Genomic DNA, 139,715 nt, shown 5'->3' on the forward strand with positions numbered 1-139,715 from the left:
GGAGTTTGTGTGTGTGTGTTGGTGTGTGTGTATGTGTGTGTGTATGCATGTGTGCGTATGTGTGTGTGTGTATGTGTTGGTGTGTGTGTATGCGTGTGTGTGTGCGTGTTGGTGTGTGTGTGTGTTGGTGTGTGTGTGTGGAGTTTGTGTGTGTGTGTAGGTGTGTGTGTATGCGTGTGTGTGTGCGTGTTGGTGTGTGTGTGTGTTGGTGTGTGTGTGTGAAGTTTGTGTGTGTGTGTTGGTGTGTGTGTTTGTGTGTGTGTGTGGAGTTTGTGTGTGTGTGTATGTGCGTATGTGTGTGTGCCTATGGTGTGCGTGTTGGTGTGTGTGTATGTGTGTGTGATTGTGTGTGCACGTGTATGTGTGTGTGTATGTGTGTGTGTGTTGGTGTGTGTGTATGTGTGTGTGTGTATATGTGTGTATGGAGTTTGTGTGTGTGTATGTGTGTGTGTTTATGTGTGTGTATGTGTGTGTGCGTGTATGTGTGTGTGGAGTTTGTGTGTGTGTGTTGGTGTGTGTGTGTGTTGGTGTGTGTGTGTGGAGTTTGTGTGTGTATGTGTGTGTGTGTATGTGTGTGAGTGATTGTGTGTGTGTATGTGTGTGTATGTGTGTGAGTGATTGTGTGTGTGTATGTGTGTTGGTATGTGTATGTGTGTGGAGTTTGTGTGTGTGTGTGTGTTTATGTGTGTGTGTGTGTGTGTTGGTGTGTGTGTATGTGTGTTGGTGTGTGTGTGTATGTGTGTGTGTATGTGTGTGTATGTGTGTGTGGAGTTTGTGTGTGTGTATGTGTGTGTGTGTTTATGTGTGTGTATGTGTGTGTGCGTGTATGCGTGTGTGTGGAGTTTGTGTGTGTGTGTTGGTGTGTGTGTGTGTGGAGTTTGTGTGTGTGTTGGTGTGTGTGTGTGTTGGTGTGTGTGTGTGGAGTTTGTGTGTGTATGTGTGTGTATGTGTGTGTGTGTATGTGTGTGAGTGATTGTGTGTGTGTGTATGTGTGTGTATGTGTGTGTGTATGTGTGTTGGTATGTGTATGTGTGTGGAGTTTGTGTGTGTGTGTGTGTTTATGTGTGTGTGTGTGTGTGTTGGTGTGTGTGTATGTGTGTTGGTGTGTGTGTGTATGTGTGTGTGTATGTGTGTGTATGTGTGTGTGGAGTTTGTGTGTGTGTATGTGTATGTGTGTTTATGTGTGTGTATGTGTGTGTGCGTGTATGTGTGTGTGTGGAGTTTGTGTGTGTGTGTTGGTGTGTGTGTGGAGTTTGTGTGTGTATGTGTGTGTATGTGTGTGTGTGTGTATGTGTGTGTGTATGTGTGTGAGTGATTGTGTGTGTGTATGTGTGTGTATGTGTGTGAGTGATTGTGTGTGTGTTAGTGTGTGTATGTGTGTGTGGAGTTTGTGTGTGTGTGTGTGTTGTGTGTGTGTGTGTTGGTGTGTGTGTATGTGTGTTGGTGTGTGTGTGTATGTGTGTGGAGTTTGTGTGTATGTGTGTGTGTTGGTGTATGTGTGTGAGTGATTGTGTGTATGTGTGTGAAGTGTGTGTGGTGTGGTGTGTGTTTTGTGTGAGTGTGTATGTGTGTGTTTTGTGTGTCTGAGTGTGTGTGTGTATATGTGTGTGTATGTGTGTGGTATGTGTGTGAGTGATTGTGTATGTGTGTGTGTTTGTGTGTGTGTGTCTGTGTGTTTGTGTATATGTGTGTGTGTGTTGGTGTGTGTGTGAGGAGTTTGTGTGTGTATGTGTGTGTGTGTTTGTGTGTGTGTGTTGATGTCTGTGTGTGTATGTGTTTGTGTGTATGTGTGTGTCTGTGTGTGTGTGCAGTTTGTGTGTGTGTGTGTGTGTATGTGTGTGTGTGTGTGTGTGTGTGCTCAAGCTCCTGTAACTTCTGCCTGACAGAGAGTATTACTGGGTGAGAGGGGTCTTTGCTGATGTTGGCAGCCTCTCCACAACAACGAGACGTGTAAATGGGGTCCAGGGATGGGAGGTTGGCTCCAGGATGGTCTGGGCTGTACACACACCTGTCTGTAATTTCTTCAGGTCCTGGGAGAGCAGTTACCGTACCAGGCCATTATGCACCCCTATAATACTTTCGATGGTGTATTTGTGTGTGAGGATCCTTGTAGCCATGCTGAATATCGGAAGACGCCTGAGGAAGAAGAGGCCTTGTTGGGCTTTCTTGACCATCACATCGGTGTGGGAGGTCCAGGACAGTTTTTCTTGAGGTAGCATCAGTCCTCGGAACTGGACACTCTCGCCCCTGTCCACCTCAGCCCCATTGATGTAGGTTCCGGTGTGTCTTCCTGGTTTCTTCCTGAAGTCAATGATCAGTTCTTTTGATTTACTGACATTGAGAGAACGTTCTCATTGCACCATCACACCAGGCACTCTCTCTGTGTACTGTACTCTGGCTCCTCATTGTTTGATATCCGATCGACCATTGTGGTGTCGCCCACAAACGTGCAGACAGTGTTTGTTGTGAATTTGGGTGTATGGGGAGTACAGGAGAGGGCTGAGAATGCATCCTGGTAGGGCCCTAGTGTTGAGGATTATGTAACGACATTATACACCTCTCACCGGGCTCCTGTATTTTTGTACGTGAGTCCATGTGATGATAAAAGCTCATTTTAATTCTAAATCGAAGATTGAAAAAAAAGTCCTCAAACTCTGGATTACTCTGGTCCCAGGAGTGAGTGAGTATAGGAATAGACGATAGAACAGATGAATATGTGGCTGAAGGGTTGGTGCAGGAGGGAGGGCTCAGATTTCTTGGTCCCTGGGTGTGTTTTTGGGAAAAATGGGCTCTGTTACAGTGAGTTACATCTGAACCAGAACAGGACCAACGTCCATGAGGGGGATTTGTAAGTGCAGTTGGTGGGGGGAGTTAAACTAATTTGACATGGGGATGAGATACAGAGTGAAGTACTGTAGAGGGTGATGCACAGGCAGGTGTTGAAGAGAAGCCAGTGCAGGTACAAGTCTATGGTCACGTTGAGACACAAGAGAGCACAGCAAGGTTGGATGGCAATTACTTTAATGCAGAAAGTCTTTTAAATCAGGCAGATTAGATTACTTACAGTGTGGAAACAGGCCCTTCGGCCCATCAAGTCCACACTGACCCGTCGAAGCGCAACCCACCCAGACCCATTCCCCTACATTTACCCCCTGCCCTAACACTACGGGCAATTTAGCATGGCCAATTCACCTGACCCGCACATCTTTGGACTGTGGGAGGAAACCGGAGCACCCGGAGGAAACCCACGCAGACACGGGGAGAACGTGCAAACTCCACACAGACAGTCACCTGAGGCGGGAATTGAACCCGGGTCTCTGGCGCTGTGAGGCAGAGTGTTTTGTAAGATGAATAGAGGGTTTTGATAAACACATGGAGACCATTGCTACCAGAGAGAGACAGTTGAAGGAGGGACAGGTCACACGGCTCAATATTCTGGGGGTGTAGAATCTTCAGGCGAGACAGACTGATCTAAAAGAGGAGGTGGTGTCACAACATTGATCAGGAAGTCCTTACCGCAATAAGAAGGGTGATGGCTCTCAATTCAGGTGACAGGAATAGAACTTTAAATCAAAAGTTGGGTAATCACATTTTTAGAAGTGTACAATAGATCCCCACAAGGCAAGGAGAAGTAGGCGTGTAGATCTCAGAGGGTGATGCTTGGGGGGGAGGGGGGGGGGGGGGGGTGCGGGGTGGGTTTAAACTTCCCCAATCTGAACCACAGGAAACAAATTGAGGAATTCTTAAAATTTGTCCAGGAGAGCGTTCTAAGCCAGTACGTAGGAATTCTGGATTAGTGGGGCTGGAAGAGCACAGCAGTTCAGGCAGCATCCAACGAGCAGCGAAATCGATGTTTCGGGCAAAAGCCCTTCATCAGGAATTTTACCAGTACGTAGGAAGTCCTACAAGACCAGGGTCACTGCTTGACCTACTTCGAGGGAACAAAGCTGGACAAGTGGTAGAGGTGTCAGTGTTAGTGTATTTTGGTAACAGTGACCATAACTCAATAAGAGATTTTTGGAAAAGGACAAATTTGGAATGAAGATTCTGAACTGAGAGAAGGCCAATTTTAATATGAAACAGGATTTAGCCAAAGTGGACAGGCCGGAGCTATATGAGGAAACACTGCTTTATAGTGTGAGAGCGTAGGACCAATATTTTCCTGTAATGGTGAAGGGTGGGGGTCAATAAGGCCCAGAACCCTGGATGTCCACTGGGTCGAGAAGGTAAAGAGGGAATCAAATGATAGATGTCAAGTGCTAAAAACAGCAGGAACCCTGGATCTGGTGTTACTGGCAATCATTCTGTCGATCTCTCCGGTGATTTCCCTGGTAATGCTGCTCTACATGTGTCCATGTACTCCCTGTACAAAGTACAGATTCCAGCTGTTACACAGTTGAATGAAGCCTCCCGTGTTTCTGTTTAAGAGGCAGACTGTAAGAATTAGGATTGAAGGAAATTGAATGATGCCCTGGGCCCTCTGAAAATCTTAATCCCCACACTGCATGGCTTCTCTCCAGGCTATTGGGTCTGTGTTCATGTCATGTTCATCAGTCACTGGGTGGTGAGGGACTAGAGAGAGTGTGTGTGTGTGTGTTTTGTATGTCTGAGTGTGTGTGTGGTGTGTGTGTGTGTGTGGTGTGTGTGTGTTTTGTGTGAGTGTGTGTGGTATATATGTGTGTATGGTGTGTGTGTTTTGTGTGAGTGTGTGCGTGTTGTGTGTGTGTGTGTGTTTTGTGAGTGTGTGTTTTGTGTGTGAGTGTGTGTGTGTGTGTGTGTCTGAGTGTGTGTGTGTTTTGTGTGTGTGTGTGGTGTGTGTGTGTTTTGTGTGAGTGTGTGTGTGTGAGTGTGTGTGTTGTGTGTGTGTGTTTTGTGTGTCTGAGTGTGTATGGTGTGTGTGTGTTTTGTGTGTGTGTCTGTGTGTGTGTGTTTTGTGTGTCTGAGTGTGTATGTGTGCGTGGTGTGTGTGTGTTTTGTGTGAGAGTGTGTGTGTGGTGTGTGTGTGTATTTTGTGTATGTGTGTGTGGTGTGTGTGTGTGGTGTATGTGTGTTTTGTGTGTGTGTGTGTTTTGTGCGTGTGTGTGTGTGTTTTGTGCGTGTGTGTGTTTTGTGCGTGTGTGTGTGTTTTGTGTGTCTGAGTCTGTGTGGTGTGTGTGTGTTTTGTGTGTCTGAGTGTGGGTGTGTGTGCGTGGTGTGTGTGTGTTTTGTGTGAATGTGTGTGTGAGTGTGTGTGTGTTTTGTGTGTGTGTTTTGCATGTTTGTTTTGTGTGTGTTGTGTGAGTTTGTGTGTGTGTGTTTTGTGCGTGTGTGTGTGTTTTGTGCGTGTGTGTTTTGTGCGTGTGTGTGTGTTTTGTGCGTGTGTGTGTTTTGTGCGTGTGTGTGTGTGTTTTGTGTGTCTGAGTCTGTGTGGTGTGTGTGTGTTTTGTGTGTCTGAGTGTGGGTGTGTGTGCGTGGTGTGTGTGTGTTTTTTGTGTGTTGTGTGCGTGTGTGTGAGTGTGTGTGTTTTGTGTGTGAGTGTGTGAGTGTGTGTGTGGTGTGTGTGTTTTGCGTGTGTGTTTTGTGTGTGTTGTGTGAGTTTGTGTGTGAGTGTGTGTGTGGTGTGTGTGTGTTTTGTGCGTGTGTGTGTTTTGTGTGTCTGAGTGTGTGTGTGGTGTGTGTGTGTTTTGTATGTCTGAGTGTGTGTGGTGTGTGTGTGTTTTGTGTGAGTGTGTGTGTGGTGTGTGTGTTTTTTGTGTGTGCGTGCGTTTTGTGTGTCTGCGTGTGTGTGTGTGGTGTGTGTGTGTTTTGTGTGAATGTGTGTGTGAGTGTGTGTGGTGTGTGTGTGTCTGAGTGTGTGTGTGTGTGTGGTGTCTGTGTGTGGTGTGTGTGTGTTTTGTGTGTGTGTGTTTTGTGTGTGTGTGGTGTGTGTGTTTTGTGTGTGTGTGTGCTTTGTGTGAGTGTATGTGTATGAGTGTGTGTGTTGTGTGTGTGTGTTTTGTGTGAGTGTGTGTTGAGTGTGTGAATGTGTGTGTTGTGTGTGTGTGTTTTGTGTGAGTGTGTGTTGAGTGTGTGAATGTGTGTGTGGTGTGTGTGTGTGTCTGAGTGTGTGTGTGGTGTGTGTGTTTTGTGTGAGTGTGTGTGAGTGTGTGTGGTGTGTGCGTGAGTTGGTGTGTGTATGTGTGTGTGTGGGGTGTGTGTGTTTTGTGAGTGTGTGTGTGGTGTGTGTGTTTTGTGAGTGTGTGTGTGTTTTGTGTGAGTGTGTGTGGTGTGTGTGTGTCTGAGTGTGTGTGTGTGTGGTGTCTGTGTGTGGTGTGTGTGTTTTGTGTGAGTTTGTGTGGTGTGTGCGTGTGTGTGTGGTGTGTGTGTTTGTGTGTGTGTGTGTGTGTGGTGTGTGTTTTGTGTGTGTGAGTATGTGTGTGTTTTGTGTGTGTGTGTTTTGTGTGTCTGAATGTGTGTGTGCGTGGTGTGTGTGTGTTTTGTGTGAGAGTGTGTGTGTGGTGTGTGTGTGTATTTTGTGTATGTGTGTGTGGTGTATGTGTGTTTTGTGTGTGTGTGTTTTGTGTGTGTTGTGTGCGTGTATGTGAGTGTGTGTGTGTGTGAGTGTGTGTGTGGTGTGTGTGTGTTTTGCATGTGTGTTTTGTGTGTGTTGTGTGAGTTTGTGTGTGAGTGTGTTTTGTGCGTGTGTGTGTTTTGTGCGTGTGTGTGTGTTTTGTGTGTCTGAGTGTGTGTGTGTGTGCGTGGTGTGTGTGTGTTTTGTGTGAGAGTGTGTGTGTGGTGTGTGTGTATTTTGTGTATGTGTGTGTGGTGTGTGTGTTTTGTGTGTGTGTGTTTTGTGCGTGTGTGTGAGTGTGTGTGTTTTGTGTGAGTGTGTATGTGAGTGTGTGTGTGGTGTGTGTGTGTTCTGTGTGTGTTGTGTGAGTTTGTGTGTGTGTGTGGTGTGTGTGTGTGTTTTGTGCATGTGTGTGTGTGTTTTGTGTGTCTGAGTGTGTGTGTGAGTGTGTGTGTGGTGTGTGTGTGTGTTTTGTGCATATGTGTGTGTGTTTTGTATGTCTGAGTGTGTGTGGTGTGTGTGTGTGTTTTGTGTGAGTGTGTGTGTGGTGTGTGTGTTTTGTGTGTGTGCGTGCGTTTTGTGTGTCTGTGTGTGTGTGTGTGGTGTGAGTGTGTTTTGTGTGAGTGTGTGTGGTGTGTATGTGGTATTTGTGTGTGTGTTTTGTGTGGTGTGTGTGTATCTGAGTGTGTGTGTGTGGTATGTGTGTGTTTTGTGTGAGTGTGTGTGTGTGTGGGTGGTGTGTCTGTGTTTTGTGAGTGTGTGTGGTGTGTGTGTTTTGTGTGTGTCTGTGGTGTGTGTGTGTTTTGTGTGAGTGTGTGTGGTGTGTGTGTGTCTGAGTGTGTGTGTGTGTGTGTGGTGTGTGTGTGGTATGTGTGTGTTTTGTGTGAGGGTGTGTGTGTGTTTTGTGTGTGTGTGTTGTGTGTGTGTTTTTTTGTGAGTGTATGTGTGTATGTGTGTGTGTTTTGTGTGAGTGTGTGTTGAGTGTGTGAATGTGTGTGTGGTGTGTGTGTGTCTGAGTGTGTGTGTGGTGTGTGTATGTTGTGTGAGTGTGTGTGAGTGTGTGTGTGGTGTGTGTGTGAGTTGGTGTTTGTATGTGTGTGTGTGGTTTGTGTGTGTTTTGTGTGAGTGTGTGTGTGTCTGTGTGTGTGTGTGTGTGTGTGGTGTCTGTGTGTGGTGTGTGTGTGTTTTGTGTGAGTGTGTGTGTGTTTTGTGTGAGGGTGTGTGTGTGTTTTGTGTGAGTTTGTGTGGTGTGTGCGTGTGTGTGTGGTGTGTGTGTTTTGTGTGTGTTTTGTGTGTGCGTGTGTGTGTGGTGTCTGTGTGTGGTGTGTGTGTGTTTTGTGTGAGTGTGTGTGTGTTTTGTGTGAGGGTGTGTGTGTGTTTTGTGTGAGTTTGTGTGGTGTGTGCGTGTGTGTGTGGTGTGTGTGTTTTGTGTGTGTGTGTGTGTGTGTGTGGTGTGTGTGTTTTGTGTGAGTGTATGTGTGTGAGTGTGTGTGTGTTGTGTGTGTGTGTTTTGTGTGAGTGTGTGTTGAGTGTGTGAATGTGTGTGTGTCTGAGTGTGTGTGTATGTGTGTGTGTGTGTGTGTATGTGTGTGTTTGTGTGTGGGGTGTGTGTGTGTTCAAGCTCCTGTAACCTCTGCCTGACAGAGAGTATTACGGAGTGAGAGGGGTCTTTGCTGATGTTGGCAGCCTCTCCACAAAACGAGACGTGCAAATTTCTTCAGGTCCTGGGCAGAGCAGTTACCGTACCAGGCCATTATGCACCCCGATATAATACTTTTGATGGTGTATTTGTGTGTGAGGATCCTTGTAGCCATGCTGAATATCGGAAGCCGCCTGAGGAAGAAGAGGCCTTGTTGGGCTTTCTTGACCATCACATCGGTGTGGGAGGTCCAGGACAGTTTTTCTTGAGGTAGCATCACTCCTCGGAACTGGACACTCTCGCCCCTGTCCACCTCAGCCCCATTGATGTAGGTTCCGGTGTGTCTTCCTGGTTTCTTCCTGAAGTCAATGATCAGTTCTTTTGATTTATTGACATTGACACACACACACTCACACAAAACACACACACATCACACACAGACACCACACACACACACACACACACAAAACACACACAAAACACACACACCACACACACACGCACACACCACACAAACTCACACAAAACACACACACACCCTCACACAAAACACACACACACTCACACAAAACACACACACACCACACACAGAGAACGTTCTCATTGCACCATCACACCAGGCACTCTCTCTGTGTCCTGTACTCTGGCTCCTCATTGTTTGATATCCGATCGACCATTGTGGTGTCGCCCGCAAACGTGCAGACAGTGTTTGTTGTGAATTTGGGTGTATGGGGAGTACAGGAGAGGGCTGAGAATGCATCCTGGTAGGGCCCTAGTGTTGAGGATTATGTAACGACATTATACACCTCTCACCGGGCTCCTGTATTTTTGTACGTGAGTCCATGTGATGATAAAAGCTCATTTTAATTCTAAATCGAAGATTGAAAAAAAATGTCCTCAAACTCTGGATTACTCTGGTCCCAGGAGTGAGTGAGTATAGGAATAGATGATAGAACAGATGTGTGTGGTGTGTGTGAGTGTGTGTTGTGTGTGTGTGTGAGTGTGTGTGTGTGTGTGTGAGTGAGTGTACATTCACCTGGTGTAAGGCTGCCCACAAATTGAAATTCAACAGGAATCAGCCTGTCTGAGAACTATCTCCAGTTCGATGATCATCTTCCAGCGCTCAGCTATCACCGCCTGCCTCTGTTCATTCCCCGGTTCCCAATGGCGTGGCTCAGTGCCTGATCGAAACATTCCCGGAATCCCAGTGTAGTGATCTTTGGGATGTGGCATGAAGCAGCCTCCTGTGGCCCTGCCACAAACCAGCAGAATGGGGGGTGGGGGTTCAGGAGTGGGGGGGGGGGGGCAGGCTGGTCATGTTTTAGGGGTAACTTGGGGTGGGGATATGTCCAGGTCCAGGGGAGGGCTGATGATCCCATGATGGAAACTCCAATATAGCGTGGGAGGTTTGGGGGGGTGGGTACAGGGATCAGTCTGGGGAGCTTAGGCTCCCTTAGGTAGGTAGTTATATTGGCCAGGGGGACAGTGGGGGCAAGGTGGCAGAGAGAAACCACTCCCCTTGACCCACAAGCACTGCTGGGAAGACGCTCTGCAATCACTGAGGCTACTCAGCCTGACAGTGGGATTGAGGCAAGTGGTCTCATTTCTTCAACTCTATTAAAGTGAGGGAGGGGTGGGATTGAATGTTGAAATTTTGCTATCAAGTCCAAATCATGCAGTTTTGAAAATACTTCTGAGAGAATCTGTTAGGAAGAGGGCTCCATTCAATCGCAGCATTCCCTCTCCTCCCAACCCAGGGCCAAAGAATTCATGTATTTGTCCCAACCCACCTCCATTACCTCCTCCACTGCCAGAACCCTCCTTGCTTTAGAAAGAAAGCTCACATTTGTAACGTATAAAACAAATATTTATTCAAAATGTGGCCCGTAACATTCACCAATAATGACTGATGACATCAGCTACAAGAACACCCAAGGCAGCCAATGGTATTACATGCTCCATGCAAAGAGATGCCAGTACTTACAGCTCAGGCTGTCCTTCCAGGAGCACAGCTACTCACCAGGGACTGAGGGAAGGGTGGGCTGGAGGCAGGTTTGAGAGGTTGAGGGAGCTAAGGGGAAGACAAGGTATCGACACAGGGATAAATAGACCAAAAAGCCAATATCTATCCAGATTGCCATTTGAATGCCTCCCAGGAATGAGAAATAACAGAGTTCTTCACTAATCAGAGCTCTCTCGATCAGTCTACAACAGCATGACAAAGAGGGGTGGGTCTAACTGTTTATCAGTAACATAGAATCCCTACACTGTGGAAGCAGGCCATTCTAGCCATCAAGTTCAAACCAACCCTCCAAAGAGCATTCCCCCCCAGCCCACCCCCACATCGCTGTAATCGCACATTTCCCATGGCTAATCCGCCTAACCTACACGTCCTGGGACACTCTGAACAATTCGGCATGGCCAATCCTTCACATGTGGAGACTTTGGGGGGAAACTGGACCACCCGGAGGAAACCCACACAGACACAGGGAGAACATGCAAACTCCACACAGCCAGTCACCCGGGGTGGAATCGAACCCAGGTTACTGGTGTGTGAGGCAGCAGTGCTATCCACTGGGTCACCGTGCCACCAATGTTTCTCTACAGATTGAAAATACTTATGAGTAATAGGAGAAGGCAGAAGGAGATGCATTTCCTATCCTTGGATCTGGGTCAGATAAGGTGTACATTTTGTTTGACAGCTCACTGTCTCTGGGCTCAGGTGGGATCTGGGCACAGTTTCTGTCAGGCTGTGAGCTGGCTCCCTCCTGTGATGATGCAAGGGGCAATGCAGTGCAGTTCCCATCCTACCCCATGGCCTGCAGGGCCCCTCTAAGGAGCTGAACCGTTAATGTCGTCACCTCACTCTGATAAAGTTAGGCCTGGCTCGCAAAGGATTAATCTGCAAAGTTAGAGAAAGAACGTTTGGAGATTTACATTGTACACCAGTCGAAACAGCTGTAGACATTTTGCAGTCTTACATACCGCGTAGTCATGGAGACAAGACTACAGGGATGTTCAGGATTTGAAGAATGCCACTATTTTTCCTCATGGCTGCTTGCATTTATTCGGCGTGTGTTTTGGATATGGCCTCAGGTGGAACGTTCTGGATGGGATGACCCCTATTTCCATCTCAGGAGCATCCACAAACTGTGTTTAAGAGCTTCCCCACAGTGTCCTAGTCAGTAACTATCTGTCAATCCAACAACATCAACACAGACTATTTTATAATCTATCTGGTTGTGGGATCTTGCTGTGTGCACCATAACTGTTCTGTTTCTTGAATTACAACAGCAAATACACTTCAGGAGTCCCTCATTGGCTGGACAGGGTAAAGGCAAAGGACAGGAACAGGAAGTCTCAATCTCCCCATTGCTGGAGGCCTCGCTGTTCTCTGACACAGACATAAATATCACTGGCTGCAATCTCGGTGGTAAAGTGCCATGTTAGAATCAAAGCGAGAGATCATGATCCGCTGGTCACTTTTAATCCAAACCCCACAAACCAGCTGAGCAAAACCAATCAGAAGGCTCTATGTGAAACGTGCCCCAACACAGCTGTGATGCCAACATCCTGACTCCCTGGCACCAGGGTCACCTTGCCCACACACGCGCTATCGCAGCATCAGAAGCAAGGCTCTGGCAGTGGCTTCCTGATGATGGACCAGTCACACCATCTGTGACTGGGATTGAGTGACGTTAAACCCTGCGCTGAGGGGGCTAAGGATGATGGGTAAGGTGAGGGAACATAACCAAGGAAACACATGGTCAATGACATCAAAGGACAACAAAGCATCTTACTATAGAGTGAAGAGGAATTGAGGGGGGTGGGGCGAGGGTGAGATTGAGGAATAGGGGATGAGTGGGTAGTTAGGACAGAGGGATGTGGGGGGTGGGGTGCAGGGTTTGAAGTAAAGAGATGTGTGAGGTTTTGGGATAAAGAAACCCTGAGGGTCAGGGAAAAAGAGGGTGTGAGTGAGGTTCTAGGGTAAGGGGTGAGTGAGGATTGGAGGTAAGGGGGTGAGTGAGGATGGGGAGTATGGGGGTGCATGAGGATTGGGGGTAAGGGGTGAGTGAGGATTGGGGGCAGGAGGTGAGTGAGGATTGGGGTAAAGGGGGTGAGTGAGGATTGGGGGTAAGGGGTGAGTGAGGATTGGGGGTAAGGGGTGGGTGAGGATTGGGGGCAGGAGGTGAGTGAGGATTGGGGTAAAGGGGGTGAGTGAGGATTGGGGGTAAGGGGTGAGTGAGGATTGGGGGTAAGGGGTGGGTGAGGATTGGGGGTGGGGGTGAGTGAGGATTGGGGTAAAGGGGGTGAGTGATGATTGGGGGTAAGGGGTGAGTGAGGATTGGGGTAAAGGGGGTGAGTGATGATTGGGGGTAAGGGGTGAGTGAGGATTGGGGTAAAGGGGGTGAGTGATGATTGGGGGTAAAGCAGGTGATTGATGATTGGGGGTGGGGGTGAGTGAGGATTGGGGTAAAGGGGGTGAGTGATGATTGGGGGTAAGGGGTGAGTGAGGATTGAGGGTACGGGGGTGAGTGAGGATTGGGGTTAAGGGGTATGGGTGAGGATTGGGGTTAAGGGGTGAGTGAGGATTGGGGTAAGTGGTGGGTGAGGATTGGGGGTGAGGAGTGAGTGAAGATTGGGGGTAAGGGGTGAGTGAGGACTAGGGGTAAGGGGTGAGCGAGGTTTGGGGTAAGGGGTGAGGGTCAATTGGGGGTTGGGGGTGGGTGAGGATTGGGGGTAAGGGGGTGAGTGTGGATTGGGGGTACTGGGTGTGTGAGGTTTGGGGTTAAAGGGCGAGTGATGATTGGGAGTAGGTGGTGAGTGAGGATTGGGGGTAAGGGGTGGGTGAGGATTGGGGGTAAGGGGTGAGTGAGGATTGGGGGTGAGGGGGGATTGTGGGTAAGGGAGTTGAGGGGGGATTGGGGGTTGCAGGTGTGTGAGGATTGGGGTGAGGGGTGAGTGAGGATTGGAGGTAAGGGGTGAGTGAGGATTGGGGTATAGGGGGTGAGTGAGGAATTGGGGGTAAGGAGTGAGTGAAGTTTGGGGTAAGGGGTGAGTGAGGATTGGGGGTAAGGAGTGAGTGAAGTTTGGGGTAAGGGGTGAGTGAGGATTGGGGGTAAGGGAGTGAGTGAGGATTGGGGGTAAGGGGGGGATTGCGGATAAGGGGGTTGAGGGGGGATTGGGGGTAGGGGGTGTGTGAGCTGCGATGCTACGGGTTCTCTTACTGTTAGTACAGTGTGCAATGAGCTACAATCCTCCAGTCAGATTGACAGGCCAGGGTTAGTAACCATGGAGATTCCAGCCCAGAGGATTGCTCCCGACACTACAACACTGAGTCATTCTTCACTGAGCGAGAGGACAGGACAAAGACCAGGACCCCTGCTACAATCACCAGGATACAGATGACAATGAGCACTGCCCAAGCACCCAGCACCTGGGCTTTCCAGGCCCCTGCATCTTCTGGCGGGATCATGTTGGTGAGGTTCAGCATGTAGCCCAAAGCCCAGCCAATGGTGGTATCTCCGGCCTGCAGGGGACATAAACAAGAGGGCAATCAGAGACAACAACTCTGAGGATAGCACTCATAATGGGGGGACAGTGAGAGAGAGAGTGATACAGAGAAAATACACAGACTGAGAAATAGGCAGAGTGAAAGTTATGGAAATGGAGAAAGAGAGGGGAGTGTGAGAGAGGAAGGCAGGCTGAGACAGATTGAAATGGAAGGACAGTCACAGAAGGATAAGAAAGTTGAGAGAGGCAGAGAGAAATTCAGTGTGAGATATGTGCTTAGGAAGAGGGAGACAGATAGATCAACTGACAAAAACAGATGACAAACGGAGTTAGCAAGAGAGAGACTAACAGTGAGAATGATGGAAAGACATTGGCAGAGAGGAAAGCAGGAGGAATAGAGATACAGAGTCTTCATGCAAAACGAATCAATGCGACTGTAAGGCAGGGAAAGCGATTAATGGAAACAGAGAGAGAGAGAGCAGGCAAGTTGCTGCAGTTCCGACTCAGACCTTTTTTTGGAAAGCGATATTTTTAAAAGTGATGTTGTTGAAGCCGTAGCCTTTCGTTGTCAGGATGTGGATGTAGTAGGAGGTTGTGCAATAATCCACAAGTCTGCTGCTTGATATGTTCAGTGCCTTTATCTTCAGCTGCAGGGACAGAAAGAAACACAGTTGGAATCATCCCTGCAGTGAGCAAGTGGCCCTGCTCCTGAACACACGCAGCAGTCACAGCCCGACGGTGTAGACTCACACACAGCCAATAGTGGGCCTGAAGCTGCAGGAATGTGAGGCCGGGGAGCAGCAAGAACCTGCTGGGGGTTCCCTGCCCTGTTCACGAGCATTACAGCACAGTACAGGCCCCTTCTACCCTCGATGTTGCACCAACCTGTGACACCAACCTGAAGCCCATCTAACCTACACTATTCCATCTTCATCAGCAACAGCCCTGAGAGAAGGGCCAAGCTGATAGGCCCTGTGCTGCAGTTATTGATGGTCACCTGTTTGAAGTCCATTTTACAGAGAGTATCAGCTGCTTCTCGCAGTTCCTGTGGTGATGTGATGCTCCTATCCAGAGTAACCTTCAGGAAATTCATGGTGTAATAGAAAGCTGCAAAAGCCTGAAACAGAGATGAATCAACATGATTAGATTAACGATAATGACCAGCTCATTGTAATCAATGTAATCAAAGGAAATTCATGAACAGGATTAAATAAAGTGCCAAGGACTCTTTTCTTTTGGAAACAGGCTCACACTGGAGACTGAAATCATTATAGACACATGAGAATCTCAGAAAGGATACTGGTCGGCCTTCCCACAGATCCCTGGACACATGCAACACCGGATTAGATACTGAGTGAAATTTCCTCTATTCCTTTAAACTAAAAGTAAAGATCTCTCTTGTTCTTACACTAAAAGTGAAGCTTTCTCTACACTGTCTTCAGTTAGATTAGATTAGATTAGATTAGATTAGATTAGATTACTTACAGTGTGGAAACAGGCCCTTCGGCCCAACAAGTCCACACCGACCCGCTGAAGCGCAACCCACCCATTCCCTTACATTTACCCCTTTACCTAACACTACGGGCAATTTCGCACGGCCGATTCACCTAACCTACACATCTTTGTGACTGTGGGAGGAAACCGGAGCACCCGGAGGAAACCCACGCAGACACGGGGAGAACGTGCAAACTCCACACAGTCAGTCGCCTGAGTCGGGAATTGAACCCAGGTCTCTGGACGGGAACAGCATGGGGTTCGATGCAGAGTGAAAGTCTCTAGGTTCTTTTGAGTGGAAAAGAACCCTCTACTCTTTCAAACTTAACCTTTTTAAACTGAAAGTAAAGCTCCCTCAACACTGTCTCCTTCAGAAACTCCCAGGGCATGGACAGCAAAAGGTTAAATGCAGAGTAAAACCTCCTCTGCTATTTTAAACTGAAAATTAATCTTCCTCTCAACCATTCCCACCAAAACTCCAAAGCAGGCACAGGCTGCTCTATCCCTCGAACCAAAAATAAAACTTCATTGTCCCCATCAAATAGTCCCAGGACAGTGACAGCACAGAGTTAGGTACAGGAAGGTTCCCTTCACACTTTTAAAATGAATAATTGGCATTGGAGAAATGGGTCTGAATAAATGGGACATTGGCACCGGTATTGGGGAAGGAGGGAGCTGTTGTAAAGGGATGGCCTCCACCTGAATCATATAGGGACCTAAGTCTTGGTGAATTGCATAACTGTGACTGTGGGTAGTACTAAATTGTGGGGGTGGGGCTGGGTGGGGTGGTTTCAATTGTATGGAAAATTATGGAGAAAATTAAAAGTGGGGGAGGGCTGAGCAGAGGTTATTAAAGTGCCCAGAACAAATAGCAGGGCAGAGAGAATGGAAAGAGTCAGGAACCTAACCTCAGGCATGCTAGTTAAGGTGAAACTATGAGAAGGGGAGAATTCACCACAAGGCTGAGGGTGCTGTACTGAAATACATGCAGGTAAAAAATGAGGTCTGCAGATGCTGGAGATCACAGCTGAAAATGTGTTGCTGGTTAAAGCACAGCAGGTTAGGCAGCATCCAAGGAATAGGAAATTTGACGTTTCGGGCATAATCCTGATGAAGGGCTCTGGCCCGAAATGTCGAATTTCCCATTCCTTGAACGCTGCCTAACCTGCTGTGCTTTAACCAGCAACACATTTTCAGCTGAAATACATGCAGTACATGAAACAATGTCAATGAGCTTGTAGCACAGATTGAAATGATGTTGTGGGGAGATGTGGCTGTAAAGGGGATCAAGGCTGGGAACTAAATATCCAAGGACGCACATCCTATTACAAGGACAGGCCGATGGACAGAGGAATGGGGTTGCCTTGTTTGTAAGAAATGTAATCAAATCAAATCTTCTCAAAACTCGCTAAAATCAATAGCAAGAGCGATATTGAGTCAGAAGGTGTCAAGCCTGATGGGAATTGTGTACAGGCCCCCCCCCCCCCCCCCCCCGAGCAGTATTCAGAATGGGGGGCAGAAAATTAATCGGGAAATAGAAACAGCATTTCAGAAAGGCACGACTACAACAATCATGGGGATCTCCATGAGCAGGGGGACTGGGAAAAGCAGATTGGTAGCGGATCTCAAGAAAAGGAATTTGTGGAATGTCTATGTGATGGTTTTTTGGAGTAGCTTGTGGTAGAACCCATTGGGGAACAGGCAATGTTGGATTTGGTGATGTGTAATGAGGCAGCCTTGATTAGGGAGCTGAAGGTGGATGTGCCCCTGGGGGCAGTGACCATAATATGATAGAATTTCACTCTGCAGTTTGAGAGGGAGAAGCTGGAATCAGATTTAATGGGATTACAATTGAGCAACGATAAAAACATGAGGGAGGAGCTGTCCAGAGTTGATGGTAGGGGAGCCTAGCAGGGAAGATGGTGGAGCAACAATGGGAGGAGTTTCTGAGGGTAATTCAGGAGGAAACAGGAGACATTCATCCTGAGAAGAAGAAACATATCAAGGAGAGGATGAGGCAACCGTGGCTTATCAAGGGAAGTCAAGAACAGCATAAAAACAAAAGAAAATAATGTACAATGTGGTGAAGATTGGAAGCCAGAGGATTGAAGAGCCTTTATAAACGAGAGGAGGATAACAAAGAATGCAATAAGAGGGAGAAGATGAAATATGAGGTAAACTAGCTAGGAATAGAAAAGAAGATTGCAAGAGTTTTTTCAGATATTTAAAAAGTAAGAGAGAGGCAAGAGTGGCCATTGGATCACTGGAAAATGAGGCTGGAGACGTAGAATAGGGAACAAAGAATGGCAGTGGAACTGAATGGGTACTTTGCATCAGTTTTCACAGGGGAAGACACAACGACTGATTCGGGATAGTCAACATGGCTTTGTGCGTGGGAAATCATGTCTCACAAACTTGATGGAGTTTTTTGAAGAAGTAACAAAGAGGATTGATGAGGGCAGAGCAGTAGATGTGATCCATATGGACTTCAGTAAGGCGTTCGACAAGGTTCCCCATGGGAGACTGATTAGCAAGGTTAGATCTCATGGAATACAGGGAGAAGTAGCCATTTGGATACAGAACTGGCTCAAAGGTAAAAGACAGAGGGTGGTGGTGGAGGGTTGTTTTTCAGACTGGAGGCCTGTGACCAGTGGAGTGCCACAAGGATCGGTGCTGGGCCCTCTACTTTTCACCATTTATATAAATGATTTGGATGTGAGCATAAGAGGTACAGTTAGTAAGTTTGCAGATGACACCAAAATTGGAGGTGTAGTGGACAGCGAAGAGGGTTACCTCAGATTATAACAGGATCTTGACCAGATGGGCCAATGGGCTGAGAAGTGGCAGATGGAGTTTAATTCAGATAAACGTGAGGTGCTGCATTTTGGGAAAGCAAATCTTAGCAGGACTTATACACTTAATGGTAAGGTCCTAGGGAGTGTTGCTAAACAAAAAGATCTTAGTGTGCAGGTTCATAACTCCTTGAAAGTGGAGTCGCAGTAGATAGGATAGTGAAGAAGGTGTTTGGTATACTTTCCTTTATTGGTCAGAGTATTGAGTACAGGAGTTGGGAGGACATGTTGCGGCTGCACAGGACATTGGTTAGGCCACTGTTGCAATATTGTGTGCAATTCTGGTCTCCCTCCCAATGGAAGGATGTTGTGAAACTTGAAAGGGTTCAGAAAAGCTTTACAAGGATGTTGCCAGGGTTGGATTAATTGAGTTCCAGGGAAAGACTGAACAGGCTGGGGCTGTTTTCCCTGGAGCGTCAGCGGCTGAGGGGTGACCTTATAGACATTTATAAAATCATGAGGGGCATGGATAAAATGGATTAGATTCCCTACAGTGTGGAAACAGGCCCTTCGGCCCAACCAACCACCCTCCAAATAGTAACCCACCCAGACCCATTTCCATCTGACTAATGCACCTAACACTATGGGCAATTTCCCATGGCCAATTCACCTGGCCTGAACATCTTTGGACTGTGGAAGGAAACTGGAGCACCCGGAGGAAACTCACGCAGACACGGGGAGAGTGTGCAAACTCCACACAGAGAGTCACCCAAGGCTGGAATTGAACCTGGGACCCTGGTGCTGGGAGGCTGCAGTGCTAACCACTGAGCCACTGTGTTGCCCCGATAAGTAGACAAAGTCTCTTCCCTGGGGTGGGAAAGTCCAAAACTAAAGGGCATAGGTTTAGGGTGAGAGGGGAAAGATATAAAAGAGACCTTGGGGCAACTTTTTCACACAGAGGGTGGTACGTGTATGGAATGAGCTGCCAGAGGAAGTGGTGGAGACTGGTACAATTACAACATTTAAGAGGCATCTGGATGGATATATGAATAGGAAGGGTTTGGAGGGATATGGGCCGGGCGCTGGCAGGTGTGACTAGATTGGGTTGGGATATCTGGTCGGTGTGGACGGGTTGTACCTAAAGGTCCGTTTCTGTGCTGTACATCTCTATACCAGAACTTCATGAGAGTCAGGGGCAGAAGTCAGTGTAGTGGCCATCGTTAAGAAGGAGGTCCAGGGGAAGCTGTAAGGTTTGAGGGTGAATTAATCACCTGGACCGGATGAACTGAGCTCTGAAGGAGACAGCTGAGGAGATTGTAGAGGCATTGATGGTAAAATCACTGGAGTCAGGGAGGGTCCCAGAGGACTGGAAAATGGTGAATGTAACATGACTGTATAAGAAGGAAGGGAGGTAGAAGACAGGAGACTATAGATCAGTTAGCCTGCCCTCAATCATTGATAAGATTTTATGGTCCATTGTTAAGGATAAGTCTTGGAAGTGCATGGTAACATAGGGGTGAGTCAGCACAGCTTCATTAAGGTAAGGTCATGCCTGACAAATCTGTTAGAATGCTTTGAGGAGGTGACGAGCAAGTTAGACAAAGGAGAGACGGTGGATGTGATCAATTCAGATTTTCAGAAGGCACTCAACAAGGTTCCGTACAGGAGATTGCCAAATAAGAGAAGAGCCCACGGCGTTAGGGCCAAGATACTGGCATGGATGGACGATTGGCTGACTAGCAGCAGGCAGAGAGGTGGGAGTAAAGGGATCTTTTTCAGGATTGCAGCCTGAAGATCTGCAGGGCTAAGTGTTGGGACCACAATTCATGTTATACCCTAACAATTGGGACGATCAAACTGAGGACCTTCTTGCTAAGTTTGTAGATAACACAAAGAGGTGGCGGGTGGAATAATGTGGGAAGGTGTGAAATGTTTTGCATTTTGGTAGGAAGTAGAGGCACAGACTATTTTCTAAATGGGTAAAGGCATCGAAAATCTGAAGCACAAAGTGATTGGGGAGTCCTAATTCGGGGGTCTCTTAAGGTGAACGTGCAGGTTCGCTTGGCGTGCAGAAAGACAAGTGCAACAAGTATTTTTTTTATTAGATTACTTACAGTGTGGAAACAGGCCCTTCGGCCCAACAAGTCCACTCTGACCCGCCGAAGCACAATCCACCCATACCCCTTTACCTAACACTACGGGCAATTTCCCATGGCCAATTCACCTGACCTGCACATCTTTGTGACTGTGGGAGGAAACCGGAGCACCCAGAGGAAACCCACGCAGACACGGGGAGAATGTGCAAACTCCACACAGTCAGTCGCCTGAGGCGGGAATTGAACCCAGATCTCTGGCGCTGTGAGGCAGCAGTGCTAACCCCTGTGCCCAAGATGCTAGAATACAAGGTCAGAGATGTACTGCTGTGGCTGCATAAGGCTTTGGCCAGACTGTATTTGGAATATTGTCAGCTGTTTTGAGCTCCGTATCGAAGGAAGGATACGTTGACCTTGGAGACGGTCCACAGGAAGTTGACATGAATGATCCAGGTGGTGGAGTGCATGTCGCATGAGGAGCATTTGAAGACTCTGGGATTGTAATCGGTGGAAGTTAGAAGGATGAAGGGGCATCTCATCGAAAGATTAGATTACTTACAGTGTGGAAACAGGCCCTTCGGCCCAACAAGTCCATACCGATCCGTCGAAGCACAACCCACCCATACCCTACATTTACCTCTTACCTAACACTACGGGCAATTTAGCATGGCCAATTCACCTGACCTTCACATCTTTGTGACTGTGGGAGGAAACCGGAGCACCCGGAGGAAACCCACGCAGACACGGGGAGAACGTGCAAACTCCACACAGTCAGTCGCCTGAGTCGGGAATTGAACCCGGGTCTCAGGCGCTGTGAGGCAGCAGTGCTAACCACTGTGCCACCGTGCCGCCCACAGAAACTTACAGAATACTGAGAGGAACGAGTGGAGAAGATATTTCCACGAGTAGGAGAGACTAGCACAGCCTCAGAGTGAAGGGATAACCCTTTAGACCAGAGATGAGAGGGAATCTCTTCAGCCACAAGGTGGTGAATCATTGCCACAGAAGGCTGTACATGCCAAATTGTTGAGTGTTTTTAGGACAGAGATGGATAGGTTCTTGATTGGGAAGAGGATCGAGGGTTACGGGGAGAATGCAGGAGAATGGGGTTGAGAAACATATCAAACATAATTCAACGGTGCATCAGACTTGATTGGCCAAAGAGCCCAATTCAGCTCCTGTATTTTATGGTAAAGCTCCCTCTGCATTCCCCCCCCTCACTCAAACACTCCCGAGATAGTTCCAACTTGGGGTAAAATACTAGATAAAGCTGTCTTTTCAGTGTCCTGATCAGACACTCTTAAAGCAGGTACAGCAGATGTTAGATACAGAGGAAACTCACTCTATCGTTTCTATTGAGAATAAAACTCTCTCGATGTTGTCCTCATCAAACACCATAAGACAGGGACAGCACAGAATTAAATACTGAGTAAAGCTACTGTTTTAAACTGAGAGTAAAGTACACTCAATCTTTTATACTGAAAATATAGCTCTCTCTACATTGTCCCCCCCCCAAACACTCCGAGTACAACGACAGCATTGGGTAGAGACAGAGTAAAGCTCTCTACCCCTCTAAAGTGAAAGTAAAGCTTCCTCTTCTCTTCCACACTGAAATGAAAGCTGCCTCTACTCTTTTAAACAGAAGGTAGAACTTCCTGTACACTGTCCCTCACAAACTCCCCCAGGACAGGGACAGCACAGGGTTAGATACAGAGTAAAGCTTACTCTACACTGACCCCATCAAACACTCCCAGGGCAGGGACAGCACGGGGTTAGATACAGAGTAAAGCTCTCTCTATACTGTCCCCATCAAACACTCCCAGGATAGGGACAGCACGGGGTTAGATACAGAGTAAAGCTCTCTCTATACTGTCCCCCATCAAACACTCCCAGGTCAGGGACAGCACGGGGTTACATACAGAGTAAAGCTTCTCTACACTGTCCCCATCAAACACTCCCAGGATAGGGACAGCACGGGGTTAGGTACAGAGTAAAGCTCTCTGTATACTGTCCGCTATCAAACACTCCCAGGGCAGGGACAGCACAGGGTTAGATACAGAGTAAAGCTCTCTCTATACTGTCCCTCACAAACTCCCCCAGGACAGGGACAGCACGGGGTTAGATACAGAGTAAAGGTCTCTCTATACTGTCCCCATCAAACACTCCCAGGGCATGGACAGCACGGGGTTAGATACAGAATAAAGCTCCCTCTACACTGTCCCCATCAAACACTCCCAGGGCAGGGGCTGCACAGGGGTAGATACAGAGGAAAGCTCACTCTACACTGACCCCATCAAACACTTCCAGGGCATGGACAGCATTGGGTTAGATACAGAGTAAAGCTCTCTCTATACTGTCCCCATCAAACACTCCCAGGGCAGTGACAGCACAGGGTTAGATACAGAGTAAAACTCTCTCTACACTGTCCCCATCAAACACTCCCAGGACAGGGACAGCACAGGGTTAGATACAGAATAAAGCTCCCTCTACACTGTACCCATCAAACACTCCCAGGACAGGGACAGCATGGGGTTAGATACAGAGTAAAGCTCCCTCTACACTGTCCCCATCAAACACTCCCAGGGCAGTGACAGCACAGGGTTAGATACAGAGTAAAACTCTCTCTACACTGTCCCCATCAAACACTCCCAGGACAGGGACAGCACAGGGTTAGATACAGAATAAAGCTCCCTCTACACTGTACCCATCAAACACTCCCAGGACAGGGACAGCATGGGGTTAGATACAGAGTAAAGCTCCCTCTACACTGTCCCCATCAAACACTCCCAGGTCAGGGACAGCACGGGGTTACATACAGAGTAAAGCTCTCTCTACACTGTCCCCATCAAACACTCCCAGGGCTGGGACAGCACAGGGTTAGATACAGAGTAAAGCTCACTCTACACTGTCCCCATCAAACACCCCCAGGGCAGGGACAGCATAGGGTTAGATACAGGGTAAAGCTCCCTCTACACTGTCCCCATCAAACACTCCCAGGACAGGGACAGCACAGGGTTAGATACAGAATAATGTTCTCTCTAAACTGTTGCTAAATGCTTCTGAAGAAGTGCAAAACAGTTCCTATCACCTGGTGAAATCATTCCTGGTGAATTAATGTTCTTTTAGATCTGAAGGGAAAACTGGGCCATTGGTTTTGTGATCAATTGGAACTTTCAGCAATGATTTTGATCCTTGATAGCTGTGAACCTTACGTGTTTTAAAAAAAGTAGTCTTTTTATGTCCAAAGCAGTAAGGAGAATCTGGGAGTGGTGTTAACCCTGAGTGTGAGATGGGCTTTCAAACACTGAAGGGGGGCAGAGGGAAGACAGACGGACTAGAGTGAGAGGTGGTAGTGCCACAGGGCCAGGCTGAGACACTGCGGAGCCAATCTGGGAGGAATCATCAGCTCAGTGCCTTGGTATTCAAATACCTGTGGTTGGTGCTCCTTCTGCCCGTTGAGCTCTGCACTGGCGACAGGGTAGGGAGCTGAGAGACAAGTAAAGGTGAATGGGACCTGGATAGATATTCCCATGTTCCATGTGTCCCTGCAGCTTGGAGTTACATGGCAACACTTAGATCATCTGGTCAACACCTGAAGAACATTTTTGAGGTGGTCGTGGTCATGCAATAGATATTATTTATCTGTATTTTTGGAAAGACTTTCAATAAGGAACTGAACAACAGACAAAGTCAGAGAGTGTGAAATGAAGGTAAAGTGGCTGAATAGATGCTAGAAATGGTTTTGTTCCAGGATTGTTATGAACAGTAACCAAAAGAAGTCTCTTTTTATTTCCAAAATGTTGAGGGGAATCCGGGAGGACTGTTAACCCTGAGCTAGGAAGACAAAAAGTGGGAGTTAAGGGTCATTATTGAGAGTGCAGAAGAGTCCACTAGGGAACGCTGCTGTTCAAATGAATGATTTGCACTTTGGAATTAAAAGCTAAAGTTCTAAATTTGTAGGTGATGCCAAACTGCAGCAGTAGGGAGAGGAGAGGAGGACTGCAACACATTATTAATAAACTTGCAGAAGGGGCAAATAAATGATAAAACTCAACACAGATAGAGATGAGATTGTACATTTTCGCAGGAAGATCAGGGAGGTCACCAAGTTCCTGGTGTTGTTGATTGAAGAAGGGCTTATGCCCGAAACATCGATTCTCCTGTTCCTTGGATGCTGCTTGACCTGCTGCGCTTTTCCAGCAACACATTTTCAGCAGTTGTTGATGTTCTGTTTTGTTTAGGTGCAATGCTGACTGGGTCTAGTTGCCTCTTGAGAAGATGGCGGTGAGCTGCCTTCTTGAACCGCTGCCGTCTGTATGATAAAGGCAGCCATCGTGGCGTTAGACTGGGAGCTTCAGGACCTTGGCCTGAACACTGATGGAACTGGAATACATTTCCCAGCTGGGATGGTAAATGGCTCAGAGGGCAACTTGCGGATAATATGGCGTTCCCATGTATTTGCTGCCCTTGTCCTTCTAGATGGTGGAGAATGCAGATGTTTAAGGTCCTGTTAGAGGGGCCTTGGTGGTTTACAGCCTGTTATCACTGTGCATTGGGTTGAAGTGAGTCAACGGGATGCCAAAGTGTCTTTTTTTGTCCTGAATAGGGTTGAGTTTCTTGAGTGTTGTTGGAGCTGCACCCATCCAGGCAAGTGGGGAATATTCCACCACACTCCTGACCTGTGCCTTGTCGATGATGGACAGGCTTTGGGGAGTAGGAAGGTGAGTTACTTGCTGCAGTACTCCTAGCCTCTGACCTGCTCTTGTAGCCACTGTCTTTTATCGGTCTGTCTCATTTCAGTTTATGGTTTATGATATCCTCAGGATAATAATAGTGGGGGGATTCTGTGATGGTAATACCATTGAATGTAAAAAAGGAGATTGTCAGATTCTCTTTTGTTGGAGATGGTGTAATGCACAGTTATTACTGACCACTTGTCAGCTAAGTCTGAATGTGGTCCAAATCCTGCTGCATTTAGACAGGGATGACTTCTCTAGCTAAGGACTCACAGATGGTATTGAATGCTGTGCAATCATCAACTCTTTGACCAAGATTGTAGTGAGTCAAAAAATGTGTTGCTGGAAAAGCACAGCAGGTCAGGCAGCATCAGAGGAGCAGGAGAATCGACAGTTCAGGCATAAGCCCTTCATCAGGAATTCCTGATCATCACATTCCTGTTCCTCGGATGCTGCACGGACCTGCTGTGCTTTTCCAGGGCCACACATCTTGACTCTGACTCTCCAGCATCTGCAGCCCTCCCTTTCTCCAAGGCTGGAATGAGGTCACGAGCTGGGTGACCCTGGGGGGACTCAAACTGGGCCTCACTGAGCAGGTTATTGCTGAGCAGGTGACACCTTCCATCATTTTACTGATGATGATGGAGTGTAGATTGATGGGGCAATCATTGACCAGGTTGGATTTGTCCTGTTTTATAAGTACAGGGCAATTTTCCACATTTGCAGGTAGATGCCAGTGTTATAACTGTACTGGATCTGTTTGGCTGGGGGAGCGGCAAGTTCTGGAGTTCAGCACTATTGCTGGAATGTTGTCAGGGCCTGTAGCCTTTGCAGTATCCAGTGTCTCCAACCATTTCTTGAAATCATGGGGAGTGAATCGAATTGACTGAAGACTGGTATCTGTGACACTGGGGACCACTGAAGGAGGCCGAGATGGATCAACTACTCGGCACTTCTGGCTGCAGATTGCTGCAAAAGCTTCAGCCTTATCTTTTACACTGATGTGCTGAACTCTTCCTTCATTGAGGATGGGGATATTTGTGGAGCTGCCTCCCCCAGTGAGTTGTTTAATTGTCCGTCACCATTCACGATGTGACAGGACTGCAGAGCTTATATCTGCTCCGTTGATTGTGGGATTGCTTAGCTCTGTCTATCACTTGCTACTTTTGCTGTTTGGCAAGTAGACTTGTTTGGTGGCTTCACCACATTGACACCTCATTTTCAGGTATGCCTAGTGCTGCTCCTGGCATGCCCTCCTGTACTCTCCATTGAATGAGGGTTGATGCCCCGGCTTGATGGTAATGGTTGAGTGGGGATGTGCTGGGCCATGAGGTTATGGATTGTCCTGGAGTATGGTTCTGCTGTTGTTGATGACCCACAGTGCCTTATGGATGCCCAGTCTTGTGTTGCTCGACATCTGTCCCATATAGCACAGTGATGGTGCCACACAACTGCCCTCTGAAATGGCTCAGCAAGCTTTTCCAAACTGCAACAAAGTCTGAAGAAGTGGGTGAAACCAGATGGACCATCTGGCATCAACCAAAAACGACAAGGGCAACCCAGCCTTGGTTACCCTGCAATGTCTAATCACCGGCATCTGGGATTCGTGCCAAAATCGGGCAAGCTGTCTCTCAGACTCGTCCAACAACAATCACACCCACGGAATCACACCATGCAGATAATGTCCCAGACACCACCATTATCCACTGACATAATAGACCCAACAGAAATGGCATCACTGTGGTATGCAGTCAGGAGAGAGTTGCCCTGGTGTCCTCAACATTGACTCTGGACCCCATGAAGTCTCATGGCTTCAGGTCAAGCATGGGCAAGGAAACCTTTCGATAAATACTAAGTACTGGCCTCCCTCGGCTGATGAACCGTGATTCCTCCGTGTGGCGGATTTCAATGTCCACCCCCAAGAGTGGGTCAGCGGCAACACTACTGATCAAACTGGTCAGGACCTGAAGGACATAGCTGCTGGACTGGGTCTGCGGAAGGTGATGAGGACACCAATAAGAGGGACGAACATAGTTTGACCTCATCCTTACCAAACTGCCAGCTGCAGATGTATCTGTCCATGACAGTATCGGTCGGAGGGACAATCTTCTGGGGACCAAGTACCACTTTCACACTGAGAATAAGCCCCCATCGCGTTGTGTGGCACCATCACTGTGCTATATGGGACAGATGTCGAGCAACACAAGACTGGGCATCCATGAGGCACTGTGGGTCATCAACAGTAGCAGAACCATACTCCAGGAACAAACCATAACCTCATGGCCCAGCACATCCCCACTCAACCATTACCATCAAGCCGGGGCATCAACCCCTCATTCAATGGAGAGTACAGGAGGGCATGCCAGGAGCAGCCATCCATACCTGATCTGGCCTACATGTAACTCCAGGCACTGGGCAATGTGGTTCACTCTTAACTGTCAAGGATATAAAGGCATCCTTGACAAATATACCAATCAGGTTAAGCCTTAGCTTAGCCCTGGGGGTTCTATAGTGGAATGCATGGGTGTGGCACGGTGGCTCAGTGGTTGGCACTGCTGCCTCACAGCGCCAGGGACCCGGGTTCAATTCCAGCCTCGGGCAACTGTTTGCACATTCTCCCTGTGTCTGTGTGGGTTTCCTCTGGGTGCTCCGGTTTCCTCCCACAGTCCAAAGATGTACAGGTTAGGGTGAACTGGCCATGCTAAGTTGCCCTTAGTGTTCAGGGATGTGTAGGTTAGATGCATTAGTCAGGGGGAAATGTAGAGTAATAGAGTAGGGGAATGGGACTGGGTGGGATACCTTGCAGGGGGTCGGTGTGGACCAATGGCCTGTTTCCACACCGTGGACCAATGGCCTGTTTCCACACCGTGGACCAATGGCCTGTTTCCACACTGGACGATCGAATATGTTTCAGGCTGGGTTGGACAGAGCTTTGGTCTCTTTGGGAATCAGAGCTGGGGAATCAAGTTGAATCCAAGTATTGGTCACAGTTATATTGTACAGTGGGGCCGGGTGGTGTGGCCTAATCCTGCTCCTATTCCTTACATTTTGAACAGAAGGAAAGTCCTTCTAACCCTGCGCTGAACTTTAATTAGATTAGGGGTAGAGCAACCTGTGCAGTTCTGGTTACCATATTCCAAAATGGCTTGACCACAGTCCTGGATAGGGTGCAGGGGTGATTGATAAGGACACTGCCCCAGACATGTGTGAGCTTACATTATCAGCCCACGAGAGAAAGAGAAGGCAGAGGGCTGACTCAATCGAGGTCTTCAGAATGGTTTTGATGGAGTGGATGCCGAGTGAATGTTTTCTCTTGTGGGGAAGGTCAAGGCCATCTGTATAAAAGATCATCACTGAGACACTGGTCAGAATGAGGAACTCAGTCGACTGGGGGAGTTGGATTGAACAGTGCACAGGAGAGCCACACGACTGTATGAGGGGAAACGGAATTTAACTGCACAGGGTAGATTTATAAGAAAAGGTTTGAGAAGATCACAAACACCAGCAACACTGGCCCCTGTTGCTGTGTTTTATAGACCAACATCAACTTACCAGAAAGTCGCCAGTAACCTCAGGTTGGTAGACATTGTTGAAAGCACAGTTGCTATGGTTACAGGGGCTAAAGCTAAAGATGGAGTCGACCAACTGATAGCACTCAAGTGGTTGTGAAGTCCCTCTGAAGGCGATGGTCTTGTCAGGTGAGTAATCCTGAGGTTTCTCACTTGCTGTGCATGGGCTGTTGTATATAAAACTCAGTGGGTAAGAGGCGTTATAGCCATTTGGCATGCAGGGGTTAACAATCTCACTGTCATAATCCTGGGCCTGTGGGAGAAACAGAAACTGTTAGATATTCATATACTATAAATATATGATATTATCTAACTATCATAACAAATTCCTTCAATCCACCCACTCATACTCTCCTTTTATTCCTCAAGATGACTTATCTTTCTTCATATCCCTCGATTCTGCCTCCCCAGCCTCCCATATCCCTAATTCACATCCACAAACACACATGCAAGCTTCATGGAATTCTTCAATGAAATTTTATACTTTCTACTGAAAGTATAGTCTCTTACAATCATCATTTTCGAAAACACTTTCTTCAAAACCTGGTCCCTCCCGTAACAGAGGTAGCTGTGAGTGTATACTTCATAGTTATAGCCATACAGACGTAGAACAGCTTTATTTTCAGGATTATCGATTTCTTGACTGGGCACGAAGGAGATCTGTGTGGATGCTCCCCCAAAGTCCATGGCTCCCACTGTCTTTTTAATTGGTTTGATCCATCTTCCAACCCATCCATACTGTAAAAGAAGGGCAGAACATTCAGAAGGTGTTAGATCTCCTCAGGCTGGGACAGGAACAAGGCTGTTACTGTGTGGGGACTGTCTCTGACAATCACCCTGTTCCTCCACGTCGCACCTCAGAAAGGGGGCAAGAATGTCGAAAGTCGGAATTTTTAGGAGCGAGAAGGGTCTATAAAAGATGGTCACACCTTCTCAGTATCACATAACAATCCCACCTACTCACCTTCCCCTTTAGCCCCACTTCTGTGTCCTTCAATCCCACCCATTTCCCAGATCCCTCAATCACACCCTCTTCTCATATCCCTCAATCCCATCCCTCGATCTCACCATATCCCTTAATTCCACCCTCTTCCTGCGTCTCTCAATCCCACCATCTCCCTGTGTTCCTCCATCCCACCTCTCCCCATATCCTTCAATTCCCAGCCACTCTGTATCCCTCAATCCCAAACTCTCCCCATATCCTTCAATCCCAATCTCTTCCTGTATTCCTCAATGCTAACCTCTCCCCATGTCCTTCAATTCCATCCTCTTCCAATATTCCAGTTTCCCACCCGAGCCTGTATCCCTGAATCCCACCCACCCAGTTTAGGGAGCAGTATGTACAGTATAGGGCTGGGAAAGGGAGGGTGACCAGAAGGGAAGGTGGCCTCTGGGTGGTCCTGACTGTTGATGCATGGTGGGTAATGGGTGAATGTTGGTGAGGAGCAGTCGGTACTGTGCATTTATATAGTACCTGAACACACCTCACTTGTTACCTGAAAACCTCCTTCTAGAATCATGGGCAAGTGAAAGAGAACTCTTCCTACTTCACTCTGACAATACCAGCTCTACCCCAGCCTGGTGTACATCACAATGTAGCTGCTGCACCACATTCCCAACAGCATCTGACGGCACTGTCTCTATCCCTGTCCCTGTCTCTATCCCTGTCCCTGTCCCTGTCCCTATCCCTGACCTTTTCCCTGTCCCTATCTTGTCCCTGTCCCTATCCCTGACCCAATCTCTGTCCATGTCCCTATCCCTGTCCCTAACTCTGACCCTGTCCCTGTCCCTGTCCCTGTCCCTGTCCCTGTCCCTGTCCCTGTCCCTATCACTGACCCTATTCCTGTCCCTGTCCCTGTCCCTGTCTCTGTCTCTGTCCCTGTCCCTGTCCCTGTCCCTGTCCCTGTCCCTGTCCCTGTCCCTATTCCTGTCCCTGTCCCTGTCCCTGTCCCTGTCCCTGTCCCTGTCCCTGTCCCTGTCTCTGTCTCTGTCCCTGTCCCTGTCTCTGTCCCTGTCTCTGTCTCTATTCATGTCTCTATCTCTGTCTCTGTCCCTGTCTCTGTCCCTGTCTCTATCCCTGACCCTGTCCCTATCCCTGTTCCTATCTCTGACCCTGTCCCTCTCCCTATTCCTGTCCCTGTCCCTGACTCTGTCCCTATCCCTGACCCTAACCCTGTCCCTGTCCCTATCCCTGTGCCTATCCCTATCTCTGTCCCTGACCCTGTCCCTGTCCCTGTCCCAGTCTCTGTCTCTATCCCTGTCCCTGTCTCTGTCCCTGTCCCTGTCCCTGACCCTATCCCTGTCCCTGTCTCTGTCCCTGTCCCTGACCCTATCCCTGTCCCTGTCCCTGTCTCTATCCCTGTCTCTATCCCTGTCTCTATCCCTGTCTCTATCCCTGTCTCTATCCCTGTCCCTGTCCCTATTTCTGTCTCTGTCTATATCCCTGTCCCTGTCTCTGTCTCTATCCCTATCCCTGTCCCTGTCCCTATCTCTGTCTCTGTCCCTGTCTCTATCCCTGTCCCTGTCCCTATTTCTGTCTCTGTCTCTATCCCTATCCCTATCCCTGTCCCTGTCCCTATCTCTGTCTCTGTCCCTGTCTCTGTCTCTGTCCCTGTCTCTGTCTCTGTCTCTGTCCCTGTCTCTGTCTCTGTCCCTATCCCTGTCACTATCTCTGTCCCTGTCCCTGTCTCTGTCCTGTCCTTATCTCTGTCTCTGTCTCTATCCCTGTCCCTGTTCCTGTCCCTGTTCCTGTCCCTGTCCCTATCCCTGTCTCTATCCCTGTCTCTGTCGTTGTCTCTGTCGTTGTCTCTGTCGTTGTCTCTGTCACTATCCCTGCCCCTGTCTCTGTCTCTATCCCTGTCTCTGTCCCTATCTCTGTCGCTATCTCTGACCCTGTCCCTGTCCCTATTCCTGTCCCTGTCCCTGTCTCTGTCCCTGACCCTATCCCTGTCCCTATCCCCGACCCTTTCCCTGTCCCTATCCCTGTCCCAGTCTCTGTCTCTCTCCCAGTCCCTGTCCCTCTCCCTCTCCCTGTCCCTGTCCCTCTCCCTGTCCCTGTTCCTCTCCCTATCCCTCTCCCTGTCCCGTTCCCTCTCCCTGTCCCTCTCCATCTCCCTCACCCTCTCCCTATCCCTCTCCCTGTCCCTCACCCTCTCCCATTCCCTCTCCCTGTCACTTTCCCTGTCCCTGTCCCTCTCCCTGTCCCTCTCCCTCTCCCTGTCCCTCTCCCTGTCCCTCTCCCTGTCCCTCTCCCTGTCCCTCTCCCTGTCCCTGTCCATCTGCCTCTCCTTGTCCCTCTCCCAGTCCCTGTCCCTATCCCTCTCCTTCTCCCTGTCACACTCCCTCCCCCTGTCCATCTCCCTCTCCCTGTCCATCTCCCTTCCCTGTCCCTCTCCCTAAGCCTGTCCCTCTCCCTAAGCCTGTCCCTCTCCCTCTCCCTCTCCCTCTCCCTGTCCCTCTCCCCGTCCCTCTCCCCGTCCCTCTCCCCGTCCCTCTCCCCGTCCCTCTCCCCGTCCCTCTCCCCGTCCCTCTCCCCGTCCCTCTCCCTGTCCCTCTCCCGCTGAGCAGAGACATTATTTCTGAGGAATGATGGTTGACCCGATGTTGCCGTGGAGCTGAGAGCTGGATACCCAGAGACAGGCTGGAGACCGGTGTCCCTGTGCTGTTGGGTTTGCTGTTTTTTTGACGGAGCAAATGCACCCTATCCACATCTCTCATAATTTTAGTATTTGCAATCACGTCCCCTCTCAATGTTCTCTGCTCTAAGAAAAACATCCCTGGTCTATCCAATCTCTCGTTAGAACTGAAACTCTCCAGTCCAGGCAACATCCTGGTAACTCTCCTCTGCACCCTCACCAGTGCTATCACACCCCTCCGAGAATGTGGATTCCAGAAGTACTCTCGCTGGGGGCTAAACAATTTGTTCCCAGGGGCAACTATGGTCAGGCAGCAATCTGCGATGCCCATTTCCTGTGAACTACTAAATAAAACTTACCCCACCAATGGGAACAGTGAAAGGGGCAGTCTGCATTTGGGGTGGGTGAGTCTCTCAGAGTTGGAATGTCTATGCATTGACCTTCGTTTCTGCTACCTTACCTTTATGAAGTTCTCCAGCAGGTAATTGGCAGTAACCCATCCAAAAACTCCCTCCTCATTTCCTGTCAGGATCTTGGCTCCTTGGTATTTAAACTTGTAGGATTTCAGAGAGATAGCGATTGAGGCCAGGACTCCTTTGGTGGCTTCAGGATCAGTGAGGCTGCAGGCAGTACAGAAAGGGAGATGGCTGTTAGAGTGGGTCTGGCCTGAGAACTCTCAGGTCATGGAGCACCGTGAGTCAATCTGAAGAAATGTCTCACAGTAGGAGGTGGGGGGGGGGTAGTGAGATGGACAGGAAACTGTCCTACACTCCTACCCCATGAGAGATGAACCTCCCCCACCACCAGGATCACATCACAGGTCCCACCTACCTCCTACCAGACCTTCGGACTCAAGAGAATGTTATAAATGTAACCTCCTGACCACCCCCCCTCAGTGACAGCCCTTTGCAGACAGACTGGCTGTGCGGGGGTCCCTGTACCCTCTGACCACCCCCCTCAGTGACAGGCCTTTGCAGACAGACTGGCTGTGCGGGGGTCCCTGTACCCCCTGACCACCCCCCTCAGTGACAGGCCTTTGCAGACAGACTGGCTGTGCGGGGGTCCCTGTACCCCCTGATCAACCCCCTCAGTGACAGCCCTTTGCGGACAGACTGGCTGTGCGGGGGTCCCTGTACCCCCTGACCACCCCCCTCAGTGACAGGCCTTTGCAGACAGACTGGCTGTGCGGAGGGTCCCTGCACCTCCTTTCCTTCTCAGCCTCGGGGCCAACAATCGCTGAATGAATCACTCCCTGTTGTGGGGTCTCAGGCAGAGCTGACAGATTCACCACAATTCTCTGGTTCAGTTCCTCACTCTGCCTTTATCTATCCCAGCCTCCTCCTTGTCTTGACTCTTTCGCATTTTTTCCTCTATCTGACCTCTTCCTCCATTCTCCATCCATTCTCCATCTTTATCTCTCATTTCCCCTCTCTCCCTGTTCACTCACCTCTCTTGTTCCTCATTCTACACCGTCCTTGTCCCTCCACTTTCCCCCTCTGACCCTCCTCCCAGCTGACTGGACATTCTCCACGCTCTCCACTGTCATACTTGGACCACTCTGTCACTTTCCCGGACCACTTCATTCTGCCAGTTTAGTTTTGGATATTATCTGCTCCTTAGTGCTCAGGTTCCTGCCCTTTGAACTGTGACCCGCTGCCAAATTTCCTCAATCAACGCGGATTTGAAACCCTCACCCTGTTCCCTCCATGATCATCATCTTCAAACATCATCTCCTCCTCTCCATCTTGTTGCCAAAGGGCATAGCACCGCAGCACCGATTCCTCAATATCACCATGGAGGCTGCCTCACGCTGTACTGCACTGAGCTCCCACTGATCTCCCACTGAGCACCCACTGAGCACCCACTGATCTCCCACTGATCACCCACTGATCTCCCACTGATCTCCCACTGATCTCCCACTGATCTCCCACTGATCTCCCACTGAGCACCCACTGATCTCCCACTGAGCACCCACTGAGCACCCACTGAGCACCCACTGAAATCCCACTGAGCACCCGCTGATCTCCCGCTGAGCACCCACTGAGCTCCCACTGATCTCCCACTGAGCACCCACTGATCTCCCACTGAGCACCCACTGAGTACCCAGAGTACCCACTGAGCACCCACTGAGCACCCACTGAGCACCCATTGATCTCCCACTGAGTACCCATTGATCTCCCACTGATCTCCCACTGATCTCCCACTGATCTCCCACTGATCTCCCACTGAGCACCCACTGAGCACCCACTGAGCACCCACTGAGCACCCACTGAGCACCCGCTGATCTCCCACTGAGCACCCGCTGATCTCCCGCTGAGCACCCACTGAGCACCCACTGAGTACCCATTGATCTCCCACTGAGCACCCACTGAGCTCCCACTGAGCAGGAAAAGCCTACCTATTGAAGCGACCAATCCAGGAATTGTTGATCTGATTGAAGAAAAATTGAAGGGGCTGTTTATCTCCTGTGCTGATGAATAATGCAGAGTTCGTGAAACCAAGAAAGTGTTTGTTTTTCAAACCTGGGAGATAAAGAGCCCATGATCCAGGGAGCAATAACCAGATACACCAGTCAGTGTGGGCACTGGGGGAGAGTGAGCAGATACACCAGTCAGTGTGGGCACTGGGGGAGAGTGAGCAGATACACCAGTCAGTGTGGGCACTGGGGGAGAGTGAGCAGATACACCAGTCAGTGTGGGTATTGGGGGGACAGTGAGCAGATACACCAGTCAGTGTGGGTATTGGGGGGACAGTGAGCAGATACACCAGTCAGTGTGGGTATTGAGGGGACAGTGAGCAGATACACCAGTCAGTGTGGGCACTGGGGGGGCAGTGAGCAGATACGCCAGTCAGTGTGGGTATTGGGGGGACAGTGAGCAGATACACCAGTCAGTGTGGGTATTGAGGGGACAGTGAGCAGATACACCAGTCAGTGTGGGCACTGGGGGGGCAGTGAGCAGATACGCCAGTCAGTGTGGGTATTGGGGGGACAGTGAGCAGACACACTGGTCAGTGTGGGTATTGGGGGGACAGTGAGCAGACACACCAGTCAGTGTGGGCACTGGGGGTACAGTGAGCAGATGCACCAGTCAGTGTGGGTATTGGGGGACAGTGAGCAGATGCACCAGTCAGTGTGGGTATTGGGGGGACAGTGAGCAGATACACCAGTCAGTGTGGGCACTGGGGGGACAGTGAGCAGATACGCCAGTCAGTGTGGGTATTGGAGGGACAGTGAGCAGACACACCGGTCAGTGTGGGTATTGGGGGGACAGGGAGCCGATACACCAGTCAGTGTGGGTATTGAGGGGACAGTGAGCAGATACACCAGTCAGTGTGGGCACTGGGGGGGCAGTGAGCAGATACGCCAGTCAGTGTGGGTATTGGGGGGACAGTGAGCAGACACACTGGTCAGTGTGGGTATTGGGGGGACAGTGAGCAGACACACCAGTCAGTGTGGGCACTGGGGGTACAGTGAGCAGATGCACCAGTCAGTGTGGGTATTGGGGGACAGTGAGCAGATGCACCAGTCAGTGTGGGTATTGGGGGGACAGTGAGCAGATACACCAGTCAGTGTGGGCACTGGGGGGACAGTGAGCAGATACGCCAGTCAGTGTGGGTATTGGAGGGACAGTGAGCAGACACACCAGTCAGTGTGGGTATTGGGGGGACAGGGAGCCGATACACCAGTCAGTGTGGGTATTGGGGGGACAGGGAGCAGACACACCAGTCAGTGTGGGCACTGGGGGTACAGTGAGCAGATACACCAGTCAGTTTGGGTATTGGGGGACAGTGAGCAGATGCACCAGTCAGTGTGGGTATTGGGGGGACAGTGAGCAGATACACCAGTCGGTGTGGGAACTGGGGGGACAGTGAGTAGATACACCAGTCAGTGTGGGTATTGGGGGGACAGGGAGCAGACACACCAGTCAGTGTGGGCACTGGGGGTACAGTGAGCAGATACACCAGTCAGTTTGGGTATTGGGGGACAGTGAGCAGATGCACCAGTCAGTGTGGGTATTGGGGGGACAGTGAGCAGATACACCAGTCAGTGTGGGTATTGGGGGGACAGTGAGCAGATGCACCAGTCAGTGTGGGTATTGGGAGGACAGTGAGCAGATACTCCAGTCAGTGTGGGCACTGGGGGGGGCAGTGAGCAGATACTCCAGGAGTGTGGGCACTGGGGGAGAGTGAGCAGATACACCAGTCAGTGTGGGCACGGGGGGGGGGGCAGTGAGCAGATACACCATTCAGTGTCGGTACTGGGGGGACAGTGAGCAGATACTCCAGTCATTGTGGCTATTGGGGGCACAGTGAGCAGATACACCAGTCAGTGTGGGTATTGGGGGGGCAGTGAGCAGATACACCAATCAGTGTGGGCATTGGGGGACAGAGAGCAGATACACCAGTCTGTGTGGGTATTGGGGGGACAGTGAGCAGATACACCAGTCAGTGTGGGTATTGGGGGGACAGTGAGTAGATACACCAGTCTGTGTGGGTATTGGGGGGACAGTGAGCAGATACACCAGTCAGTGTGGCCATTGGGGGGACAGTGAGCAGATACACCAGTCAGTGTGGGTATTGGGGGGACAGTGAGCAGATACACCAGTCAGTGTGGGTATTGGGAGGACAGTGGACAGATACACCAGTCAGTGTGGGCACTGGGGGGGGCAGTGAGCAGATAAACCAGTCAGTGTGGGTATTGGGAGGACAGTGAGCAGATACACCAGTCAGTGTGGGTATTGGGGGGACAGTGAGCAGATACACCAGTCAGTGTGGGTATTGGGGGGACAGTGAGCAGATACACCAGTCAGTGTGGGTATTGGGGGGACAGTGAGCAGATACACCAGTCAGTGTGGGTATTGGGGGGACAGTGGACAGATACACCAGTCAGTGTGGGCACTGGGGGGGGCAGTGAGCAGATAAACCAGTCAGTGTGGGCACTGGGGGGGCAGTGAGCAGATGCACCAGTCAGTGTGGGCACTGGGGGGACAGTGAGCAGATACACCAGTCAGTGTGGGCACTGGGGGGGGCAGTGAGCAGATACACAAATCAGTGTGGGTATTGGGGGGACAGTGAGCAGATACACCAGTCAATGTGGGCACTGGGGGTGGCAGTGAGCAGATAAACCAGTCAGTGTGGGCATTGGCGGGGCAGTGGGCAGATACACCAGTCAGTGTGGGCACTTGGATGACAATAAACAGATACGCCAGTCAGTGTGGGCACTGTGGGGACAGTGAGCAGATACACCAGTCAGTGTGGGTATTGTGGGGACAGTGAGCAGATACACCAGTCAGTGTGGGTATTGGGGGGACAGTGAGCAGATACACCAGTCAGTGTGGGCACTGGGGGGACAGTGAGCAGATACACCAGTCAGTGTGGGCACTGGGGGGGGCAGTGAGCAGATACTCCAATCAGTGTGGGTATTGGGGGGACAGTGAGCAGATACACCAGTCAGTGTGGGCACTGGGGGGGGCAGTGAGCAGATAAACCAGTCAGTGTGGGCATTGGCGGGGCAGTGGGCAGATACACCAGTCAGTGTGGGCACTTGGATGACAATAAACAGATACGCCAGTCAGTGTGGGCACTGTGGGGACAGTGAGCAGATACGCCAGTCAGTGTGGGTATTGGGGGGACAGTGAGCAGATACACCAGTCAGTGTGGGTATTGGGGGGACAGTGAGCAGATACACCAGTCAGTGTGGGTATTGGGGGGACAGTGAGCAGATACACCAGTCAGTGTGGGCACTGGGGGGACAGTGAGCAGATACACCAGTCAGTGTGGGCACTGGGGGGACAGTGAGCAGATACACCAGTCAGTGTGGGCACTGGGGGGACAGTGAGCAGATTCACCGGTCAGTGTGGGCACTGGGGGGACAGTGAGCAGATTCACCGGTCAGTGTGGGCACTGGGGGGACAGTGAGCAGATTCACCGGTCAGTGTGGGTTGTCTCTGGGAGATAAGTGTCTGTCTGATGTGGAAGGATCCTTTGGGACCTTGGATGGAGCTGAGGGGAAGAGGTGTGGGCGTACGTTTTGCACTTTTTGCGGTGGCAGGTGAAGGTGCCCAGAGGGAAGGGTGGGTTGGTGGGGGGTGGGGGGGTGGTCCTGACAAGAGAGTCGCAGAGTGAATGGTCTCTCCAAAATGCAGATAGGAGTCGGGTGGGAAATCTACCCCTGGTGGTGGGGTCCATTTATAGTTGGTGGAAATGGCGGAGGATGATGCGATGATAGAGGTTGGTGGGGTGGAAGGTTCTGTCCAGAGGTATATTTCCCTCCCCACCCCTATCTGCGTTTCAGAGAGATCATTCCCTTGGTGACTCCCTTGTCAGGCCCATGACTACTGAGGGGATGGTTCACGATGGGATAATGAGACATCAGATTCCTGTCAGTTGGAAGGAGACTGCAAGAGAAGTATGGGAGAGAGGGAGGTCAAGTCCAGTGAGAGAGAGAGAGAGAGAGAGAGAGAGCATTTCAAACTGATCAACAGTAGAATAGTCAATTATCTGCGATTGAAGAAAACATCAAATCGCTCAGGTAATTAAATCTTCAGAAATGAATGTGGAATCACAAGTTTAAGGTTGTGTGGATTCAGGAGCTGTTATACTATTGACGGTAGTGAATCCTGCAATGATAAATACTCTCGGTAGTTACATTTATTAGAAACTGATTTCTGAGATACAATAAAAGATGTAGCAGTTACCTGGTTAAAATGTTTTAGTTTTGTGTCCATATAATGGAAATGTGTTAGCTGTGAGCTCTCTGTCATGTACCCAGGGTGATAGCTTTTCATGTGTAGAAGTGTGGGTCACTTATTGTGATAAAAACAACTTTTTGTTAACTGATGCCTGTAATCTTGTACTAATTTAAATCCTGCAATGTACAAAAAATTATTCAGTTTCTTAAAATATTGCGACATTAATTTGCTTGGAGAATTCTAGGAAAACCTTGAGACTGATTGGTTTGTTGGATAAATGATGGTTGCCAGTTTTGGGTTCACTTTCATTTTTAGGACTGTTTCTGACAAGGCCTTCAGTTCTCTGATGTACGGCTAAGGATACCTGACCTGTACCTGCCGAGACAGTCAGAACCTAATATCTGAAAACCAGAAAATAGCCCCTGAGGAAGTTTCAAGATGAGCCCTCGAAAACAGCAATGATGTTCCCCCCCCACCCCCGACCAGGCTCAGGTATTACTTACTTCAACAAGCGCATCCCAGCTGTAGCACCAAGGTAGAGGGGTGTCTCTGCATGCCGATTTGCGGGAATGCTTTTCACAGCTTCGTCCAGGCAGGGCTTCAGACTGTTTCCAACTTGTGACAGGTTGGACGCGTAACTGGAAATACCGGCACCTACAGCCCGAGATTGAATATGGTGTCAGTGCATTCGCATATCCCCTCCCCCCCCCCGAAAGGTGCCTTGCCTGGTTACCTCATGTACAATCCCTTCTTCTCCATGTCCCAGAGACACAGCAACAAGCTCAGGAAACCCCTCTACAGTGGCCCCAGGCTATCCCACCATTCTTCAACACAGGAGAGATTCCCATTCCCTTCACAAGCCAAGGTGCACAGTGCCAAGCCAAGGTGCACAGTGCCAAGCCAAGGTGCACAGTGCCAAGCCAAGGTGCACAGTGCCAAGCCAAGGTGCACAGTGCCAAGCCAAGGTCTCAGGAGATCGACAGCAGGGCTGGTACCATCGTGTCTTTATCTCAGCTGCATTAATAACAGACAGAGATATTGATCGTCACGGAAAAATATGCAGGACAGGGACAGCACGGGGTTAGGTACAGAGTAAAGCTTCCTCTACACTGTCCTCATCAAACACTCCCAGCACAGGGACAGCATGGGGTTAGATACAGAGTAAAGCTTGCTCTACACTGTCCTCCATCAAACTCTCCCAGGGCAGTGACAGCACAGGGTTAGATACAGAGTAAAGCTCCCTCTACACTATCCCCCATCAAACACTCTCAGGGCAGGGACAGCATAGGGTTGGATACAGAGTAAAGCTCCCTCTACACTGTCTCCATCAAACACTCCCAGGGCAGCAACAGCATGGGGCAAAGGTTGGTTACAGGGTAAAGCTCTCTCTACACTGTCCCAGCCCTAATTTTGTATCTGACTATAGACAGTGCTTGACAACGGTCCATCCCCCGTGCCCTCTCCTATTTCATTGATCTGCTCTTCAGTCTCACCCTCGGCACATTTACATCTGACTCATTCCTCCCACCTCTGAAAGGTGACGCCCTCTTCCCTTGATCTTGGCGATAAAATGTCGCTGTGAGCTAGCCCTGTCCTGGCCCTCTGTGCTCTTGGCCTGAGTCTGGCGCTCACCCTGCAGAATGAGGGGGCCTCTTGGCTAAGGTGGGTTTGTAGAGAGACTGATATTGGCCTGGCTGGTCCTGAAGGTGAAGCACTCTGGATGGTGCTGTGGGAGCCTCAGAGATCGAGAGAGAGTGACTGACTGCTCTTGGCTGGTGTGGTATCTTTTACCTTTTACGTTGCATTTGCTGTGCTCACTCACAATGCCTGTGCTGTTTTCTTTCCCAGACGGCCATTTGTAAACATAGAGGGTGGTGCGAGAGGAGCCAGCGTCAATGACGATGCCATACTGTTGGAAGAGAAAAGGAAAGTCCTTCAAATTGTTAAACTCAAGTGGGGAAAGAGCATATTCAACACATAACTGAAAACAGGGTAATGTGCGAGATAAATCCTACATTGTCTTTATATCCATTGTGAATCAAGCATTAACTGCTTGCTGTTTGAGTCAGAGGTTAGGGGCTTGGAGACATGCTGCAGAAGTTGAGGTTACCAGTACAGTGCAGCACTGCGCAAGTGCTACACAGTCACAGGGACTGTCTTTCAGACAAAACATTAATCCAAGGCCCCAATCCCCTGTGTTCAGGTGGCTGGAGAAGAGCCAGGGATTTCTCCCCAGTGTCCCAATGAATGTTTATCCCTCAAACAACATCACTAGACAGAGCCTGGTCATGAGGACATGTCTGTCTGTGTGCAATAGAGGAATATAGCTGCAAGCTGCCACACAGCATTCAGTCCTAAACTCAGAAAGTACGCAACTGGTCAGATCTTGGCCTGAGAGTGTGAAGGCTATTATATTATTACAGAATTTGATCGACTGTCTATAGGATGGAGCTGGGTGTGTACAAAACCTTGCTGCAGGTTGAGCTCTGTGACCGACAGCTGAACTGAGGATGGACAGGAGGCTGGGGCTTGGTACTAAGAAAACTGGATATACGTGTCACAGACGTAAATACATACTTCCACAGACTCCGAAATGTTAGTGAACTAAAATTAACAGAGAAGGAGGCCATTTGATCCTTCACATCGCTGCTGGCTCCCGACAAGAGTTCCTCAACTAATTGCACACTCTGACTATCCCAGACAGTCCCAGACCTGAACGACTCAGGTAACTGTATACAGCTCACTGTCAGGGAACACGTCCCAGACCTGACCCACCCGGGTAACTGTATACAGCTCACTGTCAGGGAACACGCCCCAGACCTGACCCACTCGGGTAACTGCATATAGCTCACTGTCAGGGAACACGTCCCAGACCTGACCCACCCGGGTAACTGTATACAGCTCACTCTCACGGAACACGTCCCAGACCTGACCCATCCAGGTAAATGTATACAGCTCACTGTCAGGGAACAAATCCAAGAAGTGACTCACCCGGGAAACAGCATACAGCTCATTCTCAGGGAATACGTCCGTGACATAACACACCCAAGTACCTTCTATATAGCCAACTGACAGGGAACACATCACAGACCTGACCCAACCGGGTAAATGTATACAGCTCACTGTCAGGGAACACGTCCCAGACCTGACCCACGCGGGTAACGAAATAGTGCTCACTGTCAGGAACACGTTCCAGAGCAGACCCACCCAGGTAACTGTACACAGCTCGCTGTCAGGGAACACGTCCCAGACCAGACCCACCCGGGCAATTGTACACAGCTCACTGTCAGGGAATAAGTCCCAGACCTGACCCACCCAGGTAACAACATACAGCTCACAGTCGGGGAACACATCCCAGACCTGACCCACCCGGGTAACTGGAAACAGCTCAATGTCAAGGAACGCTTCCCAGACCAGACCCACCCGGGTAAGTGTATACAGGTCACTGTCAGGAAACACATCCCAGACCTGACCCACCCGGGTAACTGTATACAACTCACTGTCAGGGAACACGTCCCAGACCGGACCCAACTGGGTAAATGGAAACAGCTCACTGTCAGGGAACAAATCCAAAAATTGACTCACCCGGGAAACAGTATACAGCTCATTCTCAGGGAATACGTCCGTGACATAACACATCCAAGTACCTTCTATATAGCCAACTGACAGGGAACGCATCGCAGACCTGACCCACCCGGGTAACTGTATACAGCTCACTGTCAGGGAACACGTCCCAGACCTGACCCACCCGGGTAACTGTATACAGCTCACTGTCAGGGAACACGTCCCAGACCTGACCCACCCGGGTAACTGTATACAGCTCACTGTCAGGGAACACGTCCCAGACCTGACCCACCCGGGTAACTGTATACAGCTCACTGTCAGGGAACACGTCCCAGACCTGACCCACCCGGGTAACTGTATACAGCTCACTGTCAGGGAACACGTCCCAGACCTGACCCACCCGGGTAACTGTATACAGCTCACAGTCAGGGAACACGTCCCAGACCTGACCCACCCCGGTAACTGTATATACCTCACTGTCAGGGAACACGACCCAGACCTGACCCACCAGGGTAACTGTATACAGCTCACTGTCAGGGAACACATCCCAGACCTGACCCACCCCGGTAACTGTATACACCTCACTGTCAGGGAACACGACCCAGACCTGACCCACCAGGGTAACTGTATACAGCTCACTGTCAGGGAACAAATCCGAGAATTGACTCACCCGGGAAACCGTATACAGCTCATTCTCAGGGAATACGTCAGTGACATAACACACCTTGTGTATAGCCAACGGACAGGGAACATCTCGCAGACCTGACCCACTCGGGTAACTGTATACAGCTCACTGTCAGGGAACACGTCCCAGACCTGACCCAACCGGGTAACTGTGTACAGCTCACAGTCAGGGAACACGTCCCAGACCTGACCCAACCGGGTAACTGTATACAGCTCACAGTCAGGGAACACGTCCCAGACCTGACCCACACAGGCATCTATATACAGCTCAATCTCAAGAAACACGTCCCAGACCTGACCCACCCGGGTAACTATATACAGCTCACTGTCAGGGAACACGTCCCAGACCTGACCCACCCGGGTAACTATATACAGCTCACTCTCACGGAACACGTCCCAGACCTGACCCACCCGGGTAACTGTATACAGCTCACTGTCAGCGAACACATCCCAGACCGGACCCAACTGGGTAAATGTGTACAGCTCACAGTCAGGGAACAAATCCAAGAATTGACTCACCCGGGAAACAGCATTTTCAGGGAATACGTCCGTGACATAACACACCCGAGTACCTTGTATATAGCCAACTGACAGGGAACACATCGCATACCTGACCCAACCGGGTAACTGTGTGCAGCTCACTGTCAGGGATCACATCCCAGACCTGACCCACCCGAGCAAGTATATACAGCTCACTGTCAGGGAACATGTCGCAGACCAGACCCACCCAGGTAACTGTATACAGCTCACTGTCAGGGAACACGTCCCAGACCTGACCCACCCGAGCAAGTATATACAGCTCATTGTCAGGGAACAAGTCCCAGACCTGACCCACCCGGGTAACTGTATACAGCTCATTGTCAGGGAACACGTCCCAGACCTGACCCACTCGGGTAACTGTATACAGCTCACCGTCAGGGAACACGTCCCAGACCTGACACACCCGGGTAACTATATACAGTTTACTGTCAGGGAACACATCCCAGACCTGACCCACCCGGGCAACTGTATACAGATCAATGTGAGGGAACACGTCCCAGACCTGACTCAACTGGGTAACTATATGCAGATCACTGTCAGGGAACATGTCCCAGACCAGACCCACCCTGGTAACTGTACATAGCCCACTGACAGGGAACACATGCCAGACCTGACCCCACTGGGTAACTGTATACAGCTCACTGTCAGGGAACAGGTCCCAGACATGACCCAACAGGGTAACTGTATACAGCTCACTGTCAGGGAACACATCACAGACCAGACCTACACGGGTAACTCTATACAGTTCACTGTCAGGGAACACGGCCCAGCCTGATCTACCCAGGTAACTGCATACAGCTCATTGTCAGGGAACACGTCCCAGACCTGACCCACCCGGGTAACTGTATACCTCTCACTTTCGGAGAACATGTCCCAGACCTGACCCACCCAGATAAATGTATGCAACTTACTGTCAGGGAACACATCCCAGACGTGACCCAACCGGGTAACTGTATACAGCTCACTTTCGGAGAACACGTCCCAGACCTGACCCACCCGGGTAACTGGCTACAGCTCACTGTCAGGGAACACGTCCCAGACCTGACCCAACTGGGTAACTTTATACAGCTCACTGTCAGGGAACACATCCCAGACCTGACCCACCCGGGTAACTGTATACAGCTCACTGTCAGGGAACACGTCCCAGACCTGACCCACCCGGGTAATTGTACACAGCTCACTGTCAGGGAACACGTCCCAGACCTAACCCACCCGGGTAAGTATATACAGCTCATTGTCAGGGAACACGTCCCAGACCTGACCTACCCGGGAAATTGTATACAGCTCACTGTCAGGGAACACATCCCAAACATAACACACCCGGATAACTGTATACAGCTCACTTTCAGGGAACACATCCCAGACCTGACCCAACTGGGTAACTTTATACAGCTCACTGTCAGGGAACACATCCCAGACCTGACCCACCCGGGTAACTGGATACAGCTCACTGCCAGGGAACACGTCCCAGACCTGACCCACCCGGGTAACTGTATACAGCTCACTGTCAGGGAACACGTCCCAGACCTGACCCAACTGGGTAACTTTATACAGCTCACTGTCAGGCAACACGTCCCAGACCTGACCCACCCAGGTAACTGGATACTGCTCACTGTCAGGGAACACATCCCAGACCTGAACCACCCGGGTAACTGGATACAGCTCACTGTCAGGGAACACGTCCCAGACCTGACACACCCGGGTAACTGTATACAGCTCACTGTCAGGGAACACATCCCAGACCTGAACCACCCGGGAAACTGTATACATCTCACTGTCAGGGAACAAATCCCAGACGTGACCCACCCGGGTAACTGTATACAGCTCACTCTCAGGAAACACGTCCCAGACCTGACCCACCAGGGTAACAATATATAGTTCACTGACGGGGAACCCATCCCAGACCTGACCCACCCGGGTAATTGGACACATCTCACTGTCAGGGAACACATCCCACACATGACCCCACTGGGTAACTGTATACAGCTCACTGTCAGGGAACAGGTCCCAGATCTAACCCAACTGGGTAACTGTATACAGCTCACAATCAGGGAACACATCCCCAGACCAGACCCAACATGGCAACTGTATACAGCTTACTGTCAGGGAATACGTCCCAGACCTGACCTACCCGGCTAACTGTATACTGCTCACTGTCAGGGAACGCGTCCCAGACCTGACCCACCCGGTTAACTGTATACAGCTCACTGTCAGGGAACACGTCCCAGGCCTGACCTTCCCGGGTAACTGTATACAGCTCACTGTCAGGTAACATGTCTCAGACCTGACCCAACTGGGTAATAGTATTCCTCTCACTTTCGGAGAACACGTCCCAGACCTGACCCACCCAGATAACTGTATACAGCTCACTGTCAGGGAACACATCCCAGACCTGACATAACCGGGTAACTGTATACACCTCACTTTCGGAGAACAGGTCCCAGACCTGACACACCGGGTAACTGGCTACAGCTCACTGTCAGGGAACACGTCCCAGACCTGACCCACCCGGGTAAGTATATACAGCTCATTGTCAGGGAACACGTCCCAGATCTGACCCACCTGGGTAACTGTATACAGCTCGTTGTCAGGGAACACATGCCAGACCTGACCCACCTGGGTAACTGTATACAGCTCATTGTCAGGGAACACATGCCAGACCTGACCAACCCGGGTAACTGTATACAGCTCACTGTCAGGGAACACGTCCCAGACCTGACCCACCCGGGTAACTGTATACAGCTCACTGTCAGGGAACACATCCAAGACCTGGAACACGTCCCAGAATGGACCTACCCAGGTGAATATATATAGCTCACTGTCAGAGAACATGTCCCAGACCTGACCCACCCGGGTAACTGTATACAGCTCACTGTCAGGGAACACGTCCCAGACCTGACCCACCCGGGTAATTGTACACAGCTCACTGTCAGGGAACACGTCCCAGACCTAACCCACCCGGGTAAGTATATACATCTCATTGTCAGGGAACACGTCCCAGACCTGACCTACCCGGGAAATTGTATACAGCTCACTGTCAGGGAACACATCCCAAACATAACACACCCGGATAACTGTATACAGCTCACTGTCAGGGAACACATCCCAGACCTGACCCAACTGGGTAACTTTATACAGCTCACTGTCAGGGAACACATCCCAGACCTGACCCACCCGGGTAACTGGATACAGCTCACTGCCAGGGAACACGTCCCAGACCTGACCCACCCGGGTAACTGTATACAGCTCACTGTCAGGGAACACGTCCCAGACCTGACCCAACTGGGTAACTTTATTCAGCTCACTGTCAGGCAACACGTCCCAGACCTGACCCACCCAGGTAACTGGATACTGCTCACTGTCAGGGAACACATCCCAGACCTGAACCACCCGGGTAACTGGATACAGCTCACTGTCAGGGAACACGTCCCAGACCTGACACACCCGGGTAACTGTATACAGCTCACTGTCAGGGAACACATCCCAGACCTGAACCACCCGGGAAACTGTATACATCTCACTGTCAGGGAACAAATCCCAGACGTGACCCACCCGGGTAACTGTATACAGCTCACTCTCAGGAAACACGTCCCAGACCTGACCCACCAGGGTAACAATATATAGTTCACTGACGGGGAACCCATCCCAGACCTGACCCACCCGGGTAATTGTACACATCTCACTGTCAGGGAACACAGCCCACACATGACCCCACTGGGTAACTGTATACAGCTCACTGTCAGGGAACAGGTCCCAGATCTAACCCAACTGGGTAACTGTATACAGCTCACAATCAGGGAACACATCCCCAGACCAGACCCAACATGGCAACTGTATACAGCTTACTGTCAGGGAATACGTCCCAGACCTGACCTACCCGGCTAACTGTATACTGCTCACTGTCAGGGAACGCGTCCCAGACCTGACCCACCCGGTTAACTGTATACAGCTCACTGTCAGGGAACACGTCCCAGGCCTGACCCTCCCAGGTAACTGTATACAGCTCACTGTCAGGGAACATGACTCAGACCTGACCCAACCGGGTAATAGTATTCCTCTCACTTTCGGAGAACACGTCCCAGACCTGACCCACCCAGATAACTGTATACAGCTCACTGTCAGGGAACACATCCCAGACCTGACATAACCGGGTAACTGTATACACCTCACTTTCGGAGAACAGGTCCCAGACCTGACACACCGGGTAACTGGCTACAGCTCACTGTCAGGGAACACGTCCCAGACCTGACCCACCCGGGTAAGTATATACAGCTCATTGTCAGGGAACACATCCCAGACCTGACCCACCTGGGTAACTGTATACAGCTCACTGTCAGGGAACACATCCAAGACCTGGAACACGACCCAGAATGGACCTACCAGGTGAATATATACAGCTCACTGTCAGAGAACATGTCCCAGACCTGACCCAACATGGTAACTGTAAACAGCTCACTGTCAGGGAACACGTCCCAGACCTGACCCACCCGGGTAACTGTATACAGCTCACTGTCAGGGGACACGTCCCAGACCTGACCCACCCGGGTAACTGGATACAGCTCACTGTCAGGGAACACTTCCCAGACTTGACCCACCCGGGTAACTGTATACAGCTCACTGTCAGGGAACACGTCCCAGACCTGACCCATCCGGGTAACTATATACAGCTCACTGTCAGGGAACACATCCCAGACCTGACCCACCCGGGTAACTGTATACAGCTCACTGTCAGGGAACATGTCTCAGACCTGACCCAACAGGGTAACTGTATACTGCTCACTTTCGGAGAACACGTCCCAGACCTGACACACCGGGTAACTGGCTACAGCTCACTCTCAGGAAACACGTCCCAGACCTGACCCACCCGGGTAACTGTATACAGCTCACTGACGGGGAACCCATCCCAGACCAGACCCACCTGGGTAATTGTACACAGCTCACTGTCAGGGAACACATCCCACACATGACCCCACTGGGTAACTGTATACAGCTCACTGTCAGGGAACAGGTCCCAGACCTGACCCAACTGGGTAACTGTATACAGCTCACTGTCAGGGAACACATCACAGACCAGACCTACACGGGTAACGCTATACAATTCACTGTCAGGGAACACGTCCCAGCCTGACCTACCCAGGTAACTGCATACAGCTCATTGTCAGGGAACATGTCCCAGGCCTGACCCTAGCAGGTAAATGTATACAGCTCACTGTCAGGCAACACATCCCAGACCTGACACACCGGGGAAACTGTATACAGCTCACTGTCAGCGAACAGATCCCAAACCTGACCCAACCGTGTAACTGTATACACCTTACTGTCAGGGACCACGTCCCAGATCTGACCTACCCGGGTAACTGTATACAGCTCAATGTCAGGGAACACGTTCCAGACCTGACCCACCCAGGTAACTGTATATAGCTCACTGTCAGGGAACACATTCCAGACCTGACCCAACATGGCAACTGTATACAGCTCTCTGTCAGGGAACACATTCCAGACCTGACCCAACATGGCAACTGTATACAGCTCTCTGTCAGGGAACACATCCCAGACCTGACACACCGGGGAAACTGTATACAGCTCACTGTCAGGGAACACGTCCCAGAACTGACCCACACAGGTATCGAAATACAGCTCACTCTCAGGAAACACATCCCAAACCTGACCCAACCGTGTAATTGTATACAACCTACTGTCAGGGAACACGTCCCATATCTGACCCACCCGGGTAACTGGATACAGCTCACTGTCAGGGAACACGTCCCATATCTGACCCACCCGGGTAACTGGAAACAGCTCACTGTCAAGGAACACGTCCCAGACCTGACCCACCCGGATAACTGGAAACAGCTCACTGAGAACATGTCCCAGACCTGACCTAACATGGCAATTGTATGCAGCTCACTGTCAGGGAACACATCCCACACATGATCCCACTGGGTAACTGTATACAGCTCACTGTCAGAACACGTCCCAGACCTGACCCACCCGGGTAACTATATACAGCTCACTGTCAGGGAACACATCCCAGACCTGACCCACCCGGGTAACTGTATACAGCTCACTGTCAGGGAACATGTCTCAGACCTGACTCACCGGGGTAACTGTATACCGCTCACTGTCAGGGAGCAGATCCCAAACCTGACCCAACTGGGTAACTGTATACAGCTCACTGTCAGGGAACACATCACAGACCAGACCTACACGGGTAACGCTATACAATTCACTGTCAGGGAACACGTCCCAGCCTGACCTACCCAGGTAACTGCATACAGCTCATTGTCAGGGAACATGTCCCAGGCCTGACCCTAGCAGGTAAATGTATACAGCTCACTGTCAGGCAACACATCCCAGACCTGACACACCGGGGAAACTGTATACAGCTCACTGTCAGCGAACAGATCCCAAACCTGACCCAACCGTGTAACTGTATACAACTTACTGTCAGGGACCACGTCCCAGATCTGACCTACCCGGGTAACTGTATACAGCTCACTGTCAGAACACGTCCCAGACCTGACCCACCCGGGTAACTATATACAGCTCACTGTCAGGGAACACATCCCAGACCTGACCCACCCGGGTAACTGTATACAGCTCACTGTCAGGGGACACGTCCCAGACCAGACCCACCCGGGTAACTGGATACAGCTCACTGTCAGGGAACACTTCCCAGACTTGACCCACCCGGGTAACTGTATACAGCTCACTGTCAGGGAACACGTCCCAGACCTGACCCATCCGGGTAACTATATACAGCTCACTGTCAGGGAACACATCCCAGACCTGACCCACCCGGGTAACTGTATACAGCTCACTGTCAGGGAACATGTCTCAGACCTGACCCAACAGGGTAACTGTATACTGCTCACTTTCGGAGAACACGTCCCAGACCTGACACACCGGGTAACTGGCTACAGCTCACTCTCAGGAAACACGTCCCAGACCTGACCCACCCGGGTAACTGTATACAGCTCACTGACGGGGAACCCATCCCAGACCAGACCCACCTGGGTAATTGTATACAGCTCACTGTCAGGGAACACATCCCACACATGACCCCACTGGGTAACTGTATACAGCTCACTGTCAGGGAACAGGTCCCAGACCTGACCCAACTGGGTAACTGTATACAGCTCACTGTCAGGGAACACATCACAGACCAGACCTACACGGGTAACTGTATATAGCTCACTGTCAGGGAACACATTCCAGACCTGACCCAACATGGCAACTGTATACAGCTCTCTGTCAGGGAACACGTCCCAGACCTGACCCACCCCGGAAACTGTATACAGCTCACTGTCAGGGAACATATCACAGACCTGACTCACCCGGGTAACTGTATACCGCTCACTGTCAGGGAGCAGATCCCAAACCTGACCCAACCGTGTAACTGTATACAACTTACTGTCAGGGACCACGTCCCAGATCTGACCTACCCGGGTAACTGTATACAGCTCACTGTCAGGGAACACGTACCAGACCTGACCCACCCGGGTAACTGTATATAGCTCACTGTCAGGGAACACATTCCAGACCTGACCCAACATGGCAACTGTATACAGCTCTCTGTCAGGGAACACATCCCAGACCTGACACACCGGGGAAACTGTATACAGCTCACTGTCAGGGAACACGTCCCAGAACTGACCCACACAGGTATCGAAATACAGCTCACTCTCAGGAAACACATCCCAAACCTGACCCAACCGTGTAATTGTATACAACCTACTGTCAGGGAACACGTCCCATATCTGACCCACCCGGGTAACTGGATACAGCTCACTGTCAGGGAACACGTCCCATATCTGACCCACCCGGGTAACTGGAAACAGCTCACTGTCAAGGAACACGTCCCAGACCTGACCCACCCGGATAACTGGAAACAGCTCACTGTCTGAGAACATGTCCCAGACCTGACCTAACATGGCAATTGTATGCAGCTCACTGTCAGGGAACACATCCCACACATGATCCCACTGGGTAACTGTATACAGCTCACTGTCAGAACACGTCCCAGACCTGACCCACCCGGGTAACTATATACAGCTCACTGTCAGGGAACACATCCCAGACCTGACCCACCCGGGTAACTGTATACAGCTCACTGTCAGGGAACATGTCTCAGACCTGACCCAACCGGGTAACTGTATACAGCTCACTTTCGGAGAACACGTCCCAGACCTGACACACCGGGTAACTGGCTACAGCTCACTCTCAGGAAACACGTCCCAGACCTGACCCACCCCGGTAACTGTATACAGCTCACTGACGGGGAACCCATCCCAGACCAGACCCACCTGGGTAATTGTACACAGCTCACTGTCAGGGAACACATCCCACACATGACCCCACTGGGTAACTGTATACAGCTCACTGTCAGGGAACAGGTCCCAGACCTGACCCAACTGGGTAACTGTATACAGCTCACTGTCAGGGAACACATCACAGACCAGACCTACACGGGTAACGCTATACAATTCACTGTCAGGGAACACGTCCCAGCCTGACCTACCCAGGTAACTGCATACAGCTCATTGTCAGGGAACACGTCCCAGGCCTGACCTTAGCAGGTAAATGTATACAGCTCACTGTCAGGCAACACATCCCAGACCTGACACACCGGGGAAACTGTATACAGCTCACTGTCAGCGAACAGATCCCAAATCTGACCCAACCGTGTAACTGTATACAACTTACTGTCAGGGACCACGTCCCAGATCTGACCTACCCGGGTAACTGTATACAGCTCACTGTCAGGGAACACGTCCCAGACCTGACCCACCCGGGTAACTGTATATAGCTCACTGTCAGGGAACACATTCCAGACCTGACCCAACATGGCAACTGTATACAGCTCTCTGTCAGGGAACACATTCCAGACCTGACCCAACATGGCAACTGTATACAGCTCTCTGTCAGGGAACACATTCCAGACCTGACCCAACATGGCAACTGTATACAGCTCTCTGTCAGGGAACACATTCCAGACCTGACCCAACATGGCAACTGTATACAGCTCTCTGTCAGGGAACACGTCCCAGACCTGACCCACCCCGGAAACTGTATACAGCTCACTGTCAGGGAACATATCACAGACCTGACTCACCCGGGTAACTGTATACCGCTCACTGTCAGGGACCACGTCCCAGATCTGACCTACCCGGGTAACTGTATACAGCTCACTGTCAGGGAACACGTCCCAGACCTGACCCACCCGGGTAACTGTATATAGCTCACGGTCAGGGAACACATTCCAGACCTGACCCAACATGGCAACTGTATACAGCTCTCTGTCAGGGAACACATTCCAGACCTGACCCAACATGGCAACTGTATACAGCTCTCTGTCAGGGAACACATTCCAGACCTGACCCAACATGGCAACTGTATACAGCTCTCTGTCAGGGAACACATCCCAGACCTGACACACCGGGGAAACTGTATACAGCTCACTGTCAGGGAACACGTCCCAGAACTGACCCACACAGGTATCGAAATACAGCTCACTCTCAGGAAACACATCCCAAACCTGACCCAACCGTGTAATTGTATACAACCTACTGTCAGGGAACACGTCCCATATCTGACCCACCCGGGTAACTGGAAACAGCTCACTGTCAGGGAACACGTCCCAGACCTGACCCAACCGGGTAACTGTATACCTCTCACTTTTGGAGAACATGTCCCAGACCTGACCCACCCAGATAAATGTATGCAACTTACTGTCAGGGAACACATCCCAGACGTGACCCAACCGGGTAACTGTATACAGCTCACTTTCGGAGAACACGTCCCAGACCTGACCCACCCGGGTAACTGGCTACAGCTCACTGTCAGGGAACACGTCCCAGACCTGACCCAACTGGGTAACTTTATACAACTCACTGTCAGGGAACACATCCCAGACCTGACCCACCCGGGTAATTGTACACAGCTCACTGTCAGGGAACACGTCCCAGACCTGACCCACCCGGGTAAGTATATACAGCTCATTGTCAGGGAACACGTCCCAGACCTGACCTACCCGGGAAATTGTATACAGCTCACTGTCAGGGAACACATCCCAAACATAACACACCCGGATAACTGTATACAGCTCACTGTCAGGGAACACATCCCAGACCTGACCCAACTGGGTAACTTTATACAGCTCACTGTCAGGGAACACATCCCAGACCTGACCCACCCGGGTAACTGGATACAGCTCACTGTCAGGGAACACGTCCCAGACCTGACCCAACTGGGTAACTTTATACAGCTCACTGTCAGGGAACACGTCCCAGACCTGACCCACCCAGGTAATTGGACACTGCTCACTGTCAGGGAACACATCTCAGACCTGAACCACCCGGGTAACTGGATACAGCTCACTGTCAGGGAACACGTCCCAGACCTGACACACCCGGGTAACTGTATACAGCTCACTGTCAGGGAACACATCCCAGACCTGAACCACCCGGGAAACTGTATACATCTCACTGTCAGGGAACAAATCCCAGACGTGACCCACCCGGGTAACTGTATACAGCTCACTCTCAGGAAACACGTCCCAGACCTGACCCACCAGGGTAACAATATATAGTTCACTGACGGGGAACCCATCCCAACCTGACCCACCCAGGTAATTGTACACATCTCACTGTCAGGGAACACATCCCACACATGACCCCACTGGGTAACTGTATACAGCTCACTGTCAGGGAACAGGTCCCAGATCTAACCCAACTGGGTAACTGTATACAGCTCACAATCAGGGAACACATCCCCAGACCAGACCCAACATGGCAACTGTATACAGCTTACTGTCAGGGAACACATTCCAGACCTGACCCAACATGGCAACTGTATACAGCTCTCTGTCAGGGAACACGTCCCAGACCTGACCCACCCCGGAAACTGTATACAGCTCACTGTCAGGGAACATATCACAGACCTGACTCACCCGGGTAACTGTATACCGCTCACTGTCAGGGAGCAGATCCCAAACCTGACCCAACCGTGTAACTGTATACAACTTACTGTCAGGGACCACGTCCCAGATCTGACCTACCCGGGTAACTGTATACAGCTCACTGTCAGGGAACACGTACCAGACCTGACCCACCCGGGTAACTGTATATAGCTCACTGTCAGGGAACACATTCCAGACCTGACCCAACATGGCAACTGTATACAGCTCTCTGTCAGGGAACACATCCCAGACCTGACACACCGGGGAAACTGTATACAGCTCACTGTCAGGGAACACGTCCCAGAACTGACCCACACAGGTATCGAAATACAGCTCACTCTCAGGAAACACATCCCAAACCTGACCCAACCGTGTAATTGTATACAACCTACTGTCAGGGAACACGTCCCATATCTGACCCACCCGGGTAACTGGATACAGCTCACTGTCAGGGAACACGTCCCATATCTGACCCACCCGGGTAACTGGAAACAGCTCACTGTCAAGGAACACGTCCCAGACCTGACCCACCCGGATAACTGGAAACAGCTCACTGTCTGAGAACATGTCCCAGACCTGACCTAACATGGCAATTGTATGCAGCTCACTGTCAGGGAACACATCCCACACATGATCCCACTGGGTAACTGTATACAGCTCACTGTCAGAACACGTCCCAGACCTGACCCACCCGGGTAACTATATACAGCTCACTGTCAGGGAACACATCCCAGACCTGACCCACCCGGGTAACTGTATACAGCTCACTGTCAGGGAACATGTCTCAGACCTGACCCAACCGGGTAACTGTATACAGCTCACTTTCGGAGAACACGTCCCAGACCTGACACACCGGGTAACTGGCTACAGCTCACTCTCAGGAAACACGTCCCAGACCTGACCCACCCCGGTAACTGTATACAGCTCACTGACGGGGAACCCATCCCAGACCAGACCCACCTGGGTAATTGTACACAGCTCACTGTCAGGGAACACATCCCACACATGACCCCACTGGGTAACTGTATACAGCTCACTGTCAGGGAACAGGTCCCAGACCTGACCCAACTGGGTAACTGTATACAGCTCACTGTCAGGGAACACATCACAGACCAGACCTACACGGGTAACGCTATACAATTCACTGTCAGGGAACACGTCCCAGCCTGACCTACCCAGGTAACTGCATACAGCTCATTGTCAGGGAACACGTCCCAGGCCTGACCTTAGCAGGTAAATGTATACAGCTCACTGTCAGGCAACACATCCCAGACCTGACACACCGGGGAAACTGTATACAGCTCACTGTCAGCGAACAGATCCCAAATCTGACCCAACCGTGTAACTGTATACAACTTACTGTCAGGGACCACGTCCCAGATCTGACCTACCCGGGTAACTGTATACAGCTCACTGTCAGGGAACACGTCCCAGACCTGACCCACCCGGGTAACTGTATATAGCTCACTGTCAGGGAACACATTCCAGACCTGACCCAACATGGCAACTGTATACAGCTCTCTGTCAGGGAACACATTCCAGACCTGACCCAACATGGCAACTGTATACAGCTCTCTGTCAGGGAACACATTCCAGACCTGACCCAACATGGCAACTGTATACAGCTCTCTGTCAGGGAACACATTCCAGACCTGACCCAACATGGCAACTGTATACAGCTCTCTGTCAGGGAACACGTCCCAGACCTGACCCACCCCGGAAACTGTATACAGCTCACTGTCAGGGAACATATCACAGACCTGACTCACCCGGGTAACTGTATACCGCTCACTGTCAGGGAGCAGATCCCAAACCTGACCCAACCGTGTAACTGTATACAACTTACTGTCAGGGACCACGTCCCAGATCTGACCTACCCGGGTAACTGTATACAGCTCACTGTCAGGGAACACGTCCCAGACCTGACCCACCCGGGTAACTGTATATAGCTCACGGTCAGGGAACACATTCCAGACCTGACCCAACATGGCAACTGTATACAGCTCTCTGTCAGGGAACACATTCCAGACCTGACCCAACATGGCAACTGTATACAGCTCTCTGTCAGGGAACACATTCCAGACCTGACCCAACATGGCAACTGTATACAGCTCTCTGTCAGGGAACACATCCCAGACCTGACACACCGGGGAAACTGTATACAGCTCACTGTCAGGGAACACGTCCCAGAACTGACCCACACAGGTATCGAAATACAGCTCACTCTCAGGAAACACATCCCAAACCTGACCCAACCGTGTAATTGTATACAACCTACTGTCAGGGAACACGTCCCATATCTGACCCACCCGGGTAACTGGAAACAGCTCACTGTCAGGGAACACGTCCCAGACCTGACCCAACCGGGTAACTGTATACCTCTCACTTTTGGAGAACATGTCCCAGACCTGACCCACCCAGATAAATGTATGCAACTTACTGTCAGGGAACACATCCCAGACGTGACCCAACCGGGTAACTGTATACAGCTCACTTTCGGAGAACACGTCCCAGACCTGACCCACCCGGGTAACTGGCTACAGCTCACTGTCAGGGAACACGTCCCAGACCTGACCCAACTGGGTAACTTTATACAACTCACTGTCAGGGAACACATCCCAGACCTGACCCACCCGGGTAATTGTACACAGCTCACTGTCAGGGAACACGTCCCAGACCTGACCCACCCGGGTAAGTATATACAGCTCATTGTCAGGGAACACGTCCCAGACCTGACCTACCCGGGAAATTGTATACAGCTCACTGTCAGGGAACACATCCCAAACATAACACACCCGGATAACTGTATACAGCTCACTGTCAGGGAACACATCCCAGACCTGACCCAACTGGGTAACTTTATACAGCTCACTGTCAGGGAACACATCCCAGACCTGACCCACCCGGGTAACTGGATACAGCTCACTGTCAGGGAACACGTCCCAGACCTGACCCAACTGGGTAACTTTATACAGCTCACTGTCAGGGAACACGTCCCAGACCTGACCCACCCAGGTAATTGGACACTGCTCACTGTCAGGGAACACATCTCAGACCTGAACCACCCGGGTAACTGGATACAGCTCACTGTCAGGGAACACGTCCCAGACCTGACACACCCGGGTAACTGTATACAGCTCACTGTCAGGGAACACATCCCAGACCTGAACCACCCGGGAAACTGTATACATCTCACTGTCAGGGAACAAATCCCAGACGTGACCCACCCGGGTAACTGTATACAGCTCACTCTCAGGAAACACGTCCCAGACCTGACCCACCAGGGTAACAATATATAGTTCACTGACGGGGAACCCATCCCAACCTGACCCACCCAGGTAATTGTACACATCTCACTGTCAGGGAACACATCCCACACATGACCCCACTGGGTAACTGTATACAGCTCACTGTCAGGGAACAGGTCCCAGATCTAACCCAACTGGGTAACTGTATACAGCTCACAATCAGGGAACACATCCCCAGACCAGACCCAACATGGCAACTGTATACAGCTTACTGTCAGGGAACACATTCCAGACCTGACCCAACATGGCAACTGTATACAGCTCTCTGTCAGGGAACACATTCCAGACCTGACCCAACATGGCAACTGTATACAGCTCTCTGTCAGGGAACACATTCCAGACCTGACCCAACATGGCAACTGTATACAGCTCTCTGTCAGGGAACACATTCCAGACCTGACCCAACATGGCAACTGTATACAGCTCTCTGTCAGGGAACACGTCCCAGACCTGACCCACCCCGGAAACTGTATACAGCTCACTGTCAGGGAACATATCACAGACCTGACTCACCCGGGTAACTGTATACCGCTCACTGTCAGGGAGCAGATCCCAAACCTGACCCAACCGTGTAACTGTATACAACTTAGTGGCAGGGACCACGTCCCAGATCTGACCTACCCGGGTAACTGTATACAGCTCACTGTCAGGGAACACGTCCCAGACCTGACCCACCCGGGTAACTGTATACAGCTCACTGTCAGGGAACACATCCCACACATGACCCCACTGGGTAACTGTATACAGCTCACTGTCAGGGAACAGGTCCCAGACCTGACCCAACTGGGTAACTGTATACAGCTCACTGTCAGGGAACACATCACAGACCAGACCTACACGGGTAACGCTATACAATTCACTGTCAGGGAACACGTCCCAGCCTGACCTACCCAGGTAACTGCATACAGCTCATTGTCAGGGAACATGTCCCAGGCCTGACCCTAGCAGGTAAATGTATACAGCTCACTGTCAGGCAACACATCCCAGACCTGACACACCGGGGAAACTGTATACAGCTCACTGTCAGCGAACAGATCCCAAACCTGACCCAACCGTGTAACTGTATACAACTTACTGTCAGGGACCACGTCCCAGATCTGACCTACCCGGGTAACTGTATACAGCTCACTGTCAGGGAACACGTCCCAGACCTGACCCACCCGGGTAACTGTATATAGCTCACTGTCAGGGAACACATTCCAGACCTGACCCAACATGGCAACTGTATACAGCTCTCTGTCAGGGAACACATTCCAGACCTGACCCAACATGGCAACTGTATACAGCTCACTGTCAGGGAACACGTCCCATATCTGACCCACCCGGGTAACTGGAAACAGCTCACTGTCAAGGAACACGTCCCAGACCTGACCCACCCGGATAACTGGAAACAGCTCACTGTCTGAGAACATGTCCCAGACCTGACCTAACATGGCAATTGTATGCAGCTCACTGTCAGGGAACACATCCCACACATGATCCCACTGGGTAACTGTATACAGCTCACTGTCAGAACACGTCCCAGACCTGACCCACCCGGGTAACTATATACAGCTCACTGTCAGGGAACACATCCCAGACCTGACCCACCCGGGTAACTGTATACAGCTCACTGTCAGGGAACATGTCTCAGACCTGACCCAACCGGGTAACTGTATACAGCTCACTTTCGGAGAACACGTCCCAGACCTGACACACCGGGTAACTGGCTACAGCTCACTCTCAGGAAACACGTCCCAGACCTGACCCACCCCGGTAACTGTATACAGCTCACTGACGGGGAACCCATCCCAGACCAGACCCACCTGGGTAATTGTACACAGCTCACTGTCAGGGAACACATCCCACACATGACCCCACTGGGTAACTGTATACAGCTCACTGTCAGGGAACAGGTCCCAGACCTGACCCAACTGGGTAACTGTATACAGCTCACTGTCAGGGAACACATCACAGACCAGACCTACACGGGTAACGCTATACAATTCACTGTCAGGGAACACGTCCCAGCCTGACCTACCCAGGTAACTGCATACAGCTCATTGTCAGGGAACATATCACAGACCTGACTCACCGGGGTAACTGTATACCGCTCACTGTCAGGGAGCAGATCCCAAACCTGACCCAACTGGGTAACTGTATACAGCTCACTGTCAGGGAACACATCACAGACCAGACCTACACGGGTAACGCTATACAATTCACTGTCAGGGAACACGTCCCAGCCTGACCTACCCAGGTAACTGCATACAGCTCATTGTCAGGGAACATGTCCCAGGCCTGACCCTAGCAGGTAAATGTATACAGCTCACTGTCAGGCAACACATCCCAGACCTGACACACCGGGGAAACTGTATACAGCTCACTGTCAGCGAACAGATCCCAAACCTGACCCAACCGTGTAACTGTATACAACTTACTGTCAGGGACCACGTCCCAGATCTGACCTACCCGGGTAACTGTATACAGCTCACTGTCAGAACACGTCCCAGACCTGACCCACCCGGGTAACTATATACAGCTCACTGTCAGGGAACACATCCCAGACCTGACCCACCCGGGTAACTGTATACAGCTCACTGTCAGGGGACACGTCCCAGACCAGACCCACCCGGGTAACTGGATACAGCTCACTGTCAGGGAACACTTCCCAGACTTGACCCACCCGGGTAACTGTATACAGCTCACTGTCAGGGAACACGTCCCAGACCTGACCCATCCGGGTAACTATATACAGCTCACTGTCAGGGAACACATCCCAGACCTGACCCACCCGGGTAACTGTATACAGCTCACTGTCAGGGAACATGTCTCAGACCTGACCCAACAGGGTAACTGTATACTGCTCACTTTCGGAGAACACGTCCCAGACCTGACACACCGGGTAACTGGCTACAGCTCACTCTCAGGAAACACGTCCCAGACCTGACCCACCCGGGTAACTGTATACAGCTCACTGTCAGGGAACAGGTCCCAGACCTGACCCAACTGGGTAACTGTATACAGCTCACTGTCAGGGAACACATCACAGACCAGACCTACACGGGTAACGCTATACAATTCACTGTCAGGGAACACGTCCCAGCCTGACCTACCCAGGTAACTGCATACAGCTCATTGTCAGGGAACATGTCCCAGGCCTGACCCTAGCAGGTAAATGTATACAGCTCACTGTCAGGCAACACATCCCAGACCTGACACACCGGGGAAACTGTATACAGCTCACTGTCAGCGAACAGATCCCAAACCTGACCCAACCGTGTAACTGTATACAACTTACTGTCAGGGACCACGTCCCAGATCTGACCTACCCGGGTAACTGTATACAGCTCACTGTCAGGGAACACGTACCAGACCTGACCCACCCGGGTAACTGTATATAGCTCACTGTCAGGGAACACATTCCAGACCTGACCCAACATGGCAACTGTATACAGCTCTCTGTCAGGGAACACATCCCAGACCTGACACACCGGGGAAACTGTATACAGCTCACTGTCAGGGAACACGTCCCAGAACTGACCCACACAGGTATCGAAATACAGCTCACTCTCAGGAAACACATCCCAAACCTGACCCAACCGTGTAATTGTATACAACCTACTGTCAGGGAACACGTCCCATATCTGACCCACCCGGGTAACTGGATACAGCTCACTGTCAGGGAACACGTCCCATATCTGACCCACCCGGGTAACTGGAAACAGCTCACTGTCAAGGAACACGTCCCAGACCTGACCCACCCGGATAACTGGAAACAGCTCACTGTCTGAGAACATGTCCCAGACCTGACCTAACATGGCAATTGTATGCAGCTCACTGTCAGGGAACACATCCCACACATGATCCCACTGGGTAACTGTATACAGCTCACTGTCAGAACACGTCCCAGACCTGACCCACCCGGGTAACTATATACAGCTCACTGTCAGGGAACACATCCCAGACCTGACCCACCCGGGTAACTGTATACAGCTCACTGTCAGGGAACATGTCTCAGACCTGACCCAACCGGGTAACTGTATACAGCTCACTTTCGGAGAACACGTCCCAGACCTGACACACCGGGTAACTGGCTACAGCTCACTCTCAGGAAACACGTCCCAGACCTGACCCACCCCGGTAACTGTATACAGCTCACTGACGGGGAACCCATCCCAGACCAGACCCACCTGGGTAATTGTACACAGCTCACTGTCAGGGAACACATCCCACACATGACCCCACTGGGTAACTGTATACAGCTCACTGTCAGGGAACAGGTCCCAGACCTGACCCAACTGGGTAACTGTATACAGCTCACTGTCAGGGAACACATCACAGACCAGACCTACACGGGTAACGCTATACAATTCACTGTCAGGGAACACGTCCCAGCCTGACCTACCCAGGTAACTGCATACAGCTCATTGTCAGGGAACACGTCCCAGGCCTGACCTTAGCAGGTAAATGTATACAGCTCACTGTCAGGCAACACATCCCAGACCTGACACACCGGGGAAACTGTATACAGCTCACTGTCAGCGAACAGATCCCAAATCTGACCCAACCGTGTAACTGTATACAACTTACTGTCAGGGACCACGTCCCAGATCTGACCTACCCGGGTAACTGTATACAGCTCACTGTCAGGGAACACGTCCCAGACCTGACCCACCCGGGTAACTGTATATAGCTCACTGTCAGGGAACACATTCCAGACCTGACCCAACATGGCAACTGTATACAGCTCTCTGTCAGGGAACACATTCCAGACCTGACCCAACATGGCAACTGTATACAGCTCTCTGTCAGGGAACACATTCCAGACCTGACCCAACATGGCAACTGTATACAGCTCTCTGTCAGGGAACACATTCCAGACCTGACCCAACATGGCAACTGTATACAGCTCTCTGTCAGGGAACACGTCCCAGACCTGACCCACCCCGGAAACTGTATACAGCTCACTGTCAGGGAACATATCACAGACCTGACTCACCCGGGTAACTGTATACCGCTCACTGTCAGGGAGCAGATCCCAAACCTGACCCAACCGTGTAACTGTATACAACTTACTGTCAGGGACCACGTCCCAGATCTGACCTACCCGGGTAACTGTATACAGCTCACTGTCAGGGAACACGTCCCAGACCTGACCCACCCGGGTAACTGTATATAGCTCACGGTCAGGGAACACATTCCAGACCTGACCCAACATGGCAACTGTATACAGCTCTCTGTCAGGGAACACATTCCAGACCTGACCCAACATGGCAACTGTATACAGCTCTCTGTCAGGGAACACATTCCAGACCTGACCCAACATGGCAACTGTATACAGCTCTCTGTCAGGGAACACATCCCAGACCTGACACACCGGGGAAACTGTATACAGCTCACTGTCAGGGAACACGTCCCAGAACTGACCCACACAGGTATCGAAATACAGCTCACTCTCAGGAAACACATCCCAAACCTGACCCAACCGTGTAATTGTATACAACCTACTGTCAGGGAACACGTCCCATATCTGACCCACCCGGGTAACTGGAAACAGCTCACTGTCAGGGAACACGTCCCAGACCTGACCCAACCGGGTAACTGTATACCTCTCACTTTTGGAGAACATGTCCCAGACCTGACCCACCCAGATAAATGTATGCAACTTACTGTCAGGGAACACATCCCAGACGTGACCCAACCGGGTAACTGTATACAGCTCACTTTCGGAGAACACGTCCCAGACCTGACCCACCCGGGTAACTGGCTACAGCTCACTGTCAGGGAACACGTCCCAGACCTGACCCAACTGGGTAACTTTATACAACTCACTGTCAGGGAACACATCCCAGACCTGACCCACCCGGGTAATTGTACACAGCTCACTGTCAGGGAACACGTCCCAGACCTGACCCACCCGGGTAAGTATATACAGCTCATTGTCAGGGAACACGTCCCAGACCTGACCTACCCGGGAAATTGTATACAGCTCACTGTCAGGGAACACATCCCAAACATAACACACCCGGATAACTGTATACAGCTCACTGTCAGGGAACACATCCCAGACCTGACCCAACTGGGTAACTTTATACAGCTCACTGTCAGGGAACACATCCCAGACCTGACCCACCCGGGTAACTGGATACAGCTCACTGTCAGGGAACACGTCCCAGACCTGACCCAACTGGGTAACTTTATACAGCTCACTGTCAGGGAACACGTCCCAGACCTGACCCACCCAGGTAATTGGACACTGCTCACTGTCAGGGAACACATCTCAGACCTGAACCACCCGGGTAACTGGATACAGCTCACTGTCAGGGAACACGTCCCAGACCTGACACACCCGGGTAACTGTATACAGCTCACTGTCAGGGAACACATCCCAGACCTGAACCACCCGGGAAACTGTATACATCTCACTGTCAGGGAACAAATCCCAGACGTGACCCACCCGGGTAACTGTATACAGCTCACTCTCAGGAAACACGTCCCAGACCTGACCCACCAGGGTAACAATATATAGTTCACTGACGGGGAACCCATCCCAACCTGACCCACCCAGGTAATTGTACACATCTCACTGTCAGGGAACACATCCCACACATGACCCCACTGGGTAACTGTATACAGCTCACTGTCAGGGAACAGGTCCCAGATCTAACCCAACTGGGTAACTGTATACAGCTCACAATCAGGGAACACATCCCCAGACCAGACCCAACATGGCAACTGTATACAGCTTACTGTCAGGGAACACATTCCAGACCTGACCCAACATGGCAACTGTATACAGCTCTCTGTCAGGGAACACATTCCAGACCTGACCCAACATGGCAACTGTATACAGCTCTCTGTCAGGGAACACATTCCAGACCTGACCCAACATGGCAACTGTATACAGCTCTCTGTCAGGGAACACATTCCAGACCTGACCCAACATGGCAACTGTATACAGCTCTCTGTCAGGGAACACGTCCCAGACCTGACCCACCCCGGAAACTGTATACAGCTCACTGTCAGGGAACATATCACAGACCTGACTCACCCGGGTAACTGTATACCGCTCACTGTCAGGGAGCAGATCCCAAACCTGACCCAACCGTGTAACTGTATACAACTTAGTGGCAGGGACCACGTCCCAGATCTGACCTACCCGGGTAACTGTATACAGCTCACTGTCAGGGAACACGTCCCAGACCTGACCCACCCGGGTAACTGTATACAGCTCACTGTCAGGGAACACATCCCACACATGACCCCACTGGGTAACTGTATACAGCTCACTGTCAGGGAACAGGTCCCAGACCTGACCCAACTGGGTAACTGTATACAGCTCACTGTCAGGGAACACATCACAGACCAGACCTACACGGGTAACGCTATACAATTCACTGTCAGGGAACACGTCCCAGCCTGACCTACCCAGGTAACTGCATACAGCTCATTGTCAGGGAACATGTCCCAGGCCTGACCCTAGCAGGTAAATGTATACAGCTCACTGTCAGGCAACACATCCCAGACCTGACACACCGGGGAAACTGTATACAGCTCACTGTCAGCGAACAGATCCCAAACCTGACCCAACCGTGTAACTGTATACAACTTACTGTCAGGGACCACGTCCCAGATCTGACCTACCCGGGTAACTGTATACAGCTCACTGTCAGGGAACACGTCCCAGACCTGACCCACCCGGGTAACTGTATATAGCTCACTGTCAGGGAACACATTCCAGACCTGACCCAACATGGCAACTGTATACAGCTCTCTGTCAGGGAACACATTCCAGACCTGACCCAACATGGCAACTGTATACAGCTCACTGTCAGGGAACACGTCCCATATCTGACCCACCCGGGTAACTGGAAACAGCTCACTGTCAAGGAACACGTCCCAGACCTGACCCACCCGGATAACTGGAAACAGCTCACTGTCTGAGAACATGTCCCAGACCTGACCTAACATGGCAATTGTATGCAGCTCACTGTCAGGGAACACATCCCACACATGATCCCACTGGGTAACTGTATACAGCTCACTGTCAGAACACGTCCCAGACCTGACCCACCCGGGTAACTATATACAGCTCACTGTCAGGGAACACATCCCAGACCTGACCCACCCGGGTAACTGTATACAGCTCACTGTCAGGGAACACATCCCACACATGACCCCACTGGGTAACTGTATACAGCTCACTGTCAGGGAACAGGTCCCAGACCTGACCCAACTGGGTAACTGTATACAGCTCACTGTCAGGGAACACATCACAGACCAGACCTACACGGGTAACGCTATACAATTCACTGTCAGGGAACACGTCCCAGCCTGACCTACCCAGGTAACTGCATACAGCTCATTGTCAGGGAACATGTCCCAGGCCTGACCCTAGCAGGTAAATGTATACAGCTCACTGTCAGGCAACACATCCCAGACCTGACACACCGGGGAAACTGTATACAGCTCACTGTCAGCGAACAGATCCCAAACCTGACCCAACCGTGTAACTGTATACAACTTACTGTCAGGGACCACGTCCCAGATCTGACCTACCCGGGTAACTGTATACAGCTCACTGTCAGGGAACACGTCCCAGACCTGACCCACCCGGGTAACTGTATATAGCTCACTGTCAGGGAACACATTCCAGACCTGACCCAACATGGCAACTGTATACAGCTCTCTGTCAGGGAACACATTCCAGACCTGACCCAACATGGCAACTGTATACAGCTCTCTGTCAGGGAACACGTCCCAGACCTGACCCACCCCGGAAACTGTATACAGCTCACTGTCAGGGAACATATCACAGACCTGACTCACCCGGGTAACTGTATACCGCTCACTGTCAGGGAGCAGATCCCAAACCTGACCCAACCGTGTAACTGTATACAACTTACTGTCAGGGACCACGTCCCAGATCTGACCTACCCGGGTAACTGTATACAGCTCACTGTCAGGGAACACGTCCCAGACCTGACCCACCCGGGTAACTGTATATAGCTCACTGTCAGGGAACACATTCCAGACCTGACCCAACATGGCAACTGTATACAGCTCTCTGTCAGGGAACACATCCCAGACCTGACACACCGGGGAAACTGTATACAGCTCACTGTCAGGGAACACGTCCCAGAACTGACCCACACAGGTATCGAAATACAGCTCACTCTCAGGAAACACATCCCAAACCTGACCCAACCGTGTAATTGTATACAACCTACTGTCAGGGAACACGTCCCATATCTGACCCACCCGGGTAACTGGATACAGCTCACTGTCAGGGAACACGTCCCATATCTGACCCACCCGGGTAACTGGAAACAGCTCACTGTCAAGGAACACGTCCCAGACCTGACCCACCCGGATAACTGGAAACAGCTCACTGTCTGAGAACATGTCCCAGACCTGACCTAACATGGCAATTGTATGCAGCTCACTGTCAGGGAACACATCCCACACATGATCCCACTGGGTAACTGTATACAGCTCACTGTCAGAACACGTCCCAGACCTGACCCACCCGGGTAACTATATACAGCTCACTGTCAGGGAACATGTCTCAGACCTGACCCAACCGGATAACTGTATACAGCTCACTTTCGGAGAACACGTCCCAGACCTGACCCAACCGGGTAACTGTATACCTCTCACTTTTGGAGAACATGTCCCAGACCTGACCCACCCAGATAAATGTATGCAACTTACTGTCAGGGAACACATCCCAGACGTGACCCAACCGGGTAACTGTATACAGCTCACTTTCGGAGAACACGTCCCAGACCTGACCCACCCGGGTAACTGGCTACAGCTCACTGTCAGGGAACACGTCCCAGACCTGACCCAACTGGGTAACTTTATACAACTCACTGTCAGGGAACACATCCCAGACCTGACCCACCCGGGTAACTGTATACAGCTCACTGTCAGGGAACATGTCTCAGACCTGACCCAACCGGATAACTGTATACAGCTCACTTTCGGAGAACACGTCCCAGACCTGACACACCGGGTAACTGGCTACAGCTCACTCTCAGGAAACACGTCCCAGACCTGACCCACCCGGGTAACTGTATACAGCTCACTGACGGGGAACCCATCCCAGACCAGACCCACCTGGGTAATTGTACACAGCTCACTGTCAGGGAACACATCCCACACATGACCCCACTGGGTAACTGTATACAGCTCACTGTCAGGGAACAGGTCCCAGACCTGACCCAACTGGGTAACTGTATACAGCTCACTGTCAGGGAACACATCACAGACCAGACCTACACGGGTAACGCTATACAATTCACTGTCAGGGAACACGTCCCAGCCTGACCTACCCAGGTAACTGCATACAGCTCATTGTCAGGGAACACGTCCCAGGCCTGACCTTAGCAGGTAAATGTATACAGCTCACTGTCAGGGAACATATCACAGACCTGACTCACCCGGGTAACTGTATACCGCTCACTGTCAGGGAGCAGATCCCAAACCTGACCCAACCGTGTAACTGTATACAACTTACTGTCAGGGACCACGTCCCAGATCTGACCTACCCGGGTAACTGTATACAGCTCACTGTCAGGGAACACGTCCCAGACCTGACCCACCCGGGTAACTGTATATAGCTCACGGTCAGGGAACACATTCCAGACCTGACCCAACATGGCAACTGTATACAGCTCTCTGTCAGGGAACACATTCCAGACCTGACCCAACATGGCAACTGTATACAGCTCTCTGTCAGGGAACACATTCCAGACCTGACCCAACATGGCAACTGTATACAGCTCTCTGTCAGGGAACACATCCCAGACCTGACACACCGGGGAAACTGTATACAGCTCACTGTCAGGGAACACGTCCCAGAACTGACCCACACAGGTATCGAAATACAGCTCACTCTCAGGAAACACATCCCAAACCTGACCCAACCGTGTAATTGTATACAACCTACTGTCAGGGAACACGTCCCATATCTGACCCACCAGGGTAACTGGATACAGCTCACTGTCAGGGAACACGTCCCATATCTGACCCACCCGGGTAACTGGAAACAGCTCACTGTCAGGGAACACGTCCCAGACCTGACCCAACCGGGTAACTGTATACCTCTCACTTTTGGAGAACATGTCCCAGACCTGACCCACCCAGATAAATGTATGCAACTTACTGTCAGGGAACACATCCCAGACGTGACCCAACCGGGTAACTGTATACAGCTCACTTTCGGAGAACACGTCCCAGACCTGACCCACCCGGGTAACTGGCTACAGCTCACTGTCAGGGAACACGTCCCAGACCTGACCCAACTGGGTAACTTTATACAACTCACTGTCAGGGAACACATCCCAGACCTGACCCACCCGGGTAACTGTATACAGCTCACTGTCAGGGTACACGTCCCAGACCTGACCCACCCGGGTAATTGTACACAGCTCACTGTCAGGGAACACGTCCCAGACCTGACCCACCCGGGTAAGTATATACAGCTCATTGTCAGGGAACACGTCCCAGACCTGACCTACCCGGGAAATTGTATACAGCTCACTGTCAGGGAACACATCCCAAACATAACACACCCGGATAACTGTATACAGCTCACTGTCAGGGAACACATCCCAGACCTGACCCAACTGGGTAACTTTATACAGCTCACTGTCAGGGAACACATCCCAGACCTGACCCACCCGGGTAATTGGACACTGCTCACTGTCAGGGAACACATCTCAGACCTGAACCACCCGGGTAACTGGATACAGCTCACTGTCAGGGAACACGTCCCAGACCTGACACACCCGGGTAACTGTATACAGCTCACTGTCAGGGAACACATCCCAGACCTGAACCACCCGGGAAACTGTATACATCTCACTGTCAGGGAACACATCCCAGACGTGACCCACCCGGGTAACTGTATACAGCTCACTCTCAGGAAACACGTCCCAGACCTGACCCACCAGGGTAACAATATATAGTTCACTGACGGGGAACCCATCCCAGACCTGACCCACCCAGGTAATTGTACACATCTCACTGTCAGGGAACACATCCCACACATGACCCCACTGGGTAACTGTATACAGCTCACTGTCAGGGAACAGGTCCCAGATCTAACCCAACTGGGTAACTGTATACAGCTCACAATCAGGGAACACATCCCCAGACCAGACCCAACATGGCAACTGTATACAGCTTACTGTCAGGGAATAAGTCCCAGACCTGACCTACCCGGCTAACTGTCTACAGCTCACTGTCAGGGAACGCGTCACAGACCTGACCCACCCGGTTAACTGTATACAGCTCACTGTCAGGGAACACGTCCCAGGCCTGACCCACCCAGATAACTGTATACAGCTCACTGTCAGGGAACACATCCCAGACCTGACATAACCGGGTAACTGTATACAGCTCACTTTCGGAGAACAGGTCCCAGACCTGACACACCGGGTAACTGGCTACAGCTCACTGTCAGGGAACACGTCCCAGACCTGACCCACCCGGGTAAGTATATACAGCTCATTGTCAGGGAACACGTCCCAGATCTGACCCACCTGGGTAACTGTATACAGCTCATTGTCAGGGAACACATGCCAGACCTGACCCACCTGGGTAACTGTATACAGCTCATTGTCAGGGAACACATGCCAGACCTGACCAACCCGGGTAACTGTATACAGCTCACTGTCAGGGAACACGTTCCAGACCTGACCCACCCGGGTAACTGTATACAGCTCACTGTCAGGGAACACATCCAAGACCTGGAACACGTCCCAGAATGGACCTACCCAGGTGAATATATATAGCTCACTGTCAGAGAACATGTCCCAGACCTGACCCAACATGGTAACTGTATACAGCTCACTGTCAGGGAACTCGTTCCACACCTGACCCAACGATGTAACTGTATACAGCTCACTGTGAGGGAACACGTCCCCGACGTGACCCACCCGGGTAACTGTATACAGCTCACTGTCAGGGAACACATCACAGACCAGACCTACACGGGTAACGCTATACAATTCACTGTCAGGGAACACGTCCCAGCCTGACCTACCCAGGTAACTGCATACAGCTCATTGTCAGGGAACATATCACAGACCTGACTCACCGGGGTAACTGTATACCGCTCACTGTCAGGGAGCAGATCCCAAACCTGACCCAACCGTGTAACTGTATACAACTTACTGTCAGGGACCACGTCCCAGATCTGACCTACCCGGGTAACTGTATACAGCTCACTGTCAGGGAACACGTCCCAGACCTGACCCACCCGGGTAACTGTATATAGCTCACTGTCAGGGAACACATCCCAGACCTGACCCACCTGGGTAACTGTATACAGCTCACTGTCAGGGAACACATCCAAGACCTGGAACACGACCCAGAATGGACCTACCAGGTGAATATATACAGCTCACTGTCAGAGAACATGTCCCAGACCTGACCCAACATGGTAACTGTAAACAGCTCACTGTCAGGGAACACGTCCCAGACCTGACCCACCCGGGTAACTGTATACAGCTCACTGTCAGGGGACACGTCCCAGACCTGACCCACCCGGGTAACTGGATACAGCTCACTGTCAGGGAACACTTCCCAGACTTGACCCACCCGGGTAACTGTATACAGCTCACTGTCAGGGAACACGTCCCAGACCTGACCCATCCGGGTAACTATATACAGCTCACTGTCAGGGAACACATCCCAGACCTGACCCACCCGGGTAACTGTATACAGCTCACTGTCAGGGAACATGTCTCAGACCTGACCCAACCGGGTAACTGTATACAGCTCACTTTCGGAGAACACGTCCCAGACCTGACACACCGGGTAACTGGCTACAGCTCACTCTCAGGAAACACGTCCCAGACCTGACCCACCCGGGTAACTGTATACAGCTCACTGACGGGGAACCCATCCCACACATGACCCCACTGGGTAACTGTATACAGCTCACTGTCAGGGAACAGGTCCCAGACCTGACCCAACTGGGTAACTGTATACAGCTCACTGTCAGGGAACACGTCCCAGACCTGACCCACCCGAGCAATTATATACAGCTCATTGTCAGGGAACAAGTCCCAGACCTGACCCACCCGGGTATCTGTATACAGCTCATTGTCAGGGAACACGTCCCAGACCTGACCCACTCGGGTAACTGTATACAGCTCACCGTCAGGGAACACGTCCCAGACCTGACACACCCGGGTAACTATATACAGTTTACTGTCAGGGAACACATCCCAGACCTGACCCACCCGGGTAATTTTATACAGCTCACTCTCAGGGAACACGTCCCAGTCCTGACCCACACAGGGAACTATATACAACTCACTGTCAGGGAACACGTCCCAGACCTGACCCACCCAGATAACTGTATACAGCTCACTGTCAGGGAACACGTCCCAGACCTGACCCACCCGGGCAACTGTATACAGATCAATGTGAGGGAACACGTCCCAGACCTGACTCAATTGGGTAACTATATGCAGATCACTGTCAGGGAACATGTCCCAGACCAGACCCACCCTGGTAACTGTACATAGCCCACTGACAGGGAACACATGCCAGACCTGACCCAACCGGGCAACTTGTACAGCACACTGTCAGGGAACACGTCCCAGACATGACCCAACAGGGTAACTGTACACAGCTCACTGACAGGAAACACATCCCAGACCTGACCCACCCGGGTAACTGTATCCAGCTCACTGTCAGGGAACACGTCCCAGACCTGACACACCCGGGTAACTGTATACAGCTCACTGTCAGGGAACACGTCCCAGAACTGACCCACACGGGTAATTGTACACAGCTCACTGTCAGGGAACAGCTCCCAGACCAGACCCACCCGGGTAATTGTACACAGCTCCCTGTCAGGGAACACATCCCACACATAACCCCACTGGGTAACTGTATACAGCTCACTGTCAGGGAACAGGTCCCAGACCTGACCCAACTGGGTAACTGTATACAGCTCACTGTCAGGGAACACATCACAGACCAGACCTACACGGGTAACTCTATACAGTTCACTGTCAGGGAACACGGCCCAGCCTGATCTACCCAGGTAACTGCATACAGCTCATTGTCAGGGAACACGTCCCAGACCTGACCCACCCGGGTAACTGTATACAGCTCACTGTCAGGGAACATGTCTCAGACCTGACCCAACCGGGTAACTGTATACCTCTCACTTTTGGAGAACATGTCCCAGACCTGACCCACCCAGATAAATGTATGCAACTTACTGTCAGGGAACACATCCCAGACGTGACCCAACCGGGTAACTGTATACAGCTCACTTTCGGAGAACACGTCCCAGACCTGACCCACCCGGGTAACTGGCTACAGCTCACTGTCAGGGAACACGTCCCAGACCTGACCCAACTGGGTAACTTTATACAACTCACTGTCAGGGAACACATCCCAGACCTGACCCACCCGGGTAACTGTATACAGCTCACTGACGGGGAACCCATCCCACACATGACCCCACTGGGTAACTGTATACAGCTCACTGTCAGGGAACAGGTCCCAGACCTGACCCAACTGGGTAACTGTATACAGCTCACTGTCAGGGAACACGTCCCAGACCTGACCCACCCGAGCAATTATATACAGCTCATTGTCAGGGAACAAGTCCCAGACCTGACCCACCCGGGTATCTGTATACAGCTCATTGTCAGGGAACACGTCCCAGACCTGACCCACTCGGGTAACTGTATACAGCTCACCGTCAGGGAACACGTCCCAGACCTGACACACCCGGGTAACTATATACAGTTTACTGTCAGGGAACACATCCCAGACCTGACCCACCCGGGTAATTTTATACAGCTCACTCTCAGGGAACACGTCCCAGTCCTGACCCACACAGGGAACTATATACAACTCACTGTCAGGGAACACGTCCCAGACCTGACCCACCCAGATAACTGTATACAGCTCACTGTCAGGGAACACGTCCCAGACCTGACCCACCCGGGCAACTGTATACAGATCAATGTGAGGGAACACGTCCCAGACCTGACTCAATTGGGTAACTATATGCAGATCACTGTCAGGGAACATGTCCCAGACCAGACCCACCCTGGTAACTGTACATAGCCCACTGACAGGGAACACATGCCAGACCTGACCCAACCGGGCAACTTGTACAGCACACTGTCAGGGAACACGTCCCAGACATGACCCAACAGGGTAACTGTACACAGCTCACTGACAGGAAACACATCCCAGACCTGACCCACCCGGGTAACTGTATCCAGCTCACTGTCAGGGAACACGTCCCAGACCTGACACACCCGGGTAACTGTATACAGCTCACTGTCAGGGAACACGTCCCAGAACTGACCCACACGGGTAATTGTACACAGCTCACTGTCAGGGAACAGCTCCCAGACCAGACCCACCCGGGTAATTGTACACAGCTCCCTGTCAGGGAACACATCCCACACATAACCCCACTGGGTAACTGTATACAGCTCACTGTCAGGGAACAGGTCCCAGACCTGACCCAACTGGGTAACTGTATACAGCTCACTGTCAGGGAACACATCACAGACCAGACCTACACGGGTAACTCTATACAGTTCACTGTCAGGGAACACGGCCCAGCCTGATCTACCCAGGTAACTGCATACAGCTCATTGTCAGGGAACACGTCCCAGACCTGACCCACCCGGGTAACTGTATACAGCTCACTGTCAGGGAACATGTCTCAGACCTGACCCAACCGGGTAACTGTATACCTCTCACTTTTGGAGAACATGTCCCAGACCTGACCCACCCAGATAAATGTATGCAACTTACTGTCAGGGAACACATCCCAGACGTGACCCAACCGGGTAACTGTATACAGCTCACTTTCGGAGAACACGTCCCAGACCTGACCCACCCGGGTAACTGGCTACAGCTCACTGTCAGGGAACACGTCCCAGACCTGACCCAACTGGGTAACTTTATACAACTCACTGTCAGGGAACACATCCCAGACCTGACCCACCCGGGTAACTGTATACAGCTCACTGTCAGGGAACACGTCCCAGACCTGACCCACCCGGGTAATTGTACACAGCTCACTGTCAGGGAACACGTCCCAGACCTGACCCACCCGGGTAAGTATATACAGCTCATTGTCAGGGAACACGTCCCAGACCTGACCTACCCGGGAAATTGTATACAGCTCACTGTCAGGGAACACATCCCAAACATAACACACCCGGATAACTGTATACAGCTCACTGTCAGGGAACACATCCCAGACCTGACTCAATTGGGTAACTATATGCAGATCACTGTCAGGGAACATGTCCCAGACCAGACCCACCCTGGTAACTGTACATAGCCCACTGACAGGGAACACATGCCAGACCTGACCCAACCGGGCAACTTGTACAGCACACTGTCAGGGAACACGTCCCAGACATGACCCAACAGGGTAACTGTACACAGCTCACTGACAGGAAACACATCCCAGACCTGACCCACCCGGGTAACTGTATCCAGCTCACTGTCAGGGAACACGTCCCAGACCTGACACACCCGGGTAACTGTATACAGCTCACTGTCAGGGAACACGTCCCAGAACTGACCCACACGGGTAATTGTACACAGCTCACTGTCAGGGAACAGCTCCCAGACCAGACCCACCCGGGTAATTGTACACAGCTCCCTGTCAGGGAACACATCCCACACATAACCCCACTGGGTAACTGTATACAGCTCACTGTCAGGGAACAGGTCCCAGACCTGACCCAACTGGGTAACTGTATACAGCTCACTGTCAGGGAACACATCACAGACCAGACCTACACGGGTAACTCTATACAGTTCACTGTCAGGGAACACGGCCCAGCCTGATCTACCCAGGTAACTGCATACAGCTCATTGTCAGGGAACACGTCCCAGACCTGACCCACCCGGGTAACTGTATACAGCTCACTGTCAGGGAACATGTCTCAGACCTGACCCAACCGGGTAACTGTATACCTCTCACTTTTGGAGAACATGTCCCAGACCTGACCCACCCAGATAAATGTATGCAACTTACTGTCAGGGAACACATCCCAGACGTGACCCAACCGGGTAACTGTATACAGCTCACTTTCGGAGAACACGTCCCAGACCTGACCCACCCGGGTAACTGGCTACAGCTCACTGTCAGGGAACACGTCCCAGACCTGACCCAACTGGGTAACTTTATACAACTCACTGTCAGGGAACACATCCCAGACCTGACCCACCCGGGTAACTGTATACAGCTCACTGTCAGGGAACACGTCCCAGACCTGACCCACCCGGGTAATTGTACACAGCTCACTGTCAGGGAACACGTCCCAGACCTGACCCACCCGGGTAAGTATATACAGCTCATTGTCAGGGAACACGTCCCAGACCTGACCTACCCGGGAAATTGTATACAGCTCACTGTCAGGGAACACATTCCAAACATAACACACCCGGATAACTGTATACAGCTCACTGTCAGGGAACACATCCCAGACCTGACCCAACTGGGTAACTTTATACAGCTCACTGTCAGGGAACACATCCCAGACCTGACCCACCCGGGTAACTGGATACAGCTCACTGTCAGGGAACACGTCCCAGACCTGACCCAACTGGGTAACTTTATACAGCTCACTGTCAGGGAACACGTCCCAGACCTGACCCACCCAGGTAACTGGACACTGCTCACTGTCAGGGAACACATCTCAGACCTGAACCACCCGGGTAACTGGATACAGCTCACTGTCAGGGAACACGTCCCAGACCTGAACCACCCGGGAAACTGTATACATCTCACTGTCAGGGAACAAATCCCAGACGTGACCCACCCGGGTAACTGTATACAGCTCACTCTCAGGAAACACGTCCCAGACCTGACCCACCAGGGTAACAATATATAGTTCACTGACGGGGAACCCATCCCAGACCTGACCCACCCAGGTAATTGTACACATCTCACTGTCAGGGAACACATCCCACACATGACCCCACTGGGTAACTGTATACAGCTCACTGTCAGGGAACAGGTCCCAGATCTAACCCAACTGGGTAACTGTATACAGCTCACAATCAGGGAACACATCCCCAGACCAGACCCAACATGGCAACTGTATACAGCTTACTGTCAGGGAATAAGTCCCAGACCTGACCTACCCGGCTAACTGTATACTGCTCACTGTCAGGGAACGCGTCCCAGACCTGACCCACCCGGTTAACTGTATACAGCTCACTGTCAGGGAACACGTCCCAGGCTTGACCCACCCAGATAACTGTATACAGCTCACTGTCAGGGAACACATCCCAGACCTGACATAACCGGGTAACTGTATACAGCTCACTTTCGGAGAACAGGTCCCAGACCTGACACACCGGGTAACTGGCTACAGCTCACTGTCAGGGAACACGTCCCAGACCTGACCCACCCGGGTAAATATATACAGCTCATTGTCAGGGAACACGTCCCAGATCTGACCCACCTGGGTAACTGTATACAGCTCATTGTCAGGGAACACATGCCAGACCTGACCCACCTGGGTAACTGTATACAGCTCATTGTCAGGGAACACATGCCAGACCTGACCAACCCGGGTAACTGTATACAGCTCACTGTCAGGGAACACGTTCCAGACCTGACCCACCCGGGTAACTGTATACAGCTCACTGTCAGGGAACACATCCAAGACCTGGAACACGTCCCAGAATGGACCTACCCAGGTGAATATATATAGCTCACTGTCAGAGAACATGTCCCAGACCTGACCCAACATGGTAACTGTATACAGCTCACTGTCAGGGAACTCGTCCCAGACCTGACACACCGGGGAAACTGTATACAGCTCACTGTCAGGGAACAGATCCCAAACCTGACCCAACGATGTAACTGTATACAGCTCACTGTGAGGGAACACGTCCCCGACCTGACCCACCCGGGTAACTGTATACAGCTCACTGTCAGGGAACACATCCAAGACCTGGAACACGTCCCAGAATGGACCTACCCAGGTGAATATATATAGCTCACTGTCAGAGAACATGTCCCAGACCTGACCCAACATGGTAACTGTATACAGCTCACTGTCAGGGAACTCGTCCCAGACCTGACCCACCCGGGTAACTGTATACAGCTCACTGTCAGGGAACACGTCCCAGACCTGACCCACCCGGGTAACGATATACAGCTCACTGTCAGGGAACACATCCCAGACCTGACCCACCCGGGTAACTGTATACAGCTCACTGTCAGGGAACACGTCCCAGACCTGACCCACCCGGGTAACGATATACAGCTCACTGTCAGGGAACACATCCCAGACCTGACTCACCCGGGTAACTGTATACAGCTCACTGTCAGGGAACACACCCCTGACCTGACCCACCCGGGTAACTGTATACCTCTCACTTTCGGAGAACACGTCCCAGACCTGACCCACCCAGATAAATGTATGCAACTTACTGTCAGGGAGCACATCCCAGACCTGACCCACCTGGGTAACTGTATACAGCTCACTGTCAGGGAACACATCCAAGACCTGGAACACGACCCAGAATGGACCTACCAGGTGAATATATACAGCTCACTGTCAGAGAACATGTCCCAGACCTGACCCAACATGGTAACTGTAAACAGCTCTCTGTCAGGGAACACGTCCCAGACCTGACCCACCCCGGAAACTGTATACAGCTCACTGTCAGGGAACATATCACAGACCTGACTCACCCGGGTAACTGTATACCGCTCACTGTCAGGGAGCAGATCCCAAACCTGACCCAACCGTGTAACTGTATACAACTTACTGTCAGGGACCACGTCCCAGATCTGACCTACCCGGGTAACTGTATACAGCTCACTGTCAGGGAACACGTCCCAGACCTGACCCACCCGGGTAACTGTATATAGCTCACTGTCAGGGAACACATTCCAGACCTGACCCAACATGGCAACTGTATACAGCTCTCTGTCAGGGAACACGTCCCAGACCTGACCCACCCCGGAAACTGTATACAGCTCACTGTCAGGGAACATAACTCAGACCTGACTCACCCGGGTAACTGTATACCGCTCACTGTCAGGGAGCAGATCCCAAACCTGACCCAACCGTGTAACTGTATACAACTTACTGTCAGGGAACACGTCCCAGACCTGACCTACCCGGGTAACTGTATACAGCTCACTGTCAGGGAACACGTCCCAGACCTGACCTCCCCGGGTAACTGTATACAGCTCACTGTCAGGGAACACAATCCAGACCTGACCCAACTGGGCAAATGTATACAGCTCACTGTCAGGGAACACATCCCAGACCTGACCCACCCGGGTAACTGTATACAGCTCAGTGTCAGGGAACACAATCCAGACCTGACCCACCCGTGTAACTGTATACAGCTCACTGTTAGGGAACACGTCCCAGACCAGACCCAACTGGGCAAATGTATACAGCTCACTGTCAGGGAACACATCCCAGACCTGACACACCGGGGAAACTGTATACAGCTCACTGTCAGGGAACACGTCCCAGAACTGACCCACACAGGTATCGAAATACAGCTCACTCTCAGGAAACACATCCCAAACCTGACCCAACCGTGTAATTGTATACAACCTACTGTCAGGGAACACGTCCCAGACCTGACCCACCCCGGAAACTGTATACAGCTCACTGTCAGGGAACATATCACAGACCTGACCCACCCGGGTAACTGTATACAGCTCACTGTCAGGGAACACATCCCAGACCTGACCCACCCGGGTAACTGTATACAGCTCACTGTCAGGGAACATGTCTCAGACCTGACTCAACCGGGTAACTGTATACCTCTCACTTTCGGAGAACAGGTCCCAGACCTGACCCACCCAGATAAATGTATGCAACTTACTGTCAGGGAACACATCCCAGACCTGACCCACACAGGAAACTGTATACAGCTCACCCGCAGGGAACATATCACAGACCTGACACAACGGGGAAACTGTATACAGCTAACTGTCAGGGAACAGATCCCAAACCTGACCCAACCGTCTAACTAGATACAGCTCACTCTCAGGAAACACGTCCCACACCTGACCCTCCCGGGTAACTGTATACAGCTCACTCTCAGGAAACACGTCCCACACCTGACCCACCCGGGTAACTGTATACAGCTCAGTGTCAGGGAACACGTCCCAGACCAGACCCAACATGGTAACTGTATACAGCTCTCTGTCAGGGAACACGTCCCAGACCTGACCCACCCAGGAAACTGTATACAGCTTACTGTCAGGGAACATGACCCAGACCTGACCCACCCGGGTAACTGTATACAGCTCTCTGTCAGGGAACATGTCCCAGACCTGACCCACCCGGGCAACTGTATACAGCTCACTGTCAGGGAACACAATCCAGACCTGACCCAACTGGGCAAATGTATACAGCTCACTGACAGGGAACACATCCCAGACCTGACCCACCCGGGTAACTGTATACAGCTCAATGTTAGGGAACACATCCCAGACCTGACCTACCTGGGTAACTGTATACAGCTCACTGACAGGGAACACATGCCAGACCTAACCCAGCCGGGCAACCATGTACTGCTCATTGTCAGGGAACAAGTCCCTGACTAGCCCACCCCGCCCCGGGAAACTGTGTACAGCTCACTGTCAGGGACCACATTCCACACTTGACCCACCCGGGTAACTCCATACAGCTCACTGTCAGGGACCACATCCCAGACCTGACCCACCTGGGTAACTGTATACAGCTCACTGTCAGGGAACACGTCCCAGCCCTGACCTACTCGGGTAACAGTATAGAGCTCACTGTCAGGGAACACGTCCCAGACAAGACCCACCCGGGTAACTGTATACAGCTCACTCTCAGGAAACACGTCTCAGACTTGACCCACTCGGGTTACTGTATGCACCTCACTGTCAGGGAACACATCCCAGACCTGACCAACCCGGGTAACTGTATACAGCTCACTGACAGGGAACACATCCCAGACCTGACCCACCCGGGTAACTGTATACAGCTCAATGTTAGGGAACACATCCCAGACCTGACCTACCTGGGTAACTGTATACAGCTCACTGACAGGGAACACATGCCAGACCTAACCCAACCGGGCAACTATGTACAGCTCATTGTCAGGGAACAAGTCCCTGACTAGCCCCCGCTCCCCCCGCCCCCGGGAAACTGTATACAGCTCACTGTCAGGGAACACGTCCCAGACCTGACCTACCCAGGAAATTGTACACAGCTCACTGTCAGGAAACACATCCCAGCCTGACCCACCCGGGTAACTGTATACAGCTCACTGTCAGGGAACGTGTCCCAGACCTGACCTACCCAGGTAACTGTATACAGGTCACTGTCAGGGAACACTTCCCAGACCTGACCCACCCGGGTAACTGTATACAGCTCACTGTCAGGAAACACGTCCCAGATCTGTCTCACCCGGGAAACTGTATACAGCTCACTGTTGAAAATGTGTTGCTGGTTAAAGCACAGCAGGTCAGGCACATCCAAGGAATAGGAAATTCGACGTTTCGGGCATAAGCCCTTCATCAGGAATAAGCCCTTCATCAGCCCTTCATCGGGCATAAGCCCTTCATCATCCCAGACCTGACACACCCGGGTAACTGTATACAGCTCACTGTCAGGGAACACGTCCCAGACCTGACCTACCCGGGTAACTGTATACAGCTCACTGTCAGGGAACACGTCCCAGACCTGACCCACCCGGGTAACTGTATACAGCTGTCAGGGAACGCGTCACAGACCTGATCCACCCGGTAAACTGTATACAGCTAACTGTCAGGGAACACACCCCTGACCTGACCCACCCGGGTAACTGTATACAGCTCACTGTCAGGATACACATCCCAGACCTGACCCACCCGGGTAACTGTATGCAGCTCACCGTCAGGGAACACGTCCCAGACCTGACCCAACCGGGTAACTGTATACAGCTCACTGTCAGGGAACACATCCAAGACCTGACTCACCCGGGTAACTGTATACAGCTCACTGTCAGGGAACACGTCCCAGACCTGACCCACCCGGGTAACTGTATACAGCTCACTGTCAGGAAACACGTCCCAGACCTGTCTCACCCGGGTAACTGTATACAGCTGACTGTCAGGGAACATATCACAGACCTGACTCACCCGGGTAACTGTATACCGCTCACTGTCAGGGAGCAGATCCCAAACCTGACCCAACCGTGTAACTGTATACAACTTACTGTCAGGGACCACGTCCCAGATCTGACCTACCCGGGTAACTGTATACAGCTCACTGTCAGGGAACACGTCCCAGACCTGACCCACCCGGGTAACTGTATATAGCTCACTGTCAGGGAACACATTCCAGACCTGACCCAACATGGCAACTGTATACAGCTCTCTGTCAGGGAACACATTCCAGACCTGACCCAACATGGCAACTGTATACAGCTCTCTGTCAGGGAACACGTCCCAGACCTGACCCACCCCGGAAACTGTATACAGCTCACTGTCAGGGAACATATCACAGACCTGACTCACCCGGGTAACTGTATACCGCTCACTGTCAGGGAGCAGATCCCAAACCTGACCCAACCGTGTAACTGTATACAACTTACTGTCAGGGAACACGTCCCAGACCTGACCTACCCGGGTAACTGTATACAGCTCACTGTCAGGGAACATGTCCCAGACCTGACCTCCCCGGGTAACTGTATACAGCTCACTGTCAGGGAACACAATCCAGACCTGACCCAACTGGGCAAATGTATACAGCTCACTGTCAGGGAACACATCCCAGACCTGACCCACCCGGGTAACTGTATACAGCTCAGTGTCAGGGAACACAATCCAGACCTGACCCACCCGTGTAACTGTATACAGCTCACTGTTAGGGAACACGTCCCAGACCAGACCCAACTGGGCAAATGTATACAGCTCACTGTCAGGGAACACATCCCAGACCTGACACACCGGGGAAACTGTATACAGCTCACTGTCAGGGAACACGTCCCAGAACTGACCCACACAGGTATCGAAATACAGCTCACTCTCAGGAAACACATCCCAAACCTGACCCAACCGTATAATTGTATACAACCTACTGTCAGGGAACACGTCCCAGACCTGACCCACCCCGGAAACTGTATACAGCTCACTGTCAGGGAACATATCACAGACCTGACCCACCCGGGTAACTGTATACAGCTCACTGTCAGGGAACACATCCCAGACCTGACCCACCCGGGTAACTGTATACAGCTCACTGTCAGGGAACATGTCTCAGACCTGACTCAACCGGGTAACTGTATACCTCTCACTTTCGGAGAACAGGTCCCAGACCTGACCCACCCAGATAAATGTATGCAACTTACTGTCAGGGAACACATCCCAGACCTGACCCACACAGGAAACTGTATACAGCTCACCCGCAGGGAACATATCACAGACCTGACACAACAGGGAAACTGTATACAGCTAACTGTCAGGGAACAGATCCCAAACCTGACCCAACCGTCTAACTAGATACAGCTCACTCTCAGGAAACACGTCCCACACCTGACCCTCCCGGGTAACTGTATACAGCTCACTCTCAGGAAACACGTCCCACACCTGACCCACCCGGGTAACTGTATACAGCTCAGTGTCAGGGAACACGTCCCAGACCAGACCCAACATGGTAACTGTATACAGCTCTCTGTCAGGGAACACGTCCCAGACCTGACCCACCCAAGAAACTGTATACAGCTTACTGTCAGGGAACATGACCCAGACCTGACCCACCCGGGTAACTGTATACAGCTCTCTGTCAGGGAACATGTCCCAGACCTGACCCACCCGGGCAACTGTACACAGCTCACTGACAGGGAACACATCCCAGACCTGACCCACCGGGTAACTGTATACAGCTCACTGACAGGGAACACATCCCAGACCTGACCCACCCGGGGAGCTGTATACAGCTCAATGTTAGGGAACACATCCCAGACCTGACCTACCTGGGTAACTGTATACAGCTCACTGACAGGGAACACATGCCAGACCTAACCCAGCCGGGCAACCATGTACAGCTCATTGTCAGGGAACAAGTCCCTGACTAGCCCACCCCGCCCCGGGAAACTGTGTACAGCTCACTGTCAGGGACCACATCCCAGACCTGACCCACCTGGGTAACTGTATACAGCTCACTGTCAGGGAACATGTCCCAGCCCTGACCTACTCGGGTAACAGTATAGAGCTCACTGTCAGGGAACACGTCCCAGACAAGACCCACTCGGGTTACTGTATGCACCTCACTGTCAGGGAACACATCCCAGACCTGACCCACCCGGGTAACTGTATACAGCTCACTGACAGGGAACACATCCCAGACCTGACCCACCCGGGTAACTGTATACAGCTCAATGTTAGGGAACAAATCCCAGACCTGACCTACCTGGGTAACTGTATACAGCTCACTGACAGGGAACACATGCCAGACCTAACCCAACCGGGCAACTATGTACAGCTCATTGTCAGGGAACAAGTCCCTGACTAGCCCCCGCTCCCCCCGCCCCCGGGAAACTGTATACAGCTCACTGTCAGGGAACACGTCCCAGACCTGACCTACCCAGGAAATTGTACACAGCTCACTGTCAGGAAACACATCCCAGCCTGACCCACCCGGGTAACTGTATACAGCTCACTGTCAGGGAACGTGTCCCAGACCTGACCTACCCAGGTAACTGTATACAGGTCACTGTCAGGGAACACTTCCCAGACCTGACCCACCCGGGTAACTGTATACAGCTCACTGTCAGGAAACACGTCCCAGATCTGTCTCACCCGGGAAACTGTATACAGCTCACCGTTGAAAATGTGTTGCTGGTTAAAGCACAGCAGGTCAGGCACATCCAAGGAATAGGAAATTCGACGTTTCGGGCATAAGCCCTTCATCAGGAATAAGCCCTTCATCAGCCCTTCATCGGGCATAAGCCCTTCATCATCCCAGACCTGACACACCCGGGTAACTGTATACAGCTCACTGTCAGGGAACACGTCCCAGACCTGACCTACCCGGGTAACTGTATACAGCTCACTGTCAGGGAACACGTCCCAGACCTGACCCACCCGGGTAACTGTATACAGCTGTCAGGGAACGCGTCACAGACCTGATCCACCCGGTAAACTGTATACAGCTAACTGTCAGGGAACACACCCTTGACCTGACCCACCCGGGTAACTGTATACAGCTCACTGTCAGGATACACATCCCAGACCTGACCCACCCGGGTAACTGTATGCAGCTCACCGTCAGGGAACACGTCCCAGACCTGACCCAACCGGGTAACTGTATACAGCTCACTGTCAGGGAACACACCCCTGACCTGACTCACCCGGGTAACTGTATACAGCTCACTGTCAGGGAACACGTCCCAGACCTGACTCACCCGGGTAACTGTATACAGCTCACTGTCAGGAAACACGTCCCAGACCTGTCTCACCCGGGTAACTGTATACAGCTCACTGTCAGGAAACACGTCCGAGACCTGTCTCACCCGGGTAACTGTATACAGCTCACTGTCAGGGAACACGTCCCAGACCTGACCCAACTGGGTAACTGTATACAGCTCACTGTCAGGAAACACGTCCCAGACCTGTCTCACCCGGGAAACTGTATACATCTCACTGTCAGGGAACACACCCCTGACCTGACCCACCCGGGAAGCTGTATACAACTCACCGTTGAAAATGTGTTGCTGGTTAAAGCACAGCAGGTTACGCAGCATCCAAGGAATAGGAAATTCGACGTTTCGGGCATAAGCCCTTCATCAGGAATAAGCCCTTCATCAGCCCTTCATCATCCCAGACCTGACACACCCGGGTAATTGTATACAGCTCACTTTCAGGGAACACGTCCCAGACCTGACCCACCGGGTAACTGTATACAGCTCACTGTCAGGGAACACACCCCTGACCTGACTCACCCGGGTAACTGTATACAGCTCACTGTCAGGGAACTCACCCCTGACCTGACTCACCCGGGTAACTGTATACAGCTCACTGTCAGGGAACACGTCCCAGACCTGACCCACCTGGGTAACTATGTACAGCTCATTGTCAGGGAACACGTCCCAGACCTGACCCAACAGGGTAACAATATCCAGCTCACTGTCAGGGAACACGTCCCAGACCTGCCCCACCCGGGTAACTGTATACAGCTCACTGTCAGGGAACACGTCCCAGACCAGACCCACCCAGGTAACTGTATACAGCTCACTGTCAGGGAACACGTCCCAGACCAGACCCACCCGGGTAACTGTATACAGCTCACTGTCAGGGAACACGTCCCAGACCAGACCCACCCGGGTAACTGTATACAGCTCACTGTCAGGGAACACATCCCAGACCTGACCCACTCAGGTAGCTGTATACAGCTCACTCTCAGGGAACATGTCCCAAACCTGATCTACCCAGGAAATTGTATACAAATCACTCTCAGGGAACACATCCCAGACCTACCCATCCGGGAAATTGTATACATCTCACCTTCAGGGAACACTTCCCAAACCTGACCTACCCAGGTAACTGGAGACAGCTCACTGTCAGGGAACACGTCCCAGACCTGACTCACCGGGTAACTGTATACAGCTGTCAGGGAACGCGTAACAGACCTGACCCACCCGGGTAACTGTATTCAGCTCACTGTCAGGGAACACGTCCCAGACCTGACCCACTCAGGTAGCTGTATACAGCTCACTCTCAGGGAACATGTCACGGACCTGACCTACCCAGGAAATTGTATACAATTCACTCTCAGGGAACACATCCCAGACCTGACCCATCCGGGAAATTGTATACATCTCACCTTCAGGGAACACTTCCCAAACCTGACCTACCCAGGTAACTGTATACAGCTCACTGTCAGGGAACACGTCCCAGACCTGACTCACCGGGTAACTGTATACAGCTGTCAGGGAACGCGTAACAGACCTGACCCACCCGGTAAACTATATACATCTCACTGTCAGGGAACACACTCCTGACCTGACCCACCCGGGTAACTGTATACAGCTCACTGTCAGGATACACATCCCAGACCTGACCCACCCGGGAAACTGTATACAGCTCACTGTCAGGGAACACGTCCCAGATCTGTCTCACCCAGGAAACTGTATACATCTCACTGTCAGGGAACACACCCCTGACCTGACCCACCCGGGAAACTGTATACAACTCACCGTTGAAAATGTGTCGCTGGTTAAAGCACAGCAGGTTAGGCAGCATCCAAGGAATAGGAAATTCGACGTTTCGGGCATAAGCCCTTCATCAGCCCTTCATCATCCCAGACCTGACACACCCGGGTAATTGTATACAGCTCACTTTCAGGGAACACGTCCCAGACCTGACCCACCGGGTAACTGTATACAGTTCACTGTCAGGGAACACACCCCTGACCTGACCCACCCGGGTAACTGTATACAGTTCACTGTCAGGGAACACACCCCTGACCTGACTCACCCGGGTAACTGTATACAGCTCACTGTCAGGGAACACATCCCATACCTGACCCACCCGGGTAACTGTATAAAGTTCACTGTCAGGGAACACATCCAAAAACTGACCTACCCAGGTAACTGTATACAGCTCACTGTCAGGGAACACGTCCCAGACCTGACCCACCCGGCTAACTGTATACAGCTCACTGTCAGGGAACACGTCCCAGACCAGACCCACCCGGGTAACTGTATACAGCTCACTGTCAGGGAACACGTCCCAGACCTGACCCACCCGGGTAACTGTATACAGCTCACTGTCAGGGAACACATCCCAGATCTGACCCATCCGGGAAATTGTATACATCTCAACTTCAGGGTACACTTCCCAAACCTGACCTACCCAGGTAACTGTATACAGCTCATTGTCAGGGAACACATCCCAGACCTGACCCACCCGGATAATTGTATACAGCTCACTTTCAGGGAACACATCCCAGAACTGACCCAGCCGGGTAACTGTATACAGCTCACTGTCAGGGAACACGTCCAAGACATGACCTACCCAGGTAACTGTATACAGCTCACTGTCAGGGAACACATCCCAGACCTGACACACCGGGAAAACTGTATACAGCTCACTGTCAGGGGACACTTCCCAGACCTGACCCATCCGGGTAACTGTATACAGCTGTCAGGGAACGCGTCACAGACCTGACTCACCGGGAAACTGTATACAGCTCACTGTCAGGGAACACGTCCCAGACCTGACCTACCCAGGTAACTGTATACAGCTCACTGTCAGGGAACACGTCCCAGACCTGACCCACCCGGGTTACTGTATACAGCTCACTGTCAGGGAACACGTCACAGACCTGACCCACCCGGGTAACTATATGCGGCTCACTGTCAGGGAACATGTCGCAGACCACACACACCTTGGTAACTGTACGCAGCTCACTGACTGGGACCAAATGCCAGACCTGACCCAACCGGGCAACTATGTACAGCTCATTGTCAGGGAACACGTCCCAGACATGACCCAACAGGGTAACAATATACAGGTCACTGTAAGGGAACACATTCAGACCTGACCCACCCGGGTAACTATATCCAGCTCACTGTCAGGGAACACGTCCCAGACCTGACCCACCCGGGTAACTGTATCCAGCTCACTGTCAGGGAACACGTCCCAGACCTGAGCCACCCGGGTAACTGTATACAGCTCACTGTCAGGGAACACGTCCCAGACCTGAGCCACCCGGGTAACTGTATACAGCTCACTGTCAGGGAACACGTCCCAGACCTGAGCCACCCGGGTAACTGTATACAGCTCACTGTCAGGGAACACATCCCAGACCTGACCCACTCAGGTAGCTGTATACAGCTCACTCTCAGGGAACATGTCCCAGACCTGACCTACCCAGGAAATTGTATACAACTCACTCTCAGGGAACACATCCCAGACCTGACCCATCCGGGAAATTGTACCAATATCACCTTCAGGGAACACTTCCCAAACCTGACCTACCAAGGAAACTGTATACAGCTCACTGTCAGGGAACCCTTCCCAGACCTGACTCACCAGGCAACTATGTACAGCTCACTGTCAGGGAACATGTCCCAGACATGACCCAACAGGGAAACAATATACAGGTCACTGTCAGGGAACACATCCAAGACCTGACCTACCCAGGTAAATGTATACAGCTCACGGTCACGGAACACATCTTTGTCCTGACCTACCCAGGTGACTGTATATAGTTCACTGTCAGGGAACACATCCCAGACCTGACCCACCCGGGTAACTGTATACAGCTCACTGTCAGGGAAAACATTCCACACTTGACCCGCCCGGGTAACTGTATAAAGCTCACTGTCAGGGAACACATTCCAGACCTGACCTACCCGGGTAACTGTATACAGCTCACTGTCAGGGAACACATCCTAGAGCTGACACACCCGGGTAACTGTATACAGCTCACTGTCAGGGAACACATTCCAGACCTGACCCACCCGGGTAACTGTACACAGCTCACTGTCAGGGAACACATTCCACACTTGACCCACCCGGGTAACTGTATACAGCTCACTGTCAGGGAACACGTCCCAGACCTGACCCACCCGGGTAACTGTATACAGCTCACTGTCAGGGAGCCCTTTCCAGACCTGACCCAACCGGGTAACTGTATACAGTTCACTGTCAGGGAACAGGTCCCAGACCTGACCCACCCGGGTAACTGTACACAGCTCACTGTCAGGGAGCCCTTTCCAGACCTGTCCCACCCGGGTAACTGTATACAGCTCACTGTCAGGGAACACGTCCCAGACCTGACCCACCCGGGTAACTGTATACAGCTCACTGTCAGGGAATACGTCCCAGACCTGACCTACCCGGGTAACTGTATACAGCTCACTGTCACGGAACACATCCCAGACCTGACCCACCTGGGTAACTGTATACAGCTCACTGTCAGGGAACACATCCCAGACCTGACCCAACCGGGTAACTATATACAGCTCACTGTCGGGGAACACGTCCCAGACCTGACTCACTGGGTAACTGTATACAGCTCACTGTCAGGGAACACGTCCCAGACCTGACCCACCCGGGTAACTATATACAGCTCACTGTAAGGGAACACGGCCCAGACCTGACCCACTGGGTAACTGTATACAGCTCACTGTCAGGGAACACTTCCCAGACCTGACCCACCCGGGTAACTGTATACAGCTCACTGTCACGGAACACGTCCCAGACCTGACCCACTGGGTAACTGCATACAGCTCACTGTCAGGGAACACGTCTCAGACCTGACCAACCCGGGTAACTGTATACAGCTCACTGTCAGGGAACACATCCCAGACCTGACCCACCCGGGTAATTGTATACAGCTCACTGTCAGGGAACACATTCAGACCTGACCCACCCGGGTAACTATATCCAGCTCACTGTCAGGGAACACGTCCCAGACCTGACCCACCCGGGTAACTGTATCCAGCTCACTGTCAGGGAACACGTCCCAGACCTGAGCCACCTGGGTAACTGTATACAGCTCACTGTCAGGGAATACGTCCCAGACCTGACCCAACCGGGTAACTGTATACAGCTCACTGTCACGGAACACATCTCAGACCTGACCCACCCGGTTAACTGTATACAGCTCACTGTCAGAGAACACATCTCAGTCCTGATCGAACCCGTTAAATGTATACAGCTCACTGTAAGGGAACACGGCCCAGACCTGACCCACTGGGTAACTGTATACAGCTCACTGTCAGGGAACACGTCCCAGACCTGACCCACCCGGGTAACTATCTACAGCTCACTGTAAGGGAACACGGCCCAGACCTGACCCACTGGGTAACTGTATACAGCTCACTGTCAGGGAACACATCCCAGACCTGACCCACCCGGGTAACTGTATACAGCTCACTGTCACGGAACACGTTCCAGACCTGACCCACCCGGGTAACTGTATACAGCTCACTGTCAGGGAACACGTCCCAGACCTGACCCACCCGGGTAACAGTATACAGCTCACGGTCAGGAAACACGTCCCAGACTTGACCCCCTCAGGTAAATGTATACAGCACACTCTCAGAGAACACGTCCCAGAACAGACCCAACATGGCAACTGTACACAGCTCACTGTCAGGGAACACATCCAAGACCTGACCTACCCAGGTAAATGTATACAGCTCAACGTCACGGAACACATCCCAGACCTGACCCACCCGGGTAACTGTATACAGCTCACTGTCAGGGAACACGTCCCAGACCTGACCCACCCGGGTAACTGTATACAGCTCACTGTCAGGGAGCCCTTTCCAGACCTGACCCAACCGGGTAACTGTATACAGTTCACTGTCAGGGAACAGGTCCCAGAACTGACCCACCCGGGTAACTGTATACAGCTCACTGTCAGGGAACACGTCCCAGACCTGACCCACCCGGGTAACTGTATACAGCTCACTGTCAGGGAACACGTCCCAGACCTGACTCACCCGGGTAACTGTATACAGCTCACTGTCAGGGAACACATTCCACACTTGACCCACCCGGGTAACTGTATACAGCTCACTGTCAGGGAACACGTCCCAGACCTGACCCACCCGGATAACTGTATACAGCTCACTGTCAGGGAACATGTCCCAGACCTGACCCACCCGGGTAAATGTATACAGCTCACTGTCACGGAACACGTCCCAGACCAGACCCACTGGGTAACTGCATACAGCTCACTGTCAGGAAACACGTCCCAGACCTGACTCACCCAGTTAACTGTGTACAGCTCACTGTCAGGGAACAGGTCCCAGATCTGACCCACCCAGTTAACTGTGTACAGCTCACTGTCAGGGAACAGGTCCCAGATCTGACCTACCCGGGTAACTGTATGCAGCTCACTGTCAAGGAACCCATCCCAGTCCTGACCTACCCGGGTAACTGTATACAGCTCACTGTCAGGGAACACGTCCCAGACCTGACCCACCCGGGTAACTGTATACAGCTCACGGTCAGGGAACACGTCCCATACCTGACCCACCCAGGTAACTGTATACAGCTCACTGTCAGGGAACGCATTCCACACTTGACCCACCCGGGTAACTGTATACAGCTCACTGTCACGGAACACATCCCAGACCTGACCACAGCTCACTGTCAGGGAACACATTCCACACTTGACCCACCCGGGTAACTGTCTACAGCTCACTGTCAGGGAATACGTCCCAGACCTGACCTACCCGGGTAACTGTATACAGCTCACTGTCAGGGAACACATCCCAGACCTGACCCACTGGGCAACTGTATAGGGCTCACTGTCAGGGAACACATCCAAGACCTGACCCACCCGGGTAACTGTATACAGCTCACTGTCAGAGAACACATCTCAGTCCTGATCTAACCCGTTAAATGTATACAGCTCACTGTAAGGGAACACGGCCCAGACCTGACCCACTGGGTAACTGTATACAGCTCACTGTCAGGGAACACGTCCCAGACCTGACCCACCCGGGTAACTATATACAGCTCACTGTCAGGGAACACATCCAAAAACTGACCTACCCAGGTAACTGTATACAGCTCACTGTCAGGGAACAGGTTCCAGACCAGACCCACCCAGGTAACTGTATACAGCTCACTGTCAGGGAACACGTCCCTGACCTGACCCACCCGGGTAACTGTATACAGCTCACTATCAGGGAACACATTCCACACCTGACCCACCCGAGTAACTACATAGAGCGCACTGTCAGGGAACACGTCCAGACCTGACCTACCCGGGTAACTGTATACAGCTCACTGTCAGGGAACACGTCCCAGACCTGACCTACCCGGGTAACTGTATACAGCTCACTGTCAGGGAACACGTCCCAGACCTGACCTACCCGGGTAACTGTATACAGCTCACTGTCAGGGAACACGTCCCAGACCTGACCCAACCGGGTAACTGTATACAGCTCACTGTCAGGGAACACGTCCCAGACCTGACCCAACCGGGTAACTGTATACAGCTCACTGTCAGGGAACACGTCCCAGACCTGACCCAACCAGGTAACTGTATACAGCTCCCTGTCAGGGAATACGTCCCCAACCTGACCCACCCGGGTAACTGTATACAGCTCACTGTCAGGGAACACATCCCAGACCTGACCCACGCAGGTAACTGTATACAGCTCACTCTCAGGGAACACGTCCCAGACCTGACCTACCCGGGTAACTGTATACAGCTCACTGTCAGAGAACACGTCCCAGACCTGACCCAACCAGGTAACTGTATACAGCTCACTGTCAGGGAACACGTCCCAGACCTGACCCAACCAGGTAACTGTATACAGCTCCCTGTCAGGGAATACGTCCCCAACCTGACCCACCCGGGTAACTGTATACAGCTCACTGTCAGGGAACACGTCCCAGACCTGACCTACCCGGGTAACTGTATACAGCTCACTATCAGGGAACACTCCCCAGACCTGACCCTCACGGGTAACTTTATACAGCTCACTGTCAGGGAACACATCCCAGACCTGACCCAACTGGGTAACTGTATGCAGCTCACTGTCAGGGAACACGTCCCAGACCTGACCCACCCGGGTAACTGTATACAGCTCACTGTCAGGGAACACGTCCCAGACCTGACCTACCCGGGTAACTGTATACAGCTCACTGTCAGGGAACACATCCCAGACCTGACCCAACCGGGTAACTGTATACAGCTCACTGTCAGGGAACACTCCCCAGACCTGACCCTCACGGGTAACTGTATACAGCTCACTGTCAGGGAACACGTCCCAGACCTGACCTACCCGATGCAACTCCTGATTTTGAACATCTCAATCAAATCTCATCTCACTCCTCTCTTCTCCACTGTTTCCCCTAGTGATCCCCATCACTAAATGTCCTCCATCCCTGTAACCTTTGTCGTTGGTCTCGCCTTCACTCTCTCTCTCATCGTTTCACTCCAATTCGAACATGCATTGCCTAGAACTGGACAGAGTATTTCAGCTGAGGCTGAAGCTCTGATTAATAAGTTCCCCCTGGTGTCTGTGCTCTTCTAATGTTTGCTTCAGAAAGCCCAGGATCCTGCGTGCCTATTTCACCACATGCCTGTACCTGCCCTGCGTTTCACTCAGTTATGTTCATAAACACCCAGGTCTGTCTCCTCCTGAATCTCTTTAAGAATTGTGTCCTTTATTTTTTATTGTCTGTTGCCTTCCTCCTAATGTGCCATGTCCTGTTTCTCTGCATGCAAATTTATCTGTCCCTCCCATTTCATTGTATCCTTTTGATGTTCTTCGCTGTCTGCCAGAATACTTGCGTGTTTCAGATCATCCCCAGATTTTGAACCCATGCCGAGGTCTAAGTTATCCATGTCGATATGGAAAGCAGGATTCCCATTACCAACCAATGAATCATTTACCGCTGCTCTGTTTCCTGTCACTCGGCCAACTCCATATCCATGCTTTCAGCTCCTTCCATTCCACAGGCTTTAACTTTACTGACAAGCCTGTTATATTGTATTTTATCAAATACCTTTTAGAAGGTGATGGATAATGCATTACCCTCATCGCCCCTTTCTGTTACTTCTTCCAAATTTAGTAAAGCCCAACTTGCCCTTAATAAACCCATGCTGACTTTCATTAATGTATCCACATCTGTCCAAAAATTGTTGATTTTGTCTGGGATTACCATATCCAAAACTTTCCCGTGACCTGTCGAAATTGATGGGGTTCTCGGCTGATCCTTACATCCCTGTTCTGGAATGTTTGCAGTTCTCCTGTCCTCTGGCACCACCTGTGAGGTGAGGGAAGACTGCAGGATTATTGCCAATGTCTCTGCAATCTTCATACTCACTTCCCTCAGAGTCCTGGGATGCATTTTTATCTGAGTCCCTGTGACTTACCAACTGTACATACAGCAACCTTTCAAATCAGGTTGCTGTGTCCATTTACTGAAATAGGTGCTCACTAAAGAGCCTACAGTGGCAATAAACTGCTGACTTTGGGAAAAAAAACTATTTTTAATCCAATCGATGGATCCACACACAGTTAATAAGGGCCATTAGCATCTCTCTCTTTTTCCTGGAATTCCCAGCACATTTCTGTCTGTGCCAAGTGTCCAGTATCCAGTTTATCACGTTGGCCGTAGTCGTCACATGACCTGACTTAGAGTCATAGAGATGTACAGCACGGAAACAGACCCTTCGGTCCAAACCGTCCATGCCAACCAGATATCCCAACCCAATCTAGTCCCACCTGCCAGCACTTGGCCCATATCCCTCCAAACCCTTCCTATTCATATACCTATCCAAATGCCTCTTAAATGTTGCAATTGTACCAGCCTCCACCACATCCTCTGGCAGCTCATTTCATACACGTACCACCCTCTGTGTGAAAAAGTTGCCCCTTAGGTCTCTTTTATATCTTTCCCCTCTCACCCTAAACCTATCCCCTCTAGTTCTGGACACCCCGACCCCAGGGAAAAGACTTTGCGTATTTATCCTATCCATGCCCCTCATAATTTTGTAAACCTCTAAAAGGTCACCCCTCAGCCTCCGGTGCTCCAGGGAAAACAGCCCCAGCCTGTTCAGCCTCTCCCTGTAGCTCAGATCCTCCAACCCTGGCAACATCCTTGTAAATCTTTTCTGAACCCTTTCAAGTTTCACAACATCTTTCCAATAGGAAGGAGACCAGAATTGCACGCAATATTCCAACAGTAGCCTAACCAATGTCCTGTACAGCCGCGACATGACCTCCCAACTCCTGTACTCAATATTCTGACCAATAAAGGATTTAAAAGTATTTATTTTTCCCCTAATCAGTCTGTGCAGAGGTTCTATTACACCCCTCTGGAGTAGGTGGGTCTTGAACCCAGGCCTCCTGTTTTAGAGGTAGGGACACTGTCACTGCAGCACAAGATGGAGAAAGTGAGCACTTGCAGATGCTGGAGATCTGAGTCAAGAGTGTGGTGCTGGAAAAACGCAGCAGGTCACGCAGTATCCAAGGAGCAGGAGAGTCGATGTTTCGGGCATAAGCCCTTCATCAGGAATGTGGAGAGGGAAGAGGGCTGAGAGATAAAGAGAGGGGGTGGGGGTGGGGCTGGAGGGATGGAAGGTGGGAAGGCGATGGGTGGTTGCAGGTGGGGGGGGTACCACAAGACCCCTCCGACACCTCAGCATGTTGACTGCCTGCAGATTCACTAACAACGACTGTGAATTGAATTGCAACATGATTGCATTCCCTCCTACTCTGACCCCACTTATACCTCTGTCTGTTTTACTCTGGTTCCATCACTCTCCAGAATTGTTCCTCTGAACTTGTTTGTCTGATTTATCTGAGTTTGGGAGGTTGTGGTTGGATATTTCATACAAATGTGATTGCTGGTTTGTGAGACATCTGATTGGATGGTTGACTGCGGATCGGATTTTATGGTTTGTGAGGAATGTGATTGGATATTTGGGTATGGATGCAATTGGATGAATTGCGAGGGATCTGATTGGATGGTTTGCTTTGGGATGAAGGTGTCTCTGCCTGGGCCAACATTTATTGCCCATCCCTAATTGCCCAGAGGGCAGTTAAGACTTAACCACATTACTGTGGGCCTGGAGTCACATACAGACCAGACCAGGTAAGGCTGGCAATTTCCTTCCCTTTAGTGAACCAGATGGGTTTTTTTTCCTAAGAATCAACAATAGATTCATGGTCACTGTTAGACTCCTAATTGCAGATTTTTAAAAATGAATTCAAATTCCACCATTTGAACCCAGGTCCCCAGAACATCACATAGGTCTCTGAATTAACAGTTCAGCAAGAATACCACAAAACCATTGCCTCCAGATCTGATTGGATGGTTTTGTAGGAATCTGATTGGATACTTTGCTCTGGATGCGATTTAGATTACTTACAGTGTGGAAACAGGCCCTTCGGCCCAACAAATCCATAACGACCCGCAACGCACCCAGACCCATTCCCCTACATTTACCCCTTACCTAACACTACGGGCAATTTAGCATGGACAATTCACCTGACCTGCACATCTTTGGACTGTGGGAGGAAACCGGAGCACCCGGAGGAAACCCACGCAGACACGGAGAGAATGTGTAAACTCCACGCAGTCAGTCCCCTGAGGCGGGAACTGAACCTGGGTCTCTGGCGCTGTGAGGCAGCCGTGCTAACCACTATGCTGCCCACGTGGTTTGCTAGGAGAGATGTGATTGGGTGTTCTACTTATGTGTCTGGACCCTGGAGTCCTTTTGCACCATTGAATGTGAAATGATGACAAAGGGCTAAGCACCTAAAATGCACATTCACTGCCCTGTGTCTTACGAGAAAGCTGGAACAGTGTGGGTACTGATCTTTCAGTTAATAGAGCTGTGGTTCCCTGGCTCCCTCTCTACATCACCTGCCTTGCCAGGTACAGCTCAGTCCAACATCAGACCTCGGGCTCACCATGTCACCCATTGTTTCTTCAGGCAGCTACAGAAGAAAGCTTTACTTCTGCAAACATCTCTGCGGCTGTGATTTGAAAGCCTTCTCAGTGTTCAGGCATTTCCTTCTCATAGAGTCAGAGTCATAGAGATGTACAGCACGGAAACAGGCCCTTCGGTCCAACCCGTCCATGCCGGCCAGATATCCCAACCCAATCTAGTCCCACCTGCCAGCACGCAGCCCATATCCCTCCAAACCCTTCCTATTCATATACCCATCCAAATGCCTCTTAAATGTTGCAATTGTACCAGCCTCCACCACATCCTCTGGCAGCTTTCTCCTTCTCCTTCCCCTTCCCCCCCCCACCCGTTCCTTTGGTTTTCCCGCAGTTCCTGTTCCTCCAGGTTCCTGAATACACAACCATCTTCAAGCAGTTTCCAACAATAACACCGTAAAGTGAATTGGATAAATACTCAGGAAGGAAAACACGCAGGGGTGGAGGGAAAGCGCAAGAGATGGGGCGAAGACTCTACAGAAGCGGCAGCACGTGAATGATGGGCCCAATGGCCTGTGTCTAGGATTCTGAGCATGGTCACTTTCTCAGATCCCAGCCAAACACAGTCCCTTTCTTGTGTGGTACGGTGTGGGGAACACGGCTTCAGCAAGCAGCAGTCAGGGGCAGAAATGTCTCTGTCGTTCTGGCTGCTGCTAATTTCCAATCTCACAGTTTGGTGGAACATCCAGAGAATGGAACATGACAGGCATGATATTTTTCCTCCATCAGAGATCTGCGTGTATATAAGAATGTAAGGGATTGGGGTCGTGTACTGACATGGACAGAGAAGGTCAGACAGGAGACAAAGCGGGAATAAATGAATATTTTTCCAGGTGGAAAGCAGTAACGAGTGGGATACCACAGGATCAGTGCTCAGACTTCAGCTGTTCACAATCTGTATTAATGATTTAGCTGGGAGAACTAACATTTACAAACAGCACAAAGCTGGGTGGGGGGGGTGAGCTGTGAGAAGGATACACAGTGTAATCTGGACAGGTTGAGTGAGAGCTGAAAATGTGTCGCTGGAAAAGCGCAGCAGATCAGGCAGCATCCCAGGAGCAAGAGAATCGACGTTTCGGGCATAAGCCCTCCTTCAGGAATATTCAGGTTGAGTGAGCAGGCAAGTGCATAGCCGATGAAGTATGATGTGGGTTCGCCAAAACAGGAAGGTAAATTATTACCTGAACGTCAATAGGTTGGGAAAGGGGGGAGATGAAATGAGACCTTGGGTGTCCTTGTTCAGCCTGTGCCTGAGAGTCAGTATGCAGGATCAGCAGGCTGTTGGCCTTCACAGCGAGACGGTTCGAGTATAGGAGCAGGCATGTACTGCTGTAAACCGTACAAGGTCTTGGTGAGACCACACCCTGGGGTGATTTGGTCTCCTAACCTGAGAAGGATATTCTGGCTATGGCACGTATGTAATGGAGTTTATCAGCCTGATTCCTGGGGGGAGGGGAGGCAGGACTTAGGTATGAAGAGACACTGCATCAGTTAGGATGATATTCACTGGAATTTAGAAACATGAGGGTGATTTAATAGAAACCTTTGAATTTCTAGCCTGTGTTTGCTGACAGCAGCGCATGTGTGCTGGGAACCACTTTAAATCCGATGTTCCGAGGGGATGGGACCCGGGAGAGGGGGAGATTGGGACGAGGAGGAGGGGGGACAGATCAGGACTGGTCGGGAGATCGGGACCGAGGAAGCAGAGGGGGAGGGTTCAGGAGAGGATTGGGAGAGAACCAGAGGTTGGGGTGGGGGAGGGGAGCACGGGGAGGTTGTGGGGGGGGGGGGGGATGTCTGCAGGAAGGGCAGGGAGTGGGTGGGAGAAAGGAGGGTGAGGGAAAGGGTCTTTCCTGAGTCCTGGGCCTACTTGTTGCCCCAGCCCCTGGGCCCTCTTCCTTTGGGATTCACTACAGCTTTGCTGCAATGCTGCCTTCTCCATCTGCCCCTGTCAGTCCCACAGCGTTTCTCCACATCTTGCCATCGAATCTGAGGATTCCATCTTCTTCTAGCGAGCCAGCCCATGACCATTGGCCAGCCCAGCACCTCTCTCTCTCTCTCTGTGTAACTGCGGCCAACGACCAGACAATTCAAACCTCCCTTCAGTACCTATTTTCGACGCTGCCTCAGGCTCTGCTCGCCCCCTGCTCACCGTCCGCTCCTTGATCGTGTCTTTACTCTCTGCGCCTCGTGTCCACCTCACAACCTGTATCCTGTTCTGTCACTGAGTCAGTCTTCAGCACTGTACACCAATCCTGACCTCACAACCCTCTCTTTTGCTGCCTGCCTTTCCATTTCAGTCACACTTCCCCATCCACTTCACCCCCTCCCCCCCATCCAACTGGAGTTTGTCCAATTATGACACAGAGATCCCAGGTTCCAGTAAAAAGCAGGGAGGCATCAGCTGGTGTTTACCTAAGGAGAATACCAGCTGTTGGCAACTCCCACACAACAACAGAGAGCTCCGCGTTATTATGTTCCTGTTAGAGTCACAGGGTAAGGCTGCTAGGATTAGGGAACAATAGATGAATAAAGATATTGAGATTCTTGTTGACAGTGGAAAAAGAAGTATACATTAGAAAAAGGAAACTGGATACAAATGAATTTACAGACTGGGACCTGTTTTACCACAGCGTAGGAGGTTCCGTGGTGACCTTATAGAGGGGTATGGATAAGGTGATTGGCAGATAGCTTTTCCCTACGGTGGGGGAACCTCAAGACTACGGGGAATTTTCTTTTAAGGTGAGAGGACAAAGATTTTAAAAATACATGAGAGACAATTTTTTACACAGAGAGTGTTTTGTGTGTGGAATGAACTTGCAGAGGAAGTGGTGGATGTGGGTGCACATACAACATTTCAAAGACATTTGGATAAGTATATGAATAAGAATGGGATATGGGCCAAGTGCAGGCAAGTGGGATGAGTTTGATTTGGGATTATGGTCGGCATGGACTGATTGGACTAAAGGATCTGTTTCCATGCTGGACGAGTCTACGACTCTTGAACAGTACAAAGAGTGTAGGGGCATTCTTAAGAGGGAGACCAGTAAGGCAGGGAGGGGATATGAGGTAACCCTGTTAGGTTAAAGATAATCCAAAGAGATTGGACACATACCATAAGAGCAAGAGAACAACTAAAAAGAGATTAGGCCCCTTAGAGATCAAAGAGAACGTCTTTGTGTTGAACCTTGAGATTGGAGAGATGTTAAATGAATATTTTGTGTCAGTTTTTACTGTGGAGAAAGAATTGGAGGCCAGAGAACTCAAGGAAAGAAACACTAATGTTTTAAAAACAGTTACTTCACAGAAAGTCTCAGCCGGAGGTCGTAGAATAAATAAAAGTGGATAAATCTCCAGGACCTGATTTAGTGTATCCCAGGATATTGTGGGAAGTTAGGGAAGACATTGCGGGCGCCCCTTGTAGAAATATTTGTATCATCTATAAATACGAGTGAGGTGCTGCATGCCTGGAGGGTGGCTAATATACCGCCTTTGCTTAAGAAGGGATGTAAGGAGAGGTCTTGTGACTCTGACTTTGATGGTGGGTATATTGATGGCGGTGATTCTGAAAGGTAGGATTTACGAGCATGTGGAGAGGCAAGGAATGATTAGGGATAGTCAGCAAGGTTTTGTGCAAGGGAAATTGTGTCTCAGAAACTCGAAGATGAATGAGGGCAGAGCAGTAGACCTTGGTTATATGAATATGACAAGGTTCTACATGGTAGACTAATGAGTAAAGTTAGGTCACATGAGAGCTTGCCAATTGGGTACAGAATTGGTTTAATGGCAGGAGACACGAGTGATGATGGAGGGTTGTTTCTCATACTGGATCGGTTTTGGTTCCTCTTTTGTTTGTCATTTACAGAAATGATTTAGACGAGAATATAGAAGACAAGGTTAGTATGTTTGCAGATGACACCAAAATTGGTTGTATCACGGACAGTCAACATTAAAATTACAAAGTGATCTTGAACAACTGGGCCAATGGGCTGAAGAATGGCAGGTAGAGTTTAATTTGGATAAATGCCAGGTATTGCATATTGGTGACACAAACAAACATCGGGAAGATTTACACAATTAAAAGTAGGACTTTAGACAATGTTGTTCAACAGAGAGACCAAGGGATGCCGGTACATAATTCTTTGAAGTTTGCGTCACATGTAGACAGAATTATTCTGAAGACATTGAGTATATTTCCCTTCATTGCTCAGACCTTTGAGTATAGGAGTTAGGAGATTGTACCGAATGTTGGTAAGGCCTTTGCTAGAGTACTGAGTACAATGCTCTAGAAGTCTCCCTGTTATAAGAAGGATATTATTCAGCTGGAGAGGGTTCAGATTTACCAGGGTGATGCTGGAAATGGCGTTATAAGGAGCAGCTAGATAGGCTAGAACATTTTTAACTGGAGCATGGGAGGTTGAGGGGTGACTTTATAGAAGTTTATAAAATCATGAGGGGTACAGATAAAGTTAACGGTAGGTGTCTTTTCCCAAGGATAGGGAATTACAAGACTAAAGACTACTTTTAAGTTGAAAGGAGAAATATTTTAAAAAGACATGAAGGGCAGTTTGTTTACACAGAGAGTGGTTCACGTGTGGAATGAACTTCCAGTTGAACATTTTATCCGTATTTTAGAAAGACATTTGGATAAATAAATGAATAAGACATGTTTGGATGGATATGGGCCAAGCGCAGATAGGTGGGACTAGTTTAGTTTGGGATAATGGTCAGCATGGAAAGTTTCCGTGCTGAAACAGTGCCACACTGTCAGAGGGTCAGTGCTGAGGGAGTGCCGCACCGTCGAAGGGTCAGTGCTGAGGGAGTGCCGCACTGTCAGAGGGTCGGTGCTGAGTGAGTGGGCACTGTCGGAGGGTCAGTGCTGAAACAGTGCCGCACTGTCAGAGGGTCAGTGCTGAGGGAGTGCCGCACTGTCGGAGGGTCAGTGCTGAGGGAGTGCCGCACTGTCGGAGGGTCAGTGCTGAGGGAGTGCCGCACTGTCGGAGGGTCAGTGCTGAGGGAGTGCCGCACTGTCGGAGGGTCAGTGCTGAGGGAGTGCCGCACTGTCAGAGGGTCGGTGCTGAGTGAGTGGGCACTGTCGGAGGGTCAGTGCTGAAACAGTGCCGCACTGTCAGAGGGTCAGTGCTGAGGGAGTGCCGCACTGTCGGAGGGTCAGTGCTGAGGGAGTGCCGCACTGTCGGAGGGTCAGTCCTGAGGGAGCGCCGCACTGTCAGAGGGTCAGTGCTGAGGGAGTGGGCACTGTCAGAGGGTCAGTGCTGAAACAGTGCCGCACTGTCAGAGGGTCAGTGCTGAGGTAGTGGGCACTGTCGGAGGGTCAGTGCTGAAACAGTGCCGCACTGTCGGTGGGTCAGTGCTGAGGGAGTGCCGAACTGTCAGAGGGTCAGTGCTGAGGGAGCGCCGCACTGTCAGAGGGTCAGTGCTGAGGGAGCGCCGCACTGTCAGAGGGTCAGTGCTGAGGGAGCGCCGCACTGTCAGAGGGTCAGTGCTGAGGGAGTGCCGCACTGTCCGAGGGTCAGTGCTGAGGGAGTGCCGCACTGTCCGAGGGTCAGTGCTGAGGGAGTGCCGCACTGTCCGAGGGTCAGTGCTGAGGGAGTGCCGCACTGTCCGAGGGTCAGTGCTGAGGGAGTGCCGCACTGTCCGAGGGTCAGTGCTGAGGGAGTGCCGCACTGTCAGAGGGTCAGTGCTGAGGGAGCGCCGCACTGTCAGAGGGTCAGTGCTGAGGTAGTGGGCACTGTCGGAGGGTCAGTGCTGAAACAGTGCCGCACTGTCGGTGGGTCAGTGCTGAGGGAGTGCCGCACTGTCAGAGGGTCAGTCCTGAGGGAGCGCCGCACTGTCAGAGGGTCAGTGCTGAGGGAGTGGGCACTGTCAGAGGGTCAGTGCTGAAACAGTGCCGCACTGTCAGAGGGTCAGTGCTGAGGGAGTGCTGCACTGTCAGAGGGTCAGTGCTGAGGGAGCGCCGCACTGTCAGAGGGTCAGTGCTGAGGGAGCGCCGCACTGTCAGAGGGTCAGTGCTGAGGGAGCGCCGCACTGTCAGAGGGTCAGTGCTGAGGGAGCGCCGCACTGTCAGAGGGTCAGTGCTGAGGGAGCGCCGCACTATCGGTGGGTCAGTGCTGAGGGAGTGCCACACTGTCAGAGGGTCAGTGCTGAGGGAGTGCCGCACTGTCAGAGGGTCAGTGCTGAGGAAGCGCCGCACTGTCGGTGGGTCAGGGCTGGGGGAGCGCCGCACTGTCGGTGGGTCAGGGCTGAGGGAGCGCCGCACTGTCGGTGGGTCAGGGCTGAGGGAGTGGGCACTGTCAGAGGGTCAGTACTGAGGGAGTGGGCACTGTCGGAGGGTCAGTGCCGAGGGAGTGGGCACTGTCGGAGGGTCAGTGCCGAGGGAGTGGGCACTGTCGGAGGGTCAGTGCCGAGGGAGTGCCGCACTGTCGGAGGGTCAGTGTTGAGGGAGTGCCACACAGTCAGAGGGTCAGTGCTGAGGGAGTGCCGCACCATCGAGGCTCAGTGCTGAGGGAGTGCCGCACTGTCGGAGGGTCAGTACTGAGGGAGTGGGCACTGTCGGAGAGTCAGGACTGAGGGAGTGCTGCACTGTCAGAGGGTCAGTGCTGAGGGAATGCCGCACTGTCAGAGGGTCAGTGTTGAGAGAGTGCCGCACTGTCGGAGGGTCAGTGTTGAGGGAGTGCCGCTGTCGGAGGGCCAGTGCTGAGGGAGTGCCGCACCATCGAGGATCAGTGCTGAGGGAGTGCCGCACTGTCGGAGGGTCAGTGCCGAGGGAGTGCCGCACTGTCGGAGGGTCAGTGTTGAGGGAGTGCCACACAGTCAGAGGGTCAGTGCTGAGGGAGTGCCGCACCATCGAGGCTCAGTGCTGAGGGAGTGCCGCACTGTCGGAGGGTCAGTACTGAGGGAGTGGGCACTGTCAGAGGGTCAGTACTGAGGGAATGCCGCACTGTCAGAGGGTCAGTGTTGAGAGAGTGCCGCACTGTCGGAGGGTCAGTGTTGAGGGAGTGCCGCACCATCGAGGATCAGTGCTGAGGGAGTGCCGCACTGTCGGAGGGTCATTGCCGAGGGAGTGCCGCACTGTCGGAGGGTCAGTGTTGAGGGAGTGCCGCACAGTCGGAGGGTCAGTGCTGAGGGAGCGCCGCACAGTCGGAGGGTCAGTGCTGAGGGAGTGCCGCACTGTCGGTGGGTCAGTGCTGAGGGAGTGCCGCACTGTCAGAGGGTCGGTGCTGAGGGAGTGCCGCACTGTCAGAAGGTCAGTGCTGACGGAGCGCCGCACTGTCAGAGGGTCAGTGCTGAGGGAGTGGGCACTGTCGGAGGGTCAGTGCTGAAACAGTGCCACACTGTCAGAGAGTCAGTGCTGAAACAGTGCCGCACTGTTGGAGGGTCAGTGCTGAGGGAGTGCCGCACTGTCGGAGGGTCAGTGCTGAGGGAGTGCCGCACTGTCGGTGGGTCAGTGCTGAGGGAGCGCCGCACTGTCAGAGGGTCAGTGCTGAGGGAGCGCCGCACTGTCAGAGGGTCAGTGCTGAGAGAGTGGGCACTGTCGGAGGGTCAGTGCTGAAACAGTGCCGCACTGTCGGTGGGTCAGTGCTGAGGGAGTGCCGCCATGTCAGAGGGTCAGTGCTGAGGGAGCGCTGCACTATCAGAGGGTCAGTGCTGAGGGAGTGGGCACTGTCGGAGGGTCAGTTCTGAAACAGTGCCGCACTGTCAGAGGGTCAGTGCTGAGGGAGCGCCGCACTGTCAGAGGGTCAGTGCTGAGTGAGCGCCGCACTGTCGGTGGGTCAGTGCTGAGGGAGTGCCGCACCGTCGAAGGGTCAGTGCTGAGGGAGTGCCGCACTGTTGGAGGGTCAGTGCTGAGGGAGTGCCGCACTGTTGGAGGGTCAGTGCTGAGGGAGTGGGCACTGTCGGAGGGTCAGTACTGAGGGAGTGGGCACTGTCAGAGGGTCAGTACTGAGGGAGTGGGCACTGTCGGAGGGTCAGTGCTGAGGGAGTGCCGCACCATCGAGGATCAGTGCTGAGGGAGTGCTGCACTGTCGGAGGGTCAGTACTGAGGGAGTGCTGCACTGTCGGAGGGTCAGTGTTGAGGGAGTGCCGCACAGTCGGAGGGTCAGTGCTGAGGGAGTGCCGCACTGTCAGAGGGTCAGTGCTGTGGGAGTGCCGCACTTTCAGAGGGTCAGTGCTGAAACAGTGCCGCACTGTCAGAGGGTCAGTGCTGAGGGAGCGCCGCACTGTCAGAGGGTCAGTGCTGAGGGAGTGGGCACTATCGGAAGGTCAGTGCTGAAACAGTGCCGCACTGTCAGAGGGTCAGTGCTGAGGGAGCGCCGCACTATCGGAAGGTCAGTGCTGAGGGAGTGCCGCACTATCGGTGAGTCAGTGCTGAGGGAGTGCCGCACTATCGGTGAGTCAGTGCTGAGGGAGTGCCGCACTATCGGTGAGTCAGTGCTGAGGGAGTGCCGCACTGTCAGAGGGTCAGTGCTGAGGGAGCGCCGCACTGTCGGAGGGTCAGTGCTGAGGGAGTGGGCACTGTCGGAGGGTCAGTACTGAGGGAGTGGGCACTGTCGGAGGGTCAGTGCCGAGGGAGTGCCGCACTGTTGGAGGGTCAGTGTTGAGGGAGTGCCACACAGTCAGAGGGTCAGTGCTGAGGGAGTGCCGCACCATCGAGGCTCAGTGCTGAGGGAGTGCCTTACTGTCGGAGGGTCAGGGCTGAGGGAGTGCCGCACTGTCGGAGGGTCAGTGCTGAGGGAGTGCCGCACTGTCCGAGGGTCAGTACTGAGGGAGTGGGCACTGTTGGAGAGTCAGTACCGAGGGAGCGCTGCACTGTTGGAGGGTCAGTTCTGAGGGAGTGCCGCAGTCGGAGGGCCAGTGCTGAGGGAGTGCCGCACCATCGAGGATCAGTGCTGAGGGAGTGCCGCACTGTCGGAGGGTCAGTGTTGAGGGGGTGCCGCACAGTCGGAGGGTCAGTGCTGAGGGGGTGCCGCACCATCGTGTGTCAGTGCTGAGGGAGCGCCGCACTGTCGGAGGTTCAGTGCTGAGGGAGTGCCACGCTGTTGGGGTGTCAGTGCTGAGGGAGTGCCGCACTGTCGGAGGGTCAGTGCTGAGGGAGTGCTGCACTGTCAGAGGGTCAGTACTGAGGGATTGCTGCACTGTCAGAGGGTCAGTACTGAGGGAGTGCCGCGCTGTCAGAGGGTCAGTACTGAGGGATTGCTGCACTGTCAGAGGGTCAGTACTGAGAGAGTGCTGCACACTCGAAGGGTCAGTACTGAGAGAGTGCTGCACTGTCGGAGGGTTGGTGCTGAGGGTGTGCCGCACTATCGGAGGGTTGGTGCTGAGGAATTTGTGCTCTCTTTCCAACTTGCACTCAAGCTCAGTGACTATGAATTGGAGAGATGTGAGACAGAGACCATTTCCCGCTCTAGGTGTGTTCAGCTGGAACAGTGTTAGTGAATCTCCCACATACAATAATCGCGAAACACACACATAACTTCGTCTAAAATCCTTTCCTAATTATCGGATAAAGTTGAGTAAAAGTCAACCTCTTGTAACAGTCATCCCCGTATGTTTGACCAAAATATCTGGAATCTTTTATACATCTTGTATAAAAGTTGACCCTAGTTCTTCACTGATAACAGATCAACATTTGTGAGTTGAGGTATTATCCTGTCCATAAGTGTTTAAATGATGAAACAAATTATTTTTGTGCTATTATGTGATTTGATGTACAATTCACACCCAAGAGTCTGGAGACAACCAACCTTGTGTAATACCTAGATTAGATTGGATTACTTGCAGTAGTGGAAACAGGCCCTTCAGCCCAACAAGTCCACACTGACCCGCCGAAGCGAAACCCACCCATACCCCTACATGTTCCCCTTCACCTAACACTACGGGCAATTTAGCATGGACAATTCACCTGACCTGCACATCTTTGGACTGTGGGAGGAAACCGGAGCACCCGGAGGAAACCCACGCAGACACGGGGAGAACGTGCAAACTCCACACAGTCAGTTGCCTGAGGCGGGAATTGAACCTGGGTCTCAGGCGCTGTGAGGCAGCAGTGCTAACCACGGTGCCACTGTGCCACCCCCTACTTGAGGTTTTGAAATTTCTTCATCATTTTGTGTAAAAATGTCCTCAAAAGAAACAAAAAATATACAGCAGCGTTCAAACTGAAAGTTATTGAAGTTGTAGAGAAGACAAATAACTGTGTAACAGCAAGAGAATTTTGTGTTTCAGAGAAAAGTGTAAGAGAGTGGAGAAAGATATGCAACCACCTTCAGACAAAGCTAAAACAACAGTGTGCCAACAGAGGTAAACCGAGCTGGTGGACACAGTTGGAAAAATTAGTTGCTGAGTGGGTTCTTGACAATCATCAAAATGGAAAAGTATGTTAGTTGTGAGGCCGTCTGAATCCAGGCATGAAATCCGTTAAAGAAGGATGGAATTTTGGATTTTAAGGAAAGTGCTGGATGATGCACAGGGTTCATGAGAAAGCATGGCTTCATACTTCAGCAGAGAAGTAAGATTTCACAAAAGGAAGGTTATCAGAAATTGCAGCAGGACTTTGACCAGCTGGGGAAGTGGGCTGGGAAATGGTAAATGGAGTTTAATAGAGATAACTGTGAGGTCTTGCATTTTGGAAAGTCAAATCAAGGTAGAGTTTCATGGTGAGTGGTAGGGCCTTAAGGAGTGTAGTGGAACAGAGGGACCTTGGAGGTCAGGTGCACGGTTCTCTGAAAGTGGAGTCCCAGGTAGACAGGGCAGTGAAGAAGGCTTTTGGCACACTGGCCTTCACCAGTCAGAGCGAGTATAGAAGTTGGGAAGTTATGTTGCAGTTGTAGCCGATGTTGGTGAGGGTGCACTTGGATCATAGCATTCAGTTTTGGCCACCTTGCTACAGGAAGGATGTTATTAAACTGGAAAAAGTGCAGAAGAAATTTACAAGGATGTTGCCTGGACTCAACAGTCTGAGTATTAGGGAGGGGTTGGACAAGTTAGAGCTTTTTTCTTTAGAGGGTAGGAGACTGAGGGGGATTTTATAGAAGTGTATAAGATCATGAGAGGTCTGGATAGGGTGAATGCACTCAGTCTTTTCCCCAGGATCGGGAATCAAGGACTGGAGGGCATCAGTTTAAGGTTAGAGGGGAAAGAATAAAAGGGAACCTGAGGGGTAACTTTTTTACACAGAGGGTGGTACGCTGATGGAATGAGCTGCCAGTGGAAGTGTTTGAAGTGGATATGTTAACAATATTTAAAAAGCACTTGGACAAATGCGTGGTGTGATGATGCAGTTCCTTTAACAAAGTTATATTGTCCTTGTGTTTTTTTCAGGAGGTTGTAAAAACACAAAGTCTGGGTTTGGATGGGTTTTAGGGCCAATTTGATGATAGCTAACAGGTACTGCCTCAGGCAAAAAGCTTTTCAAGCTTTTAAAAACACAACACTCGTACAATGAAAGGGTAGTGTCTGGTTCTCCCAGCTCAGCTTTTCTCTGGTTTGGTTTGGTTTTTGGCTGTCTGGCTATTCACTGAAAGCAGTCAGGCAGTTGTGAAGCTGATGGACCCATGGGAGCAGGTCCAGGCAGATCCGCCCTCTCTCTGACTGCTCTCCTGTAAGACCCTGTGTTTGATTTTACCTTTGGTGCCAAGGGGTGTCAAGGGGAATTGTTGCAAGTATTGGAACTACATCGCTAAGTTGGGATGATCTGTTGGGTTTTCGGATAGGTTTTAAGCTATTCTGTATTCTGTTCTCTTTAGTTGTGTTTCGTTTGGTAATTTTGTAAATGTGTTCGGTTTTGTTTAAAACTACAGAGTTTGACCAACTGCATCCCTCCTGAAAAATCCACTCTACACCTACTTAAGACAACTCGCAAAGTTAGGGTCTGGGCAACTTTCTTGAAATATTTTGAGGGGGTCTGGCCTGGTTTATACCAATAGATTAGAAACGTGGAGCAGGATATGGGCCAAGTGCAGGGAAATGGGCGGCCATTTTAGTCAGCATGGACCAGATTGGGCCAAGAGCTGTTTCCCCATGCTGTTATGACTCTGTGAAAAGTGGCTGAACTAAAATATAAGATATTACAATTTCACCGGTTTGTAATCACAAATCATCATCGGAAACATGGGTGAAACGCCTATCGCTCTTGACATCGAACTGTGAACCAAAAAGGAGAGAAAAAACAGTACTGGCGAGAACCACTGGCCATGAAAAAAGTAGGTTTATTTTTGTTCTTTCTTGTATGGCTGATGACACTAAGTTAAAACCAATGACTGCTTTGAAGAGAAAAACTTTGCCGAAGGAGAAATTTCCAAAAAAGAATTGTCATCCATGTGTATCCATCAGGCTGGATAGAGGAAGGTGGATGTCGAAAATGGGTAAAGGAAGTTTGGAATTTATGACCTGGTGGATTACACAAGGAAAAGAGTTTGCTCGTCTGGGACCAGATTAGATCAGATCTAGTGAAGAATGTTGTTGCCAACATCTGCTCACATAGCACTGACGTAGCTGTAATTCCCAGCAGACTTACAAGTGTTTGATACCAATAGATGTTGGATCAATCAGCCATTTAAGGACCTGATGAGAATGAAGTGGAATGACTGGATGGAGAAAAAAAACATACACAAAGGAAGCAGTACGTGGGCTCCATCACTGTCACTGATCTATGAATGGATCATTGTTTTCATGGAAGGAAATAAAAGTTGACACTGTTTTCAAATCATTCAAGAAAAATGGAACTTTGAATACAGTGAATAGTACAGAGGGCGATTATCTACAGGGTGACATAGATGGAGAAGATGCAGCAGATGATGTGCTACCGCTAACTTCAGACTGGGAAGATGAAGAGGATCCATGATATCATTTTGTATCCGGCATGTTTCATTTAAGATGTAACATGTAATTGTCATTCAAATCAGTATTATATTTTGACTTTAATTTTTGCACATGTAAATAAAAGCTCACGAATTCCTTTTTGCTTCTATTTTCTTTATCTGTTAATTACCATAATTTATTGTTTTTGTTTCTTTATTTATTTAGAGCAAATTCGGCTTCTGTCATGAGGTGGTGTTTGGACTGTAGCATAATTTCAGCCCCTCAAAAGGAGTATTCATCTCATAGTCCACCTTATAAACTTAGCCTTAAAAATAGTCTAAAAAGATCAACTTTTACGTATGAATATACAGTATTCATTTTCACTCTGTTGAAAGCACTTTTGTCTTTGTTTATGCACTAACTTACATGGATCAGTGGACAAAAAAACATAAATACTTTGTTCCTTCATTTTCACTGCAAGTTTTCTTTCTCTATTTGTGGCAAATTGCCAATTTTGACAATAGTGTTGTTTTCACCTTCATTCTGTACTCCAGCAGAGCTGGGTGACCATCTCTGGGTGCTGAAGTCATAAAGGGTCCTTTGCCCAGTGGGGTATGTGGTGAGAATCTAAATGCGAGGGTGGTTGTGTTGGGGAGGGTAAGGGCAGGCTGGGTTTTGATGAGCCCTTGGGTGTAGCAGCAAGGGGTTTGGGGTACACTACCATGGCCACCTGAAATCCAAACACCCTCAGGACAATCCCAAACACTAATCCCCGAACATGCTATTAACCCCCACGTGGACAGGCACAAAACTGGTGATGGGACAGATGCATCCCAGCAATTTCTCTCCTCTATTGGGTAATGAAGGTCCAATTATGTGGAACTGATACTACTCTCTTTAATAGACCATGAGGAGTCACACCCAAGTTACAACAGCTAAGTACATTTTACAAAACACCACATAATAAAACCATCAGACGCCTCACAGGAGCGCTTTAAATCAATGTATGATACCACATAAGGGGATGTTAAAGCAAATGACCCAAAGCTTGATCTAAGTAATGGGTATTTAACAGCATCTCCAATGCAGCAGGACAGCACGGTGGCACAGGGGTTAGCTCTGCTGCCTCACAGCGCCAGGGACCCAGGTTCGACTCCAGCCTCGGGTGACTGTCTGTGTGGAGTTTGCACATTCTCCCCGTGTCTGCGAGTGTTTCCTCCGGGTGCTCCGGTTTCCTCCCACAGTCCAAAAATCTGCAGGTTTGGTAGACTGGCCATCTTCAATCGTCCAAGGACGTGCAGGCGAGGTGGATTAGCCAAGGGAAATACAGAGATAGGGTGGGTCTGGGTGGGATGCTCTTTGGAAGGTTGGTGTGGACTTGATGGGCTGAATGGCCTGCTTCCACTCTGTAGGGAATTCTATGATTCTAAGTCAGACAAAGGTGTAGGAAGGGAAATTCGGAGATGAGGGACCAGATACTTGTAGGTGTCAGCTGAAGGTTCCTGGACACTATAGGACACATTGGAGAGAGTGAGGAACTTCAGTGATGAGGATGGATTGAAGAGGTTGGGACTGTTGGAGAGTAGGTTCAGAGGTCAAAACCATGAGCAGGCTGAACAGTGTAGGTTGGGAGAGACTATTCCCATTCTTAAAAGGAGCAACAACAATAGATTTAAAATGACTGATATACAGGTCACAATTGAAAGTGACTAAACTATTGATCTCTCTTCAGAATACAAAGGAAATTCGCAATTTGCCACGTGGACTTCAATGATGTAACTACTGAATGTGTACCAAACGACAACAGCTGTACAGTGTAAGGTGGCATTAATCGGAACAGAGCAAGCAGATTTAGCAAAGAGTATATACAGATCAAAAAGATACCAGACTATGTCAATAGGCCAGTACTTTGAACAGTGCAAATATCTCATTGTTATTAACAAGCTGCTCACTCTCAATGAGTTGTTAACACCAAGAGCTTTTCAACTAGAGATTCTTTAGAGAATTCAACAAAAACATTTATGAATTACAAAGCATTCTGCAGGGTACGTGAGTCAAACCGGTGACCAGATATCACTCCCTCAATACTAGAAGTGCGTGCTAACTGTGTTACAAACAACCAGGAGAAACAAGCATCAATATCACAGCAGAGAATAAAATTGTCGACTCAGTGCATGGAATTCTGGACAATGTGGTGTCAGGCAGCAGGGGCTGTGGGCTGGTGTGGGGAAGATGTTCCCCTTTGTGCTGTAAATGTAGATGCAGGAGTTTCCTCATCTCCAGCAGCACTACTTTAGGAATCTAAACAGAGCTGGAGCCCAACCACAGAGCAAACCAATCGGGGAATGGAACTCTGTCACAAAACAGTGAAAAGACAAAAGAACTTTGATGAGAGTTGACTGTGGGAGACCACGCAGGAGTGAGTTAGTATCGAAATGTCAGGCAACAGCAATGACACTGTTGAGGGCTTCAGCAGCTGGTGAGCTGAGAAAGGCTGATGGTGAGATGATGTTTGTGAGCTGGGCTGGAGAAAGCTTCTTGAGGAAGTGGTTATTGCTCAGCTCCATGGTTTGCTGTCCTAGATAGCTGACGCCCACACAAACACTTACCCCAACTGAATAAAACAATACTTCCGAGCAGTTCGTGTTGATGCGATTTGCTACAGTGTGGAAACAGGCCCTTCGGCCCAACAAGTCCACACCGACTCTCTGTAGAGCAACCCACTCCCCTATATTTACCCCTGACTCATGCACCTAGCTCTATGGGCAATTTAGCATGGCCGATTCACCTGACCTGCATACCTTTGGACTATAGGAGGAAACCGGACCCACCCACGCAGACACAGGGAGAATGTGCAAACTCCACACCGACAGGTGCCTGAGGTTGGAATCGAATAAGTAGCCAGCTGAATGAGCTCACAGTTACTTTTATAGTTTTTAAAATCTCCAAGTCAAATTCTAAATGTTGAACTGAATTTCGGTGTGAGAAATTGCTGATATCAGGGCTGTCATTATGACAAACCCATCAATGTCACTCAAACAAATTATCTGGCCATAATCACACCGATGTTTATGGGGTCACGGTGGGCCTGCGGTGATTGCTAATGTTACATTTGACGTGACTGCACTTCATCGGCCACAAAGGACTTTTTGATTTCAGGAGGATGGGCAAGGTGTGACATGAATTATTTTCAAATTTCTCTGAGTAGCTGGCCAGGTGGCAGGTCCCAAGAGATCCGAGTGCTATTCACATGTTAGCAATAAACCATTTCCCCGACACTGGTATAGAATTAACCTCTGTCTGGCAAGTGGTTGTGACTGACAAGAATTCTTTTGCTGTCTAAGAAGTTTGCAGTTTTGCAATGGATTCTGTATCCTGTCAAAAGTCAGGCTGAGACCAAGCAGGTCAGAACTATTTGATTATAATCTTAGATTATTAGAACAGTTACACAAAGGAGGGTGGACTGTTGCCTGTATCAGTGCTGGTTCTTGGCTCTGTCCTTTTGCCCTTTCCTGTACCCTGACAATTAGATTCTCTTTGGATTTTAATCCAAAACCCTTTTGAAAGCTGTGACTGAATGTGCCTCAAATATACAGTGCATTCCAGGTCCGAACTACACACTTCATCTTCTCATTTTCTCCTCAGCTCTTCTACCCAATGCCTTACGTCAACATCCTCTGCTTCCTGATCTAGCGACCAATGGGAATAGTTTCTGCCTATCTGTCTGTTCAATCCAATGTGGACACCTCAATCAAATCTGTCTCGGACTTTCTTTACCCAGAAGATGATGCTAATTCTCAAATCCATCATTTGTTACTGAAATCTCTCATCAGCAGGGAGTCAGTGTATATAGGACAGTACCCCAGTGAGGGTCAGTGTGTGTGGGACTGTACCCCAGTGAGGGTCAGTGTATATAGGACTGTACCCCAGTGAGAGTCAGTGGGTGGGACTGTACCCCAGTGAAGGTCAGTGTGTGTGGGACTGTACCACAGTGAGAGTCAGTGTGTGTGGTACTGTACTCCAGTGAGAGTCAGTGTGCATGGGACTGTACCCCAGTGAGAGACAGTGTGTGTGGTACTGTACTCCAGTGAGAGTCAGTGTGCATGGGACTGTACCCCAGTGAGAGACAGTGTGTCTGGGACTGTACTCCAGTGAGAGTCAGTGTGCATGGGACTGTACCCCAGTGAGAGACAGTGTGTCTGGGACTGTACCTCAGTGAGAGACAGCGTGTGTGGGTGTGTACCCCCGTGAGAGACAGTGTGTGGAGTGTACCCCAGTGAGAGTCAGTGTGTGTGTGGGACTGTACCCCAGTGAGAGACAGTGTGTGTGTCTATTTGTGTTCCTGTGTAGCTGTTGCTGCTTATGGATGTCAATCAAATTGCCATTTGAAATCCTTTGCCTCTGACAATGAGATTGACTGGGAAACAGCAGTTACTGTCCAAGGTGCCTCTGATCCAGTTTATGCCGTTGGCCTGCCCTTTCTTAACCCTCTTGAAATTGTTTCTTTCAATGACTTCCTTATTCTCTTTTGTAAGTTGCAAATTACATGTCTCTGACACATTCTCCATTGCACGAGAACTCATTGTGTAAAATACTTTCCACTCATGTCATCTTTTTTGGCACTTACCCCACTTCTGCATTCTCTGACTCCCCAAGTCTAAAGAAGAAAACACAATCTTATTTGATTTGCTGACCGGGTGCTGTAGTATGTGTCCCTGACAATTAAGGATGTAGCCCCTGTGTGGTCTACAATGTAGATTCACTGTGTTTACAGTCTCCTGTCATCACATTGACAGTGACTTGGATGGCTACTGTCCCTAACCTGTGCCAGCTGTAATAGCCTGAGAAAGAACACAAACAGGGGATCCCAGGCAGCAAGGGACAATGAGTGGAAACGGAGACTGGGATTCACTGGGAAAGTGAGCAAGACCTTTCACAACTGATTCTGGGAACAAAGAGATCAAGAGAAATGTCTCAAAGCAGCAGAGAGGATTCTGTGCAGTAAGGGATGTTTCAGAATAAATCCCCAATTGGTTTGAACCCATTTATTCTTTAACAAGAACAGTAATGAGCAGATTATTCCAAATACTCACTGTGTTAAATAACTGTCAGCCACACTCTATTTGGTAGGACAAGGTTTTATGTCTGGGTGGGATATAACCTGCTCCCATTTCTCATTTTCAGGATGACCAGAATTATAGCAAGATCTTTCTAAGAAGCAGAGCTGCTCCGCCCCCCCACCCCACCCCATATACCCCTACTGTGCCCCAGGGGTACACAGGTAACTATACAGACACAACCAACGGACTCAGTGAATACCAGATTCAAATACCTGACACTGCCAACACTGGGCTCGGGATATGGTAAACATCAGACAAACACCAGACTCATTTACCAATGGACTGACTAAACACTGGACTTGGTAAATCATAGATCTGGTCAACACCGGGCAAAATAAATACACTGGGCACTGGAAATACTAACTGTTGAAAACACACCAATTTTTCTACTACGCTGAAATAACTAAATCAAACAAGATGAATGCAAACAGAAAAGAAGAGGCATATTAAAAATCAAAAATATCAAAATACATTCACCAAATTTAAATCAAACTATCATTTCTAGGGCAACACAGTGGTGCCAACTGAACAATCAGCTTTGCAAATACACTGGGCTCTAGAAACACTGGGATCGACAGGTATCAGGTGAGCTGTTTGCTATTCATCCCTTGATGCTCCCGACCTATGCTCAGCGTCTGTAACTGTCAGGCTGCGATCCTCAGGCAGTCTGTCAGCGAGCAGGGAGCAGAGAGAGGGAGCAGTGGACCCACTCACCTTGTAGGAAGAGGGCTGCTTCACATCCCGGGTGTTGGAACACAGCAGGATAATGCCCAACACTCCCAAAACGCCGAGTGCCACGGAGATGATGAGGTGGTAAAGGCCAGGCATGTTGAGGTGTGCAGAGCAGCAGCACTGAGTGCAGACACTCACTGAGCTCTCTCTCTCTCTGTGGCAGAGTGCTGCCGATTGGCTGCTCTTCCCTCAGAGTTAAGCTCACGCACTCTGTATTCAGCTGGAAGCCGGAGAGCGGCCCCGGGACATTGCCTGTCCCAGAGCCTGACCCAAGACCCAAGACCCGACACCCCCCAGCCCCCCCAGCCCCGGCAAGGCCAGGGGTAGCCCGCACACCCCACTCTGTGTCCCCGGACACACTCACTCCCCTCCCGGGAGCGAACGGAACACGCAGCCGGGACCTTGTGTCAGTCACACCCGCGGCAAGTCCCGACCTGTCCCCCATCGCGCTCCACCTCACCCCTCATCTCCCTCAACCCTCATCACCCTCACCCCTCATCACCCTCAACCCTCATCACCCTCATCACCCTCACCCCTCATCACCCTCAACCCTCATCACCCTCATCACCCTCACCCCTCATCACCCTCAACCCTCATCACCCTCATCACCCTCAACCCTCATCACCCTCATCACCCTCATCACCCTCATCACCCTCACCCCTCATCACCCTCATCACCCTCACCCCTCATCACCCTCAACCCTCATCACCCTCACCCTCATCACCCTCACCCTCACCACCCTCATCACCCTCAACCCTCATCACCCTCAGCCCTCATCACCCTCATCACCCTCACCCCTCATCACCCTCAACCCTCATCACCCTCATCTCCCTCCACCCTCATCACCCTCAACCCTCATCACCCTCATCACCCTCACCCCTCATCACCCTCAACCCTCATCACCCTCAACCCACATCACACTCATCACCCTCACCCCTCATCACCCTCATCACCCTCAACCCTCATCACCCTCATCACCCTCACCCCTCATCACCCTCACCCTCATCACCCTCACCCCTCATCACCCTCAACCCTCATCACCCTCATCACCTTCACCCCTCATCACCCTCACCCTCATCACCCTCACCCCTCATCACCCTCATCACCCTCAACCCTCATCACCCTCATCACCCTCACCCCTCATCACCCTCACCCCTCATCACCCTCACCCTCATCACCCTCATCACCCTCAACCCTCATCACCCTCATCACCCTCACCCCTCATCACCCTCACCCTCATCACCCTCATCACCCTCCACCCTCATCACCCTCATCACCCTCAACCCTCATCACCCTCATCACCCTCATCACCCTCCACCCTCATCACCCTCAACACCCTCACCCCTCATCACCCTCACACTCATCACCCTCATCACCCTCATCTCCCTCACCCCTCATCACCCTCATCACCCTCACCCCCATCACCCTCACCCTCATCACCCTCATCACCCTCAACCCTCATCACCCTCATCACCCTCATCACCCTCCACCCTCATCACCCTCATCACCCTCACCCCTCATCACCCTCACCCTCATCACCCTCATCACCCTCAACCCTCATCACCCTCATCACCCTCATCTCCCTCACCCCTCATTACCCTCATCACCCTCACCCCTCATCACCCTCATCTCCCTCAACCCTCATCACCCTCATCTCCCTCAACCCTCATCTCCCTCATCACCCTCAACACCCTCACCCCTCATCACCCTCACCCCTCATCATCCTCAACCCTCATCACCCTCATCACCCTCACCCCTCATCACCCTCACCCCTCATCTCCCTCACCCCTCATCACCCTCACCCCTCATCACCCTCATCACCCTCATCCCTCATCACCCTCACCCCTCATCACCCTCCACCCTCATCACCCTCATCACCCTCAACCCTCATCACCCTCCACCCTCATCACCCTCATCTCCCTCAACTCTCATCACCCTCATCACCCTCATCCCTCATCACCCTCATCTCCCTCACCCCTCATCACCCTCAACCCTCATCACCCTCATCACTCTCACCCCTCATCACCCTCATCACCCTCAACCCTCATCACCCTCACCCCTCATCACCCTCATCACCCTCCACCCTCATCACCCTCATCACCCTCACCCCTCATCACCCTCACCCCTCATCACCCTCATCACTCTCACCCCTCATCACCCTCATCACCCTCAACCCTCATCACCCTCACCCCTCATCACCCTCATCACCCTCCACCCTCATCACCCTCATCACCCTCACCCCTCATCACCCTCAAACCTCATCACCCTCACCCCTCATCACCCTCATCACCCTCCACCCTCATCACCCTCCACCCTCATCACCCTCGACCCTCATCACCCTCATCACCCTCACCCCTCATTACCCTCACCCCTCATCACCCTACTCACCCTCAACCCTCATCACCCTCCCCCCTCATCACCCTCATCACCTCAACCCTCATCACCTCGACCCTCATCACCCTCAACCCTCATCACCCTCATCACTCTCCACCCTCATCACCCTCAACCCTCATCACCTCAACCCTCATCTCCCTCATCACTCATCACCCTCATCACCCTCACCCCTCATCACCCTAACCCCTCATCACCCTCATCACCCTCAACCCTCATCACCCTCACCCCTCATCACCCTCATCACCCTCAACCCTCATTACCTCAACCCTCATCTCCCTCACCCCTCATCACCCTCATCACTCTCACCCCTCATCACCCTCAACCCTCATCACCCTCAACCCACATCACACTCAACCCTCATCACCTCAACCCTCATCACCTCAACCCTCATCTCCCTCATCACTCATCACCCTCATCACCCTCAACCCTCATCACCTCAACCCTCATCTCCCTCATCACTCATCACCCTCATCACCCTCAACCCTCATCACCTCAACCCTCATCTCCCTCATCACTCATCACCCTCATCACCCTCACCCCTCATCACCCTCATCACCCTCCACCCTCATCACCCTCAACCCTCATCACCCTCAACCCACATCACACTCAACCCTCATCACCCTCATCACCTCAACCCTCATCACCCTCACCCCTCATCACCCTCAACCCTCATCACCCTCACCCCTCATCACCCTCATCCCTCATCACCCTCCACCCTCAGCACCCTCAACCCTCATCACCCTCATCCCTCATCACCTCAACCCTCATCACCCTCATCACCTCAACCCTCATCACCCTCACCCCTCATCACCCTCATCTCCCTAAACCTTCATCACCCTCCACCCTCATCACCCTCATCACCCTCCACCCTCATCACCCTCACCCCTCATCACCCTCACCCCTCATCACCCTCAACCCTCATCACCCTCAACCCTCATCACCCTCACCCCTCATCACCCTCAACCCTCATCACCCTCGACCCTCATCACCCTCATCACCCTCAACCCTCATCACCCTCATCACCCTCACCCCTCATCACCCTCAACCCTCATCACCCTCACCCCTCATCACCCTCATCACCCTCACCCCTCATCACCCTCAACCCTCATCACCCTCAACCCTCATCACCTCATCACCCTCACCCCTCAACACCCTCAACCCTCATCACCCTCAACCCTCATCACCCTCATCACTCTCACCCCTCATCACCCTCAACCCTCATCACCCTCACCCCTCATCACCCTCATCACCCTCAACCCTCATTACCTCAACCCTCATCTCCCTCACCCCTCATCACCCTCATCACTCTCACCCCTCATCACCCTCAACCCTCATCACCCTCAACCCACATCACACTCAACCCTCATCACCTCAACCCTCATCACCTCAACCCTCATCTCCCTCATCACTCATCACCCTCATCACCCTCAACCCTCATCACCTCAACCCTCATCTCCCTCATCACTCATCACCCTCATCACCCTCACCCCTCATCACCCTCATCACCCTCCACCCTCATCACCCTCAACCCTCATCACCCTCAACCCACATCACACTCAACCCTCATCACCCTCATCACCTCAACCCTCATCACCCTCACCCCTCATCACCCTCAACCCTCATCACCCTCACCCCTCATCACCCTCATCCCTCATCACCCTCCACCCTCAGCACCCTCAACCCTCATCACCCTCATCCCTCATCACCTCAACCCTCATCACCCTCATCACCTCAACCCTCATCACCCTCACCCCTCATCACCCTCAACCCTCATCACCCTCATCACCCTCACCCCTCATCACCCTCAACCCTCATCACCCTCATCACCCTCACCCCTCATCACCCTCAACCCTCATCACCCTCATCACCCTCAACCCTCATCACCCTCATCACCCTCATCACCCTCAACCCTCATCACCCTCATCACCCTCAACCCTCATCACCCTCATCACCCTCACCCCTCATCTCCCTCACCCCTCATCTCCCTCAACCCTCATCACCTTCATCACCCTCAACCCTCATCACCCTCATCACCCTCAACCCTCATCACCCTCAACCCTCATCACCCTCATCACCCTCAACCCTCATCACCCTCAACCCTCATCACCCTCATCACCCTCACCCCTCATCACCCTCATCACCCTCACCCCTCATCACCCTCAACCCTCATCACCCTCACCCTCATCACCCTCACCCTCACCACCCTCATCACCCTCAACCCTCATCACCCTCAGCCCTCATCACCCTCATCACCCTCACCCCTCATCACCCTCAACCCTCATCACCCTCATCTCCCTCCACCCTCATCACCCTCATCACCCTCATCACCCTCACCCTCATCACCCTCACCCTCATCACCCTCAACCCTCATCACCCTCAACCCACATCACACTCATCACCCTCACCCCTCATCACCCTCATCACCCTCAACCCTCATCACCCTCATCACCCTCACCCCTCATCACCCTCACCCTCATCACCCTCACCCCTCATCACCCTCATCACCCTCAACCCTCATCACCCTCATCACCTTCACCCCTCATCACCCTCACCCTCATCACCCTCACCCCTCATCACCCTCATCACCCTCAACCCTCATCACCCTCATCACCCTCACCCCACATCACCCTCACCCCTCATCACCCTCACCCTCATCACCCTCATCACCCTCACCCTTCATCACCCTCACCCTCATCACCCTCATCACCCTCCACCCTCATCACCCTCATCACCCTCAACCCTCATCACCCTCATCACCCTCATCACCCTCCACCCTCATCACCCTCAACACCCTCACCCCTCATCACCCTCACACTCATCACCCTCATCACCCTCATCTCCCTCACCCCTCATCACCCTCATCACCCTCACCCCCATCACCCTCACCCTCATCACCCTCATCACCCTCAACCCTCATCACCCTCATCACCCTCATCACCCTCCACCCTCATCACCCTCATCACCCTCACCCCCATCACCCTCATCACCCTCATCACCCTCAACCCTCATCACCCTCATCACCCTCATCTCCCTCACCCCTCATTACCCTCATCACCCTCACCCCTCATCACCCTCATCTCCCTCAACCCTCATCACCCTCATCTCCCTCAACCCTCATCTCCCTCATCACCCTCATCACCCTCACCCCTCATCACCCTCACCCCTCATCATCCTCAACCCTCATCACCCTCATCACCCTCACCCCTCATCACCCTCACCCCTCATCTCCCTCACCCCTCATCACCCTCACCCCTCATCACCCTCATCACCCTCATCCCTCATCACCCTCACCCCTCATCACCCTCCACCCTCATCACCCTCATCACCCTCAACCCTCATCACCCTCCACCCTCATCACCCTCATCTCCCTCAACTCTCATCACCCTCATCACCCTCATCCCTCATCACCCTCATCTCCCTCACCCCTCATCACCCTCAACCCTCATCACCCTCATCACTCTCACCCCTCATCACCCTCATCACCCTCAACCCTCATCACCCTCACCCCTCATCACCCTCATCACCCTCCACCCTCATCACCCTCATCACCCTCACCCCTCATCACCCTCACCCCTCATCACCCTCATCACCCTCACCCCTCATCACCCTCATCACCCTCAACCCTCATCACCCTCACCCCTCATCACCCTCATCACCCTCCACCCTCATCACCCTCATCACCCTCACCCCTCATCACCCTCAAACCTCATCACCCTCACCCCTCATCACCCTCATCACCCTCCACCCTCATCACCCTCCACCCTCATCACCCTCGACCCTCATCACCCTCATCACCCTCACCCCTCATTACCCTCACCCCTCATCACCCTACTCACCCTCAACCCTCATCACCCTCCCCCCTCATCACCCTCATCACCTCAACCCTCATCACCTCGACCCTCATCACCCTCAACCCTCATCACCCTCATCACTCTCCACCCTCATCACCCTCAACCCTCATCACCTCAACCCTCATCTCCCTCATCACTCATCACCCTCATCACCCTCACCCCTCATCACCCTAACCCCTCATCACCCTCATCACCCTCAACCCTCATCACCCTCACCCCTCATCACCCTCATCACCCTCAACCCTCATTACCTCAACCCTCATCTCCCTCACCCCTCATCACCCTCATCACTCTCACCCCTCATCACCCTCAACCCTCATCACCCTCAACCCACATCACACTCAACCCTCATCACCTCAACCCTCATCACCTCAACCCTCATCTCCCTCATCACTCATCACCCTCATCACCCTCAACCCTCATCACCTCAACCCTCATCTCCCTCATCACTCATCACCCTCATCACCCTCACCCCTCATCACCCTCATCACCCTCCACCCTCATCACCCTCAACCCTCATCACCCTCAACCCACATCACACTCAACCCTCATCACCCTCATCACCTCAACCCTCATCACCCTCACCCCTCATCACCCTCAACCCTCATCACCCTCACCCCTCATCACCCTCATCCCTCATCACCCTCCACCCTCAGCACCCTCAACCCTCATCACCCTCATCCCTCATCACCTCAACCCTCATCACCCTCATCACCTCAACCCTCATCACCCTCACCCCTCATCACCCTCATCTCCCTAAACCTTCATCACCCTCCACCCTCATCACCCTCATCACCCTCCACCCTCATCACCCTCACCCCTCATCACCCTCATCACCCTCACCCCTCATCACCCTCAACCCTCATCACCCTCAACCCTCATCACCCTCACCCCTCATCACCCTCAACCCTCATCACCCTCAACCCTCATCACCCTCATCACCCTCAACCCTCATCACCCTCATCACCCTCACCCCTCATCACCCTCAACCCTCATCACCCTCACCCCTCATCACCCTCATCACCCTCACCCCTCATCACCCTCAACCCTCATCACCCTCAACCCTCATCACCTCATCACCCTCACCCCTCAACACCCTCAACCCTCATCACCCTCAACCCTCATCACCCTCATCACTCTCACCCCTCATCACCCTCAACCCTCATCACCCTCACCCCTCATCACCCTCATCACCCTCAACCCTCATTACCTCAACCCTCATCTCCCTCACCCCTCATCACCCTCATCACTCTCACCCCTCATCACCCTCAACCCTCATCACCCTCAACCCACATCACACTCAACCCTCATCACCTCAACCCTCATCACCTCAACCCTCATCTCCCTCATCACTCATCACCCTCATCACCCTCAACCCTCATCACCTCAACCCTCATCTCCCTCATCACTCATCACCCTCATCACCCTCACCCCTCATCACCCTCATCACCCTCCACCCTCATCACCCTCAACCCTCATCACCCTCAACCCACATCACACTCAACCCTCATCACCCTCATCACCTCAACCCTCATCACCCTCACCCCTCATCACCCTCAACCCTCATCACCCTCACCCCTCATCACCCTCATCCCTCATCACCCTCCACCCTCAGCACCCTCAACCCTCATCACCCTCATCCCTCATCACCTCAACCCTCATCACCCTCATCACCTCAACCCTCATCACCCTCACCCCTCATCACCCTCATCTCCCTAAACCTTCATCACCCTCCACCCTCATCACCCTCATCACCCTCCACCCTCATCACCCTCACCCCTCATCACCCTCATCACCCTCACCCCTCATCACCCTCAACCCTCATCACCCTCAACCCTCATCACCCTCACCCCTCATCACCCTCAACCCTCATCACCCTCGACCCTCATCACCCTCATCACCCTCAACCCTCATCACCCTCATCACCCTCAACCCTCATCACCCTCAACCCTCATCACCCTCACCCCTCATCACCCTCAACCCTCATCACCCTCACCCCTCATCACCCTCATCACCCTCACCCCTCATCACCCTCAACTCTCATCACCCTCAACCCTCATCACCCTCATCACCCTCACCCCTCATCACCCTCAACCCTCATCACCCTCAACCCTCATCACCTCATCACCCTCACCCCTCAACACCCTCAACCCTCATCACCCTCAACCCTCATCACCCTCATCACTCTCACCCCTCATCACCCTCAACCCTCATCACCCTCACCCCTCATCACCCTCATCACCCTCCACCCTCATCACCCTCAACCCTCATCACCCTCATAACCCTCAACCCTCATCACCCTCCACCCTCATCACCCTCAACCCTCATCACCCTCATCAGCCTCAACCCTCATCACCCTCAACCCTCATCACCCTCAACCCTCATCACCCTCACCCCTCATCATCCTCACCCCTCATCACCCTCATCACCCTCAACCCTCATCACCCTCACCCCTCATCACCCTCAACCCTCATCACCCTCATCACCCTCAACCCTCATCACCCTCACCCCTCATCACCCTCACCCCTCATCACCCTCAACCCTCATCACCCTCATCACCCTCAACCCTCATCACCCTCACCCCTCATCACCCTCACCCCTCATCACCCTCAACCCTCATCACCTCAACCCTCATCTCCCTCATCACTCATCACCCTCATCGCCCTCAACCCTCATCACCCTCATCACCCTCAACCCTCATCACCCTCAACCCTCATCACCCTCATCACCCTCAACCCTTATCACCTCAACCCTCATCACCTTAACCTTCATCACCCTCACCCTCATCACCCTCATGACCCTCATCACCTCAACCCTCATCACCCTCATCACCTCAACCCTCATCACCTCAACCCTCATCACCCTCAACCCACATCACACTCAACCCTCATCACCTCAACCCTCATCACCTCAACCCTCATCACCCTCATGACCCTCATCACCTCAACCCTCATCACCCTCATCACCTCAACCCTCATCATCTCAACCCTCATCACCCTCATCACCTCAACCCTCATCACCCTCATCACCCTCAACCCTCATCACCCTCAACCCTCATCACCTCAACCCTCATCACCCTCATCACCCTCATCACCCTCAACCCTCATCACCCTCATCACCCTCAACCCTCATCACCTCAACCCTCATCACCCTCATCACCTCAACCCTCATTACCCTCATCACCCTCAACCCTCATCACCCTCAACCCTCATCACCTCAACACTCATCACTCAACCCTCATCACCCTCATCACTCAACCCTCATCACCCTCAACCCTCATCACCCTCAACCCTCATCACCCTCATCACCGCAACCCTCAACCCTCATCACCCTCATCACCCTCACCCCTCATCACCCTCAACCCTCATCACCCTCATCACCCTCAACCATCATCACCCTCAACCCTCATCACCCTCAACCTCATCACCCTCATCACCCTCCACGATCATCACCCTCAACGTTTAATCCTCATCACCTCAACCCTCATCACCCTCATCTCCCTCAACCCTCATCACTCAACCCTCATCACCCTCATCACCCTCTTCACCCTCAACCCTCATCACCCTCATCACCCTCAACCCTCATCACCTCAACCCTCATCACCTCAACCCTCATCACCCTCATCACCTCAACCCTCATTACCCTCATCACCCTCAACCCTCATCACCCTCAACCCTCATCACCTCAACACTCATCACTCAACCCTCATCACCCTCATCACTCAACCCTCATCACCCTCAACCCTCATCACCCTCAACCCTCATCACCCTCATCACCTCAACCCTCAACCCTCATCACCCTCATCTCCCTCAACCCTCATCACCTCAACACTCATCACCCTCAACCCTCATCACCTCAACACCCTCATCACTCAACCCTCAACACCCTCATCACTCAACATACATCACCCTCAACCCTCATCACCTCCACCCCATCACCTCAACCCTCATCACCCTCATCACCTCAACCTTCATCTCCCATAACCCTCATCACCCACAACCCTCATCACCTCAACCCTCATCTCCCTCAACCCACATCACCCTCAACCCTCATTTCCTCAACCCTCATCACCTCAATCCTCATCTCCCTCATCACTCATCACCCTCATCACCCTCAACCCTCATCATCCTCAAACCTCATCACCTCAACCCTCATCACCCTCAAACCTCATCACCTCAACCCTCATCACTCAACCCTCATCTCCCTCAACCCTCATCACCCTCATCACCCTCAACCCTCATCATCCTCAAACCTCATCACCTCAACCCTCATCACTCAACCCTCATCTCCCTCAACCCTCATCACCCTCATCACCTCAACCCTCATCACCTCAACACCCTCATCACTCAACCCTCAACACCCTCATCATTCAACACACATCACCCTCAACCCTCATCACCTCAACCCCCATCACCCTCAACCCTCATCACCCTCATCTCCCTCAACCCTCATCACCCAAACCCTTTCACCTCAACCCTCATCACCTCAACCCTCATCACCCAAAACCCTCATCACCTCAACACTCATCATCTCAACCCTCATCACCTCAATTCCCTCAACCCTCCTCAACTCAACTCTCATCACCTCAATCTCCATCACCTCAACTCCCTCATCACATCAACTCCCTCAATGCCTCATCACCTCAACACCTCAACCTCTCAACTCCCTCATCACCTCAACTCCCTCAACCTCTCAACCCTCATCACCTCAAATCCTCAACTCCCTCAACCCCATCACCTCAACTCCCTCATCACTTCAATTCCCTCAACCACTCAACCCTCATCACCTCAACACCTCACCCTCATCACCTCAACCCCCATCACCTCAACCCCCCATCACCTCAAGCCCCATCACCTCACCCCCTCATCACCTCATCACCTGAAACCCTCATCACCTCAATCCATCACCACAACTCCCTTATCACTTCCTCATCATTACAACGCCCTCATCACCTCAAACCCTCATCACCTCAAACCCTTATCACCTCAACCCCTCATCTCCTTAGCTCCTCATCACCTAAACCCCCTGAACACTCCCTCATTACTTCAAGTTCCTTATCACTCCCTCAACCCCCTCAACACTCCAACCTCCTCATCACTCCCTCAACACACCAACCTCTTCTTTACCTCAACCCCATCATTACTCCCTCGACACTTTAATGTCCTCACCACTCCCTTAACACTGCAATATCCTCATCAGACCCTCATCACTCCACCTTCCAGATCACCTAAACCCCTCATCATTCCCTCATCACTCCATATCCCTCATCATCTCAACCACCTCATCACTCCCCCAACACTGCAACCCCCTCATCACTTTAACTCCCTCATTACTTCCTCATTACCCCAACTCTCTCATTATTCATAATCCCACAGCACTCTCTGACACTCCGAGCCCCTCATTATCACCTCATCACTCCAGGTCCTCCATCATCCCAAACCCCTCATCACTCCAAGCCCCAAACAGTCCCTCATCCCTCAAATCCCCTCATCACTCCCTTATCATTCCAACCACCCACCACTCCAAGACCTACATCAATGCCTCATCACCTCAAAAACCCTTACACACCAAACACCTCACACTGCAAACTCTGCATCAATCCCTTACCTCCCCATACCCTCATAACTCCAACTCACTCACCACTCTAAATACCTATCACTCCAAGACCCACATCATTGGGTCATCAACCCAAAATCCCTCACACACCAAACCCCTTACATCCCAAACTCCCCATCTCCAGAGCCCCCTCAACACCCCAACCCTCTCATCACTCCCTCAACATCCCAATTCTCTTAACAAGTCTCTGGGCAATAAATGTTGGCCTGGGCATGAATGCCCTTATCCTGGGATTGAATTTTTTAAAAAATTACTCCCTCATCACTGCAACCCCCTCGGGTATGGATTGCCGCAGTGTGGGAAGGTCAGTACTGAGGGAGTGCCACACAATTGGTGGGTCAGTCATGAGAGAGCGCCATGCTATTGGAGGGTCAACATAGCTTAAGGATGACTAAGGATTCATAGTCATCCTTCAACCCTGAATTCCAGATTCTTATTGAACTCCAATTCCACCATCTGCCATGATGGGATTTGAACCCGAGGCCCCAGAACATCACTCAGATCTCTAGAGTAACTGTCCAGTGATCATACCACAAAGCCACCACCTCCCCTTCAATTGGCCGACTGGATATTTCATCAGCTCCCCAATTTCTTCAGTGAGAGAGGGAGAGACAGATGTTCAGCTTCTGCTGTGACTTTGGAGAGTTTCTTCTTTCTGCCTCACAGCGCCTGAGACCCGGGTTCAATTCCCGCCTCGGGCAACTGACTGTGTGGAGTTTGCACATTCTCCCCGTGTCTGCGTGGGTTTCCTCCGGGTGCTCCGGTTTCCTCCCACAGTCCAAAGATGTGCAGGTCAGGTGAATTGGCCATGGGAAATTGCCCGTAGTGTTAAGTGAGGGGGTAAATGTAGAGGAATGGGTCTGGGTGGGTTGCGCTTTGGTGGGCCGGTGTGGACTTGTTGGGCCGAAGGGCCTGTTTCCACACTGTAAGTAATCTAATCTAAATCGGAAACCAAGACCAGAAAAGGTTGCTAGGCAACCATCAGTGTAAGTGCTCCATAGTCCCCTCCAAAGCCAGGTTATCCACAATTAAATGCAATAAACCATACTTCTTACCTCCCTAAAAGCTTTGCTTGGCTGTTTTTCCAATGTCACTTGACTTTCTGTAGTTACACAATGGGTCACAGCCCACATTGAACCGTTCATTTCAATTCCCTCCTGCCTTGGTGAAAATCTGGTTTAATCCAGCAAGGTGTCCGAGCATCTTCCAGTTTGTCACATTGGTCCATTAATACAGAGAGGTAGTCCCAGCTAATGGATGATCTGACCTTCTCCCACTGGAATCTATTTGTCACCGTTTTGCCCATTTGTTTAATTTTAACTTTGCACTAAAACAAGATACCCATCACAGGGGTCAGATATCGTGGGTTCTTTATGGGAGGTGTTAAGAGGTGGTCAGATATAGGGAGGGAAGTCCGGTGGTTAGGGCTGGGGAGTAATGGAGTAAAGGAAAGCATTGGCCAACGATCAAGCAAAGTAGAGACCTCCAAGGGCTACGGGGCGGGAGAGGACCACACAAACAGAACAAGTCAACGTCAGCGAGAGACTTGAAAACAAAGTCAAGATTTTGAAAATTGAGTCACTGAACTAGGAGCCAATGTAAGGGGACAAGTGGATGATGGGAGTTGATGTGAGGTTGAATGCTAATGTGCGGTATGGCCTCAGATTTCCAGAGAGCGTGAGCTGGAGGTCAGCCAAAGGTCAGGGAGGTTATGGTAATAAAGGCAGAGGGAGTCAGTGACTGGGGAGAGGGTCAGTGACGGGGGAGGGGTTCAATGACAGGAGGGGAGTCAGTGATGGAGGGGGGAATCTATGAAGGGGAGGGAGAGTGGATCACTGATGAGGGAGGGAGTCAAAGACAGGGGAGTGAGAGGGAGTCACTGGTGAGGGAGGGGGAGGGGGGTCACTGGTGAGGGAGGGGAAGGGGGTCACTGGTGAGGGAGGGGGAGAGGGGTCACTGATGAGGGGTGTGGGGGGGTCACTGATGAGGGAGGGGGGAGTCACTGATGAGGGAGGGGGTCACTGATGAGGAAGGGAGTTACAGGTGAGGGAGGGGGAGGAGGTCACTGGTGAGGGAGGGGGTCACAGGAGAGGGAGGGGAGGGAGTCACTGGTGAGGGAAGGGGAGGGGGTCACTGGTGAGGGAGGGGGTCATAGGTGAAGGAAGGGAAGGGGGTCACTGGTGAGTGAGGGGGAGGGGGTCACAGGTGAGGGAGGGGGAGGGACTCACTGGTGAGGGAGGGGTAGGGAGTCATTGGTGAGGGAGGTGGGGGTCACTGGTGAGGGAGGTGGAGGGGGTCACTGATGGGGGAGGGGGTCACTGATGGGGGGAGGGAGTCACTGGTGAGGGAGGTGGGGGACACTGGTGAGGGAGGGAGTCGCTGACAGGGAAGTGAGAGGGAGTCACTAGTGAGGGAGGGGAGGGAGTCACTGGGGAGGGAGGTGAGGGGATCACTGGTAAGGGAGGTGAGGGATCCCTGTGTGAATGAACATTGTCCTTTCAGACAGTGTCACCGAGGGGCAGCGAGCGGGTGAGGAAGAGGAGGGTCCAAGGGCCGATTGCTGGGGATAATGTGGCAGAAGCAGGAAGAGGGCCCATTGCGAGTGATTCTCCAGCGATGGTCACATGAATAAGGATAGAGCTGGGGAGGGCAGTCGCTGGGCAACAGTAGAAGGGGGGGGGTGTCTGGAGGAGGAGGAGGGAGTTAGTGTGTCCGAGGCTGCAGACGGATGAGGAGGGAAGTTTACCGTTCTCACAGAATGTCACCGAGGAGGTTGAGAGAACTCTTTCTGTACTGAGGGGGTAAAGAATTGATTGGAGGATTCAAAGAGAGACGTGTAAGAGAGACGGACAGAGATTTGGGAGATGGCAGGAGTTTGGAGAGGGTGAGGAAGTCAGAGATTGTAGTTTCCAAGGGGAGAGGTGACACGGTTCGGTCTTCTGAGGAGAGGGCCGAAGCTGGCAGATTCAAGCAACAGAGGGACAACACACAGAGTGGGAGAGGTGTCGAAAACATGGCCTGAGGTGAGGGGGCCTGAAGGGGAAACGGAGTGATCAGTAGGTTAGAGGAGTTAGAGGTGGGTCTGATGGAAAGAGTGAGGATAAAGAGGACAGAATAAAGAAATGAGGAGTGGGGGTTAGAGTGAGAGGGAACCCTTCAGGGATCCTTGGCTGCTGAGTTAGGGGAAAGGAGGAAACCATTTCTTTAATTGGACTGGGGTTATGGGCACTGTTTGCTCAGCTGTTATGTGTTGTCCCATCACTTACCTGCCCTTGGGAAGGTGGTGATTAGCAACGATCTTCACTCACTGCAGCCCTCTCAGTGTATACCCATCAGTGAGGGAGACCCCGAGATTTGACCCAGCAGCAGTGAAGGAATGGCGATATATTTCCCAGTCGGGATGGTGAGTGGCTTGGAGGGGAACTTCCAGGTGGTGCCCATGTGTCTGCCACCCGTGTCCTTTTGGATGGAAGTGGTCATGGGTTTGGAAGGAGCTGTTTGAGGGTCTTTGGTGAATTTCTGCAGTGCATCTTGTAGACTCTGCTGTTATTGAGCATTGGTGGTGGAGGGAGAGGATGTTTGTGGATGTGGTGCCAATCCAGTGGGTTGCTTTGTTCTGGCTGGTGAACACCATCTTGAATGTTGCTGGGACTGCACCCATTCAGGCAAGTTAGGGAGTATACCAACACAGCCCCGACCCCTGAGGAAATTAAGGTGATTCAAAGAGATTCTTTAAATATATTAAAGGGAAAAGAGTAACTAGAGAGAGAATAGGGCCCTCAAGGACTAAAGTGGACATGTATGTGTAGAACCGCAGGAAATCATGAGATCCTCAATGAATATTTCTCCTCTGTGTTTAACATGGAGAAAGACATGAAGAGTTGGGAATTTGGGGAAGTTAGTGGAGGCAGTCCTAATCACAGTGGAGGAGTTGGATGGATTAGAATGTATGGGGGGTGGATAAATCTCCTGATCCTGACTAGATATATCTAAGGACATTGCAAGAGGCTGGAGAAGATGTTGCAGGGCCCTGGCGGATACTTTTACATCAACGTTAGCCACGGGTGAGGTCCCGGAAGACTGGAGGGTGGGGAATGTTGTGCCATTATTCAGGAAGGGCTGCAACGATAAACCTGGGAACTACAGACCAGTAAGCTCAACATCCGTGGTGGGTAAGTTACTTGAGAAGATTCTGAGAGGTAAGATATATATGCATTTGGAAAGACAGGGTTTGACTAGGAGTAGCCAGCATGGCTTTGTGCATGGGAGATCATACCTCATAGATATGTTACAGTTCTTTGATGAAGTGACCAGGAAGGTCAATGAGGGCAGGGTGGTAGATGTAGTCTATATGGATTTCAGTAAGGCCTTTGATAAGGTTCCACTTGGGAGGCTGCTCTGGAAGGTTAAATCGCATGGAATCCTGGGGAGCTGGCAAATTAGATACACAATTGGCTTGATGGTAAGAAGCAGGGGTAATAGTGGAAGGATGCTTGTCAGACTGGAGACCTGTGACTAGTGGAGTGGCTCAATTGTCAGTGCTGGGCCCATTACTGATTGTTATCTATATCAATGATTTGGATGAGTATGTCCAAGGTATGATTAGTAAGTTTGCTGATGACACTAAAATAGGCGGGATCATGGACAGTGAGGAAGGTTATCAGAAATTGCAGCAGGACTTTGATCAGCTGGGGAAGTGGGCTGGGAAATGGCAAATGGAGTTTAATATAGATAACTGTGAGGTCTTGCATTTTGGAAAGTCAAATCAAGGTAGAGTTTCATGGTGAATGGTAGGGCCTTAAGGAGTGTAGTGGAACAGAGGGACCTTGGAGTTCAGGTGCACGGTTCTCTGAAAGTGGAGTCTCAGGTAGACAGGGCAGTGAAGAAGACTTTTGGCACATTGGCCTTCATCAGTCAGGGCACTGAGTATAGAAGTTGGGAAGTTATGTTGCAGTTATACAGGATGTGTTCAGTTTTGGTCACCTCTTGATAAGACGGATGTTATTAAACTGGAAAGTGTGCAGAAGAAATTTACAAGGGCATTACTGGGAATCAACAGTCTGAGTTATAGGGAGGGTTTTTTCTTTCGAGGGTAGGAGACTGAGGGAATGGGACCTTATAGAAGTGTAGAAGATCATGTGAGGCCTGGACAGGGTGAATGCGCTGAGTCTTTTTCCCAGGGTAGGGGAATCGAGGACTAAAGGGCATCAGTTTAAGGTGAGAGGGGAAAGAATAAAAGGGAACCTGAGGGGCAACTTTTATACACAGAGGGTGGTATGCACATGGAATGAGCTGCCAGAGGAAGTGGTTGGGGGGGGGTACATTAACAACATTTAAAGGCATTTTGATAAATAGGAAAGAGTTAGAAGGATATGGACCAATTGCAGGGAAATGGGGTTAGCGTGGATGGATATTTTGTTGGCATGAAGCAGTTCAGGCCAAAGGGCCTGTCTCCATGCTGTAGGACTCTATAACATGCGCCTTGTCAATGGTGAACAGGCTTTGGGGATTCAGGAGGAGTGTTACACCCTGCAGTATTCCTAGCCTCTGACCTGCTCTTGTTTATGTGGTGAATCTAGTCGAGTTCCTGGGTAATGGTCAGCTCACAGTGTCTTGAAAGCAGATACTTCAGTGATTGTAGCACCAATTAGATGGTCTCAGATTGGAGATGGTCGCTGTGGGGCATTTGTGTGGTGCAAGTCTTACTTGCCACTTGTTGGCCTAAGCTTGGAGGCTGTCCAGATCTTGTTGCATTTGAACAGGGAAAGCTCCCAGCATCTGAGAAGTTATGAGTTGTGCTGAACATTGTGTAATCATCAGTGAGCAGCCCTTATGATGGAGGGGAAGGTCATTGATATAGCAGCTGAAGATGGTTGGGCCGAGGACACTACCCCGAGGAACTCATAGAGTCATAGAGTCCTACAGCACGGAGACAGGCCCTTTGGCCCAAGCTGGTCCATGCTGACCCGAAATGTCTGTCCACACTAACCCCATTTCCCTGCACTTGGCCCATATCCTTTCCTATCCACGTATTTGTTTCAATTCCTTTTAAGTGTCGTTAATGTACCCACCTCAACCACTTCCGCTGGCAGCTCATTCCATTTGGATACCACCCTCTGTGTAAAAACGTTGCCCCTCAGGTTCCCTTTTATTCTTTCCCTTCAATCCTTAAACTGTTACCCTCTACGCCTCGGTTCCCCAATCCTGAGAAAGACTGAGTGCATTCGCTGTATCCATAATTCTCATGATCTTATACGCTTCTAGAAAATCCTATCTCAGTTTCCTACGCTCTAAAGAAAAAGATGCTAGCTTGCCCAACCTCTCCCTATAACTCAGACCCTTGAGTCCTGGCAACATCCTTGTAAATTTCTTCTGCACTCTTTCCAGTTTAATAACATCCTTCCTATAGCACGGTGACCAAAACTGAACACAATACTCCAAGTGTGACCTCACCAATGTCCTGTACAACTGCAACATAACTTCCCAACTTCCCAATGTACTATATTCTAATACATCAAACTCCTCCACTGTGATACGGACTGTCCCCATGATATTACCACTAACTTCCCCAAATTCTCAAGTCTTCAATGCTCTGACTGGTGAAGGCCAATGTGCCAAAAGCCTTCTTCACGTCCCTGTCTACCCGGGACTCCACTTTCAGAGAACCGTGCACCTGAACTCCAAGGTCCCTCTGTTCCTCTACACTCCTTAAGGCCCTACCATTCACCATGAAACTCTACCTTGATTTGACTTTCCAAAATGCAAGACCTCACAGTTATCTATATTAAACTCCATTTACCATTTCCCAGCCCACTTCCCCAGCTGATCAAAGTCCTGCTGCAATTTCTGATAACGTTCCTCACTGTCCATGATCCCGCCTATTTTAGCCTCATTTGCAAACTTACTAATCAGGCCGTGTACATTCTCATCCAAATCATTGATATAGATAACAAACAGTAATGGGCCCAGCACTGAGCCCTGAGGCATCCCACTAGTCACAGGCCTCCATTCCGACAAGCATCCTTCCACTATTACCCCTGCTTCCTACCATCAAGCCAATTATGTATCTAATTTGCCAGTTCCCCAGGATTCCATGCGATCTAACCTTCCAGAGCAGCCTCCCATGTGGAAGCTTATCAAAGGCCTTACTGAAACCCATATAGACTACATCTACCACCCTGCCCTCATCGACCTTCCTGGTCACTTCATCAAAGAACTCTAACAAATATGTGAGACATGATCTCCCATGCATAAAGCTGACTACTTCTAATCAAAGAGGAGAAAGTGAGAACTCAGATGCTAGAGATCAGAGCTGAAAAAGTGTTGCTGGAAAAGCGCAGCAGGTCAGGCAGCATCCAAGGAGCAGGAGAGTCGACGTTTCGGGCATGAGCCTGAATTCCTGAAGAAGGGCTCATGTCCGAAACGTCGATTCTCCTGCTCTTTGGAAGCAGCCTGACCTGCTGCGCTTTTCCAGCAAAACATTTTCTACTCCTAGTCAAACCCTGTCTTTCCAAATGCACGTATATCTTATCTCTCAGAATCTTTTCAACTAACTTACCCACCACAGATGTTGAGCTTACTGGTCTGTAGTTCCCAGGATTTTCTTTGCAGCCCTTCCTGAATAATGGCATAACATTCACTACCCTCCAGTCTTCCGGAACCTCACCTGTGGCTAATGATGATGCAAAAATACCAGCCAGGGTCCCCGCAATTTCTTCTCTAGCCTCTTGCAGTGCTCTGGGATATATCTGTTCAGGACCAGGAGATTGATCCACCTTCATACATTCTAATACATCCAACACCTCCTCTATCATGATATGACCTGTCCCCATGATATTACTGCCAGCTTTCTCAGGTTCCCAAGTCTTCATTTCTTTCACCACTGAAGAGATGGCCTGGAGCTGAGATGACTGTCCTCCAACAACTGTGACCATCTTCCGATATGTCTGGTGTGACTACAACCATTGACCGGATATTCTCAGTGCTAATGAGGAGGAAGCGAGCATCACTGAATGGAGGTGAGGAATAGGAGGGTAGAGTGGATGGGGGCCTGTAGAGTTTATTGTGGGAATGTTAATATTTAGTTATTTTAGACCCAAGGCCGTTTTCCAGTTTTTCTGTTTTTTAAATCGTACCCATCCAGATGAGGGATCATGGGATGGTGGCAATGTCACTGGATCTCTGGGAATCCATGATAAAATCCCGCTGGTGGGATTTACACCAAATTACCAATTCAGGAATTGGCAAGTTGTCTCAGTGCTGGTGAACATCTCGCTATCATTGATCAACGCAAAAACTTTTAGGGTTTACCTCAGGGAAGGCAATCTGCCTCCCTTACCCGGCCTGGTCTGCACCGAATCCACAGCTGGAGGCCTGGGTTAATGAGCCAGAGACGTGAGTTCGATTCCCAACATTGCAGATGTGGAAATTAAGTTCAGTTAATGAACAAAGATGTGCTGGGCGTTCAGAAAGCTAGTGTGCTTCCAATTAAACCTATTGGACTATAACCTGGTGTTGTGTGATTTTTAACTTTGTGCTGGTATCAGTCATGGTGAATGTGAAACTAGTGGTGTGTTGTCAAATGTCATCTGGTTCAGTCATTGTCGTTTTTCAAACCGCGCCTCCCGACTGTTGCAAACATGTTTTGGGGTTGGTCTGCATCACAAATACATCAATGTATAAAAGCCAAGAAGGATATGCCAGACAAATTGATTTGAATAAATAAAAATGAAGGAGATAGTTCACTGTAAACTCATCCAAATGAAGCAAAAACATATTCGAAGGGTACACCCTGTCCCTGCGTGGCTCGCCATTTCACATTTGTGATAAAATGATGTGGCTAACCACGCAGGTAAACAGAGGAAGGTGAAGGATAATGGGGCGGAGTGGGTTTGGGGTGGGGGGGGAGTCATTGAGAAATAGTTCCAGGCCATCAGTGAAAGAAAAGCACATCCTGGTGTTGATCCTGAAATTCCGGAGGGGAATTGTCCTCCTGGAGAGGACAGTGAGTTGGTTCAGCCCATTGGCCAGACTGGGCACTATGGTGTAAAGCGTTTCTCTCAGTTTAAAAAGCTCTATCTCCATGTTGATCAGGCGGGTGTGCGGTGTCCATTCTTGAGAACTGTGAGACAGAGATTATCTTAACTTCCGCAAAGAATACTCATTGAGGTTTCTGTCTGCACAAGTTTAGAATCATGACTGCTTTGGCTTTAGCTTCTGTTGAATTGTAAAGTATCATTGCGTGTTACCACGATATAGTTATATATGATCATCTGAGAGATACCACATCCAGAGCTGACTGTCACAGTGTCAAGAGGGCTCCGATGTAACCACAATACAGTTATATATGATGATTGGAAAGATACCACATTCAGAGCAGATTGTCATGTTGTAAAGTTGCTCCAGGGTCCTATCGTCCTTGAACAGCAAGAGGATGGGGGGTGGGGGCTTCAATCTGTGAATCCTGGCTGTTTGGCCTCATAGGGGCCAATCCATTTATAACAGAGACTTTTGATGGCTCATTGTCAGAGTTCAGCTGCAAATGTGTTGCTGGTCAAAGCACAGCAGGCCAGGCAGCATCTCAGGAATAGAGAATTCGACGTTTCAAGCATAAGCCCTTCATCAGGAATGAGAGAGAGTAGCCAAGCAGGCTAAGATAAAAGGTAGGGAGGAGGGACTTGGGGGAGGGGCGATGGAGGTGGGATAGGTGGAAGGAGGTCAAGGTGAGGGTGATAGGCCGGAGTGGGGTGGGGGCGGAGAGGTCAGGAAGAGGATTGCAGGTTAGGAGGGCGGTGCTGAGTTTGAGGGAACCGACTGAGACAAGGTGGGGGGAGGGGAAATGAGGAAACTGGAGAAATCTGAATTCATCCCTTGTGGTTGGAGGGTTCCCAGGAGGAAGATGAGGCACTCCTCCTCCAGCCGTCGTGTTGTTATGTTCTGCCGGTGGAGGAGTCCAAGGACCTGCATGTCCTCGGTGGAGTGGGAGGGAGAGTTAAAGTGTTGAGCCACGGGGTGGTTGAGTTGGTTGGTCCGGGCATCCCTGAGGTGTTCTCTGAAGCGTTCTGCAAGTAAGCGGCCTGTCTCCCCAATATAGAGGAGGCCACATCGGGTGCAGCGGATGCAATAGATGATGTGTGTGGAGGTACAGGTGAACTTGTGGCGGATATGGAAGGATCCCTTGGGGCCTTGGAGGGAAGTGAGTGTGGAGGTGTGGGCGCAAGTTTTACATTTCCTGCGGTTGCAGGGGAAGGTGCCGGGGGTGGAGGTTGGGTTGGTGGGGGGTGTGGATCTGACGAGGGAGTCACGAAGGGAGTGGTCCTTGCGGAACGCTGATAGGGGAGGGGAGGGAAATATATCCTTGGTGGTGGGGTCCCCCAGTTATCTTCTGATACGGATACCAGGCATTCTAATCCTTCCCATTGCGTGATGAGATGAGAGGGTGGGCTTTGTCCCATAATATCTGGACTTGAGAAATCTCACGGCACAGTGGCACAGTAAAATGGCACGGTGGCATATTGGTTAGCACTGCTGCCTCATAGCGCCAGAGACCTGGGTTCAATTCCCGCCTCAGGCAACTCTCTGTGTGGAGTTTGCACATTCTCTCTGTGTAGGTGTGCGCCGGTTTCCCCCCACAGTCCAATAATGTACAGGTCAGGGTGAATTGGCCATGCTAAATTGCCCGTAGTATTAGGTGCAGGGGTAAATGTAGGGGAATGGGTCTGGGTGGGTTGTCCTTTGGAAGGTGGGTGTGAACTTGTTGGGCCTGTTTCCACACTGTAAGTAGTCTAATCAGATCCAGTTGAAGGCCTCATTGTGAGCTATATGTTCCAGGTGATGAATTTTAATGTCCTTTTTTTTTAATTGTCTTTTCTCAGTGCATTGGACAGTTTCAGCTAAGATATTCGGACATTCCTTTGTAAGTTCCTGTTGAGTTTAGCTACTTTCAGGTCAGGTGACTTTGGTGGCCATTTTAAAGTGTTCCAGCTCATTATATTTTATTTCTCTTTCAAAGTAAAGTCCATGGCTTTTAAAAGAGTCAATGAGTTTTAATGATTAATCACCGGTTTTTTAGACCATTTTGACAAGACCCACAGGAGTGCTGTTCATCAGTGGTTCATCAGAATGGTGTAAAATGTCGCTCAGTTGCATTCAGTTGCCTGCCTCACAACCAACTCAAGCACAATTAAGGATGTCCAATGGATATTGGTCTTTCAGCACTATCCACATTCTGCCAATGAATAAACTATGACTTTGGTTCTGAATCTCATCAATCTCAGTCTGAAACGCTCAGGTGGCCTCAACAGCTTCTCAGGAGAAAATTCTAGATTTTCAGACTGCTCCATATGAACATCATAACATCAACATTAAGTAGCCTGGCTTGAACTTTAACATGATAGGGTGACATGGTGGCTCAGTGGTTAGCAATGATGCCTCACAGCGCCAGGGACCCAGGTTTTGCTCCACCTTTGGGCAGCTGTCTGTGTGGAGTTTGCACGTTCTCCCCGTGTCTGCGTGGGTTCCCTCCGAGTGCTCCGTTTCCTTCCACAGTCCAAAGGTGTGTGGGTCAGATGTATTGGCCATGCTAAATTGCCCATAGTGTTCAGGGATGTGCAGGTCAGGTGGATTAGCCAGGGGAATAACAGGGTTACTGGGATACAGGTGGTGGGTGGGTCTGGTTGGAATACTCATCAGAGGGTCTATGTGTAGCTGATGGGCTGAATGGCCTGCTTCAACGCAATCCCTTTCAGTTGGAGCGTTGCTAGTTGTTGGGGAGTGTTTCCATTGTAGTAACAACCCTGGACTCATAATCCAGAGACCCAGGCTAATGGTGTGGGGGGGACATGGGTGTGAATCCCAAAACTGTGGGAATGTAAGATCAGTTCATCAATCTGGAATGGAATTCTGGCCACAGCATTGTTCATTGTAAAAAGCCATTCCTTGTCCAGTTAGGCCTACACATACCTCCAGACCCACAGCCTGAAATGGCTAAGCAAGGGCA

At 51.2% G+C, this 139,715-nt stretch overlaps 1 protein-coding gene across 1 annotated transcript; it reads right to left on the bottom strand.

Moving 5' to 3' along the window:
• Window positions 1-10,013: 10,013 nt before the first annotated feature.
• On the bottom strand, window positions 10,014-116,121 carry LOC132825780 (ectonucleoside triphosphate diphosphohydrolase 2-like). Its single transcript, XM_060841246.1, has 9 exons — window positions 115,839-116,121; window positions 40,485-40,602; window positions 39,197-39,347; window positions 32,462-32,621; window positions 28,877-29,104; window positions 28,350-28,619; window positions 14,680-14,799; window positions 14,192-14,329; window positions 10,014-13,698 (listed from the first exon to the last, which is right to left on the bottom strand). The coding sequence occupies exons 1-9, from the start codon at window positions 115,950-115,952 to the stop codon at window positions 13,495-13,497; spliced, it is 1,503 nt and encodes a 500-aa protein (XP_060697229.1). The 5' UTR covers window positions 115,953-116,121; the 3' UTR covers window positions 10,014-13,494.
• Between the last annotated feature and the right edge of the window lie 23,594 nt (window positions 116,122-139,715).

Source organism: Hemiscyllium ocellatum, chromosome 21 (genome assembly GCF_020745735.1).
Source record: "Hemiscyllium ocellatum isolate sHemOce1 chromosome 21, sHemOce1.pat.X.cur, whole genome shotgun sequence".
NCBI classification, from domain to species: Eukaryota; Metazoa; Chordata; class Chondrichthyes; order Orectolobiformes; family Hemiscylliidae; genus Hemiscyllium; species Hemiscyllium ocellatum.

Bases quoted from the DNA above. Each gene is read 5' to 3' on its own strand.
- LOC132825780 (XM_060841246.1), bottom strand. From the start codon at position 115,952: ATGCCTGGCCTTTACCACCTCATCATCTCCGTGGCACTCGGCGTTTTG. The intron at 39,348-40,484 runs GTAAAAGATACC...CTCGGGCTGTAG, and splicing joins CAGCAAATGCAACGTAAAAG to GTGCCGGTATTTCCAGTTAC. The intron at 14,330-14,679 runs GTGACCATCAAT...CTGTCCCTGCAG, and splicing joins GTAAAATGGACTTCAAACAG to CTGAAGATAAAGGCACTGAA.